This window comes from Taudactylus pleione, unplaced genomic scaffold (genome assembly GCF_031769625.1).
Source record: "Taudactylus pleione unplaced genomic scaffold, aTauple2 ptg000256l, whole genome shotgun sequence".
In the NCBI taxonomy this organism is placed as follows: Eukaryota; Metazoa; Chordata; class Amphibia; order Anura; family Myobatrachidae; genus Taudactylus; species Taudactylus pleione.
The window spans coordinates 22,078,289-22,210,670 of NW_028284658.1; the positions used below are offsets into that span (position 1 = coordinate 22,078,289).

Sequence of the window (132,382 nt, forward strand, 5' to 3'; positions counted from 1 at the left end):
TGCGCCCACGTACGCAAATCTCTATTTGGGTTGGTGGGAACAGGAATATATCTTCTGCATAGAAAATGAACCCTACACTATCAATGTCATATTGTGGCTAAGGTATATAGATGACATTTTGCTCATCTGGAATGGAGCAGAAAACACTCTTAAAGAGTTCATCCAAAAATTAAATAATAATACTCTGAACCTGCATTTGACTATGGACGCTAGCAAAACAACAGTAGCCTTTCTGGATCTTACAATTAAAGGGAAGGTAGGAGAGGACATTACAACAGAACTATATCGCAAGACAACAGCAACAAATAGCCTACTCTACAGAACAAGTTCTCATTTTCCACCCCTAGTCAAAAACATACCAAAAGGCGAATTTTTGCGCCTGAGACGAAACTGTTCTGATAACCAAGCCTTTAAAGATAAGAGCAAGGAATTAACACAGAGACTTAGAGACAGAGGCTACAGCCACCGTAACATCAAACAAGCCAAACGGCATATATTTCAAACCAATAGGGAGACCTTAGTCTTTCCATCTAACAAAGAACAAGAAAAAGAAGCAACGAGTATGCGCTTTGTTGGCAACTTCTGTGAAGAGTGGATGGAAATAAAATATCTGGTTTGTAAAAATTGGCCAATCTTGCAGATGGATAATGATCTAAAAGAGAGGATTCCAAACCAACCCATGATGAGTTGGAGACGATCAAGAAATATTAAGGATACCATAGTCCGAAGTCACTTTATGAGGACCAAGAAGAAGCCCACTAAGACTGAAGGGTCATATGCATGTGGGAAGTGTAAGGCGTGTGCCTTCATGATCAAAAAACAAGTAGTGGTGGATAAGTTGGGGGATTCACACTCAATTGCAGGATTTATCAACTGTAACACATCAGGAGTGATTTACTGTATAGAATGTGTGTGTGGACTGAGGTATGTGGGCATGACCTAAAGGGCTCTGAAGCAGAGAATCCTGGAACATGCTGGCAATATACGAAATGCTCAAAGAGATTTAAGTAACATGAAACAAATAACAACAGTAGCCAGACATGTACATAGAACACACGGTGGATCACTCAATACCATCCACACATATGGTCTGGAAAAGATCAGTTTAGGCATTCGAGGAGGGGATATAATGAACTCCGGAGCTTGCGGTTGAAAACCTCAACCGCAGGCTCCGGCTCGCAAATTCGATGGTCGCGATGGTCTCGACCATCGCGACCATCACAATGCACGCTCGTATAGCCTGTGGGTGGTGACCCACAGCTATACGAGCGTCCAGGAGGACGCTCCATGAAAATGGAGCCCGGCCCTCATACAGAGCGTGCGCTCTGCTCAGAGCGTACGGCTCTGAATGAGGGCCTTTATCTGACACACTCGAGACCGTGACCAAGCCTAAGGGGTGAAACGCACGTTGGTCCACAGGGATTCCGGTCTTTGCGCAATCCGGTTCCCCAAATGATATTATCTATATAGCCTACCACCTATTATAGAAGAAACAGGTATTTACTTTCACTTTACTTCTTTCTCTATCTCTCCCTAGAGGTAGTGAGGTTTATCCTCACTAAGGGAATCAGTTCCCCATACCTCACACAAAGGAGTTTTAGACTTTCCCTCCAAGTACCTCCTTACAGACACTTTTTCTGAAGTATTCACTGCAGGCAAATACCCAGTCAGAGTCATAGAGGACTGGAACGGAGGAGTTTGCTTTTCCTTTTCATCTTACTTCTTTATTGGTATACACAATAACGATTTTCGTTTTCAATTATAAAGAAGTATGTAATAATTACAAAGAAGTAATAAATAACTGTGTTACATGGTATGGAGACATAATATATGGCTGTATATACTTACATTTTGTTTATTTATTACTATCACCCAGATTTTAGGTCTCCTAAGGGAGATTATTTTCTAGATAACTTATTCCTAGACAAGATACAAATTATATTATAGTGTTATCATCACTGTTACTGTACTTTCCTTTCTGTACTCTCATCAGCTCTGGGTCTTGGAGCTGACAGCAGATGCAGGGCACTGATCCATCACATATATTGGAAGAAAGGACTCTCACTGATTATTCAATGTCGACGGACAAATAACCAGAAGCAGATCCCTATTCCTATCTCATATATGTGCTTTTCGTGACTGACTATATGCTAACCCTGTGGAACAAATGAGGCATGCAGGACTTATTTATTAATATTACTGCAGTTCCCTGCTAAATGTGTTAAATAGTCCCTTACATATAACACTGCATGCTTTTCTTGTTATTTTGACTTTTTTGTCCTTAAGTAGATTTTGCATACCAACTATAAATTCTATTTGTTTTCATACAAGGAGATTAACAATAATTATAGTCTGTCACAGTGCAGTATATTAATACCCTGTCTGAGTCCGGTGAGGACTGGAGTATGGTTTAATATCTAATTATTCGTTTAATTATCCTTTTAATTGTAAGTATTTGTGTTTTGTTTGTCCGATACAAGCTCATTTATAATGATTTTTAGGATAGAGGTGTATTAAAAGTTATGTTTTAATTTAATATAAACAAAAGTGTGCCCCCAAACAAAGAGTCTTCTTTCCCTCTTTTTTCTTTTTTATGATATTCTCTGACTCATGGGGAGCACCACTGAATACACATATTCAATAGGTTAAAAAGAAGGGCATGATTGCTATTAATTACCAAATTTGATTTATATTGTCGGTTACTAAATATGATTTGTCAACACAAATATTATTTGTGAACACACTTGTGCACTGACCATCCTCAGAAATGTATTATGTCTATCTAGACATTGTCTACCTTTTTACTATAGATCTTTCAATCCACATCCCATTCTCAGTCTAGACATTCCCCCAAGGAGACAGTCTATATTGAAAAATATACAGTTTTTTACATTAATAATCCTTGGGAATGTCTAGAGAATGGCAGTAAGTTACATTTTATTTTACATTATCTGTGTGGGTTTTTTTCTGACCAGTGCTATGAGTCATATCTAGGGGTGCAGGGCATAAGAGTAGGCACCGCTGCTCCCCTATGGCACCAGCATTTGGCTTACATGATGCCTGAATCGCACCCTGCAGCCTAGAAAGCAGCCCAGTGTGCTAAGGGTCTTTTTTGCACTCAGTTTTTTCCTGGACCCGGTGGCCCTTACCCCCCATTGTGACACCATGATGTCACAAGTTGAGGTGGAGCCAGCAGAGGATGGAATCTCAACTACTCTAGGACTACAGAACCTGTTTTTAATTTAACTTTAGGATTTTTTTTTCAATTATGGAGTTACACAGTGATTATGACCAGTTAACTATCTGTGTGTAGTTTGTATAGTCCCCTTGTGTTTTTATGGGTTTCCTTTGGAATGCTGCAATACATGTTATGCTGATCAACTCATGCCAAAGTCTTACCTTCGTACCTCCCAACTTTTTATGTATTATAATTAGTATATAGTGCATGACCAGCTCATAATGATAGCAGGTGAGCGCAACACCCATTCACGGTTGCTCTTTCAACATCCCAACAGTTGGGATGAAGGTACTGATGGTCAGGAGGGATGTAGTCTGGAACCAGACGGTGTAAATGCCGACCGCCGGCTTCCAGACTGCTTTATCCCGACTAGGGACAAATGACAGGCGTCTAAATGTAGACGCCTGCAATTTGCCCGACGTCTGGAGACCGGCGACCGGCATCCCGATCGAGCGGATGCTGGGCGCCGCAGCGGACAGCCGCCGGGGGGGGAGGGTTAGGTTTAGGGCTCCCGGGGGGGACTTAGGGTTAGGCACCCCCCCGTGAGGTTAGGGTTAGGCTAGGGGGAGGGAAGGTTAGGGTTAGGCACCCCACCGGGGGACTTAGGGTTAGGCAACGGGGAAGGGGGGGTTAGGTTTAGGCACTTAGAGGGGGGTTAGGCACAGGGGAGGTTAGGGTTAGGCACCCTTATTGAGGGTTAGGGTTAAGGGGGTTAGGTTAGTTGATACTTACCTTTAGGACGATCGGGATTTCCAGCGCTGTCAGGTAGCCGCTGTTGGGAACTGAACCGCCGGCCATGCGCCTGCCGGTAATACATACCACACCCGGTCAGGATGGTGAAGCAGACTGCCCCAAGTTGTTATAGCTGGGACCTGTGTCCCTTTGTGGATGGTTCTACACTAAAGATAAACATGACTTTAATATTCATTTTATGATAATGATTGCTAGATGTACAGGTAAGAAGCAATAGCAACAATATTAAATATCGAGGGAATCATCTGATCTAAGTTTGACAAAGAGGGAAACTATATAAGATTTTAAAAAAATATATTGTTCTCTGACACAAGATTTTTTTTAATAAAGTCTGTTTATTAAACAGCAAAAGTTTTACATAATGTACAATTACAGAATTGTGTAAATCTAATGTATAAAACAATCGTCAAAGCTGTGTTACAATTCCGGAATAAAATCTAACCATCAAAAGAAAATTGCTGTGAATTTTAAATTATCTAGAACTTTGGGAGGTGCGTGAGAATATCCAGCACCATCCCACATAAAAATCAGTTAGCGGTATGACAAAAACTGGATTCTAATGTGAAAAGAAAGCCCAATTATGAGAGATAAGAAAATCTAGTATAACAATACATAAAATATGGTAGGAGAAAAGAAAAAGAAAGAGAGGGACCGTGAGTACAAGCTACATACAGTCATGAGGGTAGAAATGATTGTAATTAAGGGTTCCCGAGTAGTTACCCCATGATTCATTAAGGGAGTTGTCGTAAAAGGAACCATGTTGTATTCACAAAAACCTTTCAAATCTGTTCCTGTGTAGGAAGCAGAAGACTATCAACATATATTCCCCATTTTTTTAATGAAAGGAAATTACCCCTTTTTCAATATGGAAGGTAGCCATACAGCGTCCATGATAGATTACTTCCAGTAAAGCAACTTACCATTCTCTTAGTGTGGGAGCCGTCTGATCTATGCAAAGCTGTAGGATAACTTGTTTAGCTACTGTAACCATAACTGATAAAATGGGAATTAGGTGTGTCACATTAAGATCTTCCACCCACGTGGAGAAATCTGCAAAAAGCAAGGTTCTAGCAGACCTTAGGAATCGGATATGTAAAGATATATATAGTTGGTCAAGAATTTTACACCCATATTTTCTAATTTTTCTACATGACCATAAGTTATGGGTGATAGTGGCCAGAGAGGCCTTGAATTTAGGACAGGAGCTTGTTTCTGTATTAACAAAATGCTTCCTTTGAGAGGGCAAAATATACATTCTATTGAGCACCCGGATATGGATTTCCTGCAAAAGGGCTGACTTTAAGGCTGGTAATATTTTCACAGTGTACAGTAGCATATCTATGAAATTAGGTATATCTGAAATCTCAGATCTCCAAGCAGAGGAAACCGTTACCCATGACTTACCTCTAGTCTTCAATCCTACAAGCGTTCCCTGAAAACTCACCTCTTCAGACAAGCTTATCAGATTCCAGAACTGACCACATAACCTTCATAGCTTCCATGTCTTATTACATCCCCTCTCACAGTCCACACATAACCTCACATATTGTCTTTCTTTCACATACTCCTGACATTTGGCCGACATTCCTGTGTGACTGGATCATGCAGTCCACAAAAACTCTGCATTCGGGCTGGACCAAATTGCAATATATAGCACCTATCCTTGTGTATCAATGCCTATTTCCCTATAGATTGTAAGCTTGCAAGCAGGGCCCTCTTACCTCTATGTCTGTCTGTTATTACCCTGTTTTGTTCTATAAATGTTTCCAAATGTAAAGCACAACGGAATATGCTGCGCTATATAAGAAACTGTTAATAAATAAATAAATGCAGAATCAGGATTTTTCACCAAATCTGGATAAAGATAACGTATTCTCAAAATACAAGTGCAACAAAAGGCAAGAACATTCTTTACAACAGAATTAGCTTGTGTGGAACCTATTGGGTCATTCAGGGATTGAATATAGTGGCCAGCTTGAAGTCACATGAAGAAATGTGTGCGGGGTAAGGAAAAATTTTCTGTATGAAGGAGAGTCAATTTCTGCCAGGGTTGAAGATGTCTTTAATAGCACTGTAGCAGGATTTGTAGGTCGAGTTATCCAAGAGGGGGGGGGGGGGGGGGAGTTCGGGTTACCACATAGGGTAATATAAAAGGTAGAATATGGGCGCTTATTCATGGTAATCCAAGCTTTATATGTATCCCAGAAATAATATTATTATGGTACCCCACTGGAATCTTGGCAATTGAAGTGTGGAGTAAGGCTGCCGGAGAATACGGGAAAAATAAAGCTTCCTCCAAATCGGTATTAGTAAAATTATTCAAATGGAGAAGCCAATCCTATGCATATATAAAAAGAGCTGACTTTTTTTCAGCATAGGTACGCGCATGTGGCATTCGGGGTTTTCCATTGTGCCATATAAATTTGAAAGACAATTGAGAGCAAAAAAGTGCATCCTTTTTTGAAATAGTGAATGGTTACATTTGAAGCAGATAAGTTGTTTTAGGAAAAATAACAGACTTTATCACCACAACCCTTCCAAACAAAGAAAGTTTAAGCTCCATCCAATTATCTAGTTGGGCCTTTATGGCATTGATTATAGGGATAAAATTGATGGAGTATAATTGGGAAAGTTGAGAGAGAATATATATCCCCAGGTATTTCAATTTGTGTGCGGTAATAGTACACATAGATGACAAGTGAGGTGAGAATATTTGGAAGAGCCACCAGTTGAGGCAAGAGGGAGTCTTTCTGATTTATTACCATTAATCCAATAGCTGGTAAATTAACTAAATTCTTGGATGATACTAAAGATAGCAGGAATAAAAATGGATGGATTAGAGATGAAAAGGATCATATCATCCACAAAAACCCCAAATTGGATTGTACATCCCCAACACTAATGCCTGCGCAATTATTTTCTTGACGTAGGGCATTCTGACACAAAGTTTTTAATAAAATAAAAATAGATTAAATGAAATATAATTTGTTGTGCAAGAGTGCTGTGACAATGTTACAAACAAAAATACATTAATCCCCTCCAAAGACATTAGTGTAACCACTAAGTACTTTAAGCTGTACTTTGTACTAAGAAAAACAATATTGAACCACTCAAACATATGAAACCATTTAAAACATATATTGTATATATATTGTGGCAAGATGAAGCTAGGTGATGATAGTGAGTCATGGAGTATGTGTGGGCCTGGAGGGACCCACCCACACAGGGAAGAATAAGAGAGTGTGATAACATCTAATGGTTGCTGAGTGGAGTCAGTCCAAGGAGGACTGAAGTAGCCAAAGAGCCCAGTGTGCCAAGCCAGGCCAGTGGAAGGCCAGGAGGCCTGCTCCAGACCTGTGAGGCAGGAAGGACCACAAATCTCTGACTGTTTATGTGAAGTTGTGGCAGCTATGCCAGGCTAGGAGGCCAGTGTCCAGATTTGCAAGGAGAACCGCAAGAGAGATTTTGTAGCAGACAAGCCAGGCCAGCTGTGAGAGACAGGACTAAAAACTGAGGCCCTGATTCAGAGCCGGACGCTCTGACAGAGCGCTCGCTCTGAATCAGGGCATCTTTTTTTATGGAGCAGCCTCCTGGCCGCTCGCATTGCTGTGGGTTACCACCCACAACTAATGCGAGCGGCCAGGTTGATGGTCGCGATGGTCTTGACCATCGCGACCATCGTGCTTGCGACGAGACTCTTGTGGTAGGGTCTCGTGGCTGCAAGCCCCAGAGAGCTTTCAGCTCAAACAGAGCCGAAAGCTCTCCCACTGACATCACTTGCGATGTCAGTGGGGCCGCCCCCAAACAGTAGGCGTTCTCATGGGAACGCCTCCGTCTGGGCAGCCACCCGCCCGGCTCACCCACCAAAGGGGGCGTGCTGTCACTCAACATCGACAGCAGGCCACCTTTGGTGTGAGACCCGGAGCCACAGATTGACCGTCGCTATCCGGGTCTCGCGCATGCGCTCTGGGCCACCATCGACCCGGTTGCGAGCGCTCAGCGCTTGCGACCGGGTCTGAATCAGGCCCTGAGACTGTATTACGCTTGCAGACTAGGAGCCCATTATAGTTAGGATTGAAGAAGTGAGGTAGTGCCCTGCATGGGGGCTAGGTCATTTAATATTTGTTCCTATATCCTGACAGTAAAGCACCATTTGTTTCATTTAACCTGATAGCTGCGTGTGGACCCATATTATGCACCTAGACACTGCACCACTAACACCTCTACCGAGCTAAATTACCCCAGTTGATTGATAGATAGATAGATAGATAGATAGATAGATAGATAGATAGACAGACAAACACCTGTAAATATATTCAGTGGCTATAGGGATATTCAACCCCTTTGGCTTTTTCACATTTTTCTACTAATCAAACAAAGTACTCAATAATTTGTCAACATTAATTAAGAACAAAAAGTGAACATGAGTGTCTCACATCAGTCTAGTGTGGAGTTTAACAGTGTCCCAATTGTAAGTTAAATAATTCATTTATAGGTGAATAAATTAATTTGACTGGTTTGAAGGATTGTTGATCAATATATAAATTGTAATTGTGTTGAACCATAAGAAGGCAAAACAAAACCCAGGTGTGACAGCTGCCAATTTATCCTCACAGACAGGAAAACATTTCCTTACTGATCCCAAAAATAACAAGTTGAAAAACTCCCTAGATGAATCACCCCATAATGTCCTCTACTACTAAGAAAGGCATTGAAAGACTGTCAATGAATTTGCTATCTCCTCTTCCTTGTAAGGCATTCAGCAGTTTTACTTCTCTTACATTAAAGATCCTTTGTACAGGTTGAGTCTCCCATATCCAAAATGCTTGGGACCAGGGGTATTTTTTTTATATCAGAATTTTCCGTAGTTTGGAATATTTGCATACTATAATGACATATCTTGGGTATGGGACCCAAATCTAAACACAGAATGCATTTATGTTCTATATACACCTTATACACACAGCCTGCAGGTAATTTTATACAATATTGTTAATAATTTTGAGCATCAAAAAAAGTTTGTGTATATACATGAAATTCATTTATGTTTCATATACACCCTGTACACACAGCCTGAATGTTATTGTATACTGTATTTTAATGATTTTGTGCTTTGAAAAAAGTTTGTGTACATTCAACCATCAGAAAGCAAAGGTTTCACTTTTTTAGTCATACTAAAAATATTCCGTAATTTGGAATATTCTGTATTTTGGAATATTTGGATATACAACCTGTATTGATATTAGGAATATTAATCCTGACTGGTTAGGTCACCTCTAAGATCTAAGGCCCTCATTCAGAGCCGCTCGCTAGCGGCAGTACGTTCGTTCCGAGCGATGTTCGCACATCTGCGCATGCGTACGGTTTTTAGTACGCATGCGCGAACCAGTCAGTGCGGCCGAAAATCGTTTGTACGCTATATAGCGAGTGCCTGCTATTTTGAGTGACAGAATGAGGCGTATGTGGGTGGTAACAGGGGAAGGTGCTTGAAAACGGGGGAGTGGAATTCGAACGCAGGCGTGCTTAAAGGTCAAAACGAGCGTTTTAAGGGAGTGCATAATTAATACAGCAGCGTCATTGACCACGTCACTTGTTTTTTTTTAACTCAGAACTGCTCGCAAAATAGCGGTTGAAAAAACCAACCACAAGAATAGCGAGCAGTTCATACGCTGTACGATGTACTCGATTAATCTAATAAATAGCGGACATGACGTATGGTGCGAGCGGCCAGGGGGCGTTTTTATCAAATAAACGAGCGTATGCTTTGCTCGCTCGTTCAGACTTAGAGGTGTGAACAGACTGCAATTTGCGAACGGATCATTTGAATAGCCACCCCTTGTTTTTGAACGAACGACCGCAAATAGCGAACGGCTCTGAATCAGGCCCTATGTTTTTTACAAACTAAATAAACCAAGCTTTTTTTTTTCAACCTTTACTTATTAATAAATTAAATGGAAGCATTACATTATAACTATAAAGCTGCATACACACACAACGATTTTGTTACCAACGAATTTATGTCAGATTATCTGTCAGATTTTTTCAAGTGTAATGAAAGATTTTTTAACTACAAACGATTTTTGCATATTCCCTTAATGAAAATCGTTGACTTAACAAGTCTGACTGAACTACAAACGTGAACGCGCATGAACGATTATCATTCGTTTGACTCAGAAAGTGAACGATTTTTTCAAACGATTATCGTTTAACGATAATCGTTCAAAGAATCATTGTGTGTGTATGCAGCTTTACCCTTTCATTCTTTCATTACTGAGAACAAGGAGCAAATGTAATAGTTTCCAATTTGACACCAGTGCAGATTTTTCTGTGATTTTGCCAGAGGGTTTAAAATCAGCAATTGTTTTAAAGGGGATCGGTGTGAATGGGATCGGTATTAAAGGGGATCGGTATGAATGGGATCGGTATTAAAGGGGATCGGTATGAATGCTTCGAATCTAGATGCTGGAACACCGGCAGTGAAGATCCCGACAGGTAAGTATTTTTTCTATTTACTAAGCTAAGCCCCCCTAACCCTCCCCTAGGGTTGCCTAACCCTAACCCCCCTGTGAGTGCCTAAATCTAACCCTCCCTTCCCCGCAGCCTAAACCTAAGTTTCCCAAGGGGGTGCCTAACCATAACCTCCCCCCCGGGGGACCTAACCCTAAACCCCCCTTCCCCTAGCCTAACCCTAACCCTCCCGGGGGATACCTAACCCTAAATCCCCCCCGGGAGCCCCTAACCTAACCTTCCCCCCCCAGCGGCATTTCCACCGTCGCCTTCCTGACTGCATCCCATTTTAAAAGCAAAACCATATTGATTTTGCCTTTTAAAATATTGGTGCTTTAAATGATGCAGCAAAATCGAGAAATGAGAACTTATTACAGCTTTGATATACTAAGCTGTGCTTTGTCAAAGCTGCTGATCAATTGAGCATGATTAGCATTAATTCTTATTACCGTTTTAAAACAATTGGGCAAATCAGACCATGATCGGTGACTTTATTAAATCTACCCCTAAGTGTCGCTGAGCCCTCAGTAGTTTTCTTATATCCTTCTTACAGTGATGTGCCCAAACTTCCAAATGTGGTCTAACTAGTAAGTATTTAAAACATCTCCCTTAACCAAATGTATTCCATTTATTTATTTATTTGTACAATTATTGGCACACATCCTCACAAAACCCTTTAATGGAAAATGGTAGTATACTTTCCATGTAACGATTGTTGCACAAGCATCTCTCACACATGGCACTACCATTGTTTTACTCAGCAATGCTACAGCCATGAAATCTATGTTTTAAATTAAGTGATGTAGCAAAATGATATCCCCATAAAGATTAGTGCTAAATGGCAAGAATAATATCAGGAATATTTACTTCCCGATTTTTACTGCACAAAATGTCCAAAGTCGAAGCATTAATGGCTTAAATGTGAGCCAGGGACATACTGACTTTGATATATTCAATGACTAGGTTAAATTGAGCTCAACGTTCAACATTGATTTATGAGAGTATACTGGATTTGTCCAGATCCAAAAATAATGGAGTTCATTCCTTGGCAGTTTCTGTCTCGTTGTGATCCCATAGGAAACAGTCTAATCCAATTCTCATGTTTCACAATATTGCATTGAAATCTACTTAACCGTTTATAGTATGATATACTGTACTGTGCAAACCAAACTCAATGTTTTTACTTTGACTCACTGACACAAACAGTAAGCACCACATGTGTGTTAACGTTTTTCTCCCTTTAGCACACGCCAATTTACAGGTCTTGGCAATGTGCCTGTTTCGCATGTAACCATACGCAGGTGAATTCATTATGTATTTATTTTTGCAACCAAAAGAGTTTATTTTTTACTATTACTTATTGTATGGGCATTATATAGGGAAGCATAAGTAAAAAATCAATTTCACTATTACTTTCCTTGTTACTTTAGCACAGCCAGGCCAGGTCACCTATGACATCTATGCAGGCCAGGCCAAAATGTGGCTCTCCAGCTGTTGTGAAACTACAGGTCTCAGCATGCTTTACCAGTTGACCGGTGTGAGGGTTAGCTGGGACTTGTTGCTTTACAGCAGCTGGAGATCCACAACACCAGACAAATGGAATCACCCGCCCATGTAAGTTCCAATGGTAGCGCTGACACAATGGCTGAAGTTCTAACCCATTTACGATCTATCCCTACTAAAGATGTCCATCCCACTAAAAAAGATTGAATGGATCTGGAAAAAAAGATTCAGGCTACAGTATGGACAAAATCTGTTCTTTGAAAGGATCTCTCTCAAATGGCTCATGTCTGACGTGGGGGACCACCTGGGGGACATTGAAACCTTCCAACTGCAACTCTGCGATAGTGCTTCTGTACGTACACAAGAGATGAGAGCCATGAAGCATCATCTCGACGATCTAGACAACAGGGCTGGCATAATAATCTCTGTATTCGGGGGACTTCTGAAGTGGCCCAGGGCCTTGGCATAGTCAATGCACTCACTACAGTGTTTAAAGAAATTCTTGATGCCGACCCGACATCATTCTTTTTGACCGCGTACATTGTGCACTTTGTCTGAAAGGTCTTCAGTCTGAGGCTCCTAGAGACATTGGCCCTCATTCAGAGCCGTACGCTCTGAGCAGAGCGCACGCTCTGAATGAGGGCCGGGCTCCATGAAAATGGAGCGTCCTCCTGGACGCTCGTATAGCTGTGGGTCACCACCCACAGGCTATACGAGCGTGCATTGTGATGGCCGCGATGGTCGTGACCATCGCGACCATCGAAATTGCAAGCCGGAGCCTGCGGTTGAGGTTTTCAACCGCAAGCTCCGGAGTGATTTTGGCTCTATCAGAGCCAAAATCACTCCCACTGACATCACTAGTGATGTCAGTGGGCCGGCTTCTGACGGGAGGCGTTCCCGTGGGAACGCCCCCGTCAGGGAGGCACGCCCCCGGCATGCCCACCAAAGGGGGCGTGCTGTCAATCAACATTGACAACACGCCCCCTTTGATCGGACACAACGAGCGAAGGACTTTCCTTCGCTCGTCGCGTCTGGCGCATGCGCACGACGGAGCTCCCTCCTTCGTGCGCATGCTCAGTCCATAACATCGACCCACTTGCGAGCGGACAGCCGCTCGCGAGTGGGTCTGAATCAGGCCCATTATTTGTTGCTTACATTACCATCATGTTAAAGTAGAGATCCTCAGCAAGGCTGGTAAGCTGGAAGGCATCAAATTCAACGGCTAAAAGATTAACATTTTACTCGACTTATCCTACAGTGCACTTCAACAACACCTTCTTAAACCATTTACTAATGTAATGAAACAGAAAGATATCAGATTGGGGCTTTGCATTAAGTAGCCAAGGCTCTCATGATGGCCACCAGGTTATCTTGCAAGCGCCTGATTTGAACAAATTTTGTGCTGCACTTGTCTTTCAACGACTATGCCTTACGGACTGGACTCAACTGACTTCCTGTCTTGATCCTCCTGGTCTTCCTACTGAACGAGCCTCCTGGACATTGACGAGAAGACAAGAATGGGGTGCACATTCCCCATGTCCTGATCATGCAGAGTACAGCACCTGATTGTCCATCATATCCTTTTGTGAGCTTCTTCTTTTTTCCTCTAGGTTAATGATTGAGGGACTGACCTGTAATTTACTGCGCTCACTACTGCTTTACTTGTGTTTGTTATTTTCAAAAAATTTTTGCTGATTGCACAGTCCCCACAGGATTTGATGGCTGTATTGTTTGAGTCATTTTCTATAGTATGTTATTGTCTCTCTCTTGCTCTGATGTTCCATTACTTTTACAGCAGTTTCTCCTGTTTACCTTGTGAGCTTTTGCGGCCATTATAGACATTATTTTTCTAGACATGTTATTATATTGTTGATGCATGATAATTATATACTGTTTGTATGTTCCCGGGTGGTGGCTGCCACCCTCATACCCCAGTTGGGTCTATTCGCACTCCAACTCTGGATCATGGGCCCTCTATATCTGCCCATCTTGTCTACTGGTGGATATAGTTTTTCATTACAATATCTTTATATGTACATGATTGATTCTTTTTCTCTGTTATCCTTTCCCTTTGTCACCGTATCCTACTTCCCCTTGGCCTGCCTATTTACAGAGGCTCTATGCAGCAGCTATACTTACCACACCTATTCCGATTCTACCCCCATGGCTTCGAAGACACCTGTTTATAATTATATATATATGTTCCTTTAATGTGAAGGGGTCAAACATATCTAAAAAGCGGTCCACTTTGTTGCGAGTCCCCCAGTTGGAGCGAGTGGATGTTGCCTTTCTACCGGAAACACATTTTAAACACTTTGCTTCCCCTAAACTTGGGAATTATTATTATCCACAGGTATTTTATAGTGATAATCCCATTGGAAAGTCATTGGGTGCAGCAATACTATTTAGGCAGCACTTCCTGGTCTCTGAGGTCCCTCATTATGTTTTCGTTGAAGACAGATGTCAGGTTTTTCAGTGTAAACCTTTAGTCAGATGTATGCCTTTGTTAACATTTACTCAGCTAATCAGTACCAAAAGGCAAGTTTTAAAGCTCCTGGAACTACTGAGAGAGTTGTTTGGTCCTGGGCAGGGATTTCAACTGGTATCTGGACCCAATTCTTGCTTGCTCTTCTAAGTCATTTTGTCTCCCCCTGCATGATCATCATAAGATCCGTCAGCCTCTCCACGAATATCAATTAATAGAATTGTGGAGAACACAACATCCCACAGTTAAAGCCTTTACCTTTTTTTTTTTTCAAACACGCGCGTCCCCTCCACCTCCATTTGTATGTACTCATGTATAGAATATTTTCTTGCAGATCATAGACATTTACAATTCTTCCCTTGTAGCTGCATTGGTCATATTTCATGGTCTGACCACGTCCCAGTCTATGCCTTAGTGTTCCCTCCCTGTGCCTTGTTTGTTTGGGACACGAATTTGCGGCATGCGCTTCCCTGCGTTTCGCCCTATTCAATTACAGAACAGGTGAAAGTGCAAATAGGCGAATGCATAACAGGCAGAAAGTACTGAATCCGTTGGGGGAATCAGACTGTACCCCAAAATAACATGCACTGACACTGGAAATCATTACAGATGTGTACTATTAGCCCTAATAAACATAATTTGTGTGCTTAAGTTGTGTTAAATGCTTTCTAGAAGCATATTTGTAAAAGTGGTGAAGAATGATAGAAAACAGTATTTTTTGGTTAAAATAAATAGTCCAGTCAAATTTGGGGTACTTGAAAATGGGTGTCAGTATTTTTTTGTGTCTCTAAAGTGCACTTTTAAAAAATCCACCTGCTGCATGCACCTGCAATCCCCAAAACACCTGTCCCATCCATGCATCCCCTCAAGAAACCAGGGGTCCAAACGGTTTGAATCAATTCCCCACATTTGCAACCCAAAATAGAGATTTTGCACTTTTTTCCACCTGCCATTCATTGGAGAAACTTTTCTGCCTGTTTCAGTGCATTGAGTTTCCGCTTAGGCGAAAATGTCCTGGAATTGAATTTTTTCGCAGATTTCGGCTTTTCGTGTCTAATTGAATCTGGCCCTAAATCTCCTTCATTGAAGTCCCGGACATACCTGCGGTCTTGGTTAGGAGGTGCACAAATATGTAATTAAGGGTAAATGCATACAGCTGGGATACCAATTGAAAAAAAGAGAAAATGGCTCAAAGATTAAAATTTTTAGCCCGTATTAACTCACTCTAAATATTTCACAAATTCTCTCTAGATGCGAATGATTTACGTGAGTGACTGATACTAGACCGGCTCTTAACAAACTGCTTCAAGATTAGACTAAGCTAGATATACATAAATGTAGACACAAATACTATTTACAGGGCAACAAACCTGGTTCCATGCTTGCTAGGGCTTTGAGAGCGCAGAGGCGGCAGTCCTATTTGCACTCTATCCGTGACTCTGGGGGTAGAACTGTCCACATGTTTTCCCAAATAGCTGAAGCTTTTCAGTACTATTATATAAACCTCTGTAATCTGAAAAAAGAAGTCTCCTTTTGATCTTGCTTTAAGGAAGCGATTAGAGATTATTACCTCCGTTGACTTTTCACAAATCGCTGAGGAAGAGCTAGCTTCACTTGAGTGGCCTTCACCATTAAGGATTCTTGATATAGCCTTGTCGGCAACTCTGAATGGGAAGAGTCCGGGCCTGGGCGGTTTCCCAACAAGCTACTATAAGGCATTTCCATCTTCCCTTATTCCCCACTTTTTGAAAGCGTGTAATGTTATCTGTAAAGAGAATGTTTTCTCCCCACATTCTCTCGAAATCCACATATCCTTAAAACCGAAAGACGGAAAGGATCCCGCCCAATGCTTGAGTTTTAGACTTACCTCTTTATTGAATGTTGACATAAAACTGTTCGCCAATCGATGTGGACCTCTTCTCCCTCGTCTGATTCATGGAGAAGAAAGTGGGATTTGTCTCTGGTAGGGAGGACAAAGATAATACATAAAACAATATTAATCTTATGCAATTTGTTAGAACTGGTGGCAATCCAGTTGTCCTCTTGTCCACAGATGCAGATAACGCTTTTGACAGGATTGGCATTTTATGGAAGGTCTGCTTAGGCATATGGGTTTGGGTCCTCATTGTCTTTATCGTATACTTGTCCTCTATCATTCTCCCTTTGCTACAGTGCAGTAAATGGAGCTCTTTCAAATCCTTTTTCAATTCAAAATGGCACACGGCAGGGCTGTCCTCTGTCGCCACTTATATTTGTGCTCTGCATTGAGGCGAAGGTGATGGCTATCCAGGCTAACGGATACATTAAAAGGAGTACAGGTTGGTAATCATGATTGCAAAATTGTTCTATTTGCTGATGTCCTCCTTGCTACCATCTCTGACCCGGTGACCTCTCTCCCTGCCCTCATGCAAGAGTTTCACAGGTTTAGTTCTAATCGGTGGCCTTGAATATTTAGACTCCTGGTCATGTTGTGGAATGTCTTCAGAAGTCCTTTCCATTTCATTGGCACCCATCTCACTTAAATATTTAGGGGTTATTATATTTGCTACTAACTTCAATCTGTTCCAGCTCAATTTCCTTCCCTTAATAACCAAGTTTAAAACTGAATGGGTGATTCAGCAGTGGACAGAATGGCAAAGCTGCACACAGGCAGCTTTGCAATTCCATCCTTGCAAATGCAGCAGGTGTATGACACCCCCTACTGCATTTGCGATCCCAGTACTGCAACCGAGGTAACAGGCTGGGATAACCATCAATCACGATGGTGGATGATGCCGAGCTGCCAGTGGAGTAAGCCCCAGCATACTCAAGCTGGCCGACTTGCAAGGCCAGGAAACTGCGTCGGTCGAGGCAGTCCCTGGCCTTGCCACTCCCGGGAAACTGGGCCTGCCGCCCCTGCACCGCTCCTTAAATGCCTCTGCCTGTCAAACAGGCAGAGACTTTGGAGGGACTGCGTGCGATTACGCAGGACCTATTCTGCACACTCGCAAAATGGGGCCTGCGCACGCGCAATTCCGTATAATCGTTAATCTGCATTCAGCATTGCACGCTGATTCAGCCCCAAAGTCCTCTATTTTCTGCATTACCTATTATGATCCCGACCTCCTTCTTTAATGAGTTGCAGGGTTTGGTGGGGCAATTTGTTTGGGCACATAGTAGACCTTGGTTGGTTCAGGCAGTTCTGATTCAAAACCACTTTAGAGGGGGCCTCCAGTTTCCCCACTTTCTTAGCTACTATCACTCAGTCCACCTGGCCAGGATTGTTGTCCAGGTTTCCAGTTACTAAACAATTGCCACTTATAGCGGGTCAAGCAAATAATATCCCCTCATGTGTTCTTCCCTGGGTTAAAAAGATTCCTCATCTCCACCACCCCACATTAGAACCTATATGCTGGAAGAAATTCAGGCATCTGCCATCATTCAGTCCAGGAACTTCCATGCCCACACCTTTGTTAAATAATCCAGATTTACCTCCAGATCTTTCCTTATTCCCCCTATCTATTTGGTCTTTGGCAGGAATTACACATAGTAGATTCAAGTGGTTTACGGTCCTTTTCAGATCTCCAACAGGAATTCCACCTTTCCCCCCACTCATTCTGGGATTACCTCTAACTCAGACACTATGTTTGATCACTGCCTGTCTGTACTACTGAATGGACCCCAACCACGTTTGAATCTCTCGGTTTGTCATTGACTGTACCAAGGCATTTAGTCTCCACACTATACTAGCTCTACCTTCCTGCATTGGCCACTAATATGCCCTCATGTGTTAGCATGGTATAAGGAACTATCAGTAGAACTGTCGGAAGACCAATGGTCCCAGATATTTCATTATACTTTTGCCAGTTCCTCCTCAATCCAGGTACTGGACACACAATATAAAATGTTGTCCAGATAGTACTGATGTCCTGTCCATATTAATCAGTTGTTTCCAAAACTATCACCTCTCTGTTGGCAGTGTGGACAGGCGTTGGGTACTGCGCTTCATTTTTGGTTACAAGTGCCCTGTTCTGACCTACTTCTGGCAGACGGCTCGGAAAATAGCAGGGACAATCACTGGACTTCCACTTGATAATAAGCCCGAATTTTGGCTTCTCAGCCTCATGGATATTCCTGTCCCCCCAAAAAATAAATGTTACTTTGGCACCTAAAAAATGCAGCAATGGCGGCCATCCCGTTTCTGGAGATCCACAGTGCGGCCCTTCAATCATTCGGTTGTTCCAGAGGGTAGACCTTTACATGACTATGGAGGACCTTGCATCCTCCTCAAGGCTCTGCTCCTCTACTTTTACTGCCACCTGGTATGATTGGATGCGATTCAAAGAGAACGCAGATTATTCAGCTCACACTGCATATTCTTCTACCGTTACTTCCTAAAAGGATACTTTTGAATCCCCTTCTTCCCCCTTTTCTTCCTGTCCTTTTATCGCCCTTTCTATTTTCTATTTTTCTTTTTCTAATGCTATATTTTTTTATGGATGTTTTCTATCATAATTACTTGACTGGCAATTTGTTCGGGATTTACGACAGGACTATTTGACATTTTTTTATGAATATGAAGGGTTTCAATGTTTTCTCTACTATGTTCATGCTGCCATTCATTTCTGCTGTGTCCTGTACATGTAATTTCTAATATTTTATGTCTTATCATTGCTGTCTTCAATAAACACAAATATTTTTTTTTTTCTTTATAACTTTTTTTTGTACTACATTTAAATGAATTGAAAATTAGTGGTCCCTGGAGCATTACACATTTGAACTCGCATCACTTCTTTTTGCTTTGTGTTCAAGAACACAGTGGGTTTGATTCAGAGATGCACACTATTGCAAGTGCATCTTTATACGAATGCCACAGCTGATGGTATACGTACAGAGATGCCCACCGGCTGCACCACTAATTTGCCGCTGTGCACAGCAGCACTATGACGGTGCAGATTATCCGCGTGAACATGACCCGCTGTGTTAGTGCAAGTGAGAGTCTTTAGATGCAGTCATTGACTGCGACACGCACGCATCCTCATTCTGTGGATCCCGGCGGTAACCATCAGGACGCATGCTCAGTGCGATTCGGATGCATGCGCAAACTGAAAACATTATATTGGATATAATAAAAACAAAAATGACATACATGTGGTTACAGAATAATAAAAGGGATAAATTGACAGAGGACATATTGTAAGATTGTATAAGATGTATACCGGAGTAAGGTAGATGTGAACAGCTCTCACATAGATAGATCACCCAAAACAGACTCAGAACAATGTAAGTGTTATTTCCTCAGGCTTATTTCTGTGATGTCACAGAGAGGAGGATATTTCTTTACCAATAAAGTTTACTTCTCTTTTGTCCCAAGCACAGTTCAGCAAAGTGCATGGAGGGGTATGTTTTTTCTAAGAGGAGCAGCGAGACAAGTAACTGCACTGTGCATATGCCTAGGAAACTTGGTTTGATATTTATCCAATTTGTTAGAACTGGTGGCAATCCAGTTGTCCTCTTGTCCTCAGATGCAGATAACGCTTTTGACAGGATTGGCATTTTATGGAAGGTCTGCTTAGGCACAGGGCTGCCACCAGAAATTGTGGGGCCCGGTACTAATAAAATATTCAGGGCCCCCCTGGGGAAGAGCATAGGGCAGGGAAGGCTGAACCATATTGGGGGGGGGGCAGGTTAGGAAAGGCTGGAGAAAGGGGAGGGACATGGGAGGGAGGGCTGTTAGGAGTAGGGGAGAGGCACAGGGTAGGGAAGGTTGTCTGGACTTGGGGGGGGGGGGGCCCGACGCGCAGTGAAAGGCTGGTTGCATTATTAGGACTTAAGTACTTACTTCAGTCGGTCCAGGGAGAGAGCGGGGGCCCAGGTTGCAGGGCCGCAACAGTGGGTTATGCACCGGCAGCCACAAGAAAGTGTCGGTGGCATTTCAGATAAGGCAACTGCTGATTGGCTGCTCACGGACCGACAGCCAATCAGGGGCGGCCATTGCTGATTGGCTGCTCCTGATTGGTTGTCGTTCTGTAAGCAGCCAATCAGGAGCGACCGCTCCTGATTGGCTGCTCTAATAGGCTTGCGGCTGGCAACTTATTTGCAATGCTGCCAGTGCCTGCGCCGCGTCTTCTACATTAATGCTGACCACCAGGCCCCCTCTCTCTCCGGGCCCGGGACTACAGGCCCGGCAGTCCCCCCCTGATGGCGGCCCTGCTTAGGCATATGGGTTGCACAGGTAGATATGGACATATGTTGCACAGGTAGATGTGGCAATTATATAGGGTTAGAGAACATGTCAACAGAAGTAACATTAAGAATGGACTAAAATCTTTAGACCAAAACTTTTGAAGGGCATGCGCATCATATATGGATAAAGGAACCAGACTGCCTACATCCACACTAGCTAAATTCAGAGACCTTAGTTAATACTTTGTGTAGTCTTGTCAGGACGTGATAGCAATGGGATGAGTACGTGATACTGGCACTCAGGATCACAGGGGTCAAAATCTAGGCGCCAGCATCCCTACAGGGTTAGGATACCGACACCTGTCAGTATCCTAACCCTCCCCCTCTCCCTCCCTCGTGCCTGAACCTAACCTCCCCCTCCCCACATCCTAAACCTAATGCTCCCCCCTTAGTGCCTAACCCTAATCCTCCCCCCAAACCCGCTACTTACCTTCTGGATGCTGGCACTGGGATTCTGACAGGTATCGGGATTCCAGCGCCGGTATTCTGAGCGCCGGCAACCCATGTGTCGGGATACTGAACATATTCCAATAGCCACAATATAAGAGTTCATAATGGTTTTCTTTCACCCAGCCATTAATGAATCTATCTATCTATAGATCAGAGCAGTCCACGGAATGATGATGTTCGTCCGTGCAAGATGACGTTTTGCCTCTTTCTGAGTTCCGTTTTTTTGGAGGGAAAAATCCGAACTCCACGTGCAAACTCGAACCTATCCGAGCCTGCACATCCCTAGTACAAATACACGCTGATGACTTCTTGGAAACCATGCACATTTGCTGCGATGTGGACATGTACCCACCTCCAGATGTGCACGGCTCTGCATATGGGTGGGAATACAATTTTTCCTCTGTTAGTCATCTACACATAGTTTGCCATTGACGCTGCATGGGCCATAATGTAACATACTGTAATTCTCCTACTGCAGCTCTGGAAACAGTTATATTGAAGGAATGATCGCTATACTTTGTCCTCCTGGTTGGCTGTATTCCACAAAACTGATTGGGTTTTCCGATTGTATGGTTTTATTTTACATGTTTCATAATGTTATTATCAGATTAACATTGGTGTCCAGAATCAACATTTGAAACGCTCTGCCCATATAATCCACAGGATAATTATTTAATCCCCAGTTAAATTGGGGTTTTATTATTTACAGCACAGTTTGGTAGGCACAGTTATGGTTGGGGGCAAAAGTATAGTTGCTGTATTTCTTGTTTTTTTGTTTTACATGTTTTACAGGCATACAGTCTCTTCACACGTGGTTTTATTTTTACTTGAAACAGAATTAATGCCAAATATGCTGCCAAGTTCTTCACTTTGTAATCGTTTCCTGCACAGAAAATAAAAAGACTGGATCCAAAGACAGTGGATATCCATTTGTACGGAACAGAATACACGTAACATACAGAATGAGGTTTTATGGAGAGATGTGACCTCTAAAGTCACCAAAGAAATGTGAATCATGGTCATGGAAATTATTCAGGAGTCTTTAAAGCTGTAAGACTTTCTAAAATCTTTATTAGTTTTTGTTCCTAATAATTTTCTACAACAGTTGTAACAACCTGGGTATGTCTTTGCCCTGTTCTCATAAAGAGATAAGTAGATTGTGACTTATAGGATGAATTCACAAACTGGAAATTATTCCAAGATTATTACTTGAAGACAGGAGAATGTATGGGACAGCAATTGCACAAGTTAGCAGCATATTAAGGTACTGTAAATGCTAGAAATCTTCAATTTGTTTGATGGTTCGGATTAAATTAAACATGAATAAAAGAGTAAGAGGTCAATGAGGGAATGGCCACAGTATTTCACCTGGGCAATGATAGAAGCAAATTGTAGTTGATCACTTTATTGGTTATATTCACTGTAATTTTTAAGAGTAGAAATAGGTCAGGTTTGTTGGGAGACGGTTTCTTAAATATGTATTTAAATAGTACCACATTAAAGTACATGCTCTTCAAAAGCCCACGTCTTAGTACCCTCATATCAGGAAATCAGGAAATTTAAAATACTCCAGCTAATCACAATGTTGACATTTATTAAGCTAGTTACCTTTTAATATAACTTCTGTGATTAGACAAGGACAGGCAAGACATTCTGTTTCCCAGGTGACAACATAAATCCGGTTAGTAACTGCAATGCAATAATAATGATAAATAAGGGACTTGAATCTGTACATATTAATAGTTTAGTTACCTCTGATGCTTTGCCCTGTGCTGCATTCTCCAGAAAAGGAACCCAGTGGAAACAAATGAGTAGTGAGGTCTATAAGGGTCGTAACATTAGTACATATAGTATAGACCACATCAGCCGTGGTCAATTTCCCCAGTGACTGCATTGCAGGGCAAAGCAACATGGACATCAGCACAACTGCCTGAAAATGCATATTTTTTTCTCCTGTAATTTGACTACTGCTGTAAATTAGTTTATGGTTCTTCACAAGGGACTCTATACAGTATATTCAAAGTTTATATTGGAACAGCAGCATCCCACAGTGGTGAACAAGATCTGTTGCACAGGCGGAGCAAATTGCTATCTCATTCCTCCTTCACCCCAGAGTCATTCATGACCTCTTGTAGCAGATTCTCCACCTCGCCTCTCTGGCTCATCTTATTGGCTTTGCCCTGGAAACGGCCCTTCTTCCCAGCTCCTTTGCCATCCAGGATTTTAGAAACTCTGACAGTACAGAGACAACAATAATAGTATATTTTTTCAAATCGAAGACCTTATGCATGAATTTTACTGTCTTGTTATATTACTGGTTTCTGTGTCTATACACCTTTGCAGTTTATGCACAATATATACAAAGAATATTTTCCAAGACACTTTTGATACATAACTAGTGTTCATTCTAGCACCCTGCACCTGTCAACACCCGTGCAGTTCCTCTTTCCTGCCACGGGTTTCACTTTCTGCTCTGGTGCTTCTAGCACACTCAGCTGATGCAACAAACTGCTGAGATACAGACCAGAGAACGACACTTCAGGCAGGAAAGAGGAACTGCATGAGTTGTGACAGTTGCAGGGTGCTAGAATGAACACTACATAACTTCAGCTTTAATAAATGCTATAATATTGTGTTGCTGTATATACTGTCCATATCACCCCTAGCAAAAGAGCCTTTAACTCATATACGGTCTTTGATATATAGTGTAGATAGAAGTTGTCATTGTTCTATTAATGATGCATGCATTTAAATGCTTACATCTATTTTCATATTCCTACGAAAAACAATTTGTTTTTTTCATTTGGAGTATATTTTATAAACGTTAATAGAATAACTAAACAAAACACAGAAATTTCAGCAAAAGAAACAACCACAAGTAAAAATGTCCATGTGCAATAAAAATAGACATATGAGCCGCAAACTGGGCATAATGAAGAACATAAAAAGTTACGGAACAGGAATATCATCATAGGGGAAAATAAAAATGTAAACACATACAGGAGGCAGACATAGCAAGGAAGCGGAGACACCTTTCAGGGAGACTAAAACTATGGTTTAGGAGTGTCTAGTGCATATCTCGAAGATTGCTAGGGGGCCCAAATCCTGTCAAATTTGAGAAGACAGCTGCATTTACAGAAACATAAATCGCTCATGAGAGGCTGTGGCATTAACTAAGGCCACCCAGGAATAGAAGGGTGGAACATGGGGAGCCATCCAAGTACAGGCAATACATACACTAGCCAAAACAAGGTATTCATTTTCAAGTTTAAATATGAGTTCAGGAAAAAAAACGCTAGACCGAGACCATAAAGACAAATACGAGGATCCGATAATGGCAGTCTGATCTCAGTTGCCATGACACAGTCCACCACTCGGGATCATAAAAAGGAGACCTCAGGGCAAGACCAATGCAGATGTCAGAAACTAGCACTGGAAGTTCCACATTTAGGACAAGAATCAAAGTGCAACCGCCCAATACATCCAAGTCTGACGGGCGTCCAATAGACCCTAAGATGAAGGTACAGCTGACTTTTTCTTGTGACTAGCAGATGCCATGACCCCCCAAGGGGATCCCAACAAACAAGTCCAGTCCTCATCAGTTAAAGTACCCAGGTCCACTTCCTACTGAGACCGCAGGGAGCACAAACCCCCAGCTCCAGATTGCAGAGAGGAGTACACTTGAGAAATAGACTTCTGGCTAGAAGGGGTCCAAAGCACCAAACAAACAGGGGATTCAGACAAAACAGGGGCAACACTCCCAGACTGTGCACAAAGGGCAAGCCTAAACTGCAGATATTGAAGAAACAAATGGGAGGGAAGGTCATGAGTAAGAGACAGTTGAGCAAAAGTAGTGTAGGATCCCATTCTGATATAACTGCCCCACAGAATCCACCCCTTACAACAGCCACAAAGCTCTCCCTTCCATGGAGCAGAATTCCAGGAAAGCAGAGTTGCCCCACAACGGAGAGCAGAGATCAACCACAGACTCCCCCAGGATCTTCGCAGCAGCCAGCCAAACTCTATGCGCTTCAAATAAAAGGGAAGGGCAATGGGATAGTGGGGATTTCACTAGTAAAAATTGTAATGAGTATACGCTAGGCCAGTCCGTTCAAGTAAAGCCAAAATGGGTAGCCCTCTGATCTAGAGGAGCAACCCAATCATGCAGATGCACAAGCTGAGCAGCAAGATAATAAAACCGCATATCAGGCAGTGCCAAACCTCCCTCACTCCAAATCCTGCACAACGTTTTAGAAGTTATATGAGCCCGCCTGTGGCCCCATTAAAAAGAAATGATATACCGGATAATAGGGAGAGGGGAAGGTAAACTAGAAATAAGATACCATATATAATAACCATTGTAACCAGGTTCACTCGTTCTGTGACAGAGAGAGGAAGCTTCTCCCAATGAGACTTAACCTTTAAAAATTATATTTGAGGTTGGATGATTAAAGTGACACTCATCCGGCGAGTGGTAATTTGTATACCCAGGTAATTGAACTGCATGCATCAACACAAGGGAAAATCATAAGAAGCTGACATAGGCACAGTAGGGAGAAGGGGAAAAAACATAAATTTGTCTCAAGTAATTCTAACCCCCAAGGAGGATACAAAATGGTCTACCATTACGAATAGAGACGATAAGGAGTGCTCCAGACGTGTTAAAAACAACAGCAAATCATCAGAGTACAGGGAAATGTTCTCTTAATGACAAGAAACTATCAGTCCAGAGATCACACAGAAGGGCCTGATAGCACGATGGCTCAATGACATTGCTGCCGAGTGCCCCTACCTAGCATAAAGGAATCAGTTACAAAACCATTTACATACGCTCGCACAGCAGGGCAGGAGTAAAGCAACTGAACTCAGGTAAAGAAGCCAGAACTGGTTCCACATTTCAGTCACAGGGTCAAAATGTTGGCCAGAATTTTAACATAAGTGGATAGTAACAAAATGGGGCGATAAGAATCCAGATAAGCCTGGATCTTTACCCAGTTTAAGGATAATCACTATTAAAGTCTCAGCCATGGACAAGGAGAGAGAACCCGCTTCCAAAACAGCTGCGAAGAACTCCAATAATTTAGGGACAAAAAAGCCAAGGTGGGTCTTATAGAGCTCGATGGGAACCCATCAACCCCCGTTGCATCTTATCTGAAGAAAAATACTTAATAGCATCCTTAACTTCCACAGAGTATACAGCTTACTAGAATCAGACTGGGTCAGGAACAGTGGCGGTTCCAGATATGGTGCTGCAGTGTACTCCAAAATTTAAATAGGGGAGCCACACCAACTGATGCTGCCAAACATCACCGGCCTGGTCTGACTGGCAGTTTGTGTGGCTCCCGTATTCAAATTTTGGACTGCGCTGCAGCCCCACCTCTGGAGCTGCCACTGGAGGAGGATAACTTGGTAAAGGTAGGTGGATAATTAGTAAGCAGAATAGCGAGTTCAGGACCTATAAACGAAGTGTGTGCGTTTCGTTTATATGGACAAGGTATCAACATGCATAGTCCCAGCCTCATCCAACAGTCTGTGCACAGTGGAGGGAGCAGCATCTGCTCTTGCCATACAAGCCATAAATCTACTGGCTCTGGGCCTGATTCTGACCCGCTTGCGAGCGCTGTTCGCTCGCAAGCGGGTCGATGGTGACGAAGTGCGCATGCGCACGACAGAGGGAGCTCCGACGTGCACATGCGCGAGACCCGGCGAGCGACGAGGAAGTCATCGCTCCGGGTCTCGCACCAAAAGGGGCGTGCTGTCGATGTTGATTGACAGCACGCCCCCTTTGGTGGGCGTGCCGGGGGCGTGGCTGCCAGACGGAGGCATTCCCATGGGAACGCCTACCGTCTGGGTCTGGCCCCACTGACATCACTAGTGATGTCAGTGGGAGTGATTTTGGCTCTGATAGAGCCAAAATCACTCCAGGGCTTGCGGTCACTGAGACTCTACCGCAGGGTCTCGTTGCAAGCCCGATGGTCAAGACAAGACATCAAGACATCATGGACGCTCGCATAAGCTGTGGGTGGTAACCCACAGCTATGCGAGCGTCCAAGAGGCCGCTCCAAGTTTAGGGAGGAGGGCCCTGATTCAGAACGAGCGCTCTGGTCAGAGCGTTCGGCTCTGAATCAGGCCCTCTGTCCACCTGTAAGTAATAATAATGAGCCATAAAAAGAAGACAATGCTTTGGCGGTCGGAATCCAGACGGTCACAATGCCGGCTCCTGATTCCAACGGTCAAACTCCCGACGCATGTTGGTAAGTATTCTGACCCTTACACTCCCCCCTACAGCAGCCTAACCCTCCCCTCCAGCAGCCCAATCCTAACCCTACCCCCTAGTGTCTAACCCTAACCCCACCGTCGGGATTGTGACCATTGGTATTCCGAAGCTAGTATTCTGATGACTGTCAGGATTCCGAAGTCGTTATTCTTACCGCCGGAATCATGGCTAAAATTTTCCCCAGAGCTAATGCATGTAAATACTTAAAGCCCATGGATTTCACTAGCTTTATCTGTAATCCATAAAAATAAACTAAACAAAGTCATGTAATCAAAAAATAAACAGGGTAAAAGTTAAAGGGACTGGTATACATCATTTGTTTTAAATGCTAATGAGTGCTCCTGAGATCTATGAATCGCTCGCTCTGAATCAGGGCCCTCCTCCATTAATATGGAGCGTCCTCCTGGACGCTCGTATAGCTGTGGGTCACCACCCACAGCATATACGAGCGTGCAACAAGATGGTCGCGATGGACTTGACCATCGCGATCATCGGACTTGCGAGTGAAACCCTGTGGTCGGGTTTCTCAACCACAAGCCCTGGAGTGATTTTGGCTCTATCAGAGCCAAAATCACTCCCACTGACATCACTAGTGATGTCAGTGGGGCCGGCTTCAGACGGTAGGCGTTCCCATGGGAACGCCTCCGTCTGGCAGGCACGCCCCCGGCACGCCGCCCACCAAAGGGGACGTGCTGTCAATCAACATCAACAGCACGCCCCCTTTGGTGCGAGACCCGGAGCGATGGAAAGTCCTTCGCTTGCCGGGTCTCGCGCATGCGCACGACGGAGCTCCCTCCGTCGTGTGCATGCACAGTGGGGACCATCGACCCACTTGCGCGCGTACTGCCGCTCGCGAGTGGGTCTGAATGACCCCCTATATTCCCTATCACATGCACACATACTTACACACTAGGGTTAATTTTTGTTGGGAGCCAATTAACCTGCCTGTATATTTTTGGAGTGTGGGAGGAAACCGGAGTACCCGGAGGAAACCCACGCAAGCACACGGAGAATATACAAACTCCCCACAGTTAAGCTGTAGTGGGAACTCTGACCTTTTAATGCGACTTTCATTACAAGGTCCTCGTTCTACAGAAGTCTTCAAAGATCCGTGAAGGCTTCAGTGTTTTAAAAAACAGTAAATTGTAAAAAAATATTAAAAATAAAGGACGGGGGGCTCCCCCCTAAAAGCACAAGCAGCACAGGGCTTTTCTGAGCCGGTCCTGGTTGTGAAAATACAGGAGGAAAAAAGGTTAGGTTCCCCTGTATTTTAATCAACCAGAACCCCACGTAATTTAGGGGGATACTCCACGTAATTTCTTATTTAAATTTTGAAATTTTGCTATTTTTTTAAACACAGAAGCATGCACGGATCTCACGGATCTGTGCATGTTTCTGTGTAAAGGTGGCCATACACGGTGAGATTCAAAAGTTGGTCAGATCAGTTGTACGATTTCCCTTGAAAAGTCTTCCCTTCAGATACAGGACGATTTGTATTTAAAATGCAACTATTTCATATAAGACCATACGATTTGATCAATCACATGACATACTGTGTGTCAATTCCTACACGATCAGTTGAGATCTCTCTGCAAAACCATCTGATCTGCGATCCAACTAGACGACGGCGGGGACGGGCATCGGGGTCGCAGAAGACTCAAAATACAACTATTTTGAAATGATTGGTCTGTCCAACATGTAGAAACTGCCCAAATCGTGTGATCAAACGTCCCGTGTATGGCCAGCATAATTCAGCCCTGCTCAGGCTAGACTCGCTAGCCTGAAGCAGGCCTGTTTTTTTCCAACTCTTTAGTCAGTAATAGTGTGCGAGTTAAACACTCGCACTCTATTACATTGCCCGAGTTGTAACCTCACAATGGCAAAACATCGGGATGCATGTTCTGCCATTGCGAGTTGCGGGAGTGTGAATGTTCTCGCACCCTATTACATAGGGTGAGTTCTAAAAATGTGCGAGTATATATAGCTCTATACTCACACATTTCCAAAAGTCAGACCCATAACTGCTGCTAAGGGACTGTGGGCCTTATTCAGCTTGGATCGCAGTTGCTAATACGCAAACAATCGGCGATTGAAATCCTACAGCCTGAATGATAATATTTGAATCTTAAACATTTACAACAAACACATGAAAAGATAAAATAATGTCACATAGTAATAATATTCATACAATTTGTATAATGGCATAAAATATACACAGAGGGTTGGTGCAGATTTGAATGTGCACCTCTTTGCAGCACCATAATAGAGCACACATTTCAATCGCATCCCCACTGGTGGCTCGCACATAGACAAAGTTTGGTGTGGGTGTGCCGACGGAACTGTGAGCTATGTAGAGTTGGACCTAAGCAGGAGTCTTTTGCACCAAGCACAGGTTAGATGTAAGTGAAAACTGATTATGATGGCAAGCACATATACGCCTCTATGTCCATGCACTCGATGCGCCGATTTGCCTTAAACTCTGCATCGGACCCATACCACACACACACAATGGACACATACCTGGGTCCTAAATTATCAATGATATCTGGTGGACCAGCAAGAAGGAATAATCCTGATGCCTTTTCATCTCCAACAGTTAGGAAGACTATTGTGCCCTGTAATATACAAAATAAAAAACAACATAAAAACGTTCAGACGTCTTCCATTTCTTTACAATGGATGCAAATCCATTGTTACAGTACCTATAACACATAAAAATTACAGATAGCTGTACTGGCTGTTAAAAAAAATAACCTTTATTTCAAATATTAAATGGGGGATGATTTAACTTAAAAGAGTTCAGTTTATCTAAGTTAATGAAACCATTAATTAACAGAGATAATGATTTGATGATTTGATATAGGTCATACAACTGCCAAGTGTTCTACATCCTTCATTAGGAGAAAACCTAAACAGGAATCAAGTCTTGGCAGGAACATGTTGGATAATTGAACTTTGTGTAATATGGAGCGGCTTTGATAGTACATTCTTTGTGCACCTGTTTTACATTACTACTCTGTGCTCTTGAGGAATACTAATCCTTAAACTGGGTACACACTAGACATACAGGGGTATTCAATATGGGAGCGAAAAGTCTGTGCTGGAGTTTTCGCTCCACATCAGAGATTTTCCAGGGATAAAGCATCGGGCGTGCGCCCGCTTTATCCCCGTATTCAATATAAAAGCTACGAAAACAGGAACCTGCGAAGTGGGATCAGCGAAAAAATACAAAATTTTCCTGGAATATATTGTAGGACCCCCCTAAAACTGTAAAAACATGGGGGATCACTATGGGTATGTGCAGTGTGTACGGACCATCTGAATATATCGTCCAGTCGCATCTGCTGTTGCGGTGTACACACATTGTCTACTGTGTGTCCAGCATTATATTATCAAAGGTTGGATTCCCCTCCTCATATCATAACACTGCTCCTGCCACTTTGGGCCTGCTCTGTAGTGTCATTGCCTCCCAAAAGATTGCACATTCATCTTCTGGAGTGCTGAGAATTCGGACACCCTGATTGGCTGCAGCTTGTTTTATGCCTACTCACTTCAAGACTGAGACATTGACGTTCAAACACATTAAGTGCTCAAATCATAGTCAAAGCATTAAAGCGTATTGTCTCTATTCAAAAGGCTAAAATTTATATATATATATATTTATATATATTTTTATATATATTTATATATATAAAACTATTTAAAACATTATATAATCTACCAAACTTAAAAAGCTCCAAACCATAAAAGCAATAAAAACAAAGCCCCATAGAAAATATATATCTCAACTGAATAGATATATATAACTCCTAATAAAACGCCAAACATTATACCAGGATGCAGGTATATATTTTAAATTCCTTGATAAACGTTTCAACACTATAGCACTCAATCCATCGAGTGTCCTCATTTGTAACAATGTTTCCATATATGCAAGATTCAGTGGTAAACGGTATGCACAGTGCACGCAAAGTGATTGACAGTCAGTGTCCATATATGGGTGCTAACAGGGCATCACTATTCAAAAGAGGGTGTGTCACGAGCATTTTGTGGACGTGTCGCAGCCAGTGATTGCGTCTGTGTACGCAGTTTCACTGGCCCCGACGGCTTAGTTCAGACATTCTGAGCAGCCATAGGGTTGCTTAGAAGTTCAATGGTGCGACCGATGATGTACCTTTGTATACAAGCGGCGGATTAGAGATGCAGTCGGTGGGCTTCTCTGTACATAGTACAGAGGCTGCTGCATTAGCATAAAGTCTCAGTACCGCCGCTTACAAAAACGCAGCAGGATTAGCATCCATCTCTGAATCGGGCTCTGTGACACAGCAGATGGTGACTGTGTAATAATTTGGGTTTGCCTGAGAAATCATTTGGTATAACCATTGCTCTGACCTGTACATTTTTAATAACAATCAATAAGCAAAAAAAATATACCATACAAAAATCTTTCTAAAATACATTGGACTGTAATTGATCACCACACCATGTTGACCAGTCCTCCAACACACCGGGATAAAAAAAAAAGGATAAAGTAGTAATGTGACACTCTCATCTGTCTTTAATCATGTCATTGACTTAAAGGACATTATAAATGGTTAAAACAAATTTGCTAAGTACTTTAGTAGCAAAGTACTAAAGTTGTTAGATTTAAAAGCTGGAAGGGGGTGGTTTTAATCAGGAGGGAAACTTTTAGGTTGGAACCGGACAATTGAAATTATACAGAAATGGGGCGATCTATATTCAAAACAGCAACAGTTTTGAGGTACATTTAAAGACATATATATATATATATATATATACACACACACACACATACAGTCAGGTGCATAAATATTGGGACATTGACAGAATTTTCATATTTTGGCCTCTATTCACCACCACAATGGCTTTGAAATGAAACAAACAAGATGTGCTTTAACTGCAGACTTTCAGATTTAATTTGAGGGTAATTACATCCAAATCAGGTGAACGGTGTAGGAATTACAACGGTTTCTATATGCGCCTCCCACTTTTTAAGGGGCCAAAAGTAATGGGACTATCAACTCAAAAGCTATTTCATGGACAGGTGTGGGCTATTCCCTCGTTATTTCATTATCAATGAAGCAGGTAAAAGGTCTGGAGTTGATTCTAGGTGTGACATTTGCATTTGGAATCAGTTGCTGTTGACTCAATATGAGATCCAAAGAGCTGTCACTATCAGTGAAGCAAGCCATCATTGGGCTGAAAAATCAAAACAAACCCATCAGAGAGATAGCAAAAACATTAGGTGTGGCCAAATCAACTGTTTGGAACATTCTTAAAAAGAAAGAACGCACCGGAGAGCTCAGCAACACCAAAAGACCCGGAATACCACGGAAAACAACTGTGGTGGATGACAGAATAATTATTTCCCTGATGAAGAAAAACCCCTTCACAACAGTTGGCAAAATCGAGAACATTCTCCAGGAGGTAGGTGTATATGTGTCAAAGTCAACAATCAAGAGAAGACTTCACAAGAGTGAATATAGAGGGTTCACCACAAGATGTAAACCATTGGTGAGCCACAAAAACAGGAAGACCAGATTAGAGTTTGCCAAACAACATCTAAAAAAGCCATTACAGTTCTGGAACAACATCCTATGGACAGATGAGACAAAGATCAACTTGTACCAGAGTGATGGGAAGAAAAAAAGAGTATGGAGATGGAAAGGAACTGCTCATGATCGAAAACATACCACCTCATCAGTGAAGCATGGCGGTGGTAGTGTCATGGCGTGGGCATGTATGGCTGCCAATGGAACTGGTTCCCTTGTATTTATTGATGATGTGACTGCTGACAAAAGCAGCAGAATGAATTCTGAAGTGTTTCGGGCAATATTATATGCTCATATTCAGTCAAATGCTTCAGAACTCATTGGACGGCGCTTCACAGTGCAGATGAACAAAGACCCGAAGCATACTGCAAAAGCAACCAAAGAGTTTTTTAAGGCTAAAAAGTGGAATGTTATGCAATGGCTAAGTCAATCCCCTGACCTGAATCCAATTGAGCATGCATTTCACTTGATGAAGACAAAACTAAAAGGGAAAATGCCCCAAGAACAAGCAAGAACTGAAGACATTTGCAGTAGAGGCCTGGCAGAGCATCACCAGAGATGAAACCCAGCGTCTGGTGATGTCTATGCGTTCCAGACTTCAGGCTGTAATTGCCTGCAAAGGATTTGCAACAAAGTATTAAAAAGTGAAAGTTAGATTTAGGATTGTTTAGTTTGTCCCATTACTTTTGGCCCTTTAAAAAGTGGGAGGCACATATAGAAACCGTTGTAATTCCTACACCATTCACCTGATTTGGATGTAATTACCCTCAAATTAAATCTGAAAGTCTGCAGTTAAATCACATGTTGTTTGTTTCATTTCAAAGCCATTGTGGTGGTGAATAGAGGCCAAAATATGAAAATGTTGTCAATGTCCCAATATTTATGCACCTGACTATATATATATATACATTCTAAAAGTTGTATTTTGCTTTAAATTTTAGCTCTAACAGAAAAAAATTCATATCTGGAAGGCAAACAAGTGACCCTGTAAAATCTTTCACCTTTAGAGCCATGATCTTTTTGCTGGGAGAACGGGCTGCTTACATCTTAGCAGGGGGCTTAGTCGAAATCAAAATGTTTTTCAAGTTTACAGTTACACATGTTTGCAGGGGGTTCTGGGATGTTTGCTTAAACACACTTAAAATGTTTTCAATGAAGGAAAGATATGAATTCAGCATTAAGGAGTTTGCATGTGACCCTGACAATACAAGTTTAGTGAAGCACATTTTCCAGAATCGTGTTGTGGGACAGTGACCTGCTCAGTCACCACCTACACATATAAGCAGATTTTACTTGAAACCAGCTGTTTCTGATTGAAGAAGTAATCCGATCAGACAGCCAGTGATTTCATACACAGAACAACCGGCTGGCAGCTGAAAATATACAAACTGCACAGTCTAAATTGTAAATAAAACACATCCTTCATCTATTCTATTCTCCAAAGTTAAGATAGACACAAACAGCCTGACAGAAACAATATGACTGGGGAATCACCTTTGTAGATAAGTGGCCAATCTGCATTGAGGGCCTGATTCAGATGTGGACGCTAATGCAATTGCAGTTGCGATCTCCCATAGATCACAATTGCGAAAATATGCTAATGACTCCTCCATCCAGTGCACAGAGACGCCTACGGAAAGGCATCTCACACCCGCAGCTCACACATAAAGCTGAAAAACAGAAAAAGATGCACCATAACGTAATTCAGTCTGTTGAATAGTTGCTACTAATAGCGTTGACTGACTAATTCTGGAATCGTACAAATCCTTAGGTGTCTCGTAGTTAAAGCATTCAGAGCTCCTTTTTAATTGCTTAGTAGGTAAAAATAATTAGTATTAATAGGTCAGACACCTATCTGCATTGTAGTTACTGCCACAAAAATTGCTGCCACAAAAATTAAGAGCCATAACCAATGGTGGGAAGAATAACTCCATTAAAACAATATGTTCTGCCAGTTGAGAGGTTGTTTCTAAAGTTACAAACTGATGTGACAGTGCATTTTCCTTTGTATTACAAGAGCCTGGCCTGTTTACAATATGAAAATGAAATCAGGCCAACAAAGCCCATCAAGCTTGATGACAAGTCTCTTAGGAGCCTTCAGATATTCAATTTTTTGTGGTCTGAAAACAGTACAAGGGAAACAGTAAAGATGTTCCTTATTCCACATTTTGTTGAGCCAGCAATAAATTCCGCAAATAGTATGCCCAAGGATGAAGATGCATTTGTTTATCCTTGTTGAGTTCCTGCAGACTATTTGGAAGTGAGAGTCATTGTAGTAATGGGAGCCAAAATTTTAGAAACAGTCCAGATAAAATGACAATAATAGTTGGTGAAGTACTGCCTAAACATATTCTGTAAAAGACCAGTCTTTAGTTATTGCTGGATCCATTAGTAAAGCTTGCAGAAATATAAATAGAGTGGGTAAAATAAGTATTGAACACATCAACATTTTCCTCAGTAAATGTATTTGTAATGGGGCTATTGTAATGAAATTTTCACCAAATGTCAGCAACAACCCACGCACTCCACACATGCAAAGAAATCAAAGCCATGGATGTCCATAAATTAAGCTATGTGTAATAAAGTGAAATGACACAGGGAAAAAAAGTATTGAACACAAAGAAATGGAGGTGCAAAAAGGCATGGAAAGCCAAGACACCAGCTGAAATCTATCAGTAATTAGAAAGCAATCCTGCCACTTTTCAGTGCAAATTAATATAAGCTGGTTCAGTCCCAACTGATGGCCTAAAAAAAGGTGTCTCATTATCAAGGTGTCACACAAGAAACATCTCATGATGGGTAAAAGCAAAGAGCTCTTTCAAGACCTTTGCAACCTTACTGTTGCAAAACATACTGACGGCATTGGTTACTGAAGGATTTCTAAACTTCTGAATGTTCCAGTGAGCACTGTTGGGGCCATAATCCGGAAGTGGAAAGAACATCATTTCACCATAAACCGGCCACGACCAGGAGTGAAAAGAATTATCAGAAGAGTTGTCCAAGAGCCACGGACCACTTGTGGAGAGCTTCAGAAAGACCTGGAATTAGCAGGTACAACTGCTTCAAAGAAAACAATAAGTAATGCACCCAACCGCCATGGCCTGTATGCACCCTAACCATGCAAGACTCCATTGCTGACGAAAAAGCATGTTGAAGCTCATTTAAAGTTTGCTGCACAACATTTGGAAAAGCCTGTGAAATACTGGGAGAATATAGTATGGTCAGATGAGACCAAAATTTAACTCTTTGGATGCCATAATACACACCATGTTTGGAGGAGAAATGGCACTGCACATCACCCCAAAAATACCATCAGTGAAGTATGGTGGTGGGAACATCGTGGTGTGGGGCTGTTTTTCAGCATATGGCACTGGCATACTTTATATAGTTGAAGGAAGGATGAATGCAAAACTGTACCAAGACATTCTTGATAAAAATCTGCTGCCATCTACCAGGATGCTGAAGATGAAATGAGGGTGGACATTTCAGCAAGACAATGATCCCTGAAACACAGCCAAGGACACACTCAATTGGGTTCAGAGAAAGAAAATAAAACTGCTAAAATGGCCCAGCCAATCACCTGACTTGAATCCAATTGAAAATCTATGGAAAGACTAAAGATTAGAGGCCTTGATTCAGAGCCGGACGCTCTAACAGAGCGCTCGCTCTGAATCAGGGCCGTCCTTCTGAATTTTAGAGCGGCCTCCTGGCCGCTCGTATAGCTGTGGGTGACCACCCACAGCTATAGCGAGCGGCCAGGAAGATGGTCGCGATGGTCAAGACCATCGGGCCTGTGACGAGACCTTTGTGGTAGGGTCTCGTTGCCGCAAGCCCTGGAGTGCGTTCAGCTCTATCAGAGCCGAAAGCACTCCCACTGACATCACTTGTGATGTCAGTGGGGCCGGCCCCAGACGGTAGGCGTTCCCATGGGAACGCCTCCGTCTGGGAAGCCACGCCCCCGGCACCCCCACCAAAGGGGGCGTGCTGTCACTCACCATCGACAGCTCGCGAGCGGGCCTGAATTAAGCCCAGAGTTCATAGAAGAGGCCCACGGAACCTTCAAGATTTGAAGACTGTTTGTGTGGAAGAATGGGCCAAAATCACACCTGAGCAATGCATGAGACTAGTTTCTCCATACAGGAGGCGTCTTGAAGCTGTCATTACCAACAAAGGCTTTTGTACAAAGTATTAAATACATTTCAGGAAGTGTGTTCAATACTTTTTCCCTGTGTCATTTCACATTATTACACATAATTTAATTTATGGACCTCTATGGTTTGTTTTCTTTGCATGTGTGGATTGCATGGGGTGTTGCTGGCATTTGGTGGAAATTTCATTACAATAGCCCCATTACAAATATATTTAATGAGAAAAATGTTGATGTGTTCAATACTTATTTTACCCGCTGTATAACCCATGCAGAAATATAAATATAACCCATGAATTCCAATGTGTTTGTGCAAAGCAACATTTTTGCAAGTTTGCAAAGAGATTGTATTGCCAGAGACATATCAGCAAGCAAAAAAAATATTTTATTATAGACCTGTAAAGAAATAGCATGCCGCTTTAATGTAGATGCCGGTTGGAGCCCCTACCTGCACTTACGTATTATCATATGGAAGTACAAAAAAAGGGGGGCTATGTTCCTCAATCAGAAGAATTATGTTTTTCCAAGATATGGATAGATCATTATTCTGCATATGAGTCAGTGATTCTCAAACTGGGTGCCTCAGGACACTTACAGGGGTGCCTCGGGTTGTTGGTCCAGTACCAAAAGATGTTTAGTTAATGTGATCGGTAAAACCAATGCTAATGACTGCCAATCAAAAAATATGTGGACAAAATGAAGTGCAGCCCTGTCAACCAGCACATAACTGAGCATAAGGGTGACTTATAAGCACAATTTACTTCACTTCATTCTTCCTGAATTTCTCAGTAAGAAACTTTTGGCCCAGGGGTGCCGTGGAAAAGAATGCTGATACTCTAGGGCGCTGTAAATCGAAAAAGCTTGGGAACCACTGATATAAGTAGTTTATTTTACAGTAAATGTTTATGCAGGGAAGTGTGCCAAAAAAATTCTGTGGGAGGTACTCCTCTAAGATAAATATGTGCACATTTATCCCACTAAAGCAGTATAACTATTAAATCACGTATGCATCACATGTCACAAAGGTTTGCAATTAGGATCATCCATTATTTCATAAACAGATATATTAAGGTATCCCCTTAAGTATACACAGTCCCGCTGGAGCAGCATAACCCTCAAATCACAAAAGCATCACACATCAAATGGCTTTGCAGTTAGAATAATCAGTTGTCTTTTTAAGAGACACATATATACACTCCTTTATTTCATCCTTCCCTTTTGAATTGATACATATATGCCTTTGGGGAGCACCACTGGATTAGCCAACCATACTACCTACAGATTTCATAGATATTGATTCATTTCTAGCCAGTCAGAAGAGAGAGATGTATATTACACAATCACTACAACTACTTTCCCCTTATTTTCCTGTGCAATTTTCCTTCTCCCCCCTTTCTTAGCATTCTGACTCTTGGGTGTTGTTATTAACGGTCTTATAAAATATGCACAGAAACAGCCCATACTCTTTAGATTTTTAAATCAGAAACAGTATAAAGATTAAAAAGTAACCAGTGGCGTAATGTGAGGGGGGGGTTACATATACAAAAAGTAACAAAGGAATTAAGACAGCCCCAATGTACCCTCCCTACATATTAACAATTACTTATATAGCGCCGCATATTCCATTGTGATGTTACCAACTTATTAAATTAAGCAATAAAAAAAGAAATGGAAAACTTTAATGTGAAATAATGGGGTGGTGCTAAAGAGGTGAGAGGTTGTGCTTTAATTAGTTCACACTTTTGCACCTTGTGCCACTACAGATTTTTAAAAACATCTAAATGCACTCTTGGTATGCCCTGGCATCTCCCAAAAACAGAGATGTAGACACAGACCTCATAACCATTTGTGCCGATCACCAAGTTTTACTGTGAAAAATGCTGTAACATTTGTTTCACCACTACACAAAAAATACATTTACTTGACCACTTTACCCTCTAGTGGTCAAATGGGATAATAGCAGGTAATGTGTGTATTCTGCTTTGTGACCTACTTACATTTCTATATATGTAACTGGGGGGCCTTACGCCATCCCCCACCCCAGGTCTAGATAGCATAAGAAAGGCAGCAAATTCTCACTATTAATCCTTAAAATGTGCACATGCACAGCCAAAGCTAGAGACAGCATTTTTGTGGGTAACTTACTTCTCAGTGGAACCCTACGTAATCAGGGGGCAGGGAATGTTTATCACCAAAGGGTACAGTTGGGCATTACCTAGAAACTATCATTCCAATGACAACATTTTATTAAATATCTAGTTTGTTATTCTGACAGTAAAGTTTTTTTTTCCCTACACATTGGTAAAAAAAAAAAAAGGTGGGTGTCAACTATGTGTTAAGGGGGGAATTCAGTTACACCTGATAAGTTTTAATGGGTAAAAAAGGAGGTAACCTTGGGCTCCCTTTTTCACCTGATACTTTTGTTAGCGCCGGTTAAAGTGACATGTTAACGGGCGTTAACAGGGGTTAATGGGCATTAACACACAGAATCTGTGAAAAGTTCTCAAATTCGTATGTCAACAGGGTCGCGGCACCAGTTAACCACCTAGTTGTCAGGGATTTTATTTTCGCTGCTTGTGCAGTGGTGAGAAAAATCCCAGATTAGTGCTGCACTTCGGGGCTAATTGAATGGAAGTGTCTTTGTTTTGCATTCTGTCTCTTGGATGTTGTTATTAACGGTTTTATAAAATATGCACAGAGACAGCCCATATTCTTTCGATTTTTAAATCAGAAACATTATAAAGATTAAAAAGTTACCAGTGGTGTAATGTGTGGGGGAGGGAGGTCGAGCAGGACATTGGTTTCAAGTTAGTGTAGGACGGGCCGCACTACATAGTAACAAACACCACCGCCGGGTACTACACTCATACTACCCGACGGCGGTGTGTTTGTTTTGGCAGCCAATGAGAGTCCATGAGCTCCACATTCCAGCTCCCACAGTGGGTGATGGGAGAGACGTCATGACATCTCTTCCATAGTGCAGAGTGGGCCGGTAGGAGCGAACTGCGGGCACGGAAGGAGCAGGGATTCGGGTAAGTGTTGTGTTTTGTTTTTTGTGCGTTTTTGTCCTATATATGTAAGGGGCACTTGCACTGCATAGGGGGGAGCACTACTGGGGGCACTGTATAAGGGGGACTACTACTGGGGGCACTGCATAGGGGGCACCACTACTGGGGGCACTGTATAAGGGGGACCACTACTGGGGGCACTGCATAGGATGGACTACTACTGGGGGCACTGCATAGGGGGACCCCTACTGGGGGCACTGCATGGGGGGACCCCTACTGGGGGCACTGCATAGGGGGGACCCCTACTGGGGGCACTGCATAGGGGGGACCCCTACTGGGGGCACTGCATAGGGGGGACCCCTACTGGGGGCACTGCATAGGGGGGACCCCTACTGGGGGCACTGCATAGGGGGGACCCCTACTGGGGGCACTGCATAGGGGGGACCCCTACTGGGGGCACTGCATAGGGGGGACCCCTACTGGGGGCACTGTATAAGTGGCACTACTGGGGGTACTGTATAATGGTGCATTATTGGGGGTACTGTACAAGTGTGGAATACTGGCGTCACTGTATAAGGGGCACTGCTGGGAGCACTGCATAGGGGGGACCACTACTAGCGGCACTGTATAAGAGGCATTACTGGAGGCACTGTATAAGGGGCACTAATAATTGATTAAATATCTAGTTTGTTATTCTGACAGTAAAGTTTTTTTTTTCCCTAAACATTTGTAAAAAAAAAAAAAGATGGTTTTCATCAATATATGTGTTAAGGGGGGAATTCAATTACACCTGATAAGTTTTCATGGGTAAAAAAGGAGGTGGCCTTTTTTTGAAAAGTTCTCAAATTCGTACGTTAACAGGGTCGCGGCACCCGTTAACCACCTAGTTTTTCGCTGCTTGTGCAGTGGTGAAAAAAAATCCCAGATAAGTGCTGCACTTCGAGAGTAATTGAATGGAAGTGTCTTTGTTTTTTTAAAAAATAAACATTTTCATAGTGGGCATTTGCACAAGAGAAAAAAAAAAAAAGTCTTCTGCCTCCACCAGTCTGTATATGTGGTCACAACTTGTGCTTACCACTCCTTATACACAGATGGAATGGGGAAGAGGGCAAGCAAGTGTTGTCCCTGAACAGAAAGTATGTTATTAATGCACATGCTGCAGGGGTGGCTCCAGGTGTTGCTGCGCCCTGTGCGGAGGGACTACGATCAACGCCCTCTCATCCTGTGCGCGGAAAGGGAGTGTGGCTTAATTACCGTAGGGCACGCTCCCTAATTGACACTAATTGGGGGCGTGCCCATATGGCACGACTCCCATTTAATGTCAGGCTCGGGGCGAGCCCAGCACTCCTTCAGTAGCTGGGCTACCCCAGCCCTCTCCCTGCATGAATGGATGCGGCGCACATGCGCGTGACATCCATTCCTCTTCTCCGGGGCTGGCACCGCCGCGGCAGTGCGGATGCCCAACTTCCCGACCACCGGCGGGACACTTCGACCAGCGGGTGGTACAGTGCCCAAAAAACGAGACTGTCCCACTGAAAATCGGGATGGTTGGGAAGGGGTGCGCCCTCTATGGGGTGGCGCCCCTGTTTGACCGCACTGGTAGAACATGCCTTGAGCCGGCCCTGACCTGCTGCAGTCTATCTGCATTATGTCATTAATATTAGCATTCATTCCATAGCAGGAAGGAAGATTCACATTCATTTTTAAAAAACAGAAGACAATGGATGTTTGCATTTATTTAAACTTATCTATAAATACAAAATAAAAGTACTAATTAAGTGTATTTTGCATTGTAAATGTATCTAAAGTATTTATTAATAACACTGTTCACACACAGGCAGACTGTCTTTTTTTAAAGACATGTTATTAAAGAAGCATATTGTGTACAAATTGGGTACTGTAAATTTAGCATTTACTAATAACACTGTAAAGCCAGGTGCATATATTACTGTTTATCCAAGTGTAAACCAGGTGCATTAACTACTATTTTATCTCAACATAAACCTGGCGCGTGTACTACACTGTCTCCTGGCCTAAATCTGCTGCATACACAGGGGCGAATTTATAATGGGTGCAGGGTGTGCGGTGCACACCCTGCACCCATCCTTTTTATTTTTCATACTTACCTCTCCAATATCGCGCTAAAGAAAATGCCTGGAAAATAGCCACCGCAGCCAATTTCCCACCGTTTTGCGCGTGAGCAGTAGGAAATCACCGGGAAAATGGCTGCCGTGCCACTTTCTCAGTGATCCGCACATGTGCAGTAGACTCAAGGGCACACTTTAGTGCCCAGATTCTACCGCTGCTGGTCAGTTTGCCGACGGCAGCCAGGGAGAGAGGCGGGGGCCCCGGATGGTGAGTGAACATGGGCCCCCTCGTCTATTAATACGCCCTTGTGCATACACTATCCTATGCATCTTAAGCGTACTTTGCCAAACAATCTTTTTGGCAGCATTTTTAGCCTCCGTTATTTACTAAAACTGCGCCCAAGTCTACACCAGCCACAATATTCTTCAGAAGAAATGTCATAGAATTATTTAAAAAAAGTACAAAAAAAAGTTTGATTCATGAACTGGTACCTACAGAAACTTACCTCTGCAATATATTAACTCACCTCTGTACCAATCTCATTGACAATAATATTCATAAATTCATTATCCCCCTCTTTCCTGTTCAGGAAGAGAAATAATAGTTACTGCAGAAGGTCAGTGAAGAAGAATACAACATTAAAACTTTACAAATGTTTATTATGAAATATTGTGGAAAAATAACTGCTGAAAGAATAGAGAGCTAGTAAATTATAATACTCCGAGTCATAAAAAAGTACAAGACAAATGTTTTGTGTAAGATCATCTGTGGAGGTGCAAGAGCTTGCACCGTTTCATGGGAAAAGCTGGTCAAATCAGGGCTGACTGTGTGGTTCTAAAGGTCGACAGTATAATGGTTGACATTTAGAAGGTTGACTGGTTCTGAATGTCGACAGTAAAAAGGTCAACATGGTCATTAGGGTGACCATCATTCTGTTGACATGTATTTAGATCAACATGGTTAAATGGTCGACAGCTAAAACGTCGATGGAATGGTGTTCGACCTGACTGTTGACCTTTTAACGTCGACACTCTGAGTTGGCATTTTCAATTGAACATTTTTTTGCACCTTCCAGTTGCACTTTATGGGGAAGAGCATTTCTACTTCTGTAATAAAAACATTCATACACACAAACATGACATTTAATAAAGACAGTCCTGATGCCCTCTCGCTGTCATTAATATAAAGCACCAAACCCAGTAAAAAAAAAAATTGTACATACATTATATATATATATATATATATATATATATATATATATATATCACACCATGGTGCAATTTTCAATGATGTGACTGATGCTGGCACCTAATGACGCACCGCAGCGTTTAAAGACACTCAACGTGGGCATCTCAGCCCTTGCACATTTAGACGCAGGATTGTACACCAGGGGAAGGGCTGATACTAGCCTTAGTTAGTAGGGATGGTGCACAGAGGTAATGCTAACAGCTATGGAACCAAGCACGCAGATAGGAGTAGCAAAGTGTATGGCGAAGTGTTCTACTCTGCAAGCACATCAAACATGGCGACCGTCGCTAGCGACCGCGGAAACGTGCAATCTCTTGTACACACTGAGAAATGTAGGCAATATATCATTACGAAACGGAATATCGTCCGGACATCGCTCCAGTGTGTACCTAGCCTAACAAACCAGCCTTTGTTGCATGTCAGCCTCCATGCTCGAGAGAATTGTTGGTTATGGATTTGCAGACGTAAGCGATCCTTCAGCAGGCTGTACTATAATCCACCTCCCTGCTGTTCCGTTTTTAACAGGAGAACAGAGGAGCAATAGATGCTAATTTAAGAAAGCAATCATCTCTATGAAAGGCAAGTTCAGTGCCACAGGGGATACACCACAGTATTCCCCCTTGCCCCTAATGAATCATCTGCTTTGGCAAATCAGCTGCACGCACAATACTGTACTCTCTCTATACAGAGTAATCATTTCTTTACAAGTATCCATTTAGCCTCCATTCACCTGTTAAAAAACAAACATTGCTGTACTTGGCTTTCATGTGTGTTTTTATTAGGAAGACAAATCAGGCATTCCTTTTCTGTTTATAATTTGTTTTGTGTGTATACACAGCCTACACACAGTTGAATCAGATATATTGGAACAGTTTCTGAAACGGACACAAATTCAAATACGGATGGATCACGCTGAGATCTGCAAACTGCACATGCGCTTCAAATCGCAGACTGCATATGTGCCGCACCATGCATACGCACAAGAATAGATATTGAAAGTGCAAATGGATCCGTTGACGGATCACTTTTTCCTGTGAAAATGAGAGTTATGGTAAGAACTTAACTTGGTTAACTCTCTTTCTGCGAAGGACATAGGGTCCACAGGGAGACCTTGGGATGTAGGTGATGGGAACCAATCCAGGCACCACGCAGTTAAAACTTTACAGCTCCCAGGATACATTGGGTCCATTCTCCCTATACCCCGCCCCCGATCCAGAGGCACCTCAGTTGGTAATAAGCAAAAGGCTGGAGGATGATAAGAGAGAAGGAAGACTGGAACACTCAAGAATCACTCTCACAGAGGAGACGGGAAACCGATGACCAGTAAGATAGCCCATATGAAGCCAGGTGTGTCAGGGCGGGTGCCCTGTGGACTTCGAAGAAAGAGTTAACCAAGGTTAAGTTCTTACCATAGCTCTCATTTTCTACTCCAGGGTCCATAGGCTGGAGTAGAACCCAGCTGGAAATTCGAAACACCTGAGGGTCGTATGCTTTTGTACGACTCCACTGGATATATTTATGCCACACTTCCTTGGAAAATCCTGGCGGAGGCAGATTTACGTGCTCTAAGCATCGTGTTGATGACCGAGCTAGAGAATCCATGCCGTCAAAGACAGACGATCCAGGTCCGGGTAAAGGCAAGGACCCCGAGACAACAAGTCCGGACGTTGAGGCAGGAGGAACGGAGTGTCGATGGAGAGACACCTAAGATCTGAGTGCCAATGACGTCTGGGCCAAGCTGTAGCCAACAGCAGGATAGTGCCTCCATCTTGCTTGAACCTCCGAAGAACTCGAAGAAGCAGGGGGACAGGATGAAATAGGTACGCAAACAGGAAGGTCCATTTTATTGACAGAGCATCCACCAGGCTTGTTTCGGTATCTCTTGTTCTGGACCCGTACACTGGTAACTTGTGATTGTGTCGAGAGGCCATGGAGGTCCACCTCTGGAAAACCCCATTTGTCCACTATAAGTTGAAACACCTCTTGGTGAAGAAACCATTCCCCTGGATGCACGTCGTGACGGCTGAGGAAGCCCGCTCCCCAATTGAGAACTCTCGGAATGAACACTGCCGAAAAGGCCGGGAGATGAGATTCTGCCCATGTCAGAATGCGTGACACTTCTGTCATTGCTGCCCGACTTCGAGTGCCTCCTTGATGGTTGATGTACGCCACTGGGGTGGCGTTGTCGGACTGAACCTGCACGGGCTTTCCATGAAGAATGTGCTTTGCCATCATGAGGGCCCTGTACACAGCCCGAAGTTCCAATATGTTGATGGGCAGGGATGCCTCTACCCTTTTCCACCGGCCCTGAAAGGAGTGTGGACTAGTCACTGCGCCCCATCCCCGGAGACTGGTGTCCGTTGTTAGGAGTATAAAGTCCTGGATCCAAAAGGGGCAACCCTTGGTTAGATGAGATGTCTGTAGCCACCAAGAGAGGGACAGACGCACCTTCGGAGAGAGTACCATCGTCTGAGCTCTGATCCGGTGGGGTAATCTGTCCCACCTGGAGAGGATCAGCCGCTGCAGGGGCCTGGAATGGAACGGAGCATAATCCACCATGTCGAATGTGGACACCATAGATCCCACAACCTGTATCGCCGAGTGGACTGACACCCGGCGACTGCGGAGACATCTGCGTACTCTGGAACTTCCAAGGAGTCCTCAAGTGTATCGGCCCAACTCTCTATAGCCTTAGCTACCCAGGAGATAGCCATGGACGGCCAGGCAACAGCTCCTGAAAGAGAGTAAATACACTTCAGGCAAGTTTCCACCTTCCTATCCGTAGGATCCTTTAAGGAAGAAATGGAAGGCATAGGTAACTTTGTACTTTTTATTAGCCGTGTAACGTGTGAATCTACTGCAGGGGTGAGATTCCCACTTATTACAATGAGCCTCCGGAAACAGGTAACAGGAGGTCAAACGTTTCTGAGGTTGATACCTCTTACCAGGCAATTGCCAGGCTTCAGCCATGTGATCCACCAGCTGATCTGACAGAGGGAATACTGCCGAAGTCACCTTAACCTGTTTAAATCACCTGTTTAAACAGGGGGTGTTTGGATTTAGGGGCTGGCTCGTCATCCTCTATAACCAATGCGGATCTGATGGCACGCACCAGGAATATTAATCCTTGACTTAGGCTCCGTCACTTGCCAAGGGGAGTCAGGGTTAGATGCATCAGTCACTTCTCCGTCATCAGAAGACATCTCAGACTCTGATAGCTGTGTGGATTGAGATGACAACATATGACGCTTAAGAGGTCCAACGGGATTCTCATTCTGTAACATGGTCTGAAGAGCAGTAGAGGTCGCTGCCAGACTCTGTACTGAGTTAGAGAAAAAACATCCACCCATAGTGGATGGTCCTGTAGTAATCCCACTGTGGGCATGACCGTATGCTGAGGTGCAGTAGGGGTCTGCATATTCAGTGGTAGTCCCTATGATTAAGGGACGGGCTGCTGTGGTACCCCATAGTAGGAACAACAGCCGGGGCCGCCATGCGGTCTACAATGGAGGACAGCATCTGAGAGAAAGCCGCCCAAGGAGGCTCCTGTATCCTGTACTGATCGAGGAACATGGCGGGTTAGAACACCTCATACATAACCCATCCTGAACCACATCCTCCTCACTGAAAACTGCAGTACTTAATCTGACAAAAGTACAGGAAAGTGTCCATTACCCTTGTCAGATATGTCTGCGGGGTAAATAACGCACTGTGTACAAAGCAACCACAAGTAAGTATAGATACTATATTATATATATATCTATATATATATATCTATATATCTGAGGTCAGGTATGAGCTACCCTTAACAAGACCTGTATTTAGGGCAGAATGAGAGAGAGGGTATAGTCATAAGTTGACAGATAGAGAAAAAGATAGAGAGATAGCGCTAGCACAAGTTACATACAAACTAAGAAAGACGCTGCAAAGCGGCACTATACTCAACTACACAGACGCAGTGTCTGGTAGGAAATAGCGCTACATATGCAGACTCTGGGGAGAGTACGCTGATCCTGGGGGACCAGACCACACGCTGTCCTGGAAGAACTGCGACTGCACTCTCAGTTTTTCAGTGTTGAAAGTACATGAGGCAGACACATGTACAGGGACAACCTACTCAGAACATGGCTCATTTGATGGAAGTTTGTCAAGTAGTTCACAAGGTGGCGAGATTCCATACAATATTATAGCGAAGAAAGATGACAGTGACGTCCCACCCAAAACTACACTGGCACTTATACTTTGTATAAGTACAGGCAATGCAGAGTCATACGCATTGTGCAAATACTATTAATGTGTTACATTTCATAACTTTTGTTTGTCTAAATTGCATGAAACCGATTACTGGTAATTGTGATTTATATCTGATCCTCTCATTCCCGCTATTTGCTTTGTTCTGTATTAATGCATTATAATGTCCTCTAGAATGTGTTCTACAAACTTCCTTATACATGTGCCCCTAATGAATGCCAAATTCAAGTGATGTTTCTTGAAGGTAAAGTACTTGTAAGCCAAGCCGAATATGACAGCTCCATCCACTACATCAACTTCTATGCATGAAGAGGGTGATACAGTGTACGGTGCACATCAGCCAGTACTGTGCACTATAGGCCATATGATTGTAATCTATCAGAGTAATCTCACCTGTGTAATGAGAAAACTTTGCCCCTGGCTTCGCTGTTTTTGAAATTCTGGGCTGTAAGAACAGCAAGATCTCGCAATAAAGTCAAATTATTCTGAAATACAAATAACACAAAATTATTATGTGATTACGTTTCCCGGCATCTCATCAATGTGAGGCTTTTGCAGCATTATTTCTTGCTCACATTCTATTATTTAAATGTGATAGATATGTAGTTCACAATGGTTTTGCAAAACTCTCACATTGGTGCCCTGTGGCACTGCTTCAAGATTAAGGAAGCCCTAAGTGCAATCTAATGATCGGATAGCCACGAGTGTCTGCTGGTCACCATTCAAGGCACTGATTGATGTAGTTACATAACTGCTCATGTAGCGGTGATAAGTCTGTATAAAGTTTATGATACAAGGTATTTCAGCCTTATTGCGGTAAAAACATGTATATGTGGAAGACCTAAGGTTCTGATTTCAGAGATGTATGCAAACATGCGCAAGACCCGTTCTGCGCATGTGCAGAATGGGTCCTACGATATTGCTCACAGATCTCCCATGCCGCAGTGCGTTTGGGGGGCGTAGCGGGGGCGCGGCTGTCCAGCGATCCCGGAAACGGGGTTTGTTGCCCTTATTTTTCAGAAGGGATGAGGCCAAGCTCTGCATCGGTCGAAGTACATTTCCTGGCCTCGCAGGCTGCTAAACGGCCACACTAAGTAAGTCTCCGCTTATACAGCCTGACCGAAGGAGCATCCATCGCGACCAATGGTCGCCATGGTGATCCGAGGCAGCGTCTACGGACACTGCACTCGGATCGCAGATGCAGCAATGAGGTGTCTATTTCATAAAGATACCTCCTGCTGCATTTGAGTTGGACGGTTGTGTACAGCTGCTTTCCTGCAAGTTGTGCAATACCGTCCATCTCTGAATCAGGCCCTAATAGCACAGATATGGTTGCTGAGGGATCAGGCACACAGCCTCATGGGTTACACACACAAAAAAAGACAATGCAGCAATATAACAAAATGTTTTTGGATTTGCTTGTTCGAATCTGACCACAATGTTTTTGGCACACAAACAATGTAATGTCAGATAGACCTAAAACTAAGTTTAAAACTACAGGATTGGTGACCATGTGTGGCAGAAACAATTATATGAACAGCTTACATCCCAAACCATTTTTTGCCACACAAAACCCTGTGTGCATTGTTACTGCACTTTCTCCATCAATGATACCATCCACTGCTTTTTAAAGCTCAGACAATGGTAACACGAGAAGAATTATCCTTCATAACAAAGCTATTTGAGGACATAGGGCCTGATTCAGACCCACTCGCGAGCGGCTGTCCGCTCGCAAGTGGGTCGATGTTCTGGACTGAGCATGCGCACGACGGAGGGAGCTCCGTCGTGCGCATGCGCCAGACGCGACGAGCGAAGGAAAGTCCTTCGCTCGTTGTGTCTGATCAAAGGGGGGCGTGCTGTCGATGTTGATTGACAGCACGCCCCCTTTGGTAGGCGTGCCGAGGGCGTGCCTCCCTGACGGGGGCGTTCCCACGGGAACGCCTCCCGTCAGAAGTGATGTCAGTGGGAGTGATTTTGGCTCTGATAGAGCCAAAATCACTCCGGAGCTTGCGGTTGAAAACCTCAACCGCAGGCTCCGTCTCGCAGTTTCGATGGTCGCGATGGTCACGACCATCGCGGCCATCAAACTGCACGCTCGTATAGCCTGTGGGTGGTGACCCACAGCTATACGAGCGTCCAGGAGGACGCTCCATTCTCATGGAGGCCAGCCCTCATTCAGAGCGTGCGCTCTGCTCAGAGCGTACGGCTCTGAATGAGGGCCATAGCTGATTTGTTTCTAGTAACATTTATGGTAGAATCAAAGAAAACGTGGCAATTGGGTTTTATTGTTCCAATGAATCTAACCACTATCAGGTCAGCAAACAATTCCCATACCTTCTGCAGAGCTCTCACAGATTTCTGCAATTTCTCCACAGCTTCAACATGTTCCTCAGGCCCGTTCCTGTACAGAAAACAGTAGCAACATTGTGTTACAAGGTGCAGACATGGGAATAACAGCAGCAACAAAACAAGCAGCAAGGTCAGCATGAGACGGTATTAGACCTAGTGATACTTTGCATGGAACACAATGCATTGCATGATGCAAATTGGAGCGGGGAGGGATAAGAGACAGAAGGGAGTATAATCAATTCATTTTCATGTTGTTTTTGCAGCATCATCATCATCACCACTAAAAGTAATCTCCATTTGTGCAACGACATCACACACTGCAAGTCTGCACTTCTGAACTCCGCAAATGATAATGGGTTCTGGTTTGGTAATATTTATTAAGACTACAATTTTGTGCCACCCAGGTGTCAACCTAAAGGCCGATTTCAATTAGGTGTGAAAAGTCACGTTTGGCAAAAAAGTGTTCACCGATACGATCTTTTCGTGCATACCAGCGTATCACACTATTCAATTCCCGAAGTTTTCGCACGTGCAAAAATTCCATAGGCGGAAACCGGTGAAAAGTTGTCCCCACCTCAAAGGCAGGTGAAAAAATTAGCAAAATCCCTATTTTTGCCTAAAAAAAACCCTTGGACACCCCCCAATGACTAATTAAGCAAAAAAATAAAAATAGCTTAATTCCCCCTCTTAATGACATGTCTTTTTTTGGGTGAAAATGTAAAAAGTGTAGAAAAATGGGTTTAAAGTACTGGGTCAGGTAGTTTGGGGGGCTGTATGGATGGGACAGATGTTTTTAGGATTGCAGGTACCCGCAGCAGGTGTATTTTTTAACATTTATTAAAACTGCACTTTATAGCCGCAAAAATATACTAACACCCATTTTAATGTACCCCCAATTTAACTATAACTTTTATTTTTTCCAAAATAAATTGCTTTATATCATTTTCCAACACTTATGCAAATATGCATATAACAGCAATTTGGGTCAATTTAAGAACCCAAAATACTTTTATTAGGGCTAGTAATACACCTCTATATTGATTTCCAGTGTCAGTTAGGCTTTTTATGGGGTACAGACTGATTTTCCCAAAATATGCTGTACTTTTCGCTAGTTTTCACATATATGTGTTTTTGCCTGTTTTGCAATTGAACAGGGCGAAAAGCGAGAAAGATGAGAAAGTAGGGGAAAGTACGGGAAAACATAGCGTCAAAACTGGCAAATGAGGCGAAAACTGCCCATCAGCGAACGCTTTTTTCGATCGCGACTTTTCACACCTAATTGAATTCGGCCCTTAGTATGAGTTGACCTGTGTTTATTATAAAAAGCTCACTCTTCATTTGCAGCTTGTCCACAGTTGTACATTACTGGAGAATATTCCTTACTTTAAAAGTGAAGTTAAAGACTTTTCAGTGCTGTAGCTCCGAGCAGCGTATTTCAGTACTCTTTCTCCAGCAATGAAGATTAAATTTGTTTTGTTCTTCTTCCCTTTCTCTGTACCCAAAATCTTAATCACCTGCAGAAGTGACAGTAAAATACATTTTAAAATTCTGATACTGAAAACAAAAAACTGTTTCATGTGTCCATATTACAAGCACTGTCCAAAAAAAACGCTACCTGTAGGCAGGATAGAGATTAGAAAATATTAGGCATCATTACATTTAAAAGTAACTTTGAGCTCCCCAACACACTCCATATGGTATATTTAAGAAGCGGTGGTGCCTATCGGTGGTTCTGGACGTGGTATTTAAAATAGCAATAATATTAAATGCAAAACCAAGTGTGTTTTGCAAGTAATATAATTACCATTTTAAATCCTGTGACCAGAATAGCGGACAAGCAAAGCCGTCGCTTCATAAATATGCCCCACATCTCCAATACATCAGTATTTGTTATCTCTGACAATACCCAATAATGCAATCATAACAACATATCTAAAAAGTGACTGAATTATATGCGCATTCCTGGTCTTGTCAGATGGATACCATTGCTGTCTAAATGTAGTAATCCTCCTATGTAACAGAACACTGTAGCAGTCAGAAAATCCAGATGCGTGTCTTGCTTATGCTGGACATACACTACAATTATCTGTCAGATATCTGTCCAATCTGGCTGGTTGGAATGAAAATCTGGTAATGTGTGGGAGCAAATGACAATTGATCATTTGCTCATGAACACTGGAAAACAGTCAAAAATGGTTGTGCAGACAAATTAGTTAAATCAAACATATTTAACCAACTTGAACAATAGTTTTTGTCCATTTGCATGTGTTTGGTACCAGATGGTCGAATCTCATGCTCCCATACATTACCAGGTTTTCATTCCAACCAGCCAGATTGGACAGATAATTGTATAGTGTATGCCCAGCATTAGAAACACCAGCTATATTTCCCAACGGTCAATCATTTCCTGAATGCCATCACAGCACTAGCTAATCAAATAAATGATTCAGTTGCTTAATGGATGCAGGCATATTTCTCTATTGCATGTTTTTCTAATTTACCAGTTTATACAGAATAATAGAACAGGAACAATAACAGATAAAATATGTAACAAACAATAGGATTCCCACAAATGGGAATAAGGTGGATTTAGCAAACCATGGTACTGAGCAATACTTGGACCATAATCAGGGACAATGTGGGGGACAAAGATGAGGTGCAGACTAACCACACCTGCCAGACCTTATATATTTATATAGGCCGGCGCTATATAACACCCCCCCCTTCCCCGCTAAGTTGTACTCTCTAATTAAAATATATAGAGACATAACTGCAGTGCCATTTGTAGCCCATGCACTTACTCCTTTTTGCATGGCAGTGTGACTTGAAGTCCCTTACAGAGCATCTACAGTACATAATGTTTGCTAGGTTTATAACATTTCAGTTATGTAGGTACACAGAATATAAATATTTTGGGAAAAGGAAGCGTTGGAATATCCCTTCAAAATCCCATGCTAGTCCATAATCCTACTTAGCCCAGCACCATCTGGCTAGAGTGAGAGATCATCATGGTGGTCATCATTCCATTCAGGTAAATTGGAGGCAGAAATCTGTCTTGCTTCCAATCAGTAACAATGTATATTTGTGATTTTTACTGCATTTAATAAGTTAAGAAATCTAGTTACCAATTTAATAACATCAGGCCTTCACGCAATTATCTCAGCCCACACTGTGAGGAATCTCATTCTGAGCTTTTAATCTACTTTTGCGTTTTCATAATTCGAGGGTAATTCCCGCCCCTTTCCCCCTCTGTAGTCTTTCACTATTTGTTCCACATTTGCATTTATTTGTAAAGATTGTTCAATAACAGATTGCACTTATGGTGTGTAGAATGTTTATTTTCTTTTTGTTGTCATTTATTTCCTGCTGTTAATAAAAAGTTGCTTTGAAAAAAGAAACCGAAAATAAATCTACTGACCTGTAGGTCACTGAGGTTTGCAACATGGGTGCCACAACACATGTTGGCATCAACTCCTTCTATGTCAATTATTCTCACGGGACCGGCATGGTCATCAGGTAAACCTCGGCTTCTGACCTATAAGATAAAGAAGTGAACAAGAAAATGAACCTACAAATAAACTGTTCTCTTCATAGTATATGGTCAGAAATCTCAGTACAGCCATAAAACCAATACTAAGAAATCAGTACTTTATGTGCATATCTAAAGTATACTAAAGAACATGAATCCACAATCATCAATAAGAAGTCAGAGTGCCTCACAAGTCGAAACATTGCGGTCAACAACAGGCCAGCTCAGCGATTCTGAACGGTGGAGATGCCTTGCAAACCAGCATGTCTGCATCTCTCTCCCAGTCAAGATGCAATGAGTTTGCAATCTTCTTTGCTGATAAGGTATCTACCATCTGGGCTAAAATCCCAACTGTGCCATTAAATGAGTGCCAAGGTTCCAAGCTAGCAGATGAATGAATCATGGACTAGCTTCGGCCCCCTGGATGTAGAAGACATTGTTGAAATTAACCGAAGATTACCTCCAACTACCTGTGATCTAGACCCTGTTTCAAACAAGCTACTAATTTGGTGTACTGATTAATTGGCCCAGTATGTGCCAAAATAGTAAACTGCTCTTTGCATGCAGACATTTCTTCCTGAATAGCTAAAGGAATTGTTGATCTCTTCTAACAAAAAAAAAGAAAAACAACAAATTTAGGGCCTGATTCAGACCCACTCGCAAGCGGCTGTCCACTCGCAAGTGGGTCGATGGTGTGCACTGTGCATGCGCACGACGGAGGGAGCTCCGTCGTGCGCATGCACCAGACGCGACGAGCGAAGGACTTTCCTTCGCTCGTTGTGTCTGATCAAAGGGGGCGTGCTGTCGATGTTGATTGACAGCACGCCCCCTTTGGTGGGCATGCCTCCCAGACGGGGGCGTTCCCAAGGGAACGCCTACCGTCAGAAGCCGGCCCACTGACATCACTAGTGATGTCAGTGGGAGTGATTTTGGCTCTGATAGAGCCAAAATCACTCCGGGCCTTGCGGTTGAGAAACTCAACCGCAGGCTCTGGCTCACAGTGGCGATGGTCGCGATGGTCAAGACCATCGCGGCCATCAACCTGCACGCTCGTATAGGCTGTGGGTGGTGACCCACAGCTACACGAGCGTCCAGGAGGACGCTCCATAATTATGGAGGACGGCCCTCATTCAGAGCGTGCGCTCTGCTCAGAGCGTCCAGCTCTGAATGAGGGCCTTAGATCCCAGTTGCATCACTAACTACAGTCTAGGAAAGATTGTGAAAGTGGTTACAACTCAACTGGAAACCGATCTATCAACATATGACATTTATGAACCATATTAGTCAGGTTTTCAAAGATAACATAGTACTGAAACAGCTCTGACAATGGCAAGAGACAGAGATTATTGTTCAGTATTAATCCTTCTGGATCTCTCTGCAGCATTTCATACCATAGATCACAGGTTCTCAAACTCGGTCCTCAGGACCCCAAACAGTGCATGCTTTACAGGTCTCCTCACAGGGGTCCTGAGAACAGAGTTTGAGAACCACCGCCATAGATGATGGGATTCTAGTTGAGTGCCTGAAGAATTAACGTGGACTGGATCCATAGTCCATAGTGGTTCAAATCATTTCTCACAGGTCAGAGTGTTCAGGTACCAGTGCAGTGTTCCACAATTCTATCTCCTATGCAAGTTACTACTACTGGGAGGAATAATTAAATGCCATGGCCTGGTCTATCACTGCTAAGCAGATGATACTCATCAGTAACTGTCTTTTGCCCTGACTGCTCAGAATCTAATAACAATCTTAAATGCCTGTGTAGCTGAGCTTCAGGAATGGATGAGTGCCAGTTGGCTGTTACAGAGTCCTATCAAAATAGAGCTTCTTATGATAGGAGAACAAGACTACAGCCTTGCCATCCAACCGTACTTGCACTTGGTGGTTTGGAGTTGCAAAACAGTGATCATATGCAGATTCTCGGTGTTGTGCTGGATTGTGGCTTGACATTTAGACATCAAATTTAATTTCATTCCCTCAGAAGATCTTTCTAAACTCATGTATACATTTGTAACAAAACACTTGGACTACTGCAATGCCCTCTACCTTGGTCTCCCAGCAAAATAATTGCACAGCTTGCAGCTGATGCACAATGCAGTAGCCAAACCAGCCCAGGTTCTTCCACATGACACCAAATCTCTACTCCATTTACTGGCTGCCTGAGTGGTGAATAATCTATTTCAAGATTGGCTTACTGGCTTTCAAAGCCCTACATAACCAGGGTCCAGGGTAACTGCAGAAACATTGGATCCTTACATCCCCATCTGCTTACTTCGACTTGCAAATGAAGTACTAATAGCAGTACCTAGAATCTGCCATAGTTTTGTTGGACAAGGTTTTAGCTTTGCGGCGCAGACTCTGTGGAACTCGCTACCTTGCACAGTTTGTGAGGCCACTATTCTGGAAATTTTTAAAATCAGACATCTATTTACTCAAGTATTTCATGAATGCTCATTTAGTTTCTAACAACCCAAATGTTTAGATCTCTTTTCTGTAGTCCTACTTAAGTCTATTTTGTATCATGTTTTTTTTATCTGCAAATGTAAAGCAAGTGAGTCTTATTAGCAGAAAAAAAGCTATATAAAAAAAAAAGTATAGTGAAAACAACTATAGGTAGGAAACATATATGTGAACTGCTTGGAGTGCAGCATATGATAGGGCTCAAAACCAGAATTTGTTAATGGTTGTTCCAAATGAAAAAAAGCAATGCAAGCAAATTATAACTGATATTGCACAGGCATTGTGATCATTAAGCCTAGGAAAGTGGTAGAATACCTTGGCCAGTCCCAAGTGCTATCTATATACCAACCCACAGTTACTGCAGTTGCTTATATGAGGAGAACAGGGGTAAGGATGAATGGTCCCAAAGCCTGCGCAATATTCATCGCATGTGTGCATCACTTTGCATTTGGAACACCACATGAATAAATTCTGACATAACGATGACTAATCACTTATCTGAACGAGCCCTAGTTGATACATGTCTGGTTTTGCATAGTCAAATCTAGTAACCCTATCTATGTATAGATTTTAAGAATATTTTATTTTTAATATTAATTTTGTCCTAAAAACATTGCTATGTATCATAAAAAACTACAGTGTTATTTTACCAAACCTGTAGCATACAATTATTACTACTGTGGAGATAATACTCATTTGACAATGCAATTTGGATTTCTCAAATTGGAAAAGATGAATCGATCTAAGGCCTATCCACTTTTATAGATCAGGAAATCCTTAAAACGTGACTTTTTGATGCTTAATGAGCACATTTCACACAAGTGTTTTAGAAGCTTTGCAGCTGCCCCTGAACTTATGACATAATTTCCATTTTATACCTTCCTAAACCCCCATATCGGTCATCATCACATCACCATTCTGCCCCTATAATAATCCTTCATTTATAACAAATTCCCTATCTTAACATCTGATGAGCTGTCGCTTTGTATGGGTTCTTATAAACATATTTCATCTAGAGCAGTATAGTATACCCGGTATAATATTTATAATAAATAGTATGGTATATTTGTAGTTTATAAAGTCTGGCTATTTGGACCCTGATAAATGTTTGAGCTAATCACCAGGCTTACATGGTCAAATTCGGAATGATAGGCAGTAATCACTTTCACAGTAACGGGCACACGTTGGCGGATCTTCTGATTCACCAGCAGTTCTATAGCTTCAACCTGTACGCTGGTCATTGTTTGTGTGTCCAATTCTATGAAACTACGCTGGCGTCCCAGCTCCCTGTCAATAAAATACAATGAAGTTAATTAATAAGTGAGCTGTTATCATTCAGAAGATGCCATCTGTGCCCAAGTGGACAAAAATGAATGAAGAAATTACAACAAATTACTACTACAGGAAACCTGCCATGTATATAATCATCCCAATGCACTTCTGTAGTGAATGATTCTCATACCAAAGAAGGCAGGATAATGCCAAATTACAGTACTTTATATGGTTGCTAGTACAATATTTATTGTATTTCAGGTCCAATAAATAATATATACATACATACTCATCTTCACCCATACATTTGTTCAACATCAAGCTCGTTTTATAACGGCCAGAGAGCCTGATTCAGAGCCGCTCGTAAGCGGCCGCTCGTTCGGTCCGAGCGATGTTCGCACATCTGTGCATGCGTATGGGTCGTAATGCGCATGTGCCAACCAGTCATTGCGGTCGGAAATCGTGCGCTCGCTAAACAGCGAGGGCCTGCTAATTTGAGTGACAGAATGAGGCGTTTGTGGGTGGTAACAGGGGAAGGTGCTTGAAAACGGGGAGTGGAGATCCGAACGCAGGCGTGCCAAACAGTCAAAACGGGCGTTTAATGGGAGTGCATAATTAGTAAGGGAGTGTCATCGATCACGTCACTTGGTTGTCTTTTAGCCTGAACTGCTCGCAGTGATTGCGGGAAGTAAAACCTACCACAAGCACTGCGAGCAGTTCAGACGCCTTTCGATGTACTCGATTAATCTAATAAATAGCGGGGATTACATATCATGCGAACGGCCAGGGGGCGTCTTTACAAAATAGGGAGCGCATGTTTCGTTCGCTCGCTCAGACATAGAGGAGTCAACAGACCGCAAAGAGCGAGCGCTCAATTTAAATAGCCGGCCCCTTTTTCTGAACGACTGTTCGCAAATAGCGTCCGGCTCTGAATCAGGCCCAGAGTGCAATATCTAATTACAGAAAACCATGAGACTAGACTGACAATGTAGTATAAGAGGAAGACACTTTGTTGACTTACCAAGATGTTGTCTTGAACCCATACAGAGAATCTGCGATGGCTGTGACAAGATGTTGGCCTGTTCAAAATACAGACACTATAAAACAGTGGTAGGAAACGTTTTTTGGTTTGGGTTGAAGATGTTCAACATTTGAAGCCTAAATAAATTCCTGGTGTACCACCACCATTACAACATATACAAACATCAGTAAAAGTATTAGTTGGGTGCTAAAAACTGTTACAGGCTTCCCTGTTCTTCCTTTTCTGAAGTTAGTTTTCTCAGGTTAGAAGGATCACTTGTATTCTGGAGATAAAGACATGCTTCAGTATTTTGTACTGTTATTCAACTGCGAGCAGGACTAAATGGGTTTCTTAGGGTCTTATAAAGCTAAATAAAGGAAGTGGAACAGGAGGAGAGGAACAGCACTGTACGCATATTAGGAGAGGGGCTGACCTCACAAGTGCTACTTCAAACAAAACATCTTCCAGTGCCAGCATGTGGCACTACTGCCATGATTGCCTATGCCTGCTATAGAATATAAGTAGTAACCAAATGCCTTGTAACTATGGAAGTATATAATTGGCAAACTTATCAGTGGCAGAACAGTATTTTATTTTTAGAATATAATTTTATTAGTGAAGCACCACAACACATCAACATAACACATGTCCAAGTGACAGAGCATAAGAGGGGTCCAAGAAATTGTTTCCACATTAATAACATTTTAATTTTTACATGAATCCAGGATAGATAACAAGGACGAGTTTTCCGAAAATCTCCCATGGGCAATACAGTCACCTCGTCCCATCACATACAAGTTAACCAAAGCCGAAACAATTCTTTATACGATGCAGCACACTCATGATCTAACCAGTGTACAATAAAGTTGGTGGTATAGATGAGATCCATGTCTGTAATATGGCTTTATCGGGCAGTGAGTACTAGTTTACATGAAGTGTGTAAAGCTCTGACCAAGATCTCATAGGAGAGTGTTGGGAAGGAAGATAAACACAGACTCATACCCCAGTGTACATGTGAATGATTAATTATTTTCTGTAAAATACTATAGTGTGCAGAGATGGTCCGTTGTGCAACCGGTGGGGATCTCAGGAACAGATCAAGCAGATTTTGCCAACCCTGGTCGGAGAACCAGCAGAGCCGGACTAAGGAGGCGGCACCCCATCCTTTAATTACAGCTTCAGTGCAAAGCAGAACTGCACTGAGCTGTAGAATAAAAATGGAGGTTGAGGCTACACTGCACTGTACAGTCGGTGTCAGCAGCACGGAGAGAGGAGAAGAACTGCACAGACCCGGAATGATGACTCAGAGGACTGTCCAGCGTCCAGCCTATAAGGTAAGAGGTACTCAGGGAGTGGACGACGACTGTCTGTATGCATGTGTGTGTGACTATGTATGTATATATGTATGTGTGCGTGTTTGTGACTGTATGTATGTGTGCGACTATGCATAAATGTGTGTAACTGTGTATGTGCGCAACTATTTGTATGTGTGTCATACTTGCCAACGTTTGGGCTGCCCCCTCCAAGAGGGGGCAGGCAGGCCGGCACAGCGAAGTGCGTGGAGCTGTAGAAGTGGGCAGTGCTGGGGGGCGTAGCAACACGATCACTTCAACGTAGGTCCGCCCCGCTAGACAATAGCATAATTACCGGCAATGTAAAGTGGGAGCCGGGCCGTGATTCAATTTGAATCACGTCAAAAGTATGATATGTGTGACTGTATGTAAGTACTGTATGTATGTGTATATATGTGTGACTATCTACAACTTTGTGTGTGACAGTATGTCTGTATAGGTAGGTATGTGACTATGTATGTGAAAAAGTGTGTGACTATGTATGTGTGCGACTGTATGTGTATATGTTTGTGACTATGTATGTGTGCAGCATATGTATGTATAAGTGTGTGACTGTATGTATGTGTATATGTTTGGGACTATGTATGTATGCATGTGTGTGTGTTTGTATGACTACGTATGTATGCATGCATATATTCCCCCCAACCATCCCAATGTTTGCAGTACAGTCCTTCTTTTCAGGTACTGTACCACCCATAGGCTGCAGTGTCACCCAAGTTTGAAAGGTAGAGATGAAAGCTCTCATCTGCTATGTGCTTGAGGCAGGGGGCATGATGCGTGGCCACACCTCCTTTTCATGTACACACTGAAGACTTGAGCTAAGGATATCAAGGTATATCAAGGATAAAGATCTCCAGAGAGATTGAAACGTGTTGGTGGGGGACCTTCGGAATGGAGACCTACTTGGAGAAATAGAGGGATTCCTTGCGTGATGGTATATGCTGGGTTTATCGCTCTCATACACAATATGGATTATGGCCCTGATTCAGAGCCGGACGCTCTGACCAGAGTGCTCGCTCTGAATCAGGGCCCACCTCCATTAAAATGGAGCGTCCTCCTGGACGCTCGTATAGCTGTGGGTCACCACCCACAGCATATACGAGCGTCCAATAAGATGGTCGCGATGGTCTTGACCATCGCGACCATCGGACTTGCGAGTGAAACCCTGTGGTCGGGTTTCTCAACCGCAAGGCCAGGAGTGATTTTGGCTCTATCAGAGCCAAAATCACTCCCACTGACATCACTAGTGATGTCAGTGGGGCCGGCTTCAGACAGTAGGCGTTCCCATAGGAATGCCTCCGTCTGGCAGGCACGCCCCCGGCACGCCCACCAAAGGGGGCGTGCTGTCAATCAACATCGACAGCACGCCCCCTTTGGTGCGAGACCCGGAGCGATGGAAAGTCCTTCGCTCGACGGGTCTCGCGCATGCGCACGACGGAGCTCCCTCCGTCGTGCGCATGCGCAGTGGGGAACATCGACCCACTTGCGAGCGTACTGACGCTCGCGAGTAGGTCTGAATGACCCCCTATATTTTTATGCAATTTGTTTTAAATTTTTATTTTTTATGTGAAATCAACTAAACACAGAGACATCAAAGTTCAAATGTAAAAAAAAAAGGGAAGTGGGATTTAGTGTCTTTGCACGCTGTTTTCTGCATTGATGTGTATCTGTTTTTGAGCTGGGTGGAGCTCTTAAACTGTTGTACATTGGCAGCTTAATTGTGCACTGTGAGACACTATTGCTCAATTGTTGTTACTTGTGCACAAGGACTGGATCCCTGCATCCCAAATGTTTCTCATTAGGGCCCCCTAGTCTTAAGTGTCCAGGGCCCTCTGAAAGCCTTAATCCAGCTCTAAATAGAAGCGCTAACATTGTGCTGTGCCTGAGTAAATGTCATTGGTTTTTGGTTGTATAGTCACCAAGGCAGACAATATCCCTCACCCCCTTTGCTGACAATAGCATAAACGTAAAGACGGCTTCTCCTCGTTGAAAATCAGGATTGGCCAGGAATGGCAAGTACAGCGATCTGTGAGCATCGAGATTGTAATTATGGGCCGTATTCAATTAGCGACGAAAATGGCCGTTTTTCGACAAAAAAAACCAGCAACATTTTCATCAAAGACAGGCGAAAAAAAAGTGGAGAAGTTTTCACCATCCCAGACCAGGAGAAAAAAAAAATGCAAAATCCCTATTTTTGGCTAAAAATGTGGGGATTTTCTTTCAGAACCCTTAATGATAAATTACAGAAAAAAAATTGTAAGTTGCGTACTTCAGTGAAAAATTGGGTCTGATTTTTCGGGGCGGTATGGATGCATCAAGTGTTTTAAACATCGCACGCAGTCGCAGCATGTGATTTTTTCTTAACGTTTTTTAAAATTGCGTTTTTACGACACGAAAATATACTTGCACCCATTTTAATGTACCCCCAATTTACGTGGAACAGTAATTTCCTCGAAAAAAAGTAGCTTTCTATCATTTTCAACTATTTTTTTTTTTTTCACCCAAAAATTGCGAGGTCGTTTTTCACCAAATTACGCAACTTTTTGGGGGTAATTTATCATTAGGGGGGATGTCCAAAGGGTTCTGAAAGAAATCCCCACATTTTTAGTCAAAAATAGGAATTTAGCATTTTTTTTTCTCCTGGTCTGGTATGGAGAAAACTTTTCTCCATTTTTTTTTCTCCATTTTTGCCTGTTTGCTGTTTTCACCTGTTTTTTTGGCAAAAATTTAGCAGTTTTTTGGGCGAAAAACGTCAGTTTTCGCCGCTAATTGAATACGGCCCATAGACTGCAAATATGGGGTGCACATTATTTTAATGTAATAAGAATAAAAGCCAATGTGGTCTCTCCTAGAGAAGCAGACGGAAGGCAAATGTAAAGCACTTTGAGTCCTTTAGGAGAAAAGCGCTATATAAATAAAATAATAATAATAATAATAATAATAATAATAATAATAAATGATAATAGTGGAGCACATATTTTCTCCACACTAGGGAGGGACTGTTTATTGGATACACAGATCCCTCAGTAGGACAGTAGTTTATAAAAGATATTGTAAGTCTTGGTTGTTACTGTAACAGGCTAATAATAGTACCCTAACCGTTCTTTACAAGGCAACAGAGAGGGTTATTCTAATATCCTGTCCCCACCAAGAAGGTGACTGAGACCAGTGCCAGATGATTTATGCAAAAGATACGTTTCTCTAGGAGAGCTGAATCCCTCATCAACTGGCAGTGAAAGGGCTAATGGAAAATGTCAGCTATGAACCATTAAGGTAAAAAATATTGTTCACGATAACCCTGAAGTTTCCCTGCAGCTGTTAAGAAGCAAAGCATTACCTTTCCCCTCTACTACAGACAGCTGCAACTACTCCCACATCTTTACAGGTCAAAAAGCTGGGATTCAACAGTCACTGTAATATCACTGCGCTTGTACCTGTGTATGAATTAACCGATCTATATAGCACATCCTGCAAAACAAATCTGACAAGCTCTCAGTCTCTCTCTGCTCTGTTTACAAGCACATCCCACCCAGACATGGCAATCTGTTACAAAGCGAATAACGAGACCATGGTGTAGTCATTAATGTAAATATATTATTCAGCTCTGTAATACACAGCCTTTGACATATAGCAAATGCTTTACTTGCTATTTAAGAAAGACAAACTATGTTGCGATGAATGGTAGAAGCTTAGGAGTTACCTGAGTGTTGCTGCATGTGGTCAAACCTTCGGTTCCAGTCTACCTTTACTAGCATCTCAGCACCTGGCTCCAAGGGAGAGGAGACAAAATGTACAGCATCTGGGCCCTGACGGGTGACACGGTGCACTTGGATTTCGCCAATGAATCCTCTGTCATCAGGCTAGTAGAAGAAGTTCATATAAATATATATACTGTCTATCCAATATAAAACACTAACTGGAGTCTCAGAATAGACTCTGTGACCTGATCAATGTAAGTCATACTATTTGTGCCCACTTACTAATAAGTTATTTTCTCTAAGACATACAAATCAAAGAGACAACAAACAAGAAGTACATTAGCCATCTGGGGAGGAAAGGCCACTCTAATTAATGGGGACATCCCAAAGCCATAAAGTTATAGGAATAGAAGAGATGTCCCCATACAACCAATGGCATCTCTATGGTACTTCCTAAAAGTGGTTCGGCTATGAACTGTCAGTAAAACATAGGAGTCTATTTACTAAGCTTCGGATGGAGATAAAGTGAACAGTGATAAGGTACCAGCCAATCAGCTCCTAACTGTCATGTCACAGGCTGTGTTTGAAAACTGACAGTTAGGAGCTGGTTGGCTGGTACCTTATCACTGTATCTCCATACAAAGCTTAGTAATTAGACCCCACAGTGAGATGACTACCTGCCTGCAATAGACAACTGTTAAGCAAACAGTATTTCAACAGGTTAAATGCAGAAGTAGTTGTTTGGGTAAAAATGGCCAAGCTGAAAGAACCATAGCCCCAATCTGCCAGATGGTAACAGCAGTATGGAATAATTAATAATCACTAAGGGGGAGATGTATCAAATCTTTTAAAGATTATATACAGTAGAATGTACTTGATAAATGATAGCTAGAAGCTGATTGGTTGCTGTGGGTAACTTCCCCACCTGTCCTCTTTAAAATATTTAATACACCTCCCCCCAAGTGAATATTATTTTTTACCACTACTGTTACCATCTGGCAGGTTGGAACTATGGTTCTGTCAGCTTGTCCAATTCTCTCTCATAGGGATCTATGTAAGAGGATTTTTGGTACTTACCGTTGAATCCTTTTCTCTGAGTCCTTTTCTTTTTCCTCAAGGCTGGGGCGATGGAACATTCAAAAGCCACCCCCAGAGGGGGAACGCTCAGGCTGTCTGACCGGAGGACTGTACGACCCCAGAGGGTGCCGCCAGAGGCAGGAAACCTGAACGCTAAAGTGAGCAAAGGTGCCGACAGGAGACCAGAGAACTGTACAACGGACTGTGCTGCTGGCCTTGGGTCGCACTGCCCCTAGGAAAACAGACGCCCTGGCAAAAGACTCTGACACCCAGTCAGGTGGTGGTCGCCCCACTCCAAAAGAGGCATGAGTGATGCCCGAGTGGATCCAATACGCACGGGTCTGCTGAGTAGCCGGTCAACCCTCTAATACACTACAAAAGAAAAAACGCAGAAAACAGCGTGGCGTACAGCCCAGCTAGCAAAGCCACCTCATCCTAGATCGAGGACAAAAGATCAGACAACCTCCTGTTGGAAGAAAGGCCGAAAACAAGTGTCAGCTTGTGTAAAAAAAAAAAAAAAAAAACTGTACAGAGCACGGTACCATCCTCCTGGAAGAGGAGAAAAAAGGTGACTTGGGAATGCCAACACGAAACCATGCCAACTGAAGGCAATAGCCATAAGGAAGAACAGCTCAGAAGCAACTAACCGAAGGTCAGCTGAATGCTCCAAAACCCATGCCGCCTGTGTGAGAGCCGACATGACCAAAGCCAGACTCTACGGCCCCACCTGCGGATGAAGCAGTGTCTGAATACGCAGCATACCTAGTAAAAAGGAATTGGACCTTCGGGAGAAAGGCCAAACGCCGCTGGAAATAAAGTGATAGGGCCAAAGCCAGTATATTCACAAAAAGAAGTAGTTAACGGCCTCCAAAACCCTGCGAAGGAAGGCCAAGGAACTTGAGAAGTGAAAACTTGTAATCCACCCCTACCAAAAACAGTTTCCCAATTCAGGAGGAAAACGAGAGATATAAGCTTTCCAACCCCTGGTCACCAAGGCCAGATCGGGAAACCAACGGAGGAAGGTCCCTGTGTAGAAACAATGAACCATGTAGCAGCAGGACTGGTGAAGTGGAAGACACAATCCAGGACATAGCGACTGCCTGTGAACTGCCCCCCATCATGACAGTGGTACCCGCCTGGAGCCTCCAGGATTACCCGTATACGGGAAGGCTTTACGCGCCTGGAGAACCGTAGGTAACAGTGGGGGCGGCAGAACCGACTCGCTAGCCGGAACGTGCACGGAACAGTCAAGGCATTCTCTGCAGAACCAGCAGATAACCTGTTCACAGACAACCCTGTGAAGTCTTGAAGACATGCCAAGAGGCCCTAAGATCCTCTCGCTGAAGACCTAACCAAACGAACGCCAGAGAGACCACTGCATAGCGAGACCAATGCCCTGGGAGGAAGTCCGCTGTCCCCTATCACATTAAAGGCATTACCGCTGAGAGTGTCAGCGCTCTAGGGCCCTCCGGATGACTTACATTTGCCACTGTGCACTTGTTTGACCAACTGCAAACCTGCTGGCCCCCAAGAGAGGCAGAAAAATGGCTCAGTGCTCGAGCCGTTTTGGACGGCTACCAAGGAGCCCTAGAGTCATAAAGGCAACGTCACGGCCCCATAGTCCAGGAGACTTATGTCCCTGGGTACCACAAACCCATCCAGGAGGGACCCAGGAACGGACCTAGAGGAGAATATTGGAAAACAGTCACCGAATGAGAGTGAGGAGTGCGGTCGGACCGCACTAGCAACCTAGACTAGAGAGATGCCGAGCAACCCTTATAAGGCTGGAGACGTGCCCAATGGAACTCCCGCAAGTGACCCTAGTCCAATTAATGGTCACTAAGTGGAGAGTTTCATGCCCAAAAAGCAAATGCTCCGCAAGAGCGTCGGACAAGGCACCCACAGAACGGCTGAGACCAAGGTCAGTAACGTTCGTGCATTGGCCACCCCAAGCAACAAAACCGCCCCGGAGAGAAATGACAAGGACCACTTCCAGAGCTGAAGGCGCCAACAAGAAAACAGGGGAGACCCTGCAATGTCGTGAAACCAGCAACCCAGGAAGGTTCGGAACTGTGACGCCCGAGTATCCGTCACAAACTGAAACCCAAAAAGAGCCTAGTTGTGATAACTTCAATGTGCAATATGTGTGGTATAACCGACCGTAGTCTGATGCAAACCCCAAAGGAGCCTGGGCTCCACTGAACGGTAGGGCCCAGCCCAGACTGGGAAGATTCGATCGATGAGTGAGGCAGAAAGACGACCTGCCCAAAACGGTGAGTGTATGCATTCCATACACAGAGCGGGTATGTGTTGGCCTCCATGCTGTGGGCTCTGAATGGAACTACCAACTCCGTGGAGCTCGAGGCACGACGATCCAAGGTCGGCCGGAACAAAACCTCAGTATTCGAACCAGAAAACTAGTTTCTGTGCCTGTGGCAGGACTGGAACAAAAACACCGGTCGAGAGGATAGGAACGATGGCTCTGTCAATGCCCCCATGCCGCACCTGGGGAAGAGCGACGTTGAGAAATCAAAAGCACTGCCTTGGCAGCAGACCCCAAGGTTCATGGTGGCACCCTAGCCATGATGCCTAGCACCCAGATGCCTCAAGACGTCACTCAATGGTTGCTGAACTCACCATTTGCACCTGTACTGGGTATAAAAGATACCTCATGAAGCACAAGGCTTCCCTGGAACCCTGACTCCAAAACGGTGATGGTACCAGAAAATCCTGTGGCAGACAGAAAAAGAGGGGCATACTCTTTGGAAAAAACAGACCCCTCTGGAGGGGACTGCCGCCGGAAGAAAATCGAGCCCAGACAGCCATAGCTGAGGTCCCTTTAGACAAGTGATATTTGGAGTGTGTGTGAAAACCAGAATACCACAGGGAGAACATACAAACTCCATATAGCCAGGACCAAAGTGGGAACCGAACCCACGGCTCCGGCGCTGTAAGGCAGGAATGCCAACCACTACACCATCTGTGCTGCCCCACGGAAATTGCCTCCCCAACCGGCAGGGAATCCCAGAGCGAACTATTGTAAATTCTTTGGACACGTTCGTCAGCCGAAGTGACCATAGTAGACACCAATTATGTCATGTCCCCCGAACGTATGAGAATAGACAGTAGACAACCCTCCAAGGGTTAGCTAGTAGATCCCTAAAAGATGTTGCATGCGTTGAGCGCAAAGTCTGTCGCAGCGAGAACAGTGGGATGTGCTTCCACCAGGCTACCTAAGTCGTTGGAAGCAAATGTGCAAGGAATGATGACCTCGTAATCTGGCGTCCCCTAGGTCTCCCTGATGAGACTGCAGAATCGCCGAAGGTGAAGTTGTGACTTCCCGTCGCCCACGCTTGGGAAGCCATAATCACTAAAAAGTGGCGCACAGCAGCAATTAGTCAAAGAGGACAGTAGGTCCTCACCCTTCGAGACTGGCCAAGGCTTCGGAAATATGCATATGCAGAACTACTTATGAAGCCCTGAAGGGAGGAAGACGCCTCCAAGAACTATCTCCACCTGTGCCTCACACAGCAGAGCCTGCCAAAGTCTGTGCCTGGAGCAGAATCTACTTTGCCAGGGTAACCACAGACCTGCTGAGCGCCGGAGCCTATACTATGCGGACTCAACACCCCAGATGCCTGCGTGTCACCAGGCCCTATGCAGCATGAGGCCCTCTAGCAATATCCCTGCCAACCAATTCCATATAATTAGGGTTGTGGCAGGAAGGTAACTGTGGTGAGGCAGCAATGCTAACCAGTACACCATCCGTGCCGCACCTTGTAACACAGGACAGTCGTCCGATTTACCTAGTGCACATTAGCATGTGACCCAATACATAGGCAGCTAATACAGTGTGACATGGCCAGTCAGTATGACATAGTAACACAAGACACGTAAATTTAGTGACAGTGTACATCATAGCCCACACAAGTATAGTGTACATACCTAGGCCCCACAAGTATAATCTGCATACATAGGCCCCACAGTATAGTGTATATATAAATATAAATATAGCAAGTAAATATAGCCATAGTGGGGTTCTGGCCCTTTGTGGACTTTAATTTGTACGTCATTTGAGCCCCCTCTTCCTGCGCTACCCTGCCGCGGCAGGCAGCCCAGAAACAACAATAAAGACTATATAAATAAATATGTCACATGCAGCAATGAATACTGCAAAAACTCCCAAACAGGCACAGAAAAGAATTAACAATAACTGTAAAATACTTAGCTGCACCCTGCAGAGGGAAAGGAGCTTGAGATTTCTCTGTGCTCCCTCCATGCTGGCCAGGCTTGTCCCACTGTAAAGACAGGAACAGCCCATGCAGCTTCCTAGAGTCTCCATTCTGCCGCTGGAGAGTGGGGGGAACCAGCAGTCCATGGCTCCTGCCCCCTCTCTTTTTCACTTTCTTCTTCCCCATATCAACCTTAGAGCAAAAAACTGGTTCACTGGTCTTCTCCCAAACTTCATATGCATTAAATATATAGTTAATTTTATATGGGCAATATTGTGTATACTTTGCTGTATTTATTTTCTATTTGTTTTCAAGTGACTCCAATGTTCCTTCAATAAACATATTAAATAAACAAATGAAAGAAAAACTGCCAGGCAGAAGGAGAGTTTGGTGGATGAGGAAGAGCCTATGCTTCTTGTTATTAAGTGCCCTACCTCCTTAGCATGATTTTATTTATTACCAGTTATTTATATAGCGCACACGTATTCCGCAGTGCTTTACCGAGAATAGTTGGCCATTTACATCAGTCCCTGCCCCAGTGGAGCTTACCATCTATGGACCTCATTCAGAGCCGCTCGCTATTTGCGGTCGTTCGTTTAAAAAAAAGGGGAGGCTAATCAAATGAACCGTTCGCACTTTGCGGTCAGTTCACGCCCCTAAGTCTGAACGAGCGAGCAAAACTTGCGGTCGAAATTTTGAAAAATACGCCCCCTGGCCGCTCGCATCATACGTCATGTCCGCTAGATTAATCGAGTACATCGAACAGCGTATGAACTGCTCGCTATTCTTGTGGTTGGTTTTTTCAACCGCTATTTTGCGAGTAGTTCTGACTAAAAAAAAACCAAGTGACGTGGTCGCTGACGCTGCTGTATTAATTATGCACACCCATAAAACGCCCGTTTTGACCTTTAAGCACGCCTGCGTTCTGAATTCCACTCCCCGTTTTCAAGCACCTTCCCCTGTTACCACCCACATACGCCTCCTCCTGTCACTCAAAATAGCAGACATTCGCTATAAAGCGAACAAACGATTTTCGGCCGCACTGACTGGTTCGCGCATGCGTATTACGATCCGTACGCATGCGCAGTTGGGCAAACATCGCTCGGAACGAACGAGCGGCCGCTTACGAGCGGCTCTGAATCAGGCCCTATGTTCCCTATCACATGCACACACACACATACACACTAGGGTTCATTTTTGTTGGGAGCCAATTAACCTACCAGTATATTTTTGGAGTGTGGGAGGAAACTGGAGTACCCGGAGGAAACCCACGCAAGCACAGGGAGAATATACAAACTCTGCACAGTTAGGGCCGTGGTGGGAGTTGAACCCACGACTTCAGTAATGCTAACCATTACACTGTCTGTGCTGCCCTTAGCATCGGACATTATTTAAGCAGTAACCCCTAGGTGACTGATAGAGGAAATACAATTTCTCCAAACATAGTAGTTCACGTTCACTTATACTATATAACATTTATACCTGTCCACCACCTTCTGGAAAAAGAACTGTGTCCTTCAATATAACATTGTACCCAGACAAAGTCTCCTTCTTCCCTCCATTCTCAGTCTTTAATTGAGCAGGACTGCAGGACACAACCACTGTCATCAGCTGCAAAGTCAAGACAATGATTTACTAAACCACATTGCATCATTAGAGAACAGTACATGTACCCAAAACTTTGGGCAGAATTATGTTAAAAGACGAATATTCATTGCCCACATATTGCATGCCCTTCATCACACCGTCCATTTGAACAACAGATTCTCCCTAATTATTTTTAATATTCTACATTTAACTCATGATGGACCCCAGAAAAGAAACATCCCAATAATTTAGCCCTATAGGTAGGATGAAAGAAAAGATGGTATATTAAATTTTTATTCTTCAGGATATACAAGCACGAAAGTGATTAGTGTCTAGGTAAAGGTATATTCATCTACCCTCTATAGTAGCAATCCCAAAAGGTAGCCCTTGCACACTACCAAGATTTGGAACTTTGCTTCATTTCAGGAGTCTGAACACTCATTATCTTTCTTATAGCGGCAGCACCAATCAGTGATCAGAAGATGGTAGGTTTATTATGACATCATGCCACATTATGTGAGCACAGCAAGAAAGTCTACTCAGGGTTACCGGAGTATGGTTTATGGAAGCTAGCATTCCTGCTCCCTTTCACTAAGTGGTGCCACATGAGGAGGAAAATAGAATGGGATGCTCTTTAATAAAAGAGTGAAGTAATTTTTGTTTTATAGGTGATAAGATTTGAGAAATGGGTAGACTAGTTGGAACAGGGGAAAAGTAAATGTACAGAGGGCCTGATTCAGCCGGCTCCGTCGTGCGCATGCGCGAGACCCGAATAACGACGGCCAAGCCGTCGCTATGGGTCTCGCACCAAAGGGGGCATGCTGTCGATGGTGAGTGACAGCACGCCCCCTTTGGTGGGCATGCCGTGGGCGTGGCTGCCCAGATGGAGGTGTTCCCATGGGAACACCTACCGTCTGGGGCCGGCCCCACTGACATCACTAGTGATGTCATTGGGAGTGCTTTTGGCTCTGATAGAGCCAAAAGCACTCCAGGGCTTGCGGCAACGAGACCCTAACGCAAGGGTCTCGTCACAAGCCCGATGGTCGCGATGGTCTTGACCATCGCGACCATCTTTTTGGCCGCTCGCTATAGCTGTGGGTGGTCACCCACAGCTATGCGAGCGGCCAGGAGGCCACTCTTAAATTCAGAGGGACGGCCCTGATTCAGAGCGTGCGCTCTGTCAGAGCGTCCGGCTCTGAATCAGGGCCAGAGTTCAATACAGGAATTAGGTAAGCGAACATAGGAAATCTGAAATTAGTGGAAGATATCTGCTGTGGGCAAGGAAGCCTGTGTGAGTGAAGAATGGAGTCCAGGGGAGATGAGGAAAGACGATTCAAGAGAAATGTAGAACTGGCAGGGAAAAGTGAACCCCAAAAGTGTTCACAACGTGGACAGTTCTTGTGAAGTGCTCTTTTTGGGTTTTCCTTTGTACTCATCAAGCAATAAAATCTCAAATTATGTCACCATATTCTCAGAACTAATATCTCTTCTTTAAAAATCAACTGAACCTAAGGTATGAGGTACTGTCTAGGAAAAAGAACATTATAACTACTGCAAATGTTCCTCTATATTATTAAAGAAGTAGAGCTCTTCTTGTCCTACCTCGTGTAACTCTGACCTCTGTCATTAGCCTTTCCTAAATTCTGAAAAGCATAGAAGACGCACATATAGACTAGGGTGCACAGGCAATACAATCACCAACCACAATCAAAATGGTATCATCAATAACGTAATTTCTAAAAATTTAGCATACACAGAATATATTTTGAAAACTTAAGCAATACGTTTTACATTTATCAACTTGTATTTCAGATTTAGCTGTCATTAAGGGCGGCATCACAGGGCCATTTACAGCTCCCATGCTGACACATTGAACTTGGAGTTTTAGCAAATGTTGTGTACAGCATCTACAGAGCTCAATCACTGTTACAATAGATACACCCCAAACAGGCATATTTTTGCACATAAATCTTAATAGTGTATGCAAGACTGCAGACATATTGTTACCATATTATTGGTAATGTGTATGCTTAACAAAAAATCGGTCGGTGGTTCCGTCATCCAAGTGTGTACAGCACATAAAACAGTCCTGGTTTTAAGGATATCCATGCTTAAGAACAAGTGACTTAGGGGTCTGTTTACTAAGCAGTGTTAGGAGACAGAGTGAAAAGTGATAAGGTGCCAGCCAATCAGCTCCTAACTGCCATCTCACAGGCTGTGTTTTAAAAATGACAGTTGGGAGCTGATTGGCTGGCACCTTATCACCTTTCACTCTGTCTCCTAACACTGCTTAGTAAATAGATGTCTTAATTAGTACATCAGTCAGTAAGATAACACTATCTGTGTACAAGCACTGATATCCTTAAAACATGGACTGTTAGGACGTCTTGAGAACAGAGTTTGGGAAACCTTGACTTGTGTAAATTAATAAATATTCTCCATAAAGTGCTGAGTAATGTGTGTGACCTATATAAATAACGGTTAACAATAAATTATTATGAAAGCTAGCACTCTTATCTGGAAAAGCACTAGTGTTCAAAGTGCCTGCATGATTTTACCCTTACATCAGTAAACCTGAGACTGAATGCTCTAGAGATTGAAAAACATCTAGAATTAAATTAAAGAGGAAGGCAGTAATTACTAACAGAGGTCTTTGGTCACTCACTCACCTCAGTGGCATAGCAATCTTTCTGACAATAGAATGCCATCCTATTGAAACAAGAGGGATCCTTTGTTCTTTAGCAGGCAGGTGAAGAAAGCTGGCCCACAGGTAAAGCGATTTGTCTCCACCTAAGAATGTAAAAAAAAAAAACAATAGTGGCTGGTGTAAATACATTCACCATAATAAAAAAAATATCCATCCAAGGCCTAAAATGTACTTTTTAATGTAATTCACTGATATTGGTGTCCCCAAAGCCTTTATTGGTCCAGCACTGGGTCTTCTAAGCTGGACTGATTCAAACATAGGGCCTGATACAGAGCCACTCGTAAGCGGCAGCTCGTTCGCTCCGAGCGATGTTTGCCCAACTGCGCATGCGTACGGATCGTTATACGCATGCGCGAACCAGTCAGTGCGGCCGAAATTCATGTGCTCGGAAAATAGCAAATGCCTGATCATTTGAGTGACAGGATGAGGCGTATGTGGGTGGTAACAGGGGAAGGTGCTTGAAAACGGGGAGTGGAGATCCGATCGCAGGCGTGCTTAAAGGTCAAAACGGGCGTTTTATGGGTGTGCATAATTAAAACAGCAGCGTCATTGACCACGTCACTGGGTTATTTTATAGCCAGAACTGCTCGCAAAATTGTGGTAGCAAAAACCAACCACAAGAATAGCGAGCAGCTCATACCCTGTTCGATGTACTCGATTAATCTAATAAATAGCGGACATGACGTAGGATGCGAGCGGCCAGGGGGCGTAGTTTCCCAAAAAACTACCGCAAGTTTTGTTCGCTCGTTCAGACCTAGAGGCGTGAACAGACCGCAAACAGCGAACGGTTCATTTGAATAGCCACCCCTATTTTCTGGACGAGCGCAAATAACGACTGGCTCTGAATCAGGCCCATAGTTACCAATGCCCACCCCCCCGTGAGATTTCCAGTTTAGGTGCTGAACCACTGATTGGATAGATACAGTATGACCATAAGCATGTGTGTATTTATAGGGGCAAATGTGCGCAGGATGACAACTTGATCACTAAGTGTACAGTCGGTGTGGTCAGTTAGATGTGGTGATTGGGATGTAGTCAGGAAAGCCCAGCATAGGACTAAAGATAGGCATCTAAATACCAACGCCTGTCATTAGCCCCACGCCAAAATCCCAACGCCCGGCATACCGAACGTAGGTAAGCCGGGCGTCGGGAGCTCTTATTCGTAGGGGGGAGGGGGGGGAATTAGGTTTAGGGACTCCCGTGAGTACTTAGGGTTAGGCACCACTAAGGGAGGGTTAGGGTTGGATGGGGAGGTGGGGGGGGGGGGGGGAAGAGGGGTAGGGATAGTCTACTTACCTCCTCTGTCAGGATCTTCATCTGCCGGCCTCGGAATTTTAACCGCCGGACATCCTTCCGGCGGTATTACATACCCAACTCGTGGTGATTATCTGACCAAAGTAACCAGCTTTCCCTGTCTACATCTGAAGGAACAAGAGCTCCAAACTTTTTAGAGCCACACACGCTGTTTAAAATGACCCGACTAGCTGATAAAACTACAGTGTGTATGGAGCCTATATAAAAGGAAATCTGACCTTTTAATGAGCTCCAACTGTGAAATGTGGATGTACTAACATTTACTGTTCAGTAGAATAATATTTTAAATTCTCATTGGGGTTCTGCGCAGTGATGTCTTAATACAGTATTTCTGATATAGAAAGTTTCCTACAACTGCCAAACTGGCCTTACTGGTGCTTCAACATCTACTAAGAGAAAAAAAGCATACTAAGGGCTTGATTCAGAGATGGACACTAATGTGATCGCAGCTGCGATTTCGCATTGAACTCAGCTGCAAAAATATGCTAATACTTCCAAAGCTTTACCGAGCATCGGGACACCCACCTTCTCATATGCGTAAGGATGTCAATTACCAGCGTAAATACTGGTAACATCAACATACTTCAAGAGGCCATCTTACCCTTGCGGCAGATCTGACAAGCAGAGAGCTTTCATGCTGCGTAGGAGATCACAAGGGCTAATTTATGCACGCCCATGTAACGCCGTTTATATGGTCAGATGTCTGCGTTTTTCTCACCTCCCGTTACCACCCCCAAACGCTGACTACCTGTCACTCACATTGCGACGGATTCCTCTGTGCGTCCGTAATCGCAATCCTGATAGCTGCACATGCACAGTGAAGCTTATACGCATGTGCAATGTCAAACAATCGTTAGATCTGCAAAAATATCGCCAATGCATCCATCTCCGAATCAGGCCCTAAGTTCCCTAAAAAGAGTGTGTATATACACAAACATTTAGAAAAGAAATAGAGGCAGTTATCATGGTCCATAATGTCTTTAATTATTCTATCTATATAGGAATCATTAAACCCTATTTACATTACTGCTCTGAATGTAGCAAATTATAGAAGGATGCATAATGGTTGGTGACCTCACTCTCCCTCATGTTGTCAACCCATCTGTACCCAGAAATAAAGTACGATGAGAGACTTAAGTATGGCAAAAACAGGATATAACTTTATTAACATACAATTAGAATTTGAAATGGTGTCAAAGACCAGAGCAGCAAGGCATTGTAGTACACATTTGCCTTTTTGCCTTGAAGGTCCCACTCCCCCTTTCCTGGCTTGAAACACACTATGGTATGTGTATCAGCTGCAATATGTGTCATCTCCTCAGTGGGCCCCAGTGCTTTTCTGCCTAAGCTGTTTGTCTGCGTACACAATAGCAAAGAATAATCAGTCATGACTGACATAACTGAAATACCATTATCAAAAACAAAATGCATTTCTTACATCAGCTGGTCAATGGGAATGAACAGATAAAAATTCAGAATTGATAGTATTCTAAAAGCGCGTATCCACTACACGAGAAAAATGAGCGACTACAACATCATTATCGTTCAATCGATCATTAATCGTGCAGTAATTATGCCAGCAGCGACCAGCGATGCGCGGTCCCATTGGACGTTGTCGGCATTTGTCGCCTGAACATGCAGGCCAACCTGACGAGATCGTAAGGTTGTGCATGTTCGGGGATGAGGGAGGGTGCCTGCACTGAACAACATATCGTTCAGTGTGGGCACATTATCCACTGCACAGGATGATGAACGATTACAATGTTGTAATCGTACAGTCGTTCCACTCTTGTGTAGTGGATAGGCACCTTAACAGACCCATGTCAAACCCTGCTTTTACGAATACCCTACAAGGAGAGTGATGGCAAGAACCATATTTCTTCTGTGAGATGTGTGCTAATTAGAGAGGGGTTGGGAACGCGATCCCAGCACACACAATGCCAGCAATCAGATTCCCAGCGCCAGAATCCCGACGGTGGAAATCCCAACGCATGCAAGTAATCTAACCTTTTCCCTAACCATAACTCACCTTTCCCGCAGCCTAACCCTGCCACCGCCTAACCCTAAGGCTGGTCACACACTTAGCACCCACCAGCGCGACGCCCGATGGTGCCGATAAACTAAATTTTCGGGCAGTTGGTACATACTGCTTGATCCGGCGAACATCCGCCCAGTATATCGTTCACCGGCACCATTGACCTTGCTGACGTCAGCAGCTGGGTCGCTCCATCGGCCGTGCATGTAGGCCGATGGAACGACCCACAGAAGTATGCATAGTGGGTACACACTTGACAATGTGCCCAATATGTTAGCCCAATCCGCGGGATAGGTAACAGTGTGTACCCAGCTTAATACTCACCATCGGGATCGCCACCGCCTGGATTATAGAGCCAAGAATCTGATTCTAACTCCCTCCAATATGAGGGGACTGTCACACCATCCGGATATCAGCACGTCAGTCCCAACATTTGTCAGTTATGGCTAAGCTCACCCCGGTGAGTGAGTGGGGTAGGTGTGCATGGCCCGTTCAAGGGCGATTTCAGAGGAGGGCAAGTGGGTTAGGGGCTGTCTAGTGTTTCTAAAGCTCTAAGCACTCCCCAAATGTAAGTGAGTAGGAGAATAGGCAGCCTAAAGGTAGACAACATTGGAGAAAACAGGCATATGTATTACATGATGATGCACACTGACAGTGACATACTATGAGACAGGTATTGCACATATGTTACGTTTCTGTTTTTCCTCATAAAACAACATGGGCTGCTGCCGCTGGAGATAAATGTAGCGCAATGTAACCTTCTAAAATATACTCGGTGATACAATACAGGCATGTCTCATACAACTACAGCACCGCGCACACACACACGTCATTCTGTATAACATACCACCGCTGCAGCATTTATACACCACACAGCCCCAGTACCCGTCTCACCCGGTCTCATTCAAGGCTTAGCTATATATATCCGTGAGGCTGAGCTCTCATGCCGCCTGCGTTACACAACTACATATCCCAGCATGCTCTGCAGCTTCCCACATACGGATCCTGTTTTGAGTCAATCCAAAACATCTTGTCGAGACTCGGGAGGAACAACAGGGGACTCTGCTGCAAGCTAGGTGCTGCTGTGTGTAGTAGGTGTAGGCAGGGGTCTATTTACTAAGCAGTTAGGAGACAGAGTGAAAAGTGACAGGGTGCCAGCCAATCAGCTCCCAGCTGTTATCTCACAGGCTGTGTTTGCAAAATAACAGTTGGGAGCTGATTGGCTGGCACCTTATCACTTTTCACTCTGTTTCCTAACACTGCTTAGTAAATAGACCCCTAAGTTATTTTCTGCTGCTGCTTCCGGGGGTGTGTACAATAGAGCAGACACCCTGCAGTGAAGCCTCAGGTTGGATTTGTGACTTGTGATTGGTTCACAAGGTCACAGAAGTGTGTATATAGAGTTATATTCAATTAGAGGCGAAGTTTGCCTGTTTCAGAGGCGAATTTATTCCGTGCTCGTCCCCGCTTTTCGCCTAATTCAATTGCAAAACAGGCGAAAACGGAAATAGGCGAAATGTATTGAAAGAATTGGGGAAATCAGTCTGTACCCCAGAAAAAGATATATTAACCTAGGGAATCAATATAGATGTGTACTAATAGCCCTAATAAGACTATTTTGGGTACTTAAGTTGTGTAAATTGCTTGCTATGAGCGTCTTTGTAAAAGTGGTGAAGAATGGCGTAAAGCTGTATTTTTTGGTGAAAATTAGTATTCCTGTCAAATTTGGGGTGCTTGAAAATGGGTACTAGCATGTTTTTATGTCTCTAAAGTGAACTTTTAAAAAACGTGAAAAATCCACATGCTGCATGCAACCTGCAATCCCAAAAACACCTGACCCATACTTGGGGACCCCCAAGAAGTCTATTTCGCTACTTTTATGTTTATCCCCCCACTTTTTACATTTTCACCCCAAAAATGACATGTCTTTTTTGGGGTGTTCTTAGGTTTTTGTTTCAGTTTTTTTTGCAGATTTGTCCTTTGGGGGGGCTGTTCCAAAGGGGTCTGAGTTGTTTCCCCACGTTTGCACCCCAAAATAAAGATTTTGCATTTCTTTTCACCAGCTATTGATTGAAGAATAATTTTTGGAGAATTGTTTCCACTTAGGTGAAATTGTCCTGGAATTGAATTTGGCAAATTTTTTTTTAGGCAAATTTTTCACAAACAAACAGGCGAATATGGCTTTTCGCCTCTAATTGAATTCCCCTCATAGTGTCTACCACAGGAGAACCAGCTATCCAACCGTCAATCCAGCAGCTGCACCTGAGGTTACACTGAGCAGCCAGATACCACTAAAAAGGTGAGCCAGGGCCAGATTAACAATGAGGCGGATGGAGCTACAGCTCCAGGCCTCCAAATAAAAATAGGCACATCAACATGACAGAATGATTACCAGCTGCCTAACTGGCCATACATTTTAAGTTTTTAAATAGTTTTTCTAGTCCCCCGTCCCCCCCAAAAAAACAAAATTATGCAATTTTTCTATTTCTATGTAGTTAGGGAGACATTTTGGTCATAGTTTAGGGGGTGACCAAGGTGACTCTGACCACAGCCACACAGCACCGTTCACAGCACTTCCCCTTCTCAGTATAGGCCCTTGAACATTTTCAGCTCCAGGCCCATGTGGGCCTTAATCTGGCCCTGAGGTGAGCACATGTTACATATCTGTTTTACCCACTGATTTATTTTTATCTGTATATCTCTTTACCATCTGTCTCTCTGTATATGTAGTTATATAGTTTTAACGATCTGACAGATATATCTGCAAATCGAGTGATCTGCAGATGATGGTCGTTCATACATACTGAACGGCCATCATCTGTTTGTGCCATCAGGTCCCGGGGGGCGGGACCCAGTGGGCGTGTCAGGGGCATGTCCCGTCCTCGTGGCTGCCACTGCGTGTGTACGGGCGGTCTGCAGATCGCCCGTACACACTTGCCGATGGACAGATATGTCTGCAGACATATCCGTCTATCAGCTGTGCAGCACAGCCAATGCGATGTGTCGGTGAACAGCGACATTCACCGACATATCGCGGGTACACACTGGCCGACGGGCAGCAGATACATTGGCCAATCAATTGATCGGCCAATGTATCTGTGAGTGTGTACCCAGCATTACATTTTGCAATGTTTTCTTTTTTTTCCTTATACCAGACAGTCCTAATGCTAATCTATATTATTAAGTGGCAATAACAGTGGTCATAGAAATGGCAAATATAGTGATTCTATAGTACAGTTATTTTGTTTTGAAGTGTTTGTTTAAATTACCCTTTTGTCTACTTTTATTCTAAAGATATTGAGAATGCCACCAACCAAATGGGCTAAGTATGGCAAGAGATACAACGCCAGCTGGGAAAAGGAAGATGGCCTGAAGGATTGGGTCAGGCCAGTTGTTGGCAAAGATACAAAAGCTGCATGCAAGTTTTGTAAAGCAACTGTCCGTGCCCATCATGCGGATCTTCTGCAGCATGCAAACACTGACAAACACAAGAACAACTGTAAAGGATTATCAGGGATGCGATTAACAAATCTTGGATTTACAGCTGCTAAGCAATCCACATTGAACCATACAGCAGCACTGAGACTGGCTTGTTACACTGCATGCCATGCTGCTACTCTGTCTGTGGATCACCTTGGGGAGCTTGCAGGATCTACTTTCGAAAAAGAACTGCATCTGCATTGAACAAAGTCTACGTCATTGTAAAACAACGTAATTGGTCCGTGCATGTTGTCCGATCTCATCACTGATATCGGCCAGTCTTGTTACTCTCTGGTCATCGATGAGAGCACAGACGTCTCTACAGTAAAGCGGTTATGTGTAGTAGTGCGATACTTCAGCTGCTCCCTGAACAAGATTGTGTCAACATTTTTGGGATTGGTGAATTTAAAAGATGAAACAGCAGAAGCGATTGCTACAGCGCTACTTCACTTTATTGACTCTGTTAATCTCAATTTCAAAAATTGCATTGGCATTGGAACTGATGGATATAGCATCATGGTTGGAAGATATAATTCTGTGTATACTCATCTTGTTGAGAAGAATGAAGATCTTAACCTCATCAAATGTGTATGCCACTCTATTCAACTATGTGCCAGTAAAGCCTCTCTATAGACCCTGCCATGAAAACTGGAGTGCCTGGTATCCCACTCCTACAGCTGGTTTTCCCACAGTTCCCTGAGACAACGCGAATAGCGAATATGCAAAGATAGATCGTGTGATTAATCAGGGGGAAACACCATTGAAGCTTCTTCAAGTATCCGGTATAAGATGGCTCTCAATGTAGACTTGTTGCGAGCGCATTCTGAGCCAGTGGGAGGAACTAAAGTTGCATTTTCAGCTGAGTAAAGACAAACATGATGCGGAAGTCCTCTACCAGATGTACTGCGACCCTGTAAATAAACTGTATTTACAGTTTTTGACACCTGTTATGCAGGAATTTCAGTGCATTAATAAGCTCTTCCAGTTAGACTCTGGTAATGCTTTTAAGATGCTTGACTGTCTTCATGCCTGCTTCCGTACCCTTCTGTCAAAGATATATATTCAAGAAAATTCCTGGTAATGACTCAAAGCTCCTGGATGTAAATTTGAGTGACACGTCAAGCCACCTGCCCCTGAGTGTTGTCAATTTTGGAGTCCATTTTACCATTGCTGTTGGAGAAGCACAGCTCAACAATAACGTTGAAGCAAAATTGAAAAGCAGATGCAGAGATTTTCTGCTAGAAGCCGCCAAGCAGGTTCAGGCAAGACATCCAGCCAATATTAATTTGTGGAAATCTATGGCTGCATTCAGTCCGTCGATAATCCTTTCATGAGACAAACCACAGCCTGCAAGCCTCTCAATGCTAAAGATTTTCAAAGGAGACATTGGATCTTTGGACACCCAGTATCAAGCGATTCATTTCCATGACTGGAAGAATACAGAAGATAAGGACGCTAAGAAATTTTGAATAGAAGTATACAATTTTAAAGACCGCAGTGACAAAAGGTGCTTCAAAGAGCTGTCATTATTTGCACTGTCACTTTTAGCCATGCCTCTCAGCAATGCTGACGTGGAACGGGTGTTCTCGCAAATGAACATCGTGAAATCAAAGCTGCGGAACCGGATGAGTCAAAAGACTATGGACCTCATTCAAAGTCGGTCGAAGCGGCCGCACAGTCGTATAGAAAAAGGGTCCGGATATGCTAATGATGCACACGCATGTTGCGTCCCTAAGGTCGGATCGTTAGCTGGCCGACCAAGGGGTGGATGCGGTCGGATCGCTAAAAATACGACCACATCTCGTACGCATAGCACGTCATCTCCGGCTACATAAGGATTAATCGCGAGCATCGTATACCATCGGAACTGGTCGTAGAGCTAAAGGTTGACCTTACCTTCTCTTAAGCTCTACGATCATGTCAGTGTAAAACCTCCCCTGTCACATGTGCCATGACACTACTTTGTTAATTATGCACTCCCATAAAACGCCGTTCGCATAATGAGGCACGCCTGCGTTCGGATCTCCACACCCCCGTTTTCAAGCACCTTCCCATGTTACCACCCACAAACGCCGCAATCTGTCACTCAAAATACCGACCTGGCGGTGTTCAAGGAGAGAGAAATTTCTGATCGTAGCGGCTAGATTGCGCACGCGCATTGCGAACTGTACGCATGCGCAGTTTAGCGAACATCGGCTGCGTACGACCGTGCGACCGCTTCGACCGACTCTGAATGAAGTCCTATATGTTGTATTCTTTATGTCAAGTTTGGTTTAAAATGCTTGGGTATTTGTTGCAAGGGTTTTAAATCAAGTCCCAATATGCTTTAGCGCTTTACCTCGGGATTGTATAATGCAGAAGCTTCTTTAGACGATGCAGACAGCACAAATGAACTTGCTTCTTAAATCCACTTTACACAAATCCTCTTCACCGCGCACAGTGTGCCCTCCATTCACTAGGCTTCACACAGTGTGCACTTTCTCTGTTCCTCTGTTTTCCTTACAAGCTAGTTAAATTGAGAATATTTTGTGTTCTATAGTTGCCAAGTTCCTTTTATGTAATGTGTTATTGAATTGAGTTACTATTATTTATATATGCATTTAATATTTTGAATTGCCTTTATTATTAAAACATTGCAGGTAACATTTTTGCAGTATTAAGTACTTTTGCTTTTGTTACATTGATTTGGCCACTTTATTTAACAGATTTTGTGCTGATAAATATCAATTTAAAGAAATTATAGGCAGTTTTGTATAAATCTTTATGTATTTTAATAAAATGAACAAAAAACAATTTGCGGTTTTCATTTAAATTACCACCACATTAAGGGGCATATTCAATTGTGTGCGAGAATAGCAAAAAACCCGCACCGGCGAGGTTTTTCCTGCAGGTGCGGGTGTTTTGCTATTCTATTAGGTGCGTAGTTTTTTTAAAAACATGCGTCGGGAGGTTTTTTTTTCACGCACCTCCTGAGCAAGCGTGATTTTTCCTAAAATCGATGATTTTAGGAAAAATCACCGGGACTTGCTCTGTCACCCCCGCAACACCCCCCCTGAGGACTAATTAAGCAATTGGAAGTATCCAATTAGCTTAATTAGTCCTTAATTACTCACCTTCCGAAGCGCTGTCTTCTGCATCTTCTTCTGCATCCAGCGTCAGGAGCCGGCTCTTCTGCAGCAGGGTGAGTATGTCAGTGTGTGTGGTGTGTGTGTATGTGTGACCCCCGGTGCAGTGTGTGTGGCCTCCCCGGAATGGGTGCTGGGAGAAATACATCTCCCAGCAGCCCTTGTTCCTCCCAGCAGCCCCCTCTCCAGTAAGAAGACAGAGGGGAAGCCACGGAGACCCCCTGCCAGGTAGGTTGGGTTTTTTTGTTTCATTTTACGCGGCACAGGGTTTTCCGTTCTCCGGCATTGTGAGCCTGCACCCCGGCTGTGGGGATTTCAACTACCTCCCCTGCATATGTGACTCTCTGTATTTGAATACGTGTTAAATCAATGTTTATTTTGTGATGGACACAGTGTGAAACTTTGGGGAGAATTAAATTTTCTTTGCGTGGTTGCAGCTCTGAAGTCAAGTGCCCGTAGCTATTCAATTGACTGCATCGTGTCCAGAATTTAAGTAGGGAGATGCACCTTACCACTATTAATGCCCACTGCATAGTCACAGTAAGCGGCACCGCCCGGTGTAAGTGCCTGGGCTGTTATAGCACACGGTAACACCGCCCTGAGGCACTACTCGCACCTCAGAAGGGTTGCAAGCAGATATCCGTTAGTCACAGGTTTACCACACAGGCAATTAAATGGCTCCGGGCACTTAACCATGGAGCTACATCCCCACTAAGAGAATTTAATTCCCCCCTTTAATATTAACCAACTACAAGTAACTCTCACTATTTTATCTTGTGAATTATGACTATGCTCTTAATTTTAGACTATAGGGGCCCCAGCCCCCCAAACCCTTAAACAAGTACTGGGTGTAGGAACAAAATCTATGACTGGTCTACCAGTACTGGCTTACTCTTATCTCAGTTATAGTTCACATTATTAAAAGTAGCTGATGATTTCTTGCTAAAGCCAAATGCATGTTGCTTTGGGGCCTATTCATTATTCTATTATTTATGGGCCCATTACACATGCGGAAGTGCTGTTTTTTCTTCCTTTGAGAAGGAGGGTGTTGCTGCCAACACACTGTGTGCCCTGCAGCTGTGGGCACGCGTGATCTCGGGTCACGCATATGCAGTCGGCAAGACCGGAAGCGGTAATTATCACTGCTACTTCTGTAGGGATCCCAGGGACAGCTGCTGTTTATGAGAAGCTATCCCTGCACCAGAGCAATACTGAATTGTCACGGTGACCACCCTGAGAACACCCACACAGGTAGGAATAGAAACGAACTGTGCTGCCCTGTACTTATTACCAGTATGTCATCAGGGCCGTACCGTGGGCGGTGTGACCTGTGCCACTGTCAGGTGCAGGGCCAAGGGAGCAGCAAAGTTACTGCCCCAGTGGCATCTGTGCCCAGCCTGGAGAGGTGCCTGTCTAAGCTGTCAGCTTCCAGCCACCTCATTGTAGCGCATATGATGACAGATTGCAGCCTAAGCAGAGTTGTGCATATGCCTAGATGCACCTGTTTTAGACAGATCTCTTGCACCCAAGATACTTCTGGTGCAAGTGCACACTGGAACGATGACAGCCAGGAAACCAAGCGTATGGATAAGGGCTGTGCAGTAATATAGATGTGTATAACTCAACATATGGATGAATATACGCAACCTTCTCCGTGCACACAGTTTGGAAGTCATTATGGCCAACTTGCATTCTTTGACTCTGCATAGACACCAATAATGTGGTCTAAGCAAATGTCCTTTACTAGGGTTTGATATACATTTTGTTTTTATTTTTTTCTTGCATTGAAACATGCACATAAAAGTTAACGATATGAACGATCATGAAAGTTGTACCGTGTACGCACCATTAGACAGACATTTTCTTTTGATCTCTCTGCTGCTCTTCCTTATTACTTTATTTAAAATCTAATAATAGTAAATATTTTATTAAATAACATCTTCACCAGTGTGCCCCACAAAGAGCCCTTTCTTCCCTTTTACTTTTGATAGATAACTTAGGTTGCAGGCTTGCACTGTAACAAGTGTACTGCCAAGTGCAAGAACCACTGATGAGTATTAGGTACAGCCAGGTTGCATTTAGTAGAAGCGTATGAATGCATTGATATTGAGACTTCCATACTATTATTCTCTATGGATCATATTTATCCTCAACTACGGCAATTTTAGCCCCAGTTAGAAAATTTGGGGCAATTTAGCAAGCAGCCCCAGCCCGGAGTTACGTCTGCAATATGCTGCCCTGGTGACCAGGCAACAATATACTGTTAGCTTTCAATACTATTATACCGCTGGGTTCTAACTTAGTCATGCTATAGTAAAAAATATGCCCATGGCAGTGATAGGAGCTCCATTGGGGTAAATGGACTATAACTTACAGAGTCCTATATTGCTGTACCCATAGAGAACTACTTTATATAGGGATGGCTGATGTAAACCATTTAGTACTAAACGTATGAGACTTCCTATATTATATTGGGAAATTCAGAGATGGATGTTATGGCACCGAGAGGGGGGGGGGAGCGGGTACAGATTACCCGGGCTTCCTGAGGGGCTCGGTGGAGGCCTGGGTCTGGCGCCGCCCCCCCCCCTCCCTCACAGCAGCCCAGCACGCAGCTTGTGCTGAGCTGCAGTGGGAGACTGCTCGTGGCTGCTGAGCAGCAGCCACAGCAGTCTCCTGTGCCTGTCTGGGGGAGCGATCACACTGATCGTGCCCCCCCCTGGGCTGAGGAGGCTCCAAAGCAACCCCCGCCCAAAAAAAAAGAAAGTTTTGCAGGCATGGAGGGGGGGGGACCATGCCTCCCGCGATTAGGCCACGTCCCCGCGAAGGCATATACTGATAGCTAGTGCGTGGATTGAGTAAACTCGTTTTTTTGTTTTGCCAAGTCCCGGGGATGGTGCAGAGACCAGCGCCAGGATATAGGTGAGTATGAATTCTTCTTTGCAGTGCCATGTTTTAAGGATATTCTACTGGAGAAGGGGACAGATTCATCTGGTATAGGTAAGTATGTGTGAATGGGTAGGTTATACTGTCACGGTGTGTGTGTTTTGTCTATTTTTAACTATTTATTTTACAGTGAAGTTACAGGTGCCGCATGTGTGCTGGCACTTGTTGTTCCACAAGTGCAAAATAGCAGGCATGCTGGCACTTGTAGTTCCACTGTAAAACACAATAGTTTTACATTATTTGCCCCCCCCCATTACCTCCATACCCACCTTGCCAGGGGTATGGGAAAGAGCCCCGGGTTTCAGCATAAGCCTGTGGTGCCCGGGTGGCAGGGACCCTTCTTTGGGGGGTCCCTGACTCCCCTGAGATCACCAGCTTGCACTCTCCGGTTTGGGGTGCTAATGCTTTGGACCTGGAGCCCCAGTGATTGGGTCTCCGGGCTGTGGCATTACACCCCGGTTGGTTGGGTCTGGTGCTGGTCTTAAATATAGGGGGATCCCCACGTTTTTTTTATACCCCTATATTTAAAACCAGAACTGGTCCCTGCAGCCTTGGGTTGGTTTCTAAAATACGGTGGAACCCTACACTTTTTGTTCCCCATATTTTTAGAAACCACCACTGGCTGGCAATCCTGGGGCTGATTTGGCTTTTGGGGGGGGACCTTATGTCGTTTTTTTTTGTAAATTATTACCCCGTTTTTTTACAGGTACAACACAATGGGAATTTTCGGAAAATATTCTAGGGACCCACCTAAAGATGTGTAGACATGGGGGATCACTATGGGTACCCCCAATTTTTAACTACTGAATGAAGTCGGGGTTTCAAATAGCCGTGGCAGGTGCATTTTTGCTGAATTTTAAAAAATGTGTTTTGCGACTTAAAAATATTCTAGTACCCATTTTCATGTACCCCAAATTTGATGGGACCATTTTTAAAAACCAAAAAAAATAAGCTAAGTGCTCTTCTGCATCACTTCTTCAAAGTCGGGAAAAAAAAACACCTGTCGCGGCTATTTAAAAACCTAACTTTCTTTTGCAGCCAAAAACGGGGGTACCCATAGTGATCCCCCATGTCTGGACAGCTTTAGGGGGGGTCTAGGATTATTTCCCAAAAATTCGCGTTTTTTTTACCGCTGATATAAGTATCGCCGGGTCCCGTTTTCGCCTACTTTCCAATTGAATACGGGGATATGCGGGCACGCGCGCGATAGTTTAACGCCTGGAAAACAGGCGAAGTCGGCGTTAAGTCCGGGCCGCGTTAAGTTAACGCAGCTCGGCTCAAATTGAATACGGTCCATAGGCTGGTGTCCTGACCTCAGTATACACACATCTTCTTTGCGACTGCAGAGTTCTGGACTGATGACTGTATACTGGGACCAGTGCGCACGCGTATGTATCGGCTGTACTATATAATTGCTTTTTACTCTAATTGTTAACTCTTACATCGTGTTACCCCTTTTTATATAAATAACTTTTTGTGATTTGGAACCACACGATTGGACTGGAAAGCAATTCTTTCTTAAGCGACTTGCAGCGCTAAATAGCGACTGAACGGTATTCATAGTGCATACACACGAAACAATATATCGTTACCATATGAACGATAACGATATTCAATGATATATTGTTCATATCGGTCAATTCTATTCAGTGAACGACCAACGATGCACGTTCCCGCATGAACGATAACGATATCTATGATCGTCCGTACAAGCAGGCCAATCTGGACGATATAGTCAACTTTGCCTGTTCAGAGATGTGGCAGGATGACTTCACTGAAAGATATCTTTGATGTCGTTGGTGGTACAAATCGTACAGTGTGTATGCAGCTTTAGTTTAAACATGTTGAAACAGCCTTTACCGCATGTTTTAAGGCTAGAACTAACTTGCGAAATAGGCCCCTTATATCTAATAACCTGACCCTATTCTGTAAATATTGGGGGTCAAAGAGTGCATAAACATAACTGCCAGTCACTATAGCAGCCAAATGGGTTGCTATAGAGATAATTTCACCCTAGATGTTGTGTTTTCAAAAGAATATTTAGGAATTGACATCAGTCCCTGCGCCTGTGGATCTAACAGTCTATTTTCTACCTAACACACTCAGGGGTATTTTTACTAAAGTGAGAGTTTTTAGACGTAGAGATGTTGCCCATAGCAGCCAATTAGATTATATTTTATATTCTAGAAGGTGCTAGTTAAGTAGAATCTATTTGTTTGCTATGGGCAACATCTCCACTTCTAAAAACTCTCACTTTAGTAAATATACCCCTCACAGTAAGCTAATGTGTTTTTGAACTGTAGGAGGAAATTGGAGCACATGCAGGAAACCCACACACGCACATGGTAAGAACATTACAAACTCACACGTATAGTGTCCAGGGAGGAATATAACAAATGGCCCCTGTGCTGTGAGACTGCAATATTAACCACCCATGTCCGACGCAGTGTCTTTTATTAGCATTTGTATGATGGATGTAGATTTTATATACAATTTTAACAATGTTCCTTGGCTTCATTTCTGTCTTCACATCAATAATGCTGGTGACACATGATATAATATCTACTGTAAATTTGGGTGTGCGGACAGTTATTGTAGCATGTGTGGTCCCAATGCCAGATAAGTCTGGATTGAAATCTATTGGTCTGTGTATTCAGTCATCTTCCAATCATGCTAAGAGGCCCAAACGATGGCAGTAGAGAGCCAACTGCTCTGCTCAAGCCACAGGACTGGATCTTGGACAACACACGCTGGGGCTATACAGCAGGAGGACTGTACCTTGTGTCGCTATTTAATGCAAGTTATAGATCTCAAAAAACAAACATTAAAAAATACAATAAAACTAATTTATTACAAAGACAAAATGTTAGAAAAACAAAATCCAGTTGTAGCATCTCAGTTGATCAATGCCTTTATTCTGCAGCTTTTTCTTAGCACAAGGCTCTGAAAATAAAAAAAATATATAATTTATAATTTTCTTTAACAAAAATTGTTTACAATTCTGTATTTTAGTGTAGTTGTCTCAGTTCAGCAGCAAAATGAATACATTGACTTTTCGGAATCGAATGAAATACCGACGCCGGAAGCCTGAACGCTCTACATCCCGACTGGGGCTGGTAAGTACCCTAACCCTCCCCTGTCCCATACCCTCCCTTAGTGGTGCCTAACCCTAACCCCCTCTTCGTTAGGTATGGCGGCTGTCGGGATCTCAGCGTCTGGCTAAAGATAGGCGCTGGGATTTAGACGAGTATCTTTAGTCCCAAATCGGGCTTTCCGCTTCGGGATTCTGGCGGCAGGACGCCGGTAAGTTAACTACGTCCTGGCTTTTCACATGGGAAATAAAGCATGACATAACCATACAGGTAACATATGTGTGGTTACTATAGGCATACTGTTGTAGGCAAAACTGATATTCCTGTGAATGCAATGAATCCGCTGAGTGTCATCAGTGAGGCATAATGTACCTAGTGCCTGATTCAGAGCCACACACAATGCAGATGTTTACAAAGTTGAGCATTTATTGCAACTGCACATGCGTAAAATCTGAATACTCCTATTGCACATGTGTAAGGACATAGGTGCTGTTGTGAGAGGGACAGGTGTTCTTGGGAGGTGCAGCAGTGACAGTCTGGTCACATTATGCTGGTGACTGCACCTCGGGGAGATGCTGTTGGAAATAGCAGGGGCCAATCCGCCCCTGTGCAAAAGTATGGCAGTGGGGTCCGGTCCGTCCCTGACAACAAGCCCCTCTATCCCCAACCCAAGCTCCTGTACTGACGCCCCCTCCTCGCATGTGCCCCGGTTGCCCCACCCACGTTATGCCACGGCAAGGATGCTTACGTTGAAAAGGGACAAAACAGCTGCTTTGCCTCAAAAGCATTCCCTCTAAGCATGCAAGCACATCAGTGAATATATGCTATAAAGATCCCTATTATAAATTATCCCTATTTTAATAGCTTTTCAAGCTGCTGTAAAAGCTGCTCAGACCGAATGTCTAGACCGATGGGAGCCTCAGCAGGATCCTTGGGAATAAGATCTACATACTGTATACAAGAGTATGAGGGGAATTCAATTGAACCCGATGTGCTGTGGGCATCGCCACAATTCCTGGCTGCGCACATATCGGTCATATATGGTAGGGCCAACATTGCAAGTTTTCCCTCTCTCCTCTATGGGGAAAACCTGCGATGCCGGTCGGTGCAATGTGCCTTTCCAGTACGGCACATCACGCTGAAGTGAATTCCCCCCCTATATTTGTTTTTCTGAAAATAGTAAAACATTCAACTTACCTTTGATAGCCACACTCGCATAGATCTCAAACATCATCCTGGTAAAACAGGAAAAGAAAGCAATAAGCCAAATATAGGAGCATCACTAGTATCATGAGCTATCCATGATCGAATACTTTTGTACTACGTGACATGTCATTCTTGGTATGTTCCATATGAAAGTGTCTATCTTAGAGAATTCCAACCAGCGAGCAGTTCATGAGATTACATGGCAATTCAGACCCTGTGCTAACACAGGCAAAACTAGACATTTGATAATGGGTGGTCCCAGTTTCAATCCCTCACCATAACGAACATGTGTTACCTTGATCGTTTGCTCACAGCTATGTGCTATATACCGTCCTCAGCTCCTCTTCACAGTGAAGGCAGGCCGCGGGTGTGATGCGGCATCTCGTCACGGACTGTTTTCATTCAAAGTCCGCTGAGCAGCCTAAACATCAGGAGGCAGCGCTGCTCTGCACTTCCTCAGTTACACCGCTTTTATAACTAAATTCCGACTCTGACCCGGAGGTTGGAACAGGGCTCCAAACCGGATCAGACCCGGAATTTAGCCGGTGCCGACCCAGGATACTCCTGAATCGGAGCCGGGTCTGCAGTGACCCAGCTCTTCCGGCGTAAAAGTGGTTGCTTGGAGATGTCATCTCCAAGCGCCACTGAAGCCGGCCAATAGGCCGGCATGCGGCGCGCTCTGAGTCATCGTGACCTGGATTGCGCCGTTACACTGCAAGGTTTCATGGGTCATTCCCGTGATAAATTCTGCAAGTTACCTGGGTTGGATTGCTGGATCCTCTTTTACACCAAGGAGCTACCTGGGTTAACCCTGCAATAACCTTGGATGTAGCTCTGGTGTAAAATTGGTATAACAGAAGAAGCTACACAGTTAAAAAAAAATCTTTAAGAAAAAGCAGCGCCCGTGATTCTAATGGGTGGTCCGATGCACCCCCGGACCACCCCATAGTTTTGCCTATGTGTGCTAATCAGTTAAAGGGCTGAGTTGTTTTATATGTTTTATTTTATATATAAACATAAGCATCAATAACTTCCTTTAATAAGTGAAAATTTACTGATTTATGAGTGACATGAATTATTTATTTGTGTAACATACTTACATCTAAGTCATCCAGGTCATCCATGGCTGGTGGTTCTCCTTTATTCTGCACAGACTTGATTAGCTGAAGAAAATAAATATTAATATAAGACACATTGGGCTCATAGACCATCGCGACCATCGGGGTTTACGACGAGACCCTAGGGTAGGGTCTCACTTGTCGTAAGCCCCGGAGAGCTTCTGGCTCTGTCAGAGCCGGAAGCTCTCCACTGACATCACTAGTGATGTCAGTGGGGTCTCACCCAAACGGCAGGCGTTCCCATGGGAACGCCTCCGTTTGGGCTGCCACCCCCCGGCCCGCCTTCCAAACGGGGCGAGCTGTCAATCAACATTGACAGCTCGCCCCCTTTGCAAAGAGACCCGCTACGACCGCGCTGTTGGTCGTAGCGGGTCTCACGCATGCGCACGAAGGAGCCGGCTCCCTCGTGCGCATGCGCACTGGACAAACATCGAGGCGGCCGTGCGGTCGTAGAACGTATGGCCGCCTCTGAATGAAGCCATATATGTGTGAGAATATATAAATTTTTCCCATACACAGCAAATAAGCCCAACTTACTTACAACTCTGCATAAATCCCATTGTTTTAAAGCTGTTTGACTACCACCTATATTGTAATTTAATTACAGTCAATGAAAATATAGAGTGTAACTGTCTGTAGGATGGAGCTCTTTTATATCATACGTCATACTGTAATTTAACCATTTCATCAATGTAACATTGAAATAATGATTGTAGGTCTCTGGCTCTGGTAAGTACCAAACAATGCTGTGGATAGTTCCCATGGGCGGATCTATTTCTTGTAGGTTATTTGAAAGAAACCATCAGTTGCTTGTGAGAGTGGGCTAAGTGAGAATGGGATAATAAGGCTGCAGGCCACTGGGATGATTTTATTTTTAAAGGCCCTTTAGAATGTTCAGTTTGCAGGGACATGGTGGCACTTTCTAACGTGGCTAGAATACATACTGCCGTTCGCACCAGAAAACATGGTAGGAAGAAGTATGGTAATGACATCCCTGTGCATTGAGAGTAAGTCAGAGTAGCAGATAGTTTGCTTGCCAGAGCAGAAGTGGCAAACTTAAAAGCATGCATCTGTGACTTGCAGGCTGCATATAAAGCTATGGGTAGGTAAATAGAATTGCTGCTGGGCCACTTAGCATTCGCAGGTAGGATTATGCCCATGAGATAAATCTTTTGCAAGAATGACAACCAGTATGTGGCTAAGTAATTGCACAAAATATTTTCCTAGTTCTTGACCATAAATTACATAATATGACTTGCTGTATTTAATATGGTTTTATTATGACTCACATCCATGTAATGTTCAGTTAATGCCGCCTCTCCTTCTTCTTCAGTATCCCAATCTCTCCAGTTGTCGAAGTCTACAGCCAACCAGGCTGGCTACAGCCACAAGACAAGAGATCAATTACAAGACAGCATGCTGATACAAATTATAATATTTCTTGTAAATACATATAGGGTCAATTATCAAGCACACGTATATGATGTGTTTGTGAATATTTCCAATCCACAATGATGGTTATAGTACTGAATGATAATATATAGTATACAGGCATCTGATAAAGTACAACAATTTCTTTACCAGGCCTCGTTTTATCTATGGCCTGTGACTCGGAAGACAGAGGCTGAGATGCATCTTTTTCCATTCATATCAGTGCTCGAAGTCAAATCTGTGGTTTGATTCATCAAGAGGACCACTACTACTATTGTGGGCAATATATAGTGGGCACGACTACTGTGGGCAATGTATAGAGGGCACTTCTACTGTGGGCATTGCATAGGGGGCACTACTGTGAACATTGTACAATGAGCACTACTACTGTGTGGCATGTCGAAGCTGGATAATTGGCTGAGACTAGATCAGCTTAAAATTAGATTGAAACGACGCCATCTTGCGAATGGCCGCAAGACACCATCTTGAAAATGAGATCTGCAAGGCGCCATTTTGCGAATGGCCGCCCAGCACCATTTTAACTAAACTCACACTTAAGTACATATGGCGATGCTATTTTTAGCATCAGGCGATCGCATATTTTACCATACCACATACACACATTAATACACACAGGTGCACTGTTAACATGTCGCACATTAGCGAATGCATAATACCCCGCATGCGAACGCTGTTTATTAGCCTTGTGTGTACGCATCTGCCCCAAGTTAAACAGCGTCTTTTCCCAAACCCCTAATACTTACAAAATTCACACTCACATAAAAGGTTCTATAGCTTTAAAGTGTAAGATTCAATTTTTTTATTCATTTATTACAAATGCTGTGAAATAAAGGCTATTTGGTATCTAAGGTTTAATACATGATAAGTAAGCCGTGTTTGGTGTTATACTGATCTGCACTTTCTCAACAGCTTTCCGGTATCATCGGTGTGAAGATCGCAACATGCATTCTCAACTTATGGACCGTAGAAAGTTAAAGCACCAAAATGTACTTTGTAAAACCAACAGCCTAGATTTGCATGAGGCGGGAAAACCAGCTGTCGGAGGCTGGTCTGTGTCCATTTGAATCAACCTGTTAAATGTCCTGTAACAGAAGCACCATGATGGGGAACCAATGGGATTGAAACAAACCTCTCTACTGTATAGTCTATTTCTGTAAGGGTATAAATATGTGTGTTCTGACCCCAGTCTTCAGTCTTCATGCTGATGCTGTTGATGGAGGTTTCTTGATGATGCTGGAATCTGGTCCCAGAGCGCGTGCGTATGTATAACTGTATCTTGGGTCTGTATAATTTCTTTGTGCTAATTTGTACTTAGATCACAGCGTGTAACTATCTGTACTTTGCTTGAATAATACTTTGTGCTTTGGAAACACATGTTTAAGGTCTGAAGTCTTTATTTTACTGTATGGCTGCGTACGCAAATAGCGTCAATTTTAGAAGGTATAGGCAGGTTTTTAGAAGGTATAGGCAGGAGCGTATAGAGGTTTAAATTCAGCATCCTTAGTTGGGGGCTCGTAGAGTGAGGTCACTTACCTATTCACATGATAAACATACGGTTATCGATACCTCACAAAACGGTGGATAGTGACCACACGCAGTTCACCTGCAACCACTCGATGCTGAGAAATCGCTACCCGTTATCGTGTGAATCAGGGTACGCTGACTAGAATCCAGGGACAAGAAAGGAAAAAGTTTGTTTTCCTTTGTTGATAGAATTTCACGCTAAAAAAGAAAAAGGGTGCCACAGTATTGTGTATGCGGCTGAGTCACATTTTTGCGCACGCAGTAGAGACGCACTTTTGCGTATGCAGCTAAGGGTAAGTCATACGGTTGTGTAGTAGTCGTATTATTGTGTATGCGACTAGTCGCACAATAGCGTATACGTACTTCCGGTTGTGCTGCCATGTGTTTAAACAAAGCCGTTGAGTTAACATTATCAGTTGTTGCCAAAAACTGGGTTAACGTGTATTTTTCTGCGCAGGAAAAAAGTGTGTAACTGTGAGTACTTGTTTAGGGTGTAACACGGGACCTAAATGTTAAGGGTATTGTAGGACCCTTAAGTGCTAGGCGTAACGAACGGCCTAGTGACTCGGTAGCAGCTTACCGTTTACTTTACACAAGGAAGGTGTATGGGTTGTTATTTTTGTTAGGGTTCGGCTCCCAGCGTGATTATAGTATTCAGTAATCAATGTGTGTGATCTGTTAGGCTTATTTGAACACTATAATTGAACCGCATAGTTTTGGTTAGACTATGGGCACGATTCTATTCAACGCGATGTAAATAGCACCGGGAGATAGCTCCCGGAGCTATTCAATTCATTGCGATGTTAGGTCGGGGAAGTCTCGTTCTCGTGCTTTAAACAGGTTGTTTAGGTGCGATAACGGGCATTCCCCGGCCTAACTTCCCGGCGCGAGGCTATTTTCCAGGCGCGCAGGGCAGAAAACAGCCTCGCGCTGGGACTTTTGTCGGATTTCTTCTCTCATCCCTGGAAGGATGAGAGAAGAAATCATTAGTCGGACTTGGCAGCGCGGTGTATTGAATAGCTCCGGGAGCTCAGTCCCGGCGCTATTTACATCGCGTTGAATTGAATCGTGCCCAATGATTGTGAGCTGGTGAGAGGGTGGACGAAATCAACTGGAAAACAAAGGGTACTTTGCTGCCCCCTAGCAGTTGAAACGTAGTCAAAAAGGGATTGCTGAGTGGAATCGGCCTTTACTTCCATAGGTGAGTGGAGGCGTCTAGAGGTCCTCCATAGGGTTTGCGGATACACCCTTTTTATTGAAAAACATAGGAGTTGTCCCAAGATGGGAGCCACGCAAACAATACAAATATTAGACAATGATGTGCTGCTAATGGAAGCGCCGCTTGGATCGGCCCGTCGTATTATGCATACTAAGTACGGTGCTTATGCAATAAGGTATTGTTACGTATGGTTTAAGATAACGATGAAGAGTGTTAGGCCGTTTCCCAGAATTGGTAGTTTTGATAAAGATGTATTGAATAATGTCCGGGATCACATCAGTCTGATGCGTTCTCGAGTGAAAAAAGTAAAACATAACGAATGTTTAAAATTGTGGCAGCATGAAGGGGATGCGTGGCTTAAAAATGTGCAAGCGATGCAAACTAGCGTGGCAAACGCATTTCCAAAAAGTACACCCGCGGCGCTAAATTGCAATGCGTGCGAGCCTCAAAACGGCGTGCATGTGCAGCAAAGTAGCATTGCGGAAGGTACTGTCAGTAGTTCACGCGCACCACCACCATCTTATGTGGATGGGGGTGCAGGTACAGTTATTGAAAAAACGCATAAAAATGTAACAAGTAATTTGTACCCTCTCTTAAGTAACCATAAGGAAAATGTTTATGATGTGGATGATGAGCCTATTGTCATGTCTGCCATTTCCCATGCTGTGCACATGTTAGATGCGGCACCACGACAAGCACAAGTGGTGCCACCATCTCCATCAGTAACAGCACGGGAAGTGTTAACATCCTCTGCACCCGTAGAGGAAGTTGTTAATACTATACGTTGCAGCAACAGACTAAACCCCCAGCCAGGTAATAAGGTCAAAGGTAGCAGTGCGGCCGGTCTGCATCCAATCCGGACAATAACTATTCCGAATGGGAATGCGGATGCGAACGGAGTAGTGCCCACAAGGGATGTGGTAATGCATTATCCTTGGACAAGAGCAGAGCTAAATTCCATCATGAATGATTTCCCCGTTCCCAAAAAGGAACTAGCCAAATGTCAAAGATTTTTGAGAAATTTGGGTAGTTCTCACGAGCCAACCAATAAAGATTGGCGACTGGTGTTAAGGGCCTGTCTACCACGCAATATCGACGTGACAAAATTTATCACGGATTTTGTATTGGATGGTGACGTTCCCTTAACAGACCAAGTAAACCAAGGTAACATTTCCCGTATTATAACTCAATTGGGTGTATATTTTCCAGTAGTAGTTAACTGGAACAAAATTTTCACTATAAAACAAAAAGAGTGAATCTGCAGAAGAATATTGCGACCGGGCTCTGCAGGCTATCACCCAGTACACTGGGTTAGAAGATATTAAAGATAGCACTCACCTCAGGGGAATGATTGTCACTGTACTCATGGATGGCCTTAAAGAGAACCTAAAAACCCGGGTTCAGACCTCACAGCCTGGCTGGAGGGGAGTCACAATAGATACCCTCATAGAATCCGCCATACATGACATGACAAAAACATCTCAAAGAAGAGAGAGACCCAGAGCGAGAAACTAATGGCTGTCAGTATTCAAGCTCTAGAAGGAATGACGGTAACATCACAGCCAGCAGACACACCTGCACCCACACACACACCTGCACCTGAACAGTTACACGTCCTCACCAATCCCACACCACTGCAAACACAGCCCTACCCCACTTATCACACACAGCCACAAGTTCCATACTACCCACAAACTCCATACCCCCCACAATATCCTTTTCATCAATATCCTTACCCATACCCACCACCTTTCTCTCCTGCTCAACAAACACAACAATCCTTTCCACAAAAGTGTTTTAATTGCAACCAGCCAGGACATCTAAGTAAGAGCTGTATGGCAAAGAGGGTAGGACCCCCTAACCAAGGAGTACCTGGATATCCCCATAAAAGATATACACAGAGACCAGCAAATATCCAACAGGCACCAGCTCCAATTGTGGCCGTTAATGCTTTATTGGAGAGTGGGAGCCAGCGCTAGGGGTCAGGTCATACCTGTGGTCTACAGATTAATGGGGGGTACTAGGGACGAGCCAGTCATGATGGTTGATGTAGCTGATACTAAATATCCTTTTCTTGTAGACACAGGGGCGACCAGGTCAGTGATAAAATCTCCCGTTAATTTACAGGTAACCAACGAGACAGTACCAGCCATGGTCGTAACAGGTAAAGTGCAACATTATCCTTTAACAAAATCCACAGAGGTTACTCTTGGGCCGTTGCATACCAGGCATTCTTTTCCTCCTGGCAGCAGCTCCTACTAACCTACTGGGAAGGGATTTGTTATGTAAGATGGGATGTGTCATATATTGTACCCCTGATGGTGTATTTTTAGATATCCCAGATAAACTTGTGCGCGAGGTGAGGGATAATGTATCACTCTACAAGTTTAAATGAAAATCCAACTCAGGTAGATCAAATGCTATCCCAAATTCCAGATTCACTTTGGACCAAGGATGGACAGGACACTGGATTAATGGCAAACGTAGGCCCCGTAATGGTAAATTTAAAAGGCGGTAGGCAAGCTCCAAAAATTCCCCATTACCCACTAAAACAGGAGGTAGAATTAGGGGTTTATCCAATAATTGAGCGATTATCACAACAGGGAATTTTAGTTTGTACAGCTAGTGTAGCCAACAGTCCCATCTTTCCGGTGAAGAAGAGTGGTGGGAGGGGTTATAGGCTGTTACAAGACCTTAGAGGTGTTAATATGGTAGTAGAGAGCCAATTTCCCGTAGTGCCAAATCCAGCTGTCATTCTTATGCAAATCCTACCCAATGGAACCCATTTCACTGTCATTGACCTCTGTTCTGCTTTCTTCTCTGTGCCTCTTCATCCTGACTGTCAGTACCTATTTGCTTTCACATACAGGGGTGTACAATACACATGGACACGATTGCCCCAAGGTTTCATAGACAGCCCCAGTATCTTCTCCCAGGCCCTGCACGACTGTTTACAATATTTTCAACCTGCCAATGGGTCTGTTCTAATTCAATATGTGGACGATTTATTGCTATGTTCTGATTCGTTTATGTCATGTTTAAATGATACTAAACTTTTGTTGCTTCACCTCTCGCACACAGGACACAAGGTTGCTAAGGACAAATTACAGCCGTGCCCATCCAGAGTAAAATATTTGGGACACTGCCTAACTCAAGGGTTACGACATCTCACAAATGACAGAATCCAGGCCATACAGAACATGACACTGCCGCAGAACCAACAGCAAATTCATACCTTCTTGGGAATGTGTGGATACTGTAGAATGTGGATCCCAGGTTTTTCTATTTTGGCCTTGCCATTACAGGTCTCTTCCTCAAAGCCCGATCGTGTCATACACACAGAGGAATCAGAGCAGGCTTTCCTTAATCTTAAGGATAGTCTGACAAAAGCACCTGCATTGGGAATACCTGATTATGAAAAACCTTTTGATTTGTATTGTACGGAAGCCGATGGTTGTGCTGCAGGTGTCCTCACACAAAAACATGGTGATGCCATTAGGCCTGTAGCATACTACAGTGCCCAATTGGACACAGTGGCAAGATCACTCCCAACGTGTTTAAGAAGTGTGGCAGCAACAGCTCTATTGGTGAGTAAATGTGAGGACGTTGTATTGGGCCATGATATGATTGTCTATACTCCCCATGCTGTATCTGCTCTGCTGAACTCTGTCCAAACCAGACATGTTTCTTCAGCTAGGTTTACCAAATGGAAACTAGCTCTAATTGCACCTGCAAACATCACTGTTAAACGATGTAATACGCTGAACCCAGCAACATATTTACCGTATGTACAACATGATGTACAAAGTGTGGAAGGAGATGAGTTGCTGGCGGGAAGTGAGTTCAGCGGACATAATGATAGACACGATTGTATGGAATATCTGAATCAGACCTTTACTGCTAGACCTGACATACGTGACACACCTTTAGAGAATGTGGATGTGACATTTTACACAGATGGGAGTTGTCATAGACAAAGAGACACAGGTGAATTATGTACAGGTTATGCTGTTGTAAATGACACAGAAATCATAGAAGCTGAACCCCTTGGTCCTCCTCACTCAGCCCCGGTGGCAGAGTTAGTAGCACTAAAAAGAGCGTGTGAACTGGCAGCAGGCAAATCTGCTAACATTTACACTGACTTTAGGTATGTGTTCGGAGTGGTAAACGATTTCAGAGGTCTATGGTGTCTGAGACATTTTATGACAGCAGCAGGCACAACAGTTGCACATTCCAGACATATAAAACAATTACTAAAAGCAATCCAACTGCCCAAAACGGTGGCAGTAATTAAGTGTAAAGCCCATATATGTGAGGATGATCCGGTGTCACTGGGCTACAACAGAGCAGATGAAGCTGCGAAATGTGCAGCAGGGTTAAAAATGTTTTTACCAACGGAACAAGTTATGTCTTTTCAAACAATTGATATGTTGAAATTAATTGAGATACAAAATTTGTGTTCAATCCAGCAATAGTCAGTTTGGAAGTCCAAGGGATGTGGGCAAGAGTCCACCGGGCTCTGGAGGGACGGACAAGGTAAGCCAGTAGCCCCCAAGGCATATTACCCCAGCCTGGCTGAGGCAGTACACGGTCTGACTCATCTGGGAAAGCAAGGTATGTGCAAATTGGTGAGCTCCAGGTTTTTGTTCACAAGCAGAAAAGAGAGCAATGTCCTGTCTGACCTGCTTGAGGAAGAACATAGGGAAAGCGATCCCTACCGAACCATCCCACATTCCACCGACTGACGGACCTTTCCAGGTAATACAAATTGATTTCATCCAATTACCACCCTGCAGGAATCTCAAGTATGTATTAGTGTGCACAAACATGTTTTCCAATTGGGTTGAGGCCTACCCAGCGGCCACTAATACTGCTGCGTTTACTGCCAAGAAAATAGTACAGGAGTTTGCATGCAGATACGGATCCCTAAAATTATTGAGAGTGACAGGGGTACTCATTTCACAGGTGATGTTTTTCAAAATATGTGTAAACTGATGGGTATTAATAGTCGACTTCACACCCCCTATCGACCGCAGGCCAGCGCCAAGGTAGAGAGGATGAACGGGACTATTAAAAATAAGTTAAGTACAATCATGGCAGAGACTGGACTAGGATGGCCAGAAGCATTACTGTTGGTCCTACATAGTATAAGGACCACTCCCAGACCCCCTCTAAATCTGTCCCCCTTTGAAACACTGTTTGGTAGACAACCTCATTTGATTATAAGTCCACAGGAAGACTTGAAGGGTAACAACGAGGTAACTGTAAGGTATCTTATATCAATGAGTAAACAGTTAAAACAGCAACAGAAGAAACTGTTGTCCCATGATATGCCTGAAACTAACTGTCATGTTGAACCTGGAGAATATGTTATGATCAGAAATTTCTTGTGTTCAGGTTGTTTGACTGATCGGTGGGAAGGCCCGTACCAGGTGTTACTGACAAGTACCACATCCTTGAAGGTGGCTGAGAGAGATACCTGGGTCCATTCCACTCACTGCAAAAAGGTCAACCAACCGATGGAGAAACATGGCAGAGACAAGGCTGATAACGTGGACCTGTGGATCGCGAGCTTGTTCCGGGAGGATTGAAAGGTTGTAGTGAGATACCTGAACTAAAAGAAATTTGCAGGTCTTTGATGTGGCAATGGACTGGCCTGCTGTGTTCATTTTCATATTCTCTTACAGAGTTTTCACCATTCTGGTTGGTTCAGGAATGTCCGGTTTCTGTGACGGGGGACCGATAGAGGAGATGGTAGCTGATGGCAGTGCTTATGGAGTGGAATCAGAAGGAGTGCTATGCCAATCAGGGGAGTGTCTGACCAACCTTAGTACTGTTATTGTTAAGAGAGCTGCTATTCCGGATACTCGGGGACGGTGTGGAGGTTTATCGTCTGAAGATTCCTGTATTTGTGAGCTTTGTGGGTCCCTAGTTGATGAGAACTGTATCCAATGGTGCCAGCCTAAATATAACCCGTACTGGGGTGGGTATCCTTTAGAGGATTATCATAGCATGGTAGGCAAAGTATTAAACCAGACTGATTGTTGGGTGTGCTCACACATACCACAGGGTCAGCATAATGTAGGGTTGGTGCCATTTCCGCTGAATATTACAGAAATTTTAGAATTGCAAAAAGGGAAAACATTGGATGGAAAATTCCTCTCATCCAAACCACCTCATTTCAAACTCTATCAATTCCAAGTAGATAGATCACTTTTGTGCTTAAACATAACCAACCCCAATAAACCAGGGAGTTGGGAAGTGACAGGGAATAATCAGACAATGACCTTCTCACTGAGAGCTGATAATGAGTCTATGAATCATGATCTGTTACGCTCAATTAGATCTAATGGGAGACATTTTAGGTATCGGTATACATTTAGTTCCACCAAATAAATTATTGGTAAGGTACCAGATGGATATTGTGCTAAGATAATACAACCAGAAACTTGCATATGGAGGAACCTGAGATAGGATTATTTGCAAGGGAAATGTGTTTAATGATAATGATGCATACTATTCCTTATGTTCTCCCTGATAATGTATATTTTATATGTGGAAGAAAAGCGTATAAGTGGCTCTCCCCGAGTTCCAAAGGTTTGTGCTACCTGGGACGAGTAGTCCCAGAGGTTATGACCCTCACACATGTTGAAATGCTTGGTATTCATAATAACACACCATCACGATATCTTCACACGCAGTATGAACACAGAGGCAAAACAAATATGATACCTGGTGACGTGCATAAAGCCACTCAGTTAATTAGTGAGACAACTGGCTTTTAAGTTTTAGTAGCACTGGATTCCACCAGGATCGCTCGGGCTACATAAAATTTTAGATATATTCAGGATAATATCACCGAGATGTATGATGGCACCTTCAGGTATACAGGTAGGGTATTGCAAGAAAGAACTGGTGCAACACAGGCTAGTGTTAAATTATTTAACCGCTGTCACTGGAGGATACTGCGTAACTTTGGCCACCCAATTTGGAGTGAAGTGTTGCACCTATGTCACCAATGATACCAGCGACCCCAAGGAGGTGATAGACCGGAAGATGGATGACATTCTGCAGCTAAAATGGGAATTTCAGAAGAACCACAATGCTTCAGTGGCTGAAGTAGAGGAGAAGGTAGAGGAATGGCTTTCATGGTTGAACCCAGCGAAGTGGTTCTCAGGTCTAGGGGAGTGGGTCCAGGAAATGATCGCAAGCATAGTTAAACTCCTGATCCTCATACTGGTTGCCATCATACTAATTGGCATATGTGTCCGGTGTGTTCCTACTGTGGTGAAGTGTGGAAAATGTAAAGATAAGGTAAAACGAGAGAACGAAATTATGATGGTGGTCAGTAATGACAATATGAATACTGAGGTAAATATAGAACTGCATTACAACCCTGAACTAGGTAATACCATCATATAATGTATTATATTTAAACATGCACAAAATGTATTATAAAAATGTTATTTAAAAAAAAAAAAACACCTCAAATAATGTAAGTCCCTATTCCCCCTCAAGACTGCCTTTATAGGATTGATGCAGCCCCACATCATTCCCATGATCTTCCAAGATCCGCGGTTTGTGTATAATGGTAGTTTTATGTCCCCTCCCAGAGACACATTATTGATGGATTAAGAATCACCTTGTGCCATCCCATAATAAGATTAAATAATATATATAAATGTAAGCCTAAATTAAATTTTAAAATCAGGGTGTGATAGCATGTTGTTCGCTATCAAAGGGTGGACTGTCGAAGCTGGATAATTCACTGAGACAAGATCAGCTTAAAATTAGATCGAAACACCCCATATTGCGAATGGCTGCAAGACACCATCTTGAAAATGAGATCTGCAAGATGCCATTTTGTGAATGGCCGCCCGGCGCCATTTTAACTAAACTCACACTTAAGTACATATGGCGATGCTATTTTTAGCATCAGGCGATTGCATATTTTAATATACCACATTCACACATTAATACACACAGTTGCGCTGTTAAAATGTCGCACATTAGCGAATGCATAATACCCCGCATGCAAACGCTGTTTATTAGCTTTGTGCGTACACATCTGCCCCAAGGTTAACCAGCATCTTTTCCCAAACCCCTAATACTTACACAATGCACACTCACATAAAAGGTTCCATAGCTTTAAAGTGTAAGATTCAAGTTTTATTCATTTAGTACAAATGCTGTGAAATAAAGGCTATTTGGTATCTAAGGTTTAATACATGATAAGTAAGCCGTGTTTGGTGTTATACTGATCTGCACTTTCTCAACAGCTTTCCAGTATCATCGGTGTGAAGATCGCAACATGCATTCTCAACTTATGGACCGTAGAAAGTTAAAGCACCAAAATGTACTTTGTAAAACCAACAGCCTAGATTTGCATGAGGCGGGAAAACGGAGATAACCAGCTGTCGGAGACTGGTCTGTGTCCATTTGAATCAACCTGTTAAATGTCCTGTAACAGAAGCACCGTGATGGGGAACCAATGGGATCGCAATGAACCTCTCTATTGTATAGTCTATTTCTGTAAGGGTATAAATATGTGTGTTCTGACCCCAGTCTTCAGTCTTCATGCTGATGCTGTTGATGGAGGTTTCTTGTTGATGCCGGAATCTGGTCCCAGTGCACGTGCGTATGTATAACTGTATCTTGGGTCTGTATAATTTCTTTGTGCTAATTTGTACTTAGATCACAGCGTGTAACTATCTGTACTTTGCTTGAATAATACTTTGTGCTTTGGAAACACATGTTTAAGGTCTGAAGTCTTTATTTTACTGTATGGCTGCGTACGCAAATAGCGTCAATTTTAGAAGGTATAGGCAGGTTTTTAGAAGGTATAGGCAGGAGCGTATAGAGGTTTAAATTCAGTATCCTTAGGCATAATGTGAATAAGGGGTACTACGGTGTGGTACACTAAACTGAGGAGAAAGGAGCACGCTGCTTTTGAATGGTCACGCCCATTTCCCTGCCACCCACTGAAGGCACATGCATAGGTACAACGTTATATTTTCCATACACCTACTTCAAAATTCCCACTTCGACCACTGATTCATATTATATAAACCAACATTTTTGTTTCTCTTTTGATCAGCAACGAAAAATTGTGAAAATAGACAAATCCAAATACATCAAATTCAGTAAATAAAGATCCTTGGTAGTCGTATAGTAATATGCTATCTAGAGAACTGAAATATCATATATCACCTTGTTATTTTCCTTGGTCAGCCTCGGCCAGGCCACCTTCTCCTTCAGCTTTCTCAGGAAACAAGTAATTGACCGTTCTGAACGCTTTTCTCTGGAATCCTGAACATAGAAAGTTCATCATTAAACATAAAAAAACCAGAGTAACTTACAAACCACAAATACTGCTGATTATCAATGCTTCATTATGTGTGCAAGTGCACCTATCCATCTGTATAGTACACATGAAGGTGTACCCCCAATTCTCAGACCCGGGACACAGCCCTGTAAAAATAATCTGCGGGTTGGCAGAAAATGTGCATGTGATTAGTTTCTAAGTTTTTTGACTCCTGGGAGAGTTACATCTCCATCCTACTAATGGATTTCCAGAGTCAAATTAAACAATCACTTCATAACACAGAGTGGTATGAAACAAGAATACTCTTGGGTGACCGTCCCATATTACTAGCGTACTAGCTCTTCCTTGTTAGGTTATCTATTGATATTGGGTTCTTCTTGGCTCTCCTCGTCTCTAGGTTCTAGATGGAATATATATCCAGGATATCAGCTGGGCTATGGTATATCCGCCTATGTCTTTAGGAGGACTGTCATTTTATTTATTTTCTTATACAGTATATATGTACCAATCTGTAATTTTGTATTTTATTGTGTGAGATTGCGGACGCATATGTGTATACATCTATATATCCTTTATTGTATTGTATCATGATTGACTTCTGTAAATTGATGTGATGCTTAAATTAAAATATAAAAAAAAAAAAAAGCAAATGTGCATGCTGGAAACACAAATGTACAAAGTCCAAGCCACTACCACTTTAGAACCAACTTTTTATTCATGTCAGAACATCTTCCATCTAGAAATGCTGTTTCTCGTACGTGATAGAAGATGCTAAATGTGCCGTATTACATGTATAAGGAATCTGCCCATCTCTGGCACTGCTACAGTGGTGGAGAGGTGAAGTAGGGAAACCTCTGTAAGTGCAGCCTCTCCACACCTGTATCTCATGAGCACAATCTTATCTAGCAAAGTAAAATACCTTGTTTTGTCCACTTGAGTGCATGTCTAGATGCACTCATACACCCATTTCATTCTCAAGAAGGAATGCCCCCAGTCCGCCTAACTCTTCCTATCAATGATTGCATTCATATGCAGGGTATGCAATCGGGAAGCCGACTGCCTAAATACCAGCAGCCGGCTTCCCGACTGTCATATCCCGGCAAGGGTGAAATGCCGGGCGTCTAGATGTAGACGCCCGGCATTTCCCAGATGCCGGGAGACCGGCGCCCGGCATCTCGATCGTAGTGATGCCGGGCGCCGCGAGCAGACAGCCGCGGGGGGAGGGTTAGGTTTAGGGCTCCCGGGGGGGATTTAGGATTAGGCACCCCCCCAGGAGGGTTAGGGTTAGGCTAGGGGGAGGGAGGGTTAAGGTTAGGCACCCCGGGGGGGACTTAGGGTTAGGCACCCCCCCCCCCCCCGGGGGACTTAGGTTTAGGCAGCGGGGAAGGGGGTGGTTAGGGTTAGGCACTTAGAGGGGGGATTAGGGTTAGGCACTTTGGGGGGAGGTTAGGGTTAGGCACCCCTAAGGAGGGTTAGGATTAGGGGGGTTAGATTAGACAATACTTACCTATGCACGATCAGGATTTCCAGCGCTGTCGGGCTTCCGCTGCCGGGATCTCTGCTGATGTCGGGCTGCCGCTGCCGGGAATCGAACCGTGCAGCCGGCGGTATTTAATACCAATTCCATATGCAGCACTGCAGATTCCACCATGTGCAAGTGCCCAAAGTGGCTGTGTGTAGGGTTACCATCCATCCGGTATAAAGGAGAAATGTACTAAGCTCTAGAGAGTGATAAAGTGGAGAGAGATAAAGTACCAGCCAAACAACTCCTAATTGCCATGTTACAGGCTGTGTTTGAAAAATGACAGGAGCTGGTTGGTTGGTAGTTTATCTCTCTCCACTTTATCACTCTCCAAGGCTTATTACATATGCACATTAGTCCAGACAACCTGGAAATTCACCAGACTGAACCAAGTCAGACTCCCCGCCGGGAGCGACAGTGAGCTTAAGGACTTGCTAGTCTTGCAAAACTCTGACCACCATTGCCACACCGATCAGCAGGTGGTACACGCCGCACCCTTCCACAGTCACTTCCCTGACCTGTACAGAGAATGAGTGAGATTATGGGGTGTATTTACTAATGTTTGCTTTGGTTTGATTTGATTTTTGGATTTGGAGATGTACTAAAGGCAAAATTGAAATCGAACATTGGAAAAACATCTGTACTTTTGCATAGCCCAACACACAAATCCCTTATTTACTAATATTCGATTTGAAGTCGAACAGATATCATACTTCAAATCCCCAAATGAATAGACTTGCTTCATGCATTAGTTTTCAGCATGAGCAGGTCTAATTGACACAGATGCATGCACAGATCAGTGAGATTCGTGCATGCACCTGTGTTTAAATTACTTGGAAAGAGCTAAATAAAAAAATAAAATATTGATGTGTGGTCCTCCCCTAAAAGCACAACCAGCCCCGGACTTTTCAGAGCCAGTCCTGGTTGTGAAAATAAAGGGGACAAAAGATGTAGGGGTCCCCTGTATTTTGCACAACCAGCACTGGGCTAAACAAGCCGGTCCTGGTTTTGGAAATACAGGGGACAAAATGAATAGGGGTCCCCTGTATTTGCCATAACCAGCACCGGATTCTTTCTAGCTGGGGGTAATGCCAAAGCCAGGGGCACCCTATCACCGGGTTCCTCAGCCACAGCATTATGCCTGACCACTAGTCAGGCTGGGGATCCCTAGGGAGGTGGGGAACCCCCAAATAAAAGGGTCTCCCTCTCCAGGTACCCACCCAGAAATGACAGCAGACTGTCAATCACTGACAGTCTTCTGCCGGACTGTGTGCAGGATCGCAGACCTGATGGCTGTGCTGTTGTTTTACAATGTTGCGGTTTGTAAATTAGCCATACTATGTACTAATTTTTCTATCAAGTACTCAGCAGTAGCACCTGGTTACACTTAACACATAAGTAATGTCTACTCACCTTAGGTTGTACACTGTCATACAACTCAATTTCGTTGTACATTTGAATATTGTCTTCATTTAAACAGCTGCACAGGAAAATAAAATATATTGTTATTGTATTCATGTGTTTCAAAATCATCATTTTATCCAAGGGAACTTTTTCTTTAAGGTAATAGTGGCCCAGGCATCCAAACTGGAAACTAACATGATAGAGTGAATCAATTTGCTAAGCAGTAAGTTTTGATCCAGACTAGTCCCACAAAATGTGTTTAAAAAATAAATAAATTAATAAGTATAAAGATTAAATGAAGATTATGGGAATAAATATTTTAATTGCACCCAGTTTTAATGGGATATGCAATGTGTCTCAATGCATACAACACTGCAACAATATGTGGTACAAACGTAAAAGATAAGGACCAAAACAAAACTTAATTGTTAACCACATTGTATTGGACAATGGAATAAATGATGGTGGGTGGCATGGATGGTGGCATGCCCATGTCAATGTGGGGGTTTGACAGCACCCGGAGCTACCTAGTGTTTCTCAAGCACTAACAGCACGTACACCCCTCCTATCCAAATAACCCATTGGTTTGCGCATGTACTAATATCAGATGGATGCGGCGCTGTTTACTGCTGCTCTGCAGAACAGCAGTGAACAGGACATGCCTCTTAAACATTCTATACACAGGAAAAAGGTGTCCTGTGGATTGAAACCCTCAAACCAGACTGTCTAATTTAATTCAAGACAGCGAGGAGTTATGCATAAAAGAGGGATGGACTTAGCAACATCCGACAATTTAAGTCAAGACAGCGAGGAGTTATGCATAAAAGAGGGATGGACTTAGCAACATCCGACAATTTAAGTCAAGACAGCGAGGAGTTATGCATAAAAGAGGGATGGACTTAGCAGCATCAGACAATTTAAGTCAAGACAGCGAGAAGTTATGCATAAAAGAGGGATGGACTTAGCAGCATCCGGCACGCAGGTGGTGAACCTCAGACTTGATTCCCTAATACAGGTGCTGGTGTACTCTGGATGCAAGGTTGTACGAACGAGGCGCATAAACGTAGTTGACAAGCCAGGTCAGAACCAGACAACCAAGAAGGTACCAGGAATCAGTATCAATATCAGGAAAGAAGCCAATCGCAGTACCAGGGAGAAGACTGAATCGGGTCACGGACAAGCCAAAGTCAGGAACGAGCAGGAACAATCACGGATAGAGGAGTGCTGGAGTAAGGTTGGGAGCCTATACTCTGGCTCCAGAGTATCCTCAGGAACCTCCTTATGTAGGAGGAGGCTAGAGTTTTGGCATCCATGTGATGTCATCCCCTGGTGCACCTGGCCCTTTAAGAGTATATCTGAGCAGCCCACGTGGCCCTATAGAAGCTGCTCGCTGGAAAGCAATAAGCCGCCGAGACTGCACACATCATGTCCCGGGCGGCTGCAGAGCAAAGGACCTGGCAGAATGTTGAAGAAGTGGGCGCCAGGAGCCTCCCGCCCTCTTGCCCATAGACCACCAGCGCTGCCAGACTCAGTAGGTAGATGCTGGGATCTATCATGCTGTGATAACCACTGCATACAGCCTTGTAAGGGAATAATTAACCAATGCATACAACAGAAGATGTTTTGTCAAATTTGACTAAACTAAAGTCTATTAAAGGCTATTAATACTGCTGGTTCTGGCATGCAGAACCAGATGAAGAATCAAATTACTTCACCACATTTTGTACTCCTATTGGACTATACTGGTGCCAAAAGTTATGGGATAGATGCCTAGTATCGTGTATGACCCCCTCTAGCCCGGCGAAGTGCAGCAACTCGACGTGGCATTGATTCCACAAGTGGAAGAAAGACCATTTTTTAGAGAGATGTTGACCCATGCCATCTGGATAGCTTCCCACAGCTCCCTAATATTTGTAGGTGCTGGATCTTGGGTGCAAATGGACCTCTCCACTACATCCCATAAATGCTCGATTAGGTTCATGATGGATGAACGTGGTGGCCATGCCATTCGTCAGATCTCTCAAGGATGCTCCTCGAACCCATTCTGGACAACATGGGACTGATGACATGGTGTATTATCCTGCTGGAATATTCCATCGTTGTGGGGTACATGAAGTCCATGAAGGGCTGCAAATGCTCATCAAGCAATGCAAAGTAGTGGTTACCGGTCAATGACATGTTCAGACGGACCAGCAGATCCAACCGATGCCATGTGAACACACCCCAAACTATTATGGAACCACCACCAGCCTGCACAGTGCCTTGTTGACAACTGAGGTCCATGGGGTCTGTGCCACACCCGAACCCTACCACAGCTCAAAACAACAGGAACAGTGACTCATCTGACCACGCAGCATGTTGCCAGTCCTCCAGGGTCCAATTAGCGATGTCACAAGCCCAGCTGTGTCCAGTGTACTGTTAACAGGGGCACTCTGGTGAGTCTTCTGTTCCCATATCCCATGGAAGCTAAAGACCACTGCACTGACCTGCTGGATGTTCATCTGGTACCTCCTGCATTGAATGTGGATGTAATATGAGCCAGTACTGCTTGTCTGTTATCATGGACAATTCTGGCCAGATGCTGCTGGTCACTATCATTAAACACCCATGGTTGGCTACTGCGCTGTCCACGGTGGGTGGTAATGCTCTCCATGAGGTATTCCCGGTAAACACATGACACTGTAGATCAAGGAATGTTGAATGTCCACACAACTTCAAAAATGGAATGTCCCATCCGTCGAGCACCCACTATCATGCCTCATTCAAACTCTGATAATTCATGTCGCCTTGCCAAGAGCAGCCTAGCTGGTGTTCAAACTGACTTTTGAGATGTCAGTTTACAACTGATGCACGTCTGGGCTTGTCCAAGACGTTGCAGTAGGTTGACGCCACCTACCATTGCCTTTACATTGACTTTTGGCACTTCAGTCTATATATGGACTACAATGTCTGTGGACTTAAAACCAGTACCAGAGGTCTTTATGGAAGCACATTCTATATACTTTCTAATATTTTGCACTTGTCATTCGCTGGGTCACTAGCTATTGTGTCTTTCTCTCTCACCCTTTTCTCCTATCCCACCTATTCTTTCTTTTTTCCTTTGGCCCTACTCTAATTTTTTATTTCAGTTATTTATTCTCCCTTTTATCAGTTACTCATAACCGCCTCCTCTCTGGTTGCACATCATCCACTGATATGGCCTAATTATTCACCAATGCACCTTTATATAGTCTAAAGAGTGTCAGAAGTTGAGCATCAGGCCTCCTATTCTAGATATCATTGACGTGCGGGTGATCTCAAGCAGCAAAGAAGCAGACATACCAGTCTGCCTATACTAGATTACAAAAACTCATCAGCTGTCCAGCACAGAGAATCATAAGTAGACTAACAAGGACACTGTGACCAACCACAATATCTTCTAAGTCCAAAACATTTAAGTAACTTCAGAGCCAAACAAAAGGCTTACTACAGTACTACATCTCCAGAAGGTCTATCAATCCTTGATAGAACTGATACTTGATTCCAAACAATGGACAAATACAGCAAACCATGGGAAAAAGGGGAAAAAATTAGGAAATCGTTCCTATTATTTTGTTATGGATGAAGGGCAGCATCTGAGGAAAAACAGGATAATTTTGGCCTTGACAACAGGCATGGTGCCAGTCCAATAGATGTAACCACAACAGCGGGTACGCCAGCAGACAGGGCATGTGAAGCTGAACAATTGCATGGGGATCAAGGCAATAGACTGGTCACGTTGCATTACACAAGAAAGGTGTTAAACACCATACGTATCAAGATTGAGTAGAGTTATCCCAAAAGCTGGCTCACCTAAATTATTATGTTTGCTTTATCACAAATTGTACTTGCTCATGTAATACAGAATACATTTGGCTTGTTATTACTGTATATTGTCAAGAAAGAGAAAGTGTGAAGCAATATGTGATATTCTTCATATAGCCACTAGATGCCTCACTAGTTTAGACAAAGTGGGGCCTATCTAGTTTTAAAAACGTTTAATTTCTTTCAGTTACAGACAGTTCTGGTACTGTGTTTTACAGCCCAGTACCGGAAGTCAGAATTATATCCTACAGATACCCTGATCCACATCTGACGGCATTATATGTTAATTAAGTCTTGTTGGATGGCAGTAAACACTATTATAGGAAAATGACGTGATGAGATGCCATGTTTTCTGGCATTTACGTATGAATTCTCTCCCAGCCTCTATGCAGCTAAGGCATTGATTCATCAGTATTTTTTTAAGACTAATATCTCCACCATTCATCAAACACTGGATTTGTAAAGGGACTGAGACCAGGTAATTGGAAGAATGACAGCTGCAAACAAAAACAGTTTTTTCCAGTTGTGTGTTTATTGACTTTCTGGGGGATAAACAAGTGCTTTGTATCCTATTATTTTGGCACCTACAGTAGTTCATATGGTGGTTAAGAAGCAGAGCCCTCCTTTTCCAGCTAACCACTGTGAAGATTAATTGAACAACAATTATTTCAAAATGGTAAATTAGAAACTTGTGTGAATGTATGAATATGTTTTAGAAGGACAGATGTTTTTAAATTATACGAGTTACCCTGACAATTTTTCTTTAAAGTTGCTTCCTTGTATTAACCGTGTAAGCTAAAATAAATAATATACTGTACGTGTCTAAATAATATACTGTGCGTGTCTAAATAATATACTGTGCGTGTCTAAATAATATACTGTGCGTGTCTTCTCCTTACAAGGAAGTCTAAGGTTACATTTACAAAGCACAAGTCATTTCTTTGTAAAGTTATAGAACGCTTCTAAATCTGGGTATACACCATATGACGGTGCATTTCGGCAAGTGATGTACCGATACATCACACGCGCCATTCACACTGCACTATCCATCGTACGACAGTGCAATGGATCGTTACGTGCTGCATGTAATAGCACCATGTCGGTCATTGAATCATCCCATCTGCCGTGCAGAACAGCAGATGGGACGATGATGAAACATGGCCGGGAGCAGCCACACTTTATGGCAGCCCGAACTCACACAAAAGTGCTCGCAGCCCCTTAGGGCTCCAAGCGAAATTGTGCAAATTTGAGCTGGGATCGGGCCGTGAAGGGTGCAAGTTCAGGTGCCGTTGCCGGCATTTTAACGCCATGGCAACGGCAACTCCCACCCTTCGCGGACAATTGGATTGACCCCTAAACATCTTAAAGTGGATATTTTCCACCACACCATTATTCCACTATGCATTGGACAAGTTTGTATTTGCAACAATATTTGCTTTTATTGTATGATATTATTTGATAATAGTAAATTATTATCAAATAAAGTAAATTAAAAATATAAAGAATTATGAATGATGTGTGTGCTTCATGTGATTGTAGTTGCATAAGGCAAAGGCCCTCATTCAGAGCCATACGCTCTGAGCAGAGCGCACGCTCTGAATGAGGGCCGGGCTCCATTTTCATGGAGCGTCCTCCTGGACGCTCGTATAGCTGTGGGTCACCACCCACAGGCTATACGAGCGTGCTTTGTGATGGCCGCGATGGTCGAGACCATCGCGACCATCGAAATTGCGAGCCGGAGCCTGCGGTTGAGGTTTTCAACCGCAAGCTCCGGAGTGATTTTGGCTCTATCAGAGCCAAAATCACTCCCACTGACATCACTAGTGATGTCAGTGGGCCGGCTTCTGACGGGAGGCGTTCCCGTGGGAACGCCCCCGTCAGGGAGGCACGCCCCCGACACGCCCACCAAAGGGGGCGTGCTGTCAATCAACATTGACAGCACGCCCCCTTTGATCGGACACAACGAGCGAAGGACTTTCCTTCGCTCGTCGCGTCTGCCGCATGCGCACGACGGAGCTCCCTCCATCGTGCGCATGCTCAGTCCATAACATCGACCCACTTGCAAGCGGACAGCCGCTCGCGAGTGGGTCTGAATCAGGCCCAAAGTCACTAGTTTAGCCATAGTCTGAGGCGACATACACATAATATCACCCAACCTTATCTCCACTATATCTGACTGCTGTTTTCTTTTTTTCTTATAGAAATCAGGAGTTACCCCTCTGTGTGTGAGAACTCCTTCTACACTCCACTTGTAACCCTCTTCAATACTCCCGGCATCACCCTTTCTGTACTATTTACACAGTGCCTGCTCTGCAAACCCTTAGCAGCCATTGAGTAATCAGCGCTTAAAAACCTTCAGCACTATAACAAACAGCCCGAGGCACAGTACAAAATACTCATTAGTAGGTCACATGCCTCGATTTTCACCAAAGTCCATAGGTTCGAGGAGCACAAAGATGATATTAGTGGAGGGTGCTTCATCGATAACTTCCATTGTGTAACCAGATAAAGCTAATTGCTAATTGATTAATGTAGATTGAATGCAGATTTACCCCAATAATACATTTTACACTCACCTGAAAATGACCTTATTTTTCTCTATATCCATTTTAACATCCCGACTGTTCTCAACACAGAATTCCATATAGACATACTTCGACCGGTCATACCAAAGGACTTTTGCATGTTGTCTTAAAACAAGATCCAGAACAATAAGGAAAGTTAGAATGTCAGAATAAGAGCATTTTCCAGTGGTTTCTTTAAATTAACATTCTATGAAACTTAAATGGTCAGAAAAAGTGACAAAAAAAACTCTCATTGTTATTGAATTATTAAAGAATTGACAAGTGTGTGGATGACAATCCAGTACAATCAAATGTAGATGGTAAAATTGATTAATAATACAATCAGATTAGGTGCAAAATGTTATATATCACAAAGTTTTTGATTTACAAAATGTGATGTTTCGCCTGCCTTACAGCTGTTTCATTAATATCCCCCATCATAACAATCCCAGTGGTGGTACTAATTATTGTAAATTATAGATCAGTTGCCTTGCATTATGGCACAATGCTTTTTGTAAAAAAAATAAAATAATAATTTATATATATATCCACATACTCTTTTTTCATTGGAAACCCTACTTTCTAAAATTAGAAGGAAAACAAATGCTGTGCAAGTGATGACTCCCTAAACGCTGTGGAACGAATCCTGGTCTCCCAGCCTAGCTTAACACAACTATATATAAAATCTAGCACTAACTGCAGAAAAGTGCAAGCAAGCAATTTAACATTGAATGTGTTTATATATTGCCATCTTTAATCAACGTACCTCATGATAGTCCTGTGAAATCAACGTAATATGTTACCAGAGGCTGGTGTAGCTATAGTGGCAGAGGAGACTGCAAGCACTACACGGCTCCCAAGACCACAACCAAAAGTTAATCAGAAGCCTTACTATTTTTAGGAACAGCTGCTGGCTGTACCCCTCCTCCCCCTTGACACTAGAGTGATCTTTCACAGATTCAAAAAGACTTGTGCTTTCTAGAGGGTTCCCCATGCAGGGACATCTGCAATAATAAATTGATAATCACTTATAGCAAATTAAATAGGTTTAGATTTCCATATAATGACAGGGGTCAGATATATTCAATAATAAGTTGTGTAAATCACATACATCTGAAATAAGGTTTTCACCATGGAAGGACCTTAATTTATTGTGTGTACATGCCCTTCTTTAGTATATTCAATGAACACATAACTGATGTGCTTTAATCACAATTGCCACTGATGCAAGTCGAAGCCGAGGCACATTCACATCTCCAAGTAATTATACAAAATTTAAAATGCTGCACATAAGTTTCAACAGGGATAGAGGTCAGTACCTGCTCAGCAAAGTGGTCAGCCGGCAAACATTGCTTGTGATTGGTAGAGATTTTCCCACTCAATTCTATGGACAAAGGGTCTGATTCATTATGGATCGCAACTGCAATTGCAATAGCGATTACGTACGCAGTCTCACTGCGATAGTATGCTAATCCACTCCGATCGCTATGCCGTTGCAGCACTACATAAGGACGCCCACTTTACCTTACACACATCCATAATCCTTAGCAAGACTACAAAACCATCGGTAACATCGAGTACCATTGCAGCCTCACTCACACTTGCACAAGCTCTGACCTTACTTATCGCAGTGGATAATTTATACACACCCCTGTAATGGCATTCAAACGCACTGGCTCGTCTGCGTTTAGCCGACCACCTCCCCTGTCACCTCCCATAAACGGCACTTCCTGTCAATCACTCTGCAATGGGCCTGCATAGTCCCTGCGATCGCAGTCCCGATCAAAGTAGCATTCACGCACGCGCAATGCATATGCAGAATGCAACAGTCGGCCGATTGCATGCATAATCGCAGTTGCGATCTGTAATGAATCAGGCCCACTAATTTTTAATGGGCTTTCTGAACTCTTTGAATATGCATTACCTTTACATTACCTTTACAAACGGAAGTGGAGAGCTGCCATTGTGCTCAACAGATTAACATTGTCCAAAATTGCCTGAATTTAAAATAAATCCCTTTATACAGATTGGACAGTTTGAGGAGTTTATTTATGATGCTGTTGTTGGGACGATTTTACTCTGGGCCTGATACAGAGATGTACGTCACCCTGAGGATTAATGTATTCTCCGCTGTTGAAGGATCTGCGCCATCACAGGATCCATTCTGCGCATGTGCAGAATGGGTCCTGCAATCTCACTCACAGACCCGGGGGGGTCAATCATGCTGCGGCATTTGGGGGGTGGACCGGGGGCATGTCTGGTCACCGTTCCTGGAAACGAAGGCATGCGTAAGTGGACGCAGATTCCTGGCCTCTTAAGTGACCAGCACCAATCATGCTGCGGGAAGCTTCCCGCATCCTGACCAAAGGAGCAAGCGATGGTTGCGATGGTGAACCCAGCCTGCGACATCTGATGCGATATGTCTGTGAAAAACGCCGTTCGCAGACATATCACTGGTACACATCTGTCAGTGTGTACCCAGCTTCAGACATATGCTAGATGCTCCAAGTAAGCAGTTATAACATTGTGATATGCTCTAAAGCAGTGGCAACCAACCTTTTTCAGTCTAGTGCCCCCTTCTGCAAAATGATTGCCACTGCCCGTCTTTTCATATATAATATACAACACTGAATACTGGTGCTGAGTGCATGGAGAAAATATCAGCAAAAAATACAAAGAACGACCACCTATCCATTTCATTTGTAAATAAAAAGCAAAAAGTCCCTTATTAACTTTGAGCTAACTTTTTTTAAATAGTGTACTTACTGTACGGTTTTCCATTTCACAAATTTGGGCTTCAACTCTCAGAAGAAGGAGATATCCTTGTTGGTTTTCTTTTGTTCCTTCGTCCACTCAATCTAAAAGGCTTAGTTTGAAAATGTATTATATTTTGTCACATTTCAGAGTAGTATCTGTTCATTCATTGGCTATTGGACGCCCACATTGAGCAGCTGTAGTCATGTTTATCAGCCCCATGCTAGGTGCAGAATCTCGGTCAGAGTATGGTCTCTAATGTACGCAATTAAGCAACTATGGGGTTGATCTAGCATTGCATTCAGTTGATAAAGAAGGCAAGTCTTTGTCAATGCAATGAGCTTCCTACCACAACAGAGGGAGAATCTTCCACACTTTAAACAATGTATTGATAATGTATCCAATAACAATCAAACATGAAATTCATTTGGAAACAGCCATTCTGTTTCCAAATGAATTTCAGATACATATGGTGTGCTTTAAATAATCCTGTTACGCACACTCTATTCTCTGTTTTTAGATATGTTTTAAGGGGTTGGGTTCAAATCCTGAGCCTGGAAGCCCGACAAATCATAATCCCGACGCCGGTTGGTAAGTATATTTAACCCTCCCCTCCCCCCCCTAACCCTCCCTTGAGGGTGCCTAACCCTAAGACTCTGGGGGGGTGCCTAACCCAAAGACTCGGGGGGGTGCCTAACCCTAATTCCCCCCCATGGTGCCTAACCCCCCCTCACCGCACTCTAAACCTAACCCTACTGGGGGGTGCCAAACCCTAACCACCCCCTGGTGGTGCCTAATCCTAACGCCCCCTAACCCTCCCAAGGGGGGGAACTTAACCCTAAGTCCCCCCAAGGGTGCTTAAACCTAACCCTCCCCCCCCACCTCCCCTGGGGCTAACACGTCGCAATACCCTACTAACCGAGATTTTGGAATAGGGCTAATGATAGACGTCGGTATTTAGACTCTTATCTTTAGTCCCATGCCAGGCTTTCAGTGTCAGGATTCGGCCGACGGCATCCTGAATACATCCTGTTTTAGGAGTGGGGATCAGCACACCACAATTTTAGAGTGAGCAGCAGTTGGATTTATACACTTCACAGGAGCGCCTGGTTTTCTCTTGTATACTCTGTTCACACTAGGGATAGTCCACTGGGAAAAGTTCCCAACTCACACCGAGGAAGGGAGGGGATACAAGGCCAAAATACGCTTGGAGACTTGAAACGTCTATGTGGATGAGTCTATGTTTCTGCAATGAGATCCTCCAGCGGAATGGAGGAAGGAAAAGTTACATTCTCCTTTTTGCATTTGAATAAGGCAGTCTCCTGAGAATCATGTAGGATTTAAGTATTTTTTGTTGATATTGCTGCAGTGAGCTGGAGGAAATCTTTTTTTTCTTCTTCTCACTGGAGTAGTTCTCTGGCCTGATTGGTTCTTGGACCATTAAGTGAGAGGCTGCCCGTGGCTTGGGTTCCTGTTCCAATTTTACTATCCTTGCATTGCTCTGGTCCATGATTCCTAGTGTCCTTAGTCTGCCAGTACCTGTATTACCTATGAGTCATGGAATCTTGAAGCTTCCCCATTTCCTGCATTCCTCAGTTAATATCCTGGGCCTGTGCCAGATCTACAGAATACCGGAACTGTGACACCTGCTTAGTGCATTTCTCCAGTGCCTGAGTATCAATTGTGTACTTCATAGTTGCTCCTGTTTCAGAACTATACTCTCCAGACTAGATTTTTTTTCCAGTGTTGTGTAAACGATGTTCAGTTTCCTCGACAGCAGCACATCCGTATCCGCATTTCCATCCGCAGTGTTTCCAGGCAGAGGCCTTATACCAACTAAGAACTCTGTTGCTTTCATGGTGGAAACCAACTACACCGGCATGCAACCTGGGCCCTTACTGAGTAAAGTCTATATCTTCTTGCAAGGATTCCTGGTGAAGTCTGGTGGGGATCTTAGACATTCTGGGCCAGGGTATTTGGTTGTGCCAAATCCACCTGTTTGCATTTATCCTTTGTGTGTGTGTGTACTCTGATACACTCGCTGTCTGTTTTGAGCTCCAGGATTATTGCAATATACTCTGTGTATCACATTGTACGCTATGCGTTGTTCCCACATTGTCAACACATCCGTGCCTCTCATTGGACGCTACATGCTGTTCCCACAGTGCAAACACATCTGTGCCTCTTATTGCATGCTGCGTGCTGTTCCCACAGTGCCAGCCAAAATGGGAATCTCTTTACATGCTACTGGCTGTCCATTACAGTGCCAACACTTCTGTGTATCTTGTGGCATACTACCAATATCGCACACACTTTTTGTACTCAGCTGTACCTTCAGCATTTGTTCCTACTGTGTTAAACACCTCAGGGTATTCCGTGACTACCACCTCTCAGAGTATTGCAGCTATACCCCCGTAGGCCTCACATGCAGGCCGGCAACATAAACCTGTACATCCATTTTTTTAGGGACCCCCCTATCCCTGGCTGGTACAGGTCCCCGAGCCTCATCCCCCTTGAGTCTATTCTGTCCCCATGTGTTTCTCCAGCCCTAGCCCCCCTTTTGTCCCTCCATCCCGAGACCCCTTCTGTTCCTCCAGCCCCCACACTTACTTATCTTATTCTATGTCTTCTGGTTGCTGGCCGCAGTTTCTACATGATTGGTGTCAATAACATTAAGGGGTTCACATCCGAGAAGCAAGGTACCCCAAAAAATTCCAGCCAAGGACCATCCCCAGGGCATCACACGAAAAGGGGAAAAAAGGTGAAAGTGAAGTGTAAAGAATAGATGTGTAAAGATAAATCAACAAGTGTTAATGAAATGAGAGAGAATTAAAATGACATTAATAATAAACAAACAATTAGAAAAGTGATAAAAATATCTATGTGAATTAAGTGGTGATGCCCTGAAAAAGGTCCAACCAGAACAACTCCGGGGGCCCCACTCCCAAACGCTCACCCCAAAATAATTATTGCTACATGATAGTAGCACCCACTCTGGGTCATATAATTACAAATTAGTGTACTGCATAATAACAGCACATGTATAAGCTGAGAGCTGACTCACCTTGGAGGTACCCCAAAAACCTCCACATGGCACTATAAGGACCAGCACATCCTCCCAATGCTGGCTCCCTTCATGCCTCTCAAGACTGCAAACAAAAAGTATGGTGGTCGCTCATATCAGCTTAATGACTTTGCACAGGTGCTTGTAAAGGGCGGGGTTTACACTGAACCACAGAAAAAAAGATTCCCTCCAGCTCACTTAAATATCAACAAAAAATACTTAAATCCTACATGATAATAGAGATTCAGAGGTATTAGTTACATACATTTGCAAATATATGAATAAGCGCCAGGCCATCGTCAAGGCTCCTCTATACTGGCGTCCTTAACATTAAGGGGTTGCAAAAATGCAGACTCCCATCAGGCTTTGGAATAAGCACAATGGGTCTTGACCACTCACTATGCAATTCTTCAATTACACCCAATACCAACATTTTTTTAATGTCTTTAGATAGTGATTCTCTTTGGGCTTCTGGTAACTTATAGGGCTTTACGTTAATCTTAACCCCTGGGTCAGTGATTATGTCATGTTGTCGTGGTTTTCCCGGTATATCTGAAAACAAAACCCTATTTCTGATAAGAAATTCCTTAACATCCTGCTGTTGAACTGCCGACAGGGTTTTAGCTACTGTCACTTCGGGAACCAAGGGCCCTGGGTTTACTGGAGGGGCTGGGACAGCTGACAGAGCTGCTCTATCCTTCCAAGGTTTTATAAGATTTACATGGTATATCTGTTCTGGCTTTCTTTTCCCAGGATGGTAAACTTTATAATTAACCTCCCCCACTTTTTCTAGAATTTCAAAGGGTCCTTGCCACTTAGCCAGAAGTTTATTTTCTACTGTGGGGACCAACACGAACACTCTGTCCCCAGGAGCAAAGATGTGTAACTGAGCATTGCGGTTGTACACTCTCTGCTGTGCCTGTTGGGCCCGTTCCAAGTGCTCTCTCACTAACGGCACCACAGCAGCAATTCTTTCCTGCATTTGGGAAACATGCTCAATAACAGTTTTATACAGACTGGACTGCCCCTCTCATGTTTCTTTGGCAATGTCTAGTAATCCCCTTAGGTGTCTCCTGTACAACAAATCGAAAGGTGAAAACCGAGTGGAGGATTGGGGACTTCTCTTATGGCCAGCAACAAATAAGGCAATAAGTAATGTCAATCTCTACCATCTTTGTTCACTACTTTTCTAAGCATGTGTTTTAAAGTTTTGTTAAACCTCTGCACTAACCCATCGGTTTGGGGGTGATACACTGAAGTTCTTAACTGAAAATCAGGTTAAATCAGGTGAACAGTGTAGGAATTACAACGGTTTCTATATTTGCCTCCCACCTTTTAAGGGGCCAAAAGTAATGGGACTATCAACTCAAAAGTTATTTCATGGACAGGTGTGGGCTATTCCCTCATTATTTCATTATCAGTTAAGCAGGTAAAAGGTCTGGAGTTGATTCTAGGTGTGACATTTGCATTTGGAATCAGTTGCTGTCGACTCTCAATATGAGATCCAAAGAGCTGTCACTATCAGTGAAGCAAGCCATCATTAGGCTGAAAAATCAAAACAAACCCATCAGAGAGATAGCAAAAACATTAGGTGTGGCCAAATCAACTGTTTGGAACATTCTTAAAAAGAAAGAATGCACCGGAGAGCTCAGCAATACCAAAAGACCTGGAAGACCACGGAAAACAACTGTGGTGGATGGCAGAAGAATTATTTCCCTGGTGAAGAAAAACCCCTTCACAACAGTTGGCCAAATCAAGAACACTCTCCAGGAGGTAGGTGTATATGTGTCAAAGTCAACAATCAAGAGAAGACTTCACAAGAGTGAATATAGAGGGTTCACCACAAGATGTAAACCATTGGTGAGCCTCAAAAACAGGAAGACCAGATTAGAGTTTGCCAAACAACATCTAAAAAAGCCATTACAGTTCTGGAACAACATCCTATGGACAGATGAGACAAAGATCAACTTGTTCCAGAGTGATGAGAAGAGAAGAGTATGGAGACGGAAAGGAACTGCTCATGATCCAAAACATACCACCTTATCAGTGAAGCATGGTGGTGGTAGTGTCATGGTGTGGGCATGTATGGCTGCCAATGGAACTGGTTCCCTTGTATTTATTGATGATGTGACTGCTTACAAAAGCAGCAGAATGAATTCTGATGTTTCGGGCACTATTATATGCTCATATTCAGTCAAATGCTTCAGAACTCATTGAATGGCGCTTCACAGTGCAGATGGACAATGACCCGAAGCATACAGCAAAAGCAACCAAAGAGTTTTTTAAGGCTAAAAAGTGGAATGTTATGCAATGGCCAAGTCAATCCCCTGACCTGAATCCGATTGACCATGCATTTCACTTGATTAAATCTGAAAGTCTGCAGTTAAAGCACATCTTGTTTGTTTCATTTCAAAGCCATTGTGGTGGTGAATAGAGGCCAAAATATTAAAATTCTGTCAATGTCCCAATACTTATGCACCTGACTGTATATAGAGAGTGGTTACAGGTAATTGGTCAGGTTGCCAGGTATTCTTACTGCTCATTCCTGACCTCAGCTTCATTCCTGACCTGATTCCGTCTCATCCCTGGTACTGCGCTTGATATTCTGGTTTGACCTTGGCTATTCCCTGTGACCTGTTTACGTCTGAGACTTTGTACCGCCTTGTCTGTTTGACGCTGACCCGACTCGTCGACTATGCTTTCTTCATAAACTGATTTATTCCAGTATACACCAGCACCTGTATTAGGAACCTAGTCTGAGGGCTGCAACTTCGCCAATCTCGAAATACGGGCTAGCATCCTTATCCATCCGGAAATTGTGACAGTAACTCATCTCTCTCATTGCGTATATCCAATATTTATAGTCTGACACCTAGATAGCAACTCGCAAATCAGTTGCCTACACAAGTCTGACAATGTTGACTGCTGTGGTTGCTTTCTCCTTTTGTGCTTATACTCCCCAGTAGAACACAGTTCTGTCTGGAAAGTCAGCTTTTCCTGAGCAGCTGTATACATTCTGAGTAAAAAGTTAAGATACAAATTAATATTTCTCTCATCCTTCTTCATTATGGATTGCCTCCTTTGGGTTGGGTACAGGATCCCAGCGGTCAAAATCATGGCGCCGGCATCCCAACTGGGTTAGGATACCGACACCTGACGGTCTGTATTCTAACCCTCTCCCGCCCCGGTGCCTAACCCTAACCTCCCCCCCAGTGACTAAACCTAAACTCCCCCTCTCCACACCCTAAACTACCCCTACCCCCTTAGTGCCTAACCTTAACTCTCTCCCTGGGGCTTAACCCTCCCCTCTAACCCCGCTACTTACCTTCGGGATGTTGGCACCAGGATTCTGATGGGTGTCGGGATTCCGGCGCTGGTATTCTAAGTGCCAGCATCCCGCACTCAGGGATATTGACTGCATCCTGCCTCCTTTATATCCCACTACTGACATCAATAACTTTATTTTCCACTGCAGATTTATTTCTCATGGAGGATTTGTTTTTATCACAGTCTGTAAAGTACATATTCAAAAGCATTTTGTCAAAACTAAAAGGGTGTGAAGATGGATAAAATGCTCATTTCTCAATAACGTGACTGGTTACTTGCTTTCCTTTTCAGGCCTCTCTGATTATGTCCAGAATATGTCCAGGGTATTGATGTAGAGGGCTGCAAAGCTATCAATTCAGAGTGATGCAACTTGGACAAGTAGCACCACATGTACAGGCTCATTAATCACAGCTTTTATCAGAGATAACTTATTCATAGTGAAAAACTATGCAGTGCTGCAATGATGCAGAGAATTCAGAGCAGTCCCTGTCCAATATACATGTACATCATACTTGCCGACAATCAGCTCCAGCCTTCCGGGAGGGAGCTGATTGTCGGCTAATAGCAGGGGGCGGGGGCGGCCATTGGGGGCGGAGCTGAGGTAGGGGCGGCCATTTGGTGGCACACTGGGGGCGGGGATGGGGGCAGGGATGCACGATTGCGTCATCGTGACTCCGCCCCCTCTTCCCAATGCTGTTATTTTCAGCATTGTGAAGCAGGGGGCGGGGCCACGATGACGTGATTCTGCGCGAATCGCGTCACCGGGCCCCCCGTTGCGGGGGTTTCAGTTTTTTTCAGGGGGGAGGTGGGGAGGGTCGCAAGCTTCCGGGAGGCTTGCCTGCCTTTCCGGGGGGCCGGGAGCGGCACCCGAAAATCGGGAGGCTCCCGGCCAAATCGGGAGGGTAGGCAAGCCTGATGTACATACATACAAACATAGAGTGAGAATTCAATTATTTTTACGTGCCCGATCGCCCGTCTATACTGATGGGGCGATATTCAATTGTTTCAGTTTTTCGGGCATGTCAGGTTTAGATGTATAGGGGCCTATTCATCATACCTAAACTTTCTCTGGAGGTAATTAGGTTTAGAACTCGAGTGGAGTTCTACCTAATTACCGGAGGAATTCATCATTCCTCATCATTCCTCCTTTCCATAACTATCTATTTCGAAAAGCTGTAATTTTTGCGATGACAGCTTTTCATGAAATAGTAATCACTAACTTACCACAGCTGGAATCCGTACTGCGCATGCGCTGTTACATTCATAAAGCTAGGGCATGCGCAGCACTGCCTACAGCGGCGGTAATTTTGTGTGTCCCCCCTGCCCCCTTCGCTCACCTGCCCCCCCCACCGCTCACCTGCCCCCCTCCGCTCACCTCCCCCCCGTCCCCGACTTACCTGCTCGCGCAGCAGCCTCTGGCTCCGTCTGCTATGCTGTCATGTGGTCTCCCAGCAAAACACACTACTGTTTAGAAAAAAATAATTAGTTTTTTTTTTCTAAACTTTATTGTGATCTGCTGAGAACACATGACAGCATAGCAGACGGAGCCAGAGGAGGAGAGCCCAGAGCGATGGAGGAAGACGCCGGGGGACCTGCCCAGCTGAAAGCAGGTAAGTGTTACCTACTATACACCACCTCACAGTGGCGTATGGTAACACCATCAAATTCCGAAAATACATAATTTTCGGAATTTGATGAATACCATAATTTCCATATCACCATACCAATGTATGGGGAGTGTGGAAATTAACGCAGGGGGACTTAGCAAGGAGATATCAGTGATATCTCCTGTGTTAAGTCTCTACATGAATACTAAAATAACGTTAATTAAGGAAAATGTCCTTAAAAAATTTATTTTAGTGTTGATGAATAGGCCCCATAAAGTGGCTAAACCCGTATAAAGACCTGCTTAGTGTGCCCAAAAGAGGAACTTTTTGACGATTTCTGCTCACCACCTCAGGAGGCTGTGAGCAGAAATCATGCATTTGCACCAGTTGGCTGAAACAATTGAATAGCTCCAACAGGTCCGCAAAACACAGAACAATTGAATTCACCCTATACTGCCCATGGTCAGAATGTAATCCATGGCTGATGACCAGCTGACTGAAGAGGGCTAGTCGGTGGGTTGTGGTGAGTAAGGTTGGAGATGTAGGAGGGTGTCACAGAGTCAGTCATGGAGTAGTCTTTCGAATAGGATTAGTGGTTGTGACGTTTTACAGATCCTTAAGGGATTTGTGTCTTTAGGATTAACATGTCATATGAAAATTTAAATGAGTAATCAGAGTTATAGGTCTGTACTAAGTAATAAGTATATACGACACCTGCCAAATAATATTGTCTCCATGATCTAAGCAGCTTGTCCCTGAACAGATCATGAGAGAGAAACTACAACTTTGAAGATAAATTAAATACACACATATTTACTTGTGGCATTTACACGTGATATGGTATTTTCATGACAATAATTATTAAACTTTTTTAGAAATTGTCAACATATTATGTAGTGCTCTATAGACCAGATTAGGGTTCTATGTACTAATAATCACGGACCAGCCGCGATTACTATGTATCCATATCGTCGGGAATATTTTCACTTTTAATAAAAATATCCCCGCTATGTACAAAGAGGAACTCGCAGGGAGAGCAGTTGCAGTAACCTCTGTTCCCGCGAGTTATATCCCTGGCAAATTGCAGAAGTTTTTCAGAGAAGTGAAAGGCTTCTACGGAGGAAGCTGGCACTCCGTATGCGCACAGTGGGCCTGATTCAGAGCCGGACGCTCTGATCAGAGCGCTCGCTCTGAATCAGGGCCCTCCTCCATGAAAATGGAGCGGCCTTCTGGCTGCTCGCATAGCTGTGGGTGACCACCCACAGCATATGCGAGCGGCCATGATGATGGTCGCGATGGTCTTGACCATCGCGACCATCGGACTTGCGACGGAGACCCTGTGGTAGGGTCTCCCTGCCACAAGCCCTGGAGTGATTTTGGCTCTATCAGAGCCAAAATCACTCCCACTGACATCACTAGTGATGTCAGTGGGGCCGGCTTCAGACGGTAGGCGTTCCCATTGTGCTTTTAGTACATATATACAATCCATATAATTAGGCAGAAACTGCATAATTGGGAGGAAACTTGCACACCTGGAGGAAAATGAAATAAACTCAGAGAGTACAAGCAAACACCACATTATACAAATATACACATTTCATGACGTGAGTTTAGTAAGTAATCTATGTATAGATTTTGCTTGGATCTGGACAGTTCTTTACCAGCATTTGGAATTTATCATTTGTTTACACATAGATAATTGTTTCATTGAAAATTTGTTTCATTGTATTCTTGACATAAAAGCAATGATTTTCCATTCAACCTCAGGCTGTTTATTGACAATAGTATGGAAACTTATTGAGTGCTAACGATAATACATATGTAATGGAAAAGAAAGAGAGGCCCAGGGGTTGGAAAGCATACAAAGCAACAATCATCTACAGCAGAGAACAAATAAAGGTGGTTATTCTTCCATGATGGGCAGTAGCACTGTATCTCTAACCTTCACCTAAGTGTAGTGTCACAAAAGCTACAATCTCCTTGTTTCACTGTTCATTATAATCTATGATTTCAGTCTCAAACATACTGCACTTATTTTTTTTATTAACACACTACTGGTTTGTAGCTTTTGCCCATTATGTAATTTGCAGATAGAAGAACAAACATCCATTAAACCAGCGGTTCCCATATTCGATCCTCATAGCACCCTAAGGGATAAATTTACTTAAGTGAAAGTTTTTAGAAGTGGAGATGTTGTCCATAGCAACCAATCAGATTCTAGCTATTATCTTCTAGGTGCTAGTTAAATGTGAAGTTGTAGCTGATTGGTTGCTATGGGCAACATCTCCATTTCTAAAAACTCTCACTTTAGTAATACCCCTTTTACACTGTAGCTAAAACCCGGGTTTTTGAAGGGTTAACCCGGGCAGCTCCCTGGTGTAAAAGGGGAGAGAGTTGGATCGCTGGGTCGAGTGACCCGGCAAGCCAACCCAGGTAACTAGCTGGGTTTAACACGGGCGTAGCCCGTGAAACCCTGCTGTGAGAACAGTGCACTCTGGGTCACGATGACCTGGAGTGCGCTGCTAGCTGGCCGATTGGCCCGGCTTCAATGGCGCTTGGAGATGACGTAATCTCCAAGCGACCACTTTCACTCCGCAAAAGCCGGGTCTATGCAGACCCGACTGCGATGTGAGCGGCGCTGACTCGGGAATATCCCGAGTCGGCGCCGGCAAAATTCCGGGTCTGATCTGGATAGGAACTTTGGCCCTCATTCAGAGCCACTCGCTATTTGCGGTCGTTCGTTCTAAAACAAGGGGTGGCTATTCAAATGAACCGTTCGCTGTTTGCGGTCTGTTCACGCCTCTATGTCTGAATGAGCAAACAAAACTTGCGTTCGTTTTTTGGAAAAATACGCCCCCTGGCCGCTCGCATCCTACGTCATGTCCGCTATTTATTAGATTAATCGAGTACATCGACAAGGGTATGAACTGCTCGCTATTCTTGGGGTTGGTGTTTGCTACCACAATTTTGCGAGCAGTTCTGACTATAAAATAACTCAGTGACGTGGTCAATGACGCTGCTGTTTTAAATATGCACACCCATAAAACGCCCGTTTTGACCTTTAAGCACGCCTGCGTTCTGATCTCCACTCCCCATTTTCAAGCACCTTCCCCTGTTACCACCCACATACGCCTCTTTCTGTCACTCAAAATAGCAGGCATTCGCTATTTTGCGAGCACATGAATTTCGGCCGCACTGACTGGTTAGCGCATGCGTATAACGATCCGTACGCATGCACAGTTGGGCTAACATCGCTCGGAACGAACGAGCGGCCGCTTACGAGCGGCTCTGAATCAGGCCCTTTGTTCCAACTCCGGGTCAGACCCGGAATTTAGGTGGAAAAGGGGTATAAATAAACCCTTAACAGTCTAGGGTTTAAGTATATCCATGCTTGAGCACAGGAGACTTAATTAATACCCAATTTGATATAACCATCTGTATCCAATAATGGATATCCTTAAACCCTGGATAGTTATGGTACCTTGGTTTGGGAACCACTTGCTTAAACAATCAAATATAATTAAATAATACCCCTTTTACACTGGAGCTAAAACCTGGGTTATTGAAGGGTTAACCCGGGCAGCTCCTTGGTGTAAAAGGGGTGAGGGTTGGATCGCCGGGTCGAGTGACCCGGCAATCCAACACAGGTAAATAGTAGGGTTTAACACGGAAGTAACCCTGCTGTGTGTACTGCGCACTCCGGGTCTTGATGACTTGCAGTGCACCGCAAGCCGGCCAATTGGTCTTGCTTCAGTGGCGCTTGGACATGACGTCATCTCCAAGCATCTACTTTCACGCCGGAAAAGCCGGGTCTATGTAGATCCAACTGTGGTGTGAGCGGCACCGACTCGGGAATATCCCGAGTCGGCATCGGCTAAATTCCGGGTCTGATCCGGATAGGAACACTGTTCCAACTCCGAGTCAGACCCGGAATTTTTGTGGAAAAGGGGTATAAGTTTATGAGGGGTATTCAATATGAAAGGTTAACTTCCCTGGCGAAGTTAAGGTTTCATATCGGAGTTTTTTTCTGCGTAAAGGTATGGTGCGCGCTCCCGCTTGTCCTCGTATTCAAAATAAAATTAACGAAAACGGGAAACTCCGAAGTTGGATTTGCGTAGTTACGAATTTTTCCTTAAAATAATTGTAAGACCCCCCTAAAGTTGTAAAAACATGGGGGATCACTATGGGTACCCCAGTTTTAGCCTTTAATTGAAAGTCGGGGATTTAAATAGCCGCAGCAGGTGTTTTTTTCCCGACATTGAAGAAGTGATGCAGAAGAGCACTTAGGTTATTTTTTTCGGATTTTTAAGTGGTCCCATCAAATTTGGGGTACATGAAAATGGGTACTAGCATATTTTGGTGTCCCTAAAGTCAGTTTTTAAAAATTCTGCATTTGTGCACCTGCCGCTATAATTCTATTCTAGAAAACACCTGCCGCATACTTGCAGAATAGCCCTGAACCTATTTCCCTATTGTTAAACAATCTTTTCCCTTTTTTTTTTTTGCACCCCAATTTTTTAATTAATTTTTTGGGGTGTCCCTATTTTTTTTTTTTACTTTTTTTGACACAGTTTTTTTTTAAATGCCATCTCAGGGGTGCAGGCTATTTTTTTTAAGCCTGCACCCCTAAACCCCAATTCTGCACTTTTTTTCGACACCTATTCAATGGTGAAAAGTTATCACCGTTTTTTATCAAAGACTTTTCAAAACTGCGATAAGTCTTTGAAATTGAATAGGGTGTAAAAGTAAAACAAGTGATATTAACGCAAAAACGTTAAAAAGTGCGATATTAACGCAAAAAACGATGTTATCGCACCCATATTGAATACCCCAATATGTGTCATGTATGTTGGAATCAGTGAAGGAAAAGAAATAATCCTATGTCTGGAAAGTGTCAACTAAACTGACTTTATGATTTGCTCATGCCTTAATTACAGCTAAGCTCTACACTGGAGCATCTATGTGAGAGAAACTTGTACCCCTTTCACACCAAAATCCCAGGTTCAACCCGGGATTTTGAACAGGGGTCAGTCCTGGATGAGTCACGGGTCAGACTCCGTTTATACTGCATCTTCGACCCGGGTGATTCCTGGGTAGGCCCTGTTAACACTGATCCCAGGTCTGCCCTGCTAAACATGTGAGGTCATAAAAAGTTTGTGGTGACTGCTCCACAGCTGCCAATCAGCTCATTTTAGACTTGACCCAGGTCAGATATCCTGGGTCAGACCATTCACACTGCACCATGTCCAACCCTGCTCGCTACAAGGGTTGGATTTCCGGGTCACTCGACCCAGGTTATTTTTCAGGGACCCTTTCACACTGAGCCACGACCCAGGTTGACCCGGCAATAACCCGGGTAATACAATTTTTACATTAAAGTCATGGGTCTGAAACGGGATTTGGAACATGGGGGCAGATGTATTAACTCCCAAAGCGGCATCAGCGTAAGTTATGCGCGCTGATACCGCTTCTCCATGTATGATTGGGAGACTGAGTGGTAAATTATCGGAGCTGCTATCTACAAGATAGCAGCGCCGATGTGCTGGGCTATGTATAAACGGTCAATTCGCCTGACCATTCCGCCAGCTGCAGCTATCGATATCGACAGCTGCAGCTGGCGATGCCCTATCCCCACAGCAGGGACAGCCCATTAATTCCGAAAGTGACCCTGCAATCCAACCCAGGTAGCTACCAGGGTTGGACCCAGGATGGACTCAGGTAATGGTGCAGTGTAAACGGTGCAACCCGGGTTATCTGACCTGGATCATGCCTAAAATGAGTGGATTGGTGGTTGTGGAGCATTCACCTCCCACTTTTTATGACCTCACAGGTTTAGCAGGGCAGACCTGAGTTCAGTGTGAACAGGGCTGACCTGGGAGTAACCCAGATCAAAGGTGCAGTGTAAATGGGTCTGACCAGGGTTGGAACCATGTCCAAAAACCCAGGTCGGACCTGGGTTTTTGGTGGAAAAGAGGTATTGCAGACAGGCGGCAAGACCCGGTAAGAATGCTGGGTCAAAGACATTATCTGGATCACGCGACGAGCCGGCGTTTGGAGACATTTCATCTCCAAGCACCGGCTCCTCCTATGCAGAGAACGGGACCCGGGTCGCTCGACCTGGATTATTTCAACCTGTCCCTTTCACACTGCACAGTAACTGGGTTGCTGCGCACTCACGTGCAATAAACCGGGTTATTGCTGGCAGTTTAAAAGGGGTATGACAGTGACACAAACAGGCTGACATTACATTGAGACATTGAAATAGATATGTGGTAATAACAGATCCACATTCACACAATTTATGACGCGGATACCATTTATAGCACCATGAATAAAGTGTTGTCTCAATCATAAAAATCTGCCTTGTATCCATTATAGAATTATTGCATAATTTGCCCTTTTAATACATTAATTTAGCCCCCTAATATATTAATTATTTTACCCCTTAAGATAATAAGTATATTGTGCCTTCTTTTATGTTTTTATTTTCTGAGTGGCCAGACCACTCAAACAGTATCTGCTTTGTGTAATCTAGCCTCTAACAACCAACTCTTATTTTGGCCAATTTATCAAGTCCTCCATCCCTGGTAATCACACAGAAACAGCTAAATTAAGTAAAAAGGCAATTTATTACACCCCTAACACAAGAGATATTGCAGATATCACCTGCATTGCTGTAAGTATCGGAGCACACCCTAGTCCCTATACAATGTATGGGGACACTAGGTCTGATATAGGTGCTAGATCAGGGCTCGACAAATCCCGGTGGCCAAGTCACCATGGCTACCAGATTTTGCTGCCTGGTTACTAGATTTTTCAGTGAGGGAGGAAGCAGATCCTCATCAGCTCCGGCGGGGATTTGTGCCTATAGTATTGCGGTGTTCATATCATGCACAGGAGTGTATGTGCTGAGTGTCGCCTGCGGTAACTCTCTCCGTCCCGGCCTGCACTGACGACTCCTCTCCATCCTGGCCTGCTCTGATCCCTGCTGTCTATCCCAGTCTATGCTGATCCTCCTGTACGTCCCGGCTGTCTACTGTCTCCGGCTGCATAGAGCTCTCCAGTAGTAGGGTCTATGGTGTGACCACGAGGGGAGGGGGGTTTTGATGTACTTTCTGGCACCATTATTTTCTGTGAAATGTGGTCCATTATTACTGGAGGGTAGAGCAGGGGAGCTGTGCAGAGCAGTGAGGGGGCCTCCATTTTACTGTATCCATTCAACTGTGACCATTTTGTGGACTAGTATAGTGTGTATAACAGTTGCATAACACACAGAGCTGTGCACTCCTGTAATTTTTGGGGGGACGGTGGTCTGGCTCCTACACTTTCATCCTTGCTCCTAGATTTTAGAAAAATTTGTCAAGCCCTGTGCTAGATAAATGATAAGTAGAATCTGATTGGTTGATATGGGCAGCAACTCCACTTCT

General features: G+C 43.6%; 2 protein-coding genes across 3 annotated transcripts; both read right to left on the reverse strand.

The window, feature by feature from the left end:
* Positions 1-22,550: 22,550 nt before the first annotated feature.
* On the reverse strand, positions 22,551-77,468 carry AARSD1 (alanyl-tRNA synthetase domain containing 1). Of its 2 annotated transcripts, none has more exons than XM_088480734.1 (13): positions 77,281-77,468; positions 73,000-73,120; positions 70,226-70,354; positions 63,437-63,596; positions 58,385-58,442; positions 57,222-57,378; positions 53,521-53,637; positions 51,486-51,616; positions 50,088-50,154; positions 48,147-48,238; positions 42,781-42,835; positions 29,959-30,053; positions 22,551-23,393 (listed from the first exon to the last, which is right to left on the reverse strand). In XM_088480734.1, the coding sequence occupies exons 2-13, from the start codon at positions 73,036-73,038 to the stop codon at positions 23,255-23,257; spliced, it is 1,239 nt and encodes a 412-aa protein (XP_088336860.1). In that variant the 5' UTR covers positions 73,039-73,120; positions 77,281-77,468; the 3' UTR covers positions 22,551-23,254. The 2 variants fall into 2 exon arrangements, with proteins under 2 accessions (XP_088336860.1, XP_088336861.1); XM_088480735.1 differs by having other exon boundaries at positions 77,234-77,468.
* Positions 77,469-88,764: 11,296 nt separating this feature from the next.
* PTGES3L (prostaglandin E synthase 3 like) lies at positions 88,765-115,060 on the reverse strand. The gene is made up of 8 exons (XM_088480736.1): positions 114,970-115,060; positions 114,216-114,329; positions 107,806-107,872; positions 104,756-104,854; positions 92,640-92,729; positions 91,333-91,395; positions 90,224-90,261; positions 88,765-88,877 (listed from the first exon to the last, which is right to left on the reverse strand). Exons 1-7 carry the CDS (start codon positions 114,972-114,974, stop codon positions 90,250-90,252), a joined length of 450 nt encoding a protein of 149 aa, XP_088336862.1. The 5' UTR covers positions 114,975-115,060; the 3' UTR covers positions 88,765-88,877; positions 90,224-90,249.
* Between the last annotated feature and the right edge of the window lie 17,322 nt (positions 115,061-132,382).

Bases quoted from the DNA above. Each gene is read 5' to 3' on its own strand.
- AARSD1 (XM_088480734.1), bottom strand. From the start codon at position 73,038: ATGGCATTCTATTGTCAGAAAGATTGCTATGCCACTGAG. The intron at 42,836-48,146 runs GTGAGATTACTC...CTTCCTGAACAG, and splicing joins AAAGTTTTCTCATTACACAG to GAAAGAGGGGGATAATGAAT. The intron at 23,394-29,958 runs GTATGTGTCCAT...CTGTACTGTCAG, and splicing joins ATTGATAATTTAGGACCCAG to AGTTTCTAAAATCCTGGATG.
- PTGES3L (XM_088480736.1), bottom strand. The intron at 107,873-114,215 runs GTGAGTGTAAAA...TTTCCTGTGCAG, and splicing joins AAAAATAAGGTCATTTTCAG to CTGTTTAAATGAAGACAATA. The intron at 104,855-107,805 runs GTGAGTAGACAT...TTCTATGTTCAG, and splicing joins ATGACAGTGTACAACCTAAG to GATTCCAGAGAAAAGCGTTC.